The 144,179-nt window shown below is 35.6% G+C and overlaps 1 protein-coding gene across 1 annotated transcript; it reads right to left on the bottom strand.

Annotated features, from left to right (window-relative positions):
- Positions 1-47,685: 47,685 nt before the first annotated feature.
- On the bottom strand, positions 47,686-142,147 carry LOC149571462 (transcription initiation factor TFIID subunit 6-like). The gene is made up of 13 exons (XM_089812978.1): positions 141,693-142,147; positions 101,018-101,161; positions 95,249-95,335; positions 77,133-77,234; positions 76,927-77,035; positions 76,548-76,654; positions 76,231-76,368; positions 76,052-76,147; positions 75,438-75,562; positions 49,111-49,243; positions 48,737-48,862; positions 48,354-48,468; positions 47,686-48,259 (listed from the first exon to the last, which is right to left on the bottom strand). The coding sequence occupies exons 2-13, from the start codon at positions 101,141-101,143 to the stop codon at positions 47,838-47,840; spliced, it is 1,686 nt and encodes a 561-aa protein (XP_089669104.1). The 5' UTR covers positions 101,144-101,161; positions 141,693-142,147; the 3' UTR covers positions 47,686-47,837.
- Positions 142,148-144,179: the final 2,032 nt, after the last annotated feature.

The raw sequence follows: 144,179 nt of genomic DNA, 5'->3' as shown, positions 1-144,179 counted from the left end.
AGATATAGAAGAGAAACTAAAGGATTTAAATATAGAAGTAATTAAGAGAGGCATGAATAATGAATGGTATATGTTAGAAAAAGAATTACTTGCCAAATAGGAGGATATATTATCCAAAGAGGAAATATTCTAAAGATAGAATTCTAGGGAGAATTGGTTAGATGAAGGGGATCCGAATACATAATTCTTTCACAACTCTACCCTATACAACAGATCGAAGAGTAAAATAACTAGTATTAGAAATAAGATGGGATTCCTCACTAAGAATATATTTGAAATAGCAAGCACTTTTTTTACACATTATCAGGAGATTCTAAATAATTTTGAAGGATCTAACAGGGAGGCACAAGCTGAATTACTCAAATTTATTCCAAAAGTAATTACTCCCGAGGATAACAAACTCTTGAATAAAGCTATTACTTTGGAAGAAGTTAGAGAGGTTGTTTTTAATATGAACCTCGATAAATCCCTAGGCCCAGATGGCTTTTAGGCTTTCTTCTATCAAAAATATTGGGATATTATTGGAGAAGACCTATGGAAAGCCATTGAAGCTTCAAGGAATGGTGGAGCTCTATTATCAGATATTAATTACTCCTTCCTAACTTTGATCCCCAAAAAATCTGATCCTAAAACTACTGGGGACTATAGACCTATTTCTCTCTGCAACACTATTTCTAAGATCTTCTCCAAGATCTTAGCAAATAGACTCAAGGTCTTGCTCCCAAAGATAATCTCAGAGGAACAAATAGGTTTTGTTAAGGGTAGATCCATTCTTGATGGTATCCTCACTATTCAAGAAACCATTCATTCTACTTCTAAGAGTAAAGAGCCAAGTATGTTCATGAAACTTGATATTCAAAAAGCTTATGACATGGTTGATTGGAGATTCCTCTGTAAGGTTCTTGAAATGTTTGGTTTTTTGCATCAATGGATCAATCTCATTTTCAAATTCATCTCCACTCCCAAAATTTCAGTCTTGATTAATGGAACACTTGAGGGCTTTTTTGACATATTGAGGGGCATTAGACAAGGTGATCCTATATTCCCCTCCCTCTTCATTATTATGGCAGAAGCCTTTGGGAGAGCGGTGACAGATGCCTACAACAATCAAGTAATCACTGATATCACTATGGGAAGCAATATCCCCAACATCACACATCAACAATATGCTAATGATACTATCTTGCCTAGTAACAATATAGTCAAAGAAGCCTTGTATTTTAAATCTATAATTAATTCCTATATGGTAGCATTTGGTCAGAAAGAAAATAAGGACAAATCAGAGATCTATTTCTTAAACACTAACAAAGAAGTAGAAGACCATATCTACAAGGTGATAGTATTTAGAAAAGGTTAGTTTCCTTGTAAATATTTGGGCATCGCTTTGGAAAAGGGTTCTAAATCTAGCAAGATTTGGTAGAACACCATTGAAAAAGTTGATGCTAGGATTGGGAGTTGGAAAGATAAATGGCTCTCTAAGGCTGGAAAAAGGACAAAAATTAAATTGGTTCTATTAGCCATCCCTACCTTTCCTCTTTCCTATCTCCCCTTACTGAGAGCTCATTGAGAAAATTGGAGTTGAAGCTTAGAAACTTCCTTTGGAAGGATTGCAAAGAGGATAAGAAACTAGCTCTTGTTAAATGGGATAATATATGCAAACCTAAGGAGTTGGGAGGTCCTAGGATTAAGAACCTACAATGGAAAAATGAAGCCTTAGGTGCTAAACTTATCTGGTGTTTTTTTAAAGAAAGAAACCAGAAATGGGCCAAGATATTATACAATAAATACCTTAATGCAGATGATCCTTTGTCAATTTTTAGAATGAGAAACCTCCCCAAGGGATCTGAAAGATAGAATTTCATGACAAAGTGTCATCACATTATCAACAAATTTCTATCCTAGGATGTAGGATTGGGTGATGAGGCCTTATTTTGGGAGGATTCTTGGGATGGTTTCCCCCGATAGTCTCTAGACCCTTCCCCACGGACCTCAAAGATAAATTAGTTTTGATCTGGGGAGATAAAGTAAGGGATTATAAGATGAAAATCTCTTTTGAAGGACTAGTCAAATGGGTGTGGAAATCTTTGGATGGAGTTGGGATGCACTCTGAGGAAAGAGAGGCTTATGAAAAGATTTTATCTGACAGGAGAGTTAAGCAAACTGAGAGAAAAGATGAACTTATTTGGGCATCTTTGAAGGATGGAAAATACAGTGTCAGGAATGGATACAATACCTTGATTCATTCACAAAAATGGGATCATATAGAAATTCCTCTCAATCTATGTTGGGATGCTGCTTGCCTACCCAAGTCAAGCTTCTTTCTTTGGCTGGGTTCTCAAAATAGGATTTTGATAGAAGATGGGCTTCATAGATTTGGCTTTCAAGGCCCATCTAGGTGTGTTCTATGTAAACATAATATCGAGAATTTAGACCACTTATTATATAGATGTCCATTCTCCCATTTCTACTGGGAATGGCTTAGACTAAAGTTGGGATGGTCATCTCCTTTATCGAGAGCCTTTTCTGAGCTCATGAAAGGATAGCCCACTAATGTGGTTAAGGGGATCTATAAAAAACTTTGGAACATATGCTTAGATATTGTGTCCTGGGAAATCTGGAAGGAGAGAAACATACATATTTTTTGAGATGCAGAAATGGAGTTGGAAGGATTACTTCTTAAGATATAAGCTAGCATTGTGGAAGTCACTAATTCACATCTTATGAAGGTTAGGAAAGAGGAAGGTTCCTTTTCCTCTTAGGATGGACTCATAAAGAAGAACTAGAGTAAGTTGATCAACCCACCCTAATATATACCAAGAGTAGCAAGAAGGTTAGGGAAGATTGTAAATGCTCCCCCCCTTCACACGAATGGTATAAACTCAATTTTGATGGAGCAGCCAGAGGCAATCCAAGAATGGCAGGTATTGGTTGTATTATAAATGATGATTTAGGCAATTGGATTGCCAAAAAAGCATTGTCAATTCGACCTACAACCAACAATCTAGCCAAATTAGAAGCCTTGGAAGAAGGCCTCCTTCTATGTCTTGAGTTAGGATTGACAAAAGTCATTATAGAAGGTGATTCTTAGATCATCCTCAATGCAATTAGGAAATGGGCTACCCCAAATTGGGTATTAAACTCTAGACTTAGCGATGTTCGTACGCTTATTGATCAACTCGTCAGTTTTAGGATATGCCATATATTTCGAGAAGGGAAGTAGAAGGCAAATTCTTTAGCAAACAAAGGAGTGAATGATATAAATCTCCAAGTTATTAAAGGTCATAGCGAATACTCTTTTTGAGCTTTCATGGCCCTAGGTTTATTTTATAACTTCTCCTTAATTTTTTATCCCAAGTTATAATAGGTCATTTTTGCTAAGGTCATAGTATAGAGGACCTATTTCACTTTGGGGAGTGGTCCTTTATTTGACATAAGGAGTTGATAGTGTCTATAGATTTTTACATAGTGTTTTCTAATAGTCCACCACCTTTGCATATCATTGTGAAAGGTGGGAACTTTCCTTTTGGATATCTAGGTGGCTTGATCATCATTTTTGGAACTAGCTCACTTATCTCATCTTTTGCATTTAGCCTGTGCCTTGGGCTACTAGCATCACCTTAATATGAGGTCATGCTAGGAGGCTTCTAGATCCTATGGTTTGGGTTATTTATTTCCATATCATTGTCGATGCCCTCGGTTAGTTTTGTCTTCTATGCAATGGATTCCAAAGTTTACATTTTCCACACAATGAAGGCTCACACCATGGTATTTTGTGGTAATGTTAAGCTAGAGTGATGGAGTAGAATTCTAAACTCTTTGGATAATATGGCCAGGATAGTTGTGAGTAGAGCCATTGGAGAAAGCATCTTTGACTACAGCTTTACTTGGAGGACAAATAGCAATATAATTGGTTCCTTCATTGGATGCATGGCTAGAGCAAGGATTGAACCAGGAACAATCATCCAACTTTGTTACAACATCTTCAATCCTACATGGAGGAAGGGGCTTGAACAGGTGGTTAGAAGCATCGATGAAAAATTATGAATCACACTACCAGAGAGATACATGGAGCTTCCACTTGGCTCTCTAGAGCTGGAGGTCACTTTTCATAGTCCCTCGCTAGTTGTTCGCAAAAATTATGCATTTTATAGGGAATGGCCTAGGATGGAGGCCAACATCCATTTCCTACTCAGATGGATGGGAATTGTGGCAGATGAGAACGAATCTTGGCTCATGAATTATCTCAATGCCTTCAATGCATACATTGAACCTAGGGTTACCTTTGAGAATTTGGATGCCCTTAACTTTGTTACACCTAACATGGAGAAGACAAACAAGACAAAGTTTGACTTCGAATTCCCCCAAAATTTTCAAGCAGAAAACCCCAATGAAGTCTATGAGGTCATAATGGTATATCAAAAATAAGAGATCTTGGGTGCTAAGTTGGATAGTATGTAATGTGGATGGGAAGGGTTAGGTTGTATGTAATAGTGTTAGTCTCTGGTTTAGTGATTATAGAATCTACTTTAGTTTATTTAGGATTGAAAGCAATAAATTTTGTTATGTAAAGTAGCATATCATACTATGTTATATGTATACATTTATAGCAATCATAAGGAGATTTTTGCAACTCCTTTATTTTGCACCTGGCATCAGCAATTATAATGATAATATATCGATATATATTTTCTATATCTGCTCCTTCAATTTCTTATGGTTTTTGTTTTTCAATCTGGATGATGGTTTATGAATTTTGCATGAATTTTTCAGCTTATGTTTCACCCTTATGCTACATCATTTGGTATTAAAGGAATATTGGTTAAGGATTAGATCATTGGTACTCTGCTAGTCTCAAATTAATTGGATAATGAGATTGAGATCTAGTTATTTTCACAGTGCTCTGTTCTAGCATGATATTGATCTTATGAGATAGATTCTAGATTGGATAGTAATTTGGTTTGTCAGAGTGTCTTGTTTGTTAAAGGATGGGGTGTTTCTCTCCCATTCGAGTCATGAACTTTAATAAGTGAATATGGATCGTAGGGAATTCTAACGGCTCTGGTCCTTCTCTTTTTTGGTTATTTCCAGATAGTATATATTGGTGGCATGTTTTGCAATAATATTTGTCCTCTCTCATTAAGTATTATCATTAATGGATACAAATATTGTTAGGTATGTTAAATTGGTGCAGAGTCATCATTCCATGCGTAGGTTAGTATTAGGAGCTGGAATGATAATCTGATAAGTATATAAGTTCACTTTGGTTACCCTCCTAGTTTGGGAGGTCTAGCTTTTAATGTTGGTCTGATGCTGGCCTCTATGATAATAAGGTTTATGACTTAAATAAATTCTAGGAAATGCTTTTATTTTCTTACAAGAATATTCAGATGGATGCCTATCTCTCCTCCTATGGTCATGTCTGTGCTTTATGTATGGAGGTTAGGTTAACTCTATTTTTGGATTCTCCTTTAAACTTCTCATAGATGATTCTTCCTACTTTATTTAGAGATTAAAAGGTTTTGGCTTATTATGATGTTATTTTATTAATGGGATTGTTTGGAGTGATCAGATAGGGACAATATATTCAGATTCTCTATTTGTAAGAGAAGGTTTATTCCCTCGTCAAGAGGAGATTGGGAACATTAAGGAATGTAATTATTTCATATTGCTCATCATCATTTTATTTTTGAGTATTGTACTATGGATATTTGGACTGGGGTATGCCCCTTTTACTTTGTAATAATAAAGGACCGTGGTCTTGGGCTAGACTAGAGGTTTTCTTTCCTCGTTCTTTCCTACCAGTGCCTGTTTCAATAGTGGAACACTATTGTATCTTATTTATTCTAATCAACTATTATGGCCTCGATTGTTCACCGATTTTAAAAAAAAGTATTACCATAATAATTTTAAATTAATTAAACTTTGGAAAAACTTTCCCAAAAAGGAAACCTACTAAAAATAGAAACTTCCAAAAATAGAAGCCTACTAAAAATAAAAACTTTCCAAAATAGAAACCTACTAAAAAAATAAACTTTCCAAAAAAGAAACCTGCTAAAAAAAGAGACTTTCTAAAAATAAAAACTTGCTAAAAATAGAGACTTTCTAAAAATAGAAACCTACTAAAAATAGAGACTTTCTAAAAATAGAAACCTACTAAAAATAGAGACTTTCTAAAAATAGAAACTTGCTAAAATAGAAACTTTTTAAAAATAGAAACCTACTAAAAATAGAAACTTTCTAAAAATAGCCCTGATATAGAAATTCGAACCAACCAGTCAAATTCTATAAAACGAATTTTTTTTTCTTTTTAGAACCCAAAACCCGATTTAACAATTCCATATACAGGGTTTTCTAGTTTCCAATTTGTGTATAGATGTTTCTTGAGAATGATGAACAACCAAATCCACAAACAAGGTTTTCAATCATTAAATTGCTTACAAATGTTTTTGAAAATGAAGAACAATAAATATGCAAAACAAGGGTCTCAACCTAGAAGAATAACAAAAAAAAAACAGACACAGAGAAGACAAGGATTCAAAGGATAGGAAACCACTATACAAATAAACCACAAGATCCTACTTGGATCTGATGCTAAAACAACAATCACATGAAGGACACAAAAATAATCCCCTTTCTCTGAAAACTTCCTTCTTCAAAATTCCTCCTCCAAAACCTGTGTAATCACATAATGAGCTCTAGATCTCTAATAAAGAGTTCTCCCTTAATTTGGGGCTCTGATTGTGCAATCATGCAATCTTTGATAAAGAGTTCTCCCTTAATTTGAGGCTTTAATTGTGCAATCATGCGAGGGAACTCGCTGATCAATTACTATTTATTACTTGTTATGTTTTACCTTTTCATGCACAAACTTTTAGATATTTAATTAAACTATCTTTATTAAATTAATTAGCTTTCTCTCTTTAATTTAGTTTATTATATTTTAATTTCATGCATATTCTTTATGCAATTTAATTAAAATAAACTTTATTAAATAATTACTTACTCTCTCTTTAATTAATTTACTATATTTTAATTTCATGCATAAGCTTTATGCAATTTAATTAAAATAAACTTTATTAAATAATTGCTTGCTCTCTCTTTAACTAATTTATTATATTTTAATTTCATGCATATGCTTTATGTAATTTAATTAAAATAAACTTTATTAAATTTATGCTTTCTCTTTCTAGTTAATTATGAGATGTTTTAATAATATATTTATTAATTCAACTAATAATATTATTTAGAGTTTATTATTTAAAATAAAACTCTTAAATAATAATTATTAATTTAAATAAATATAAAACACCAAAATTAGAATTATAACTTTATCTTTTTCATGCACATTTATTGAATTATTAAATAACTTTATTTAATTTTCACTTGACTTCTCTTTTCAATTAATTTATTGAACTTTAATCTCATGAACGCATAATGCAATCGTAAATTTTTTAATAAATTAATATCTTTTCCACTTTTTAATTTATTTTTGAAATATTAATTGATAAAACATTTATTAACTTAAATAATAATAGTACTTAGCAGTTATTTAAAAATGAACTCTAAATATATTATTATTAATTAAATAAATGAACGCATTCTAAAATTTAAACTTATAACTTTTATCTTTATATTTATATTTATTTTTAATTAATTTTCCAATTAATTAAATATAATTAAATATTAAAATATCATAATAATTTTTCATTAAATTAAATTATTAATTTAATAATTTAATTTGACTTAATTAATAGAAAAATCATGAAAGACTTATAAAATAAAATACGAAAATCCATCATATAAAAACACATACAAGATCAAACTAAAGGGTTATAGTCATGAATTAACATCATTCGATGCATTCAGAAGGTAATCGGCTCAGATACTTGTCTTGATTTTCTAGGACAAATGGCTTAAAGGTTTAGGATTTGGACTTAAGAATTTATCTCCCCTCTCTTACCATTGAGATAATGCGATAGAGTACGCTCATCCTGGCAATTCAGGGAAGTCAATACCTGGTACCTACAATCTGCATAAAATCCATGCATGTACAAGCACAACATTCTAAACTAAACATGTAATGAAAGTAAGTGGTGCATCATGTAGATCCCGACTAGCAGGTGACTATGACTCCCTTCCTTAACCACATCAGAAATGCCATACATAAAGAAAACATACACGCACACCATACACATGTAGTATGGGGTAAGTATCTATAAGAAAATACATATGATAATCCATCTAACTAATCATCATCAATAATTGAAAACACTGTAATAATCATCATGCATACATGAGGTATAGAGTACCAAGTAATCTCATCATAAAATCAACTGAATCTAAAACAATAGCTGATAATCTCAAAATAATGCTACTAATCATCAAGCATAAAACTAGCCTAAAGGAGTTCGGCAAAAATAATAAAATGTAAACTATGGGTAGGCACTACAATCTATGGACTTAAACAAGCTCCAAGAGCTTGGTATGCCAAGATGGATTCTTTTTTTCTCTCAGTAGGGTTCACCAGATGTCATTTTGATCCGAATGTCTACATCTTTCATAGGAATGATTCTCACTTGCTACTTGTGCTTTATGTTGATGACTTAATCATTACAGGGAGCACAACATCCATCATTGATAGTCTCAAAGCTACTTTGTAGGACATATTTTCGATGATAGGCTTGGGTCTACTTCATTATTTCCTTGGTATTGAGATACATCAGTCTTCATTAGGGATCACATTATCACAACCCAAGTATGCTCTTGATCTACTTGCTCGATTTTGCATGAGTGACTGCAAGGCTACACCTACTCCCTTTCTTTCAGGTGTTAAGTTAGAAGTGAAGTGTTCCACTCCACTTGTTGATGCTACTTTGTATAGACAATTGTTTGGAAGCCTCATCTACTTGACACATACATGCCCTGACATATCCTTTGCAGTTGGCATGGTTTCTTGCTTCATGCAAGAGCCACATGAACTTCACTGGAAGGCAACCAAACACATGCTACACTATATTCAGGGTACATGTACATATGGGATATGTTATGCAGCTGGTACTGACCTATAGTTAGTGGGTTATACAGAATTAGACTATGCAGGAGATATTGATTCTCACAAGTGCACTTCAGGATATATGTTTCATCTTGGTTCTAACCCCATTTGTTGGCAAAGTAAAAAGAAAAACACTATTTATCTTTCATCAACTAAGGCTGAGTATCGAGGAGCTATAATTGTAGTGGTGGAAGCTATTTGGTTGCAGAATATTACGAAGGAGTTTGGTTTTGATCTATCTAGAGCCACAGTCATACATTGTGATAATCAAAGTGCCATTGAAATCTCAAAATATCCAATCCAACATTAGTGGACAAAACACATGAGGTTCATATGCACTACATCAGAGAGCTGATTCATGAGTAGGTCATTGCATTGCATTATTATCCTACAGAGCAGTAGATGTCAAGTATCTTCATTTGCGAGATCTCTTGGGGGTGTGATATTTTTCATCGGGGTGGGTCACATGACTCTTCTCTCCTTTATTGTACTTATCTCTCTTTTTGGGGGAGAGTTTTTCTCATGAGGTTTTCCCTCTTTCCCCATTTTTAGAGAGATTTCATTTCATTGCATTGCATCACATTGTAGAGCTTTGCATTTGTACATGGGTACCTAACATGACTTAGTAGCTAGGACCCATTATGCATTTTCAACATAGATTTTGCGAGCTTAAGTGCATTCCCCTAAGTTGCACTTAAGGGGGGGGGTGTTAGTGTAAATAATTAATTATTATTTACACTTTACTTAAATTTACTTGGGTTAATACATTATTTTATTATTTATTAGTTAGACACCTTGGAGTAAGCGTACTCAAATGAGTTGTCATGTTGACAACACAAGAGTTAGCAACTCTAACTTAGCACATGGTGTCTACAACATCTTTTTATATGATACACCTATGTTAGCTTATCCTCTCATCATCACACTAATTTTTGTGCTCAATGGAAGATAATCCACTCTTGGTGGACATGTGCTTAGTTGTGAGGCTTATCATTTTGCTAACTACTAGTCATTCTAGAGGCCTTTATATACATGCACTTCTAGTGTACTTGTACATTAATTCATTCTCATATTATTATTATGATCATACATCATTTAGTCCATATTGTGCTTTTTTATTGAGCTTCTTGATCTTGGTGTCATTTTTCCCTAAGAAAAATTCTTACATGGTATTAGAGCTATGCCAAATTCTTACACTCATGATACTTATTGTCATCCTTAGGGAGGTTATTATCTTCATCCTATTGGTTGGCTCTCTCCCCTATCTTTCTTTCCCCCTCCTCCCTTGCATGGTCCCTGCCTCTTGAATCCTTCCCATGGTCATGAATTTCCCTATGGTAGGTTTCTAGTTTCCTCTCCCTCCCCTCTTTCCTCCTATCCCTCTTTTTTGGTTTTCTTTCTCCCATTTTTTTAATCTTTGTGTTCTCTCTCCTTGGCTAGTGGCTTGTTCACAATCACTCTCACCCACCCACTCTCTTCCTCTTTCATTTACTCTCCCACACAAACATGCACACATTTATAGGTGTCCATACTCTTGTTTGTACACATTTTCTTTCTTAAGTTATTTTTGTGTCATTTTTTATATATGTCTTTCCCTTGGTCTTGGGTTCTCTCCCTTTTTTATTTATTTGATATGTGTGTGTAACTTCTATTTTCTTTCTTTTTCATTGTTTTTGTGTGATTTTCTTTGGTCTAGTATTTTTAGGTAGGTTTGTGTTGCATATTTATATTTTTGGATGCATAGTTCTTGCCTATACAATAGGTGTATGTATAGTATGTATACATATTTTAAGAATATTTCTACCTATACATATATGCTTATGTAGTATGTATATACATTAATATTTTCTATATACAAATCTATGCTTATGTAGTACGTATGTTCTATATATATAATATTTGATATTTTTATATATTTATCTTGTTTGGCCTTTTCTACTGGTTATTTGTTTCTTGGGTCTTGTGATGTTATTTTTGTTTATATGTGTGGGTTCTTAGGTTTTACTTTTCCTCTTTTAAGTTTATGATATGTGTATTTATATAGGTATTTTTGGTTCATATGTATACTACTAATTGTTTATTATTATATATTTATTTATTTCAATACATTCTTATTTTCTTGTTCATATATTTTTTAGTGTTTTGTGTTATTTGTGATTTTATTATTTTAGTTAATTTTTTAATGTGCTTTTATTTTTACTTTTATTTCTTCTTCTTTTTTCATCCTTATCTTCATTATTAATTTCTTGAGTTTTTATCCTCATTTTCATTTTGTTATTTTTTTTTTCTTTTCCCTTCCATCTTTTCTTTAAAAAAAAAAAAAAATTGTTTATATATATTTTTAGCTAGTTCTTTCTTGAATCATGTGCTCCTCCTCCTTTCCTTCTTATATATCTTGAGATTGAGCTTGTATGCAACTCTTATTATTTTTGTTATGCATTTCATGCTCATTGGCATCTTGATGATGGCTTAGAGAGTGTGATATGAAACATTGATGTTAAAACTATCATACACAATCTAAACCAAAAGCTACTAATTTAAATTTCTAATGGATTGTGAAAAAATGATAACACTAGTGTCATTATCTAGCTAAGTATCATGCAATAGTCAACTCATTGCTACAAGTTTCTTCTCCAAGGATGCTAACTTCACCACTAACCCTACATCTCCCCCACTAGATGAAGATTCTCCACCTCCATATCCCCTTGTTAGTGTTTTGTTTCAAGTGGTACCTACAAATTCTTACCAATTCCTTCTCCATCAACCACATCCATTTGGTCTCCTTCCTCCACCTCCTCTCCCTCCATCTCCCATCATTCCCTCCTCCTAGGTAGCACCCCAACTAGCATCATTCTAGTTTACTATCCTTCCCTCCCACCTCTCCTGACTACTACAACTACAACCCATAGTCACTCTACCATTGGATGTAGTCATGCTCTCCCCAGAGGTTGAGGCCTCCTAAACTAATCTTGATACTCCTAAGTGGATCCAACATCCACTTCACCATCATTCTAATCTTAGTAAATAGGTTGTATACCCTATCGTTATGCTAGTAACTTCCTCGTGATATATCTTTTCTGATTAATTTACTAAAACCAAATATCTAGGTCTAGTACCCCTTGCGCATATTCGATCTTCCTAGAAACCTAATCTAGTATACTCCCATCACCCTTTAATATATCTTGATGTTATCATATACAGTAACTAAAGTTGATCCTTTCACCATAGATCCACTCTTATGTTGGGTTTCTAGGTGATTCCATACCACATAAAATCCAAATTCTCCCTGTAGTAATCCAAATCATTTATGTCATGATAAGTCAAACGATTATCCCAGCTATATATGTTGGGCTCATCAAGATGCCTATCTCTCTGACCAATCAAATGAAGCATCATAATATTCTCCCACACCCACACTTTTAATAGTGATGCAAACCAATATTGTGCCACTACACTTGGTCTCCATGGTACACTATTTAATGGATATATAACTCTTCTAACATGAGTATTCCCCAAGCCACAAACACTTTTGCATCAATGATCCAAATAATCATCAAAATCAAAGCCAAGGTAACACTAGTCCCATCTATGTCCAAGGCAATTTATCCCATCACTAGTCCACATAGAAATAAGTAAACCCATCTCTTGTGTGTTGCATCTAGATGTTGATCTAATGCTAACTGGCCATGTTGAATAATGGGTCAAACTCTTAGCCCCACCAGTGCCCTCACTTCTTGAAGCTATGTCACATCCACTATAATAGTCAATGGCCCCTAGATGGGTAGCTAAAAAATATTCTACATGTCTTCTAGTGTCATGGTCATCTCACCTATTAGGAGATGAAATGTATCTATCTCAAAATTGTGTTACTTGCATAGTGTCATCACCATAACCATGTATGCTTGTCTATGGAGAATCCAAGTTAGGTACCCCATTCCAATTGTATTCACCCTATCTTAGTCTGCTAGTGTAAACTGCTTCACCACCCTAAGCATCGTGAAGTGACTCACATGAAAAATGAGCCTATTTATAAGCTATTATATCCAAGAAACCCAATTTTTCAACCTTAGCTTAGAAACTAACAATACCCCAACAATAGTTGTTGGTGGTGGTTCTGGTAACTGGTCTCTGATCTGGTGGTGGTTTCAATAATTGGTCTCTAGTCTAGATTTTTTATTTGGTTTTTGTTCCTTTTGTTAAAAATCTAGGTTACAGGTCCTTGTAAAACTTGGTTTTGTTATCTGGCCTTATTTCATGGTTTTAGGTCCCTATAAAACCTAATTTTGTAACTTTTATACTACAGGTTTCAGGTCCTTATAAAACTTGGTTGTGCTTACTTGAATATCTTTTTCTTTTTTGTTAAGGGTTTTAGGTCCCTTCAAAACCTTTTTTTACCTTAATCTAAAACAATACCCCAACCATCCCCTCAAGTCCTAGTCTCACTCATCTCATTTATCCCTTATTTTAACCCTCTTTCATGAAATCTCACCATCCAAGTAGAGTGATTCTACTAGGAAACTCAATCACTGTACTCTTTCCATCACAGGAACACAATCCTAAACGAACCCTAAATCAACCATGGGAATGCATTCCCATGATTGAGCTGACCTAACCCCCCTAAAAATTATGTGAATGCATTTAAAACCTACTTCAACCCAAAATTTTCTTTGAGAATACAATCCTACAAAAAATTCAAGACAGGAACTTATTCACATGATAATTCCAACCCTTTAGCCCATATATTGTGATCCTATAAAATATCCCTTGCTTATCCTTACAAGACCAACAATATTTTGCAAGACTATGATCCGATGTATCATGGACCTGGTTTTGTCAAACCTATATCTATGGGAATGGAAATTTTAAATAGATGTATAAAAATAAGATAAGAAACAAAGAGTATAAGGCTAGGTTTTTTATCATATTGATTTATCCTCCACATGATGCCTCTACATGGTCCTCACCACATTTTCCTAATGTGATGCAAGAGCATCATAGGGTAGTTGGTAATCCTACATGCTAGATTTTTTTTAACCTTGGAGTTAGAGGACTTGATCATAGGAGGGTTGATGCTTGCTTGCTATTATGTAGTTCTTGGTTGTAGTGTTAGCTAAGGGGATTAGTCTCTAAAGGAGATCAACATAAAATAGTGGTAAAAAATGCCTGGCATGCTTAGTCACTGAAGGATATAAGCTTATTCTACATTTCTTGGCATGTTTTGGGTGCTCAACATGTGTTATTGGTCAGTGATGCTTGGAGTTTTACTGACGCTCAACATTGTAGTTTGTTAGTTGGTATTCCAATAGATTTACTCTATCGACTTGGTGCATTTAATGTGTGAGGAGTTAGATCGTGACATGGAATGAGTGTAGGGATATGTGTGGATCTATTTAAGACTTGGATATTTATCGTATGTGAATTTAATTCATGTTGTAATTTGACTAAGTCATTTTGTATTTAATATATGTTGCGGGTTGATTTGTGGCTCAAATTTGTATTTAATATAAGGGTTTATTCAATTTGTAACTTGTTAGGCCAACTTGTGGCTTAGTTGGGTATAAGTGGAGGGTCTTGTGGAGTCTTGAATCATTATTCATTCAACATGGAATAATTGAGAGGAGAAAAGTTTATGAATAGAGCTAGTGGCTATGACTTGGGAAATAACAAGGTTGCTTGGTGGCTTGTGAGCATGAGTTTAGATTCTTCTTGAGGGTTTCTATTAGATTGTGGATTTGGGATATCTAGAGGTTGGATATTTTAGGGTCTTCTAGAATTACTATTGTAATTGCTTATGTATTTGGTACTAACCTAGAAGGCCTTATAGTCTGGCATGTTGGATGTAAATCTTATAATTCAATTATGAAAATCATGTTATTGTGGATCTAAATCTCTATGTTATTGTTTATATTCCATTGTGTGGTTATTTGATGGGGTTTAGAACATCTCCTTTGGGGATTCTCCTACCTTGCATTGCATCAAGTGGTATTAGAGCGAAGGTTGGATCTAGTTGATCTTGTGAATTTGTTGTAAAGGGTTTGTGAAGATCTTGCAAGATGCCTCCAAGATGGAGTTGATGAAGAATGAGATCATGATATTTATTATTGGTTTACTGAGAATGTGGGTACTAAGGATGGATATGAGGAAGTTCTTGAAGACTTTGAAGTTGCTAGTTCTAGTAGCAAAGATAGAACTTATCACATGGAGAGGTCTATAAAAAGATAGGGTTGGTCAATTGGATAGATCTGGATCTTAGTTGAAGTTGAAGCATAAGATAGATGTTTCTAATTTATTAGGTACTTTAAATCTTGAAGACTTGATTGATTGGATTGGTGAATTGGAAGAATACTTTGAGTTAGAGGAAATTGGTGATCCACTCAGAGTGAGGTTGGCACAAACTAAGTTGAGAAGGACATGATGTTGTTTGGTGGAAAGAATTGCAAAGAGATAGAGAAGAAGAAGGTGAAATAAATATCACTAGGTGGAGATTGATGGTGACAAAATTGAAGGCTAAGTTCATTCCTTTTGATTAAAAAATTAATTTTTTAAAACATTGTAGAGTCTGAAGCATGAGGATGTGATTATGAAGGATTATACCAAGGAGTTCTAAAAGTTGACTATTTGGCCTAGACATTGAGAATGTCTAAGGAGAATGTGGCTCAATACATTAATACCAAGGAGTTCTAAAAGTTGACTATTTGGCCTAGACATTGAGAATGTCTAAGGAGAATGTGGCTCAATACATTAATGGTTTGAGATTCAATATTTAGGATGAAGTTGGTATGTTGAACATTGATTTGGTTGAGGATGCTTATCAATATACTCTAAAGGTAGAAGAAAAGTTGAAGGGGAGAAATCAAGGTAGTTCCTATGGAAATTTGAAGCAAGATAAAGTAGCAAAGGATAAATCGAGTGCAAAAGATGAACCAAAACTTGTTGAGTTGAGGAAGAGGATGGGTAACGTTCCCTTTAAGGTAATTGTTTTAGTTTTAGTGAAGAAGGACACACAGCTTATTACTATTCCCAAGAGGCTAGTGGTAGAAGAGTTGTTGTTTTGAATGAGGTTGAAGACTTGGTAAATGAACCTATGAGGGAAGGAGAGAACTTACTAGATCGATGAGTACTTTTTGGTAAAAGGGTATTAGAACCTTGTCAAAGGAGTATTTTGTTTTAGGACTTGTGTAAGTCTGGTAGTAAAATCTACAATGCAATTGTGGATGGTTTTAGTACTAATAACCTTATTGTTGAGGAGATGGTTCAAAATATTTTTTTGAAGAGAGTGAGAAATCCTTGTCCTTGTAGGATTGGTTTGTTACTATATTTTCATGCTTTGGAAGTGAGGGAGCAATGTTTTATTGATTTTCAAATTGGGCAATATAATGATCAATTGTTGTGTGTTATTGTGGACATGAGTAGTTGTCAAATAATACTTGGTAGACTTTGGTAGTATGATTGTAGAGATATGCATGATTGTGTCAAGAATGTATTTACAATTGAGAAAGGTGGCAAGAAGTTTTCACTAATTCCTTTGTAGAATGAAGAACTCAGTAGGAGGAATGTGAGCTTTGGGAGATGAGTTGAGCTAAAAGATTTTGAGAGGGTTAGAGATCAACATGGAAAAAAAACTTGTGATACATCAAGAAGGGATTTGTAGAAGTAGCTCAATCATTTCTCTATTGTTGGAAAGGATTAGAAAAATTTTAATAGAGAGAAGAGTGTGCAAGTTGATAAATTGGAGGATATGCATGTGAAGAATCAATTCGAGATTTATGTCTTGAATCTCGCAAGATGTTTTCCCAACCTCTTTTCACACGTAGGGTATGAGATGCAAGAGAATCCTAGGATAGTTGGTAATCTTGCATATTGGAGTTGTCTGACCTTGGAGTTGGAGGACTTGGTTATAGGATGGTTGTTGTTCATTTGCTATTAAGTAGTTGTTGGTTGTAGTGTTGGTTGAGGGGCTTGATTTTTAAAGGAGTTCGATGAAAACTATTGCTTAGAAATTCCTTGCATGCTTGGTCACTAAAGGAGCTCAACTTATTCGGAATTTCTCAACTTATTCTATATTACTCAACATGTGTTGGGTTGTCAACATGTATTATTTCTTAGTGATGCTTTGAGATTTTTTGATGCTTGATAGTGTAGTTCGCTATTGGTATTCTTGTGGATTTTCTTGGCTGACTAGGTTCATTTTATGTGTGTGGAGTGTCATCATTATGTGGAGATATTGTAGGGATATGTGTGGATCTTTTTGGGAGTTGGATCTTTATCCTAGGTGCATTTAATAGGTGTTTTAAGCCAAATTATAAGGAATTTTGTATTTAATATATGTTGTAGGCTGACTTGTGGCTCAAATATGTATTTAATGTAAGCATTTATTTAATTTGTAACTTGTCAAATTGACTTGTGTCTTGGTTGGGTCTAAATAGAGGGTCTTGTGGAGTCTTGAATCATTATTCATTTAACATGAAATACCTGAGAGGAGTGAAGTTTGTGAGTAGAGCTAGTAGCTACAACTTGAGAAATAAGAAGGTTGTTTGGTGTATTGTGAGCATGAGTTTAGATTATTCTTGGGGGTTTCTATCAAATTGTGGATCTAGGCTAGATAGAGGTTGGATCTTGCAAGGTCTTGTAGAATTAGTATTGTAATTTCTTATGTATTTGGCCATAACCCAGAAGGCCTTATAGCCGAGAATATTGGATGTAAATAATTCTATTCTAAAATTGATGTTATTATAGATCTAAATCTTTTTTTTTTTTTAATATTCCACTATGTGGTTATTTGATGGAGGTTATGACATCTCGTTTGGGGATTCTCCTACCTTGTACTACATCGAGTGGTATCAAAGCGAAGGTTGGATCTAGTTGATCTTGTAGATTTTTTGTAGAGGGTTTAGGAAGATCTTGGAAGATGTATCCAAGAATATTAGACCCTAGGTGAATGATGATCTTTGTGATGTTATAGAGACCAAGATTTTAGAGAAGGTGAGATAAAATTTTAGATTTGAGATGGAGTTGATGAAGAATGAGATCATGCGAGCTATTGTTGGTGTACCGAGGAATGTGGATACTAAGGATGGATATGAGGAAGTGTTTGAAGACTTTGAAGTTGCTAGGTCTAGTGGTGAAGATAAAAATTATCACATGAAGAGATCTATAAAATATAGGGTTGATCGATTCAATAGATCTGGATCTCAATTGAAGCTAAAGCATAAGATGAATGTTTCTCATTTTTGAGGTACTTTGAATCTTGAAGACTTGATTGATTGGATTGGTGAATTGGGATACTACTTTGAGTTAGAGTATAATGATGATCTACTTAGAGTGAGGTTAACATAGACTAAGTTGAAAGGACATGCTTCTCTTTGGTGGAAAGAATTGCGAAGAGATAGAGAAGAAGAAGGTGAAAGTAAGATCACTAGGTGGAGATTGGTGGTGAAAAAATTGAAGGCTAAATTCTTTCCTTTTGATTATAAACTTGAGTTATTTAAAAGACTTTAGAATTTGAAGCATGAGGATATGACTATGAAGGATTATACTGAGGAGTTCTACAAGTTGATTATTCAATCTAGACATCAAGAACTATCTAAGGAGAAGGTGGATTGATACATTAATGGTTTGAGATTCAATATTTAGGATGAGGTTGGTATGTTGAAGATTGATTCAATTGAGGATGCTTATTAGTATTCCCTAAAGGTAGAAGATAAGTTGAAGAGGAGAAATCAAGGTAGTTCTTTTGGAAAGGAGAAGCAAGATAACTTGATAAAGGATAAACCAAGTGCAAAATATGAACAAAAACCTACTAAGCTGGGGAAGAGGATGGGTAAGATTTTCGTTAAAGGTAATTATTTCTTATTGTAGTGAAAAAGGACATAGTAGTTATGAATATTCCTAGAAGGCTGGTGATAGAAGAGTTGCTATTGTGAATGAGGCTAAAGACTCGATCAATGAATCTGAGAGGGAAGGTGATAACAAAGTGGCTTGGAAAGTATTGTTTGGTAAAAGGGTATTGGAACCTTATCAAAGGAGTAATTTGTTTAGGACTTGTTGTAAGTCTAGTGGTAAAATTTACAATGGGATTGTAGATAGTTATAGTATTGATAACCTTGTTACTGAGGAGATGGTTCAAAAGCTTGGTTTGAAGAGAGTGAGAAATCCTTTTCCTTATAGGATTGGTTGGTTAGAAGTTTCTCATGCTTTAGAAGTGAGGGATCACTTTCTTATTGATTTTCAGATTGGGCATTATAAGGATCCAGTGTTGTGTGTTATTGTGGACATAAGTAGTTGTCGCATATTACTTGGTAGACCTTGGCAATATGATTAAAAAGACATGTATGATTGTGTCAAGAATGTATTTATAGATGATAAAGGTGGAAGGAATCTTTCACTAATTCCTTTATAGAATAAAGGACTTAGTAGGAGGAAATTGAGCTTTGGATAATGAGTTGAGCTAAAGGATTTTGAGAGGGTTAAAGATCAACATAGAAAATAGACCTATGCTACATCAAGAAAGGATTTGCACAAACATATAAACCATGTGACTATTGTTGGAAAGGATTGGAAGAAGTGGAATAAAGGGAAGAGTGCAAGTTGATAAATTGGAGGATATGTATGTGAAGAACTAGTTTGAGATTTATGTGTTGAATCTCATAAGATGTTCTTCTAGACTCCAAGAATATCTTTTTGTACCTACAGTATCAGATGCAAGAGGATCCTAGGGTATAGTCAATGAATATAACTGGGGTGGGGGGGGGAGGGGGGGGGTTGGGGGGGTGAATCAGTTATATGGTTATCAACCTTATTAAACTTTAACCATATGAGCAATATAATGAGAAACCACAACAAGATACTCATACACAATATCACCATATATGATAACTAGGGAAACCCTTGATCAGAGGGAAAACCCCAATGGGGATGGTACCTACAAGATGATGTAATGATATAAATATTCCTTGTCAGAGCATGGACCTTGTTAGGAGTATATAACAATATTCAATACATATCAATCCCTGTTAAGAGACTTTGAATCCCTGTTAGGAGATTCCAACCTTGTTAGGAGTTGTGCCAACCCTATTAGGAGTTGTGGAAGACAGATGGACCCACTGTTCAAAAAGCTTTAGGGAAAGACCAATGAACCCATTGTCCAAATGATCTCTACATTATTCCTTGTAGAATAATAGAAATGAATAGTACTTCTACTTCCTCTTTCTCTATCCTGTCAACTAGAATTCTATTCCTTCTAATCTTTTAATTGGATCACAAATCTCGCATTCAATAATCCCTTGGATTACTTACTCTACTCCTTTTCATACCTCTCACTTAATAAAATGATCACAAAACACTTATAAACAAGGAAAACATCTTTCCTTTATGTTGTACCTTCATAATAATTCCTTGAGTTGGCCTTGAGGCTTTCCCAATTAATTATAGTAAGATAATTAATTAATTCATAATTTCAATAGCATTTTCAACTCATAGTCTATGGAACTTCTCACATGTGTCATGCAATAGATTGTGCATTCACTGACATCATCATCAAAATATCTTGTGTTACTAGCTAACCATGCATCTCCAGATTATATCTTTGTTAGAAGATATAATGCAAACATCAGAAACTGCTTCTCAAGTATCGTCTCTATACCACTCTCTACAAATTAGGCATATCTTTTGTACATATTTGACTTAGGTACTACACATTGAAAATTAACATTAGGACACAGTAGAAAACATGTTCATGAATGCACATCACCATAAAGTCAAAACATTGTTTGTACAACTAAGATCTTTGTCTACTACTTTGCTAGTCTTCATAGACTTACTATTATGTTGACATCAATGACAAACGCACTCATGAATGCAACATGTCAATACTCTCCAATGCTTAGGATACTCCCCTAATGTAGTATGATCAGCATTCATGCTAAAAATCTCCTTGTTTTTCATTGATGACAACATAGATGAAAAACATTTAAGTTCCAAGAATACCAAAATAGTACTCTATTGTTGTTGCTATATTTCTCATCTTTTCAAATCCTCTTCATCAATCAAATTTGAAAACCTCTAGAACACTGCTTTGTTCTACATCTTCTTAGGATCTGCAATAGTTTTTCACATCAAACAACTTACCATACATCAGAATTCCTCATGTTGCATATCTCCCCCATAGAGATATTCCTCCTTCTTCCTTAAATGAATCTTTCTAAATCTCCCTAGTAAAGTAGAGATTTTCATGTACTCTGCACTCTTCTCCCCCATACACACTTAGGAGATGTTATGTTTTTCATACACTCTTTTCCCCCATTAGTGTCAATGATAAAGGCCTCATTATGTCAATTTACTGCTCCAAGCCTTCAACTAGATCAAGTGTCCAAAGACATTGTTCAAGACCAAATACAAATAGTCCTCAATGACTTAGCTCATAACAGATACTCCCCCATACAGGAAGCGTCAGCATTTAGTCCAGCCTAATATAGTGTTCTGTACCACTGGACTAATGCAATATATGCATTATCTACCAAAAAGTAGGTAGGGGCATAACCCCAAGCATACCTTTCAAATAGTCAAATGTATCTTTAGGTAAGGGCTTCGTAAAGATTTCTACAATTTGATCTTTAGTACTCACATATTCTAATCTAATCTCTTATTATGTTTCCTTCTCTCTCAATACATGATAATTAATAGATATATGCTTAGTCTTAGAATGTAGCATAGGATTCTTAGACATACTTACTATACCTATGTTATCACAGTATATGATAATAGGTTTTGTAAACTCAATCCCAATATCCTTCAACATCTGTTTCTTCCACATAATTTGATTATAATTATTTATTGTTGCTACATACTCTACCTTAGCTATACTTTGTGAAATAAAATTTTGTTTCTTTTTCAGTGAAGAAACCAATCTTCCTCCAAGAAAAAATGCTCCAAACTGGTTCTTTTCCTATCATCCATATTCCCTGCCCAATCCGCATAAGTATATGCACATAGAGTGAAATCACTCAATCTATCACCATATTCCATAATAAGATGTTCCTATCAAATATCTAAATATCCTCTTTATTGTTGCATAATGATACTCCTTAGGATCAACTTGAAATATAGCTACAATCCCAACTACATTTTCTATATTTGATCTGATGTGAGCTAGATATTACAAACCTCCAATCATGGATCTATACTTCTTCTGCTCAATTGTAGGCATCTCATGATTTTTTAAATAACTTGTGACCAGTTATCATAGGTGTACCGACAGGCTTAATACTTTTTGATCCAAACCTTTTCAAAAAATCTTTAAAGTACTTAGGTCATGAAATAAAAATGCCATCACTATTCTGCACAATCTGTAACCCTAGGAAAAACTTCATTTCTCCTATTATACTCATCTCAAACTCATTATTCATTTCTTTAGGAAACTTATCACTTACTTCATTACCTCCAAATATTATGTCATCAACAAATATTACTATTATCAATAAACCATTCTCAATTTCTTTCAAATACAAGTTACTATATGTCATACCTTTAGCAAATCCAAGTTTTTCCAAATAGTTGTCCAACCTTGTAAACCAAGTTTGAGGTGCTTGCTTAAGTCCATATAGAGGTTTATTTAGTTTTTATGCCATATCTTTGTCTTCTTCTAGAGGGAAACCATTAGGCTTCTCAAAGTAAACCTCTTCTTCAAGCTTTCTATTCAGAAAGGTTGATTTAACATCCATCTAATATTCTTTAAACTTCTTATTCACTACATAAGCCAAGAACATTCTTATTGCTTCCATTATGGCTACAGGGGCATATGTCTCCTTATATTCTATTCCTTCTTGCCGTGAATACCCTTTGCACGCAAGTCTAGCCTTATTTCTTACAACTTCTCCTTGCACATTCATCTTCTTTGATATACTTCTGCTAGGAGTTGTCAACTCAACTCTTTCTTCAGCTCTAGGCTCATATCTTTGTTCTTCAATTTGATTCCCATTCTAAAAATCATTGTTAATATCAATGATAACTTCCACATGTTCATGGTTAGCCTTTGGATCAACAATAGTTACCAAAGCTATCTCTTCTATTACTTCATCTTTCTTAACTAATTCAAGCTCATCATCATAGTCATTCAAGAATCTTTCCATGCCTACTTTAATACCTTCATCTTTGTTAGAAAGAGAACTCTTTCTAGTTTTTCTTACTCTCTTAGGACATCTAGATGAAAAATGACCAAATTCTTTACATTCCCAACAAACAAAAATTTTCATACCTTTTGGCTCTCTTTTCATAAGTAGATCAATACTTTCTTTGATCTTCATGTCTTCTTCAAATTTTGTTTTGTCTTTACTTGTGCTTCTATTCTTTTGTATGCAACAAAAGGATTATGGATCTAAAAACTTAATGCTTAGTTCTATACAGAATTTTGATGTCTCACCAAGAACCTCCATCTTCTGGGTGTCAAAATTTCCTCCATCTGACTTAGGACTATCTTTTCTGAAATAACTTGCCACTAATTTCCCAAAGTTGTTAATCTTTTCCTTCAATCACCTGATACTATGATACCAATTGTTAGAAAATATAGTCCACCAATATAACTGGTGGGGGGGGGGGGCGTGCGGGTGAATCAACTATACAACTAATAGTATAGTTATCAACCTTATTAAACTTTAGCCATATGAGAAATATAATAAAAAACCACAACAAGATACTCAAACATAATAAAACTAGATATGTTAACTAGGGAAAACCCTGGTGGGGATGGTACCCACAAGATATTGTACTAATATAAATATCCCTTGTTAGAGGATGAACCTTGTTGGGACTCTATAACAACATTATGTACATATTAGTCCCTGTTAGGAGACTTTGAATCCCTGTTAGGAGATTCCAATCCATTAGGAGTTGTGCCAACCATGTTATAAGTTGTACCAACCCTATTAGGAGTTCTGGAAGATAGATGGACCCACTGTCCAAATAGATTCAGGGCAAGACCAACGAATCCACTGTCCAAGTGATCTCTGTATTATTCCTTGTAGAATAATAGAAATGAATAGAACTACTCCTTCCTCTATCTTTGTCCTATCAACTAGAATTTTGCTCCTTCTCATCTTGTAACTAGATCACAAATCTCGCATCCAATAATCCCTTGGATCACTTACTCTACTCCTTTTCACACTTTTCACTTAATAAAATGATCACAACAAACTTATAGACAAGGAAAACATCTTTTCTTTATGTCGTATTTGCAAAATAGTTCCTTGTGTTGGCCTTGAGGCTTTCCCAATTAATTATAATAAGATAACTAATTAATTCATAAATACAATAGCATTTTTGGCTCACGGTCTATGCAACTTCTCACATGTGTGGCACTAGGGCTTACACATTTGTTGACATCATCATCAAAATGTCTTATGTCATTGGCTAACCACGCATCTCCAGATTATATCTTTGTTAGAAGATATAACATAAACATTAGAAATCACTTCTCAGGTACTCTATCTTTGTACCACTCTCTAAAAATTAGGAATATCTTCTATACATATTTGACTCAGGTACTACGCATTAAACCTTAACATTGAGACACAATATAAAATATGTCCATGAATGTGCATCACTAGAAAATCAAAACATTGTCTGTACAACTAAGATCTATGTCTGCTACTTTTCCAGTCTTCACAGACTTATTGTTATGTTGACATCAATGACAAACATAGTCATGAATTCAACATGTCAATAATCTCCAATGCTTAGGATACTCCCCTAATGTAGTATCATCAAAATTCATGCTAACAGTGTATGTAAAGAACTAGTTTGAGATTTATCTATTGTATCTCACAAGATGTTCTTTCAACCTCCAAGAATATCTTTTCATACTTGGGATATCAGATGCAGGAGACTCCTAAGGTAGTTGGTAATCCTACATGTTGTAGTTGTTTGACCTTAGAGTCATAGGACTTGGCTATTGGAGGGTTGATGCTTGGTCGCTATTGAGCAATTCTTAGTTGTAGTGTTGGCCAAGGGGCTCGGTCTTTGAAGGAGCTTGACAAAAATTATTGCTTGGTAATGCCTGCTATGCTTAGTCATTAAAGGAGCTCAACTTATCTTGCATTTCTCAGCTTATTTTTCATTGCTCAGTGTGTGTTGGGTGCTTGACATGTATTGTTCATTGGTGATGCTTGGAGTTTTGTTAATGCTTGGCAGTGTAGTTTGCTAATTGGTATTCTTGTAGATTTTCTCAGCTGACTTGGTTCATTTAATGTGCGTGGAGTGTCATCATGATGTGAAGTGATTGTAGAGATATGTGGATCTATTTGGTACCTGGATCTTTATCCTAGGTGCATTTGATGGGTGTTTTAAGCTGACTAAGGTATTTTGTATTTAATATATGTTGCAAGTTGACTTGTGGCTCAAATATATATTTAATTTAAGTTTTTATTTAATTTGTAACTTGTTAGACCAACTTGTGGCTTAGTTGGGTATAAATAAAGGGTTTCCTGGATTCTCAAATCATTATTCATTTAGCATGGAATACCTAAAAGGAGTGAAGTTTGTGAGTAGAGCTAGTAGCTATGACTTGAGAAACAAGAAGGTTGTTTGGTAGCTTGCGAGCATGAATTTAGATTATTCTTGGGCATTTCTATCAAATTGTGGATTTGTGATAGCTAGAGGTTGGATCTTGTGAGGTCTTGTAGAATTAGTATTGTAATTGCTTATGTATTTGGCCATAGCCTAGAAGGCCTTACAGTTGGGCATGTTGAATGTAAATATTATAATATTATTCTAAAATTGGTGTTATTTTAGATCTAAATCTTTTTTTCATTGTGTGTATTCCAGTGTGTGGTTATTTTCTAGGGGCTAGGACATCTCCTTTGGGGATTGTCTTGTCTTGCACTGCATCATGATGCCTCAAATTTCCTCCTCTAGCCATCTTGCATGTCCACCTTAGAGCTCTAAAAAATAACACTCTCATATAAAATATAAATACAAATGAGCTCTTTTATAGCCTTTGTGCCTTTATGTAGGACCCCTTATGATCCCTTCTTCCTTATTCTCACTCTCAAGCGACCCCCTTTTTCCTTCCCTCATTATTTTTCCATCTTGATGTAATTTTAACTCCCCTTTTATCCTTTTTAGGTCTTCTTTCCCAATGGGGTGTTCTTTCCTTTCAAGATGTTATCACACCTAATTTTTCTTCATTTGTTTCCTTCTCAGGGGGCATCATCCAGTCTAGTCTCTCATCTCTCTCTCAGTACTTAGTTTTTTTTGCATCGCATATTATTTGAAAATGTCTTCAAAATAATGTTGTCCCAACACTTTGTTAGAGAGGGGAAAAATATAGACACCTAAATTTGATTCCATAATTAAATTAATATTATTTAGTTCTCTCCCTAGGAATTATTAATTAATAATCTAACATTTAATTAATTAATGTCATCCTTTGGCTAATTAATCTAGTTAATTGACTATATCCAATTAATAAATCAATGTGACAACCAATAGTTTTATTATTAATTAAATCCCCATGTTAGAATGAATGTTGATGGTATTCATTTGGGGGATAACCCTAAGCATTGGAGAGATGGTTAGCATGATTGACATGTTGCATTCATGACTATGTTTGTCATTGATGTAAACATAGTATTGTTTTTATAAAGATTGGCAGAGTAGCAGATAGAGAACAAGGTCATACAGGTTGTGTACTAATGATGAGGTCAAGAATTGTTGAGGATATTCTCTACATTATTTCCTAATGAAGTGGACAAGTATGCATACGTAGAGGCAAAGATATGCAAGATTTATTCATGAATTACAAAGGACAGTGTGTAGATAGAGTACCTGAGAAGTGATTTCTGATATTTGGATTATATCTCTTAACATGGATAGAATCATGATGAGAAAAGTTAGATAGTGATAGTAGAAAACTTGATGATGACATCAACAAGTGTGCGAGATTAGAGGCTGCACATGCGAGAAGTTATAAATGTTGGGAGCTGACAGTGTTGTGTAATTGTAATATGATTGTAATATCTTAATGACGTCCTATTATAATTAATTTGGAAATCCTCAAGGTTAAATCAAGGAATTATTTTGAGGATATGGTATAAAGGAAGGTCATCTTCCTTGTGGTGAAGTATGAAAGTGATGTGAATGAGTGTGCAAGTGCAAATTGTACAAGTGATATGCAAAGTTGGTAAATGCATGTAAGTGATCCAAGAGATCAATTGGATATCATGAAGTTCAAAGATATGGTATTGAAATCATAAGAGGATTGGTCTAGTCAAGAGGATAGAGGAATTATAGATTATTCATTTCTATTATTCTAGAAGGAACAATACAAAGATTAGTTGAACAGTGAGTTTGGTGGTCTTGCCTCTGAAGTTGTTTGGACAGTGGGTCCTTCTACCTTCTACAACTCCTACTAGGGTTGGAACAACTCCTAATAGGGTTGGAATCTCCTAACAAGGATTCAAAGTCTCCTAGTAGTAAATGATATGTACTAAATATATTTCATTATCTCTTAACAGAGTCCATCCTCTTATAGGGGACTTTTATAGTAGTACATCATTTTGTGGGTTCCATCCCCACTGGGGTTTTTCCTCTGATCAAGGATTTCCCTAGTTAATGTATCTAGTGTTATTATGTATGTGTATCTTCTTATGGTTTATGGTTACATTGTTAAGGATTAATAAGGTTCATAAAAAATTTAATGATTGGATAATTGATTCCCCCCACCCCCTCTCAATTATCTTGGTGGACTTTACTTTCTAACAACCCCTTCCTCTGTTAAATTAAATAATTTTACAAAACCTATTTATTTAATGCCCAAAATCCCTTTTTGATTAAATAATACCCTTTAATCAATCCTAACCCCTATGTTTAGACTCAGCCCAAGCTATTGACTCATACTAAAACCAATTTATTAACTAATTAAACCTAGTTAATTAAGTGACCCACTTATATTCTCCTAACACTCCCACTTGCATCCTAATCACCCTCTAACCCAAACCTAATCATTTGCATGAGGATTAATAAATCCTAACCCAAACCAAGTCAACTCTTGTCACACCATCCCAATCCCCAACCCAAATGCTTTAGAGTTGGCATTATATGATCTTACATCTCTCTTTGACACTTTTTCCATATCTTACACCATTTTCCCCTTCACATCCCCCTAAATGGTCACATTCCCCTACCCCCCTCCCCCACAAAAAAAAAAACCCTAATATTCTCACATGCATTCTCCTTGTGATAGTTTTCACAAGTATATGAATTTGAGAAAGCACAATCCATGTGCTCCATTTTTCTTGCATCATGGTCACTCTTAAGAATGCTCTAAGTCTTCATATTGACTGTGTATTCCATCCTCTCCTTATCTATGAATTGAACCCTCCCCCCTTTATGAATCATCCACAATCACATATGTAAAGTTTTCATGCTCATTTGAAGAAAAAAATCATCCCATATACCATCATTATGCCAAAATCACTCCACAATTTTTTTACTCATTTCCAATATTGAATCCTTTTTATCCATTCTTGAATCTTGAGCATACATACCTCATCTTGGACCAAATCTAAAAAAATAATGAGCTAAATTTCCTTGTTATGTTTGAATTTCCTATTTTGTATCTTATTTTATGGTATTTTCATAAGTGTCACAATCTCACATAGAGTTGTCCCCACCCCATATGGTATAGGCAAGGTGAGGGGAGACTATTCAACAAACTACTCTTCAAGAGATAGACCTTGGCTTTTGTGAGGGAGATCAAAGTATGATAAAATTGTGATATAAGAACTATAGATGCAAAATTTACAAATGTATGACAAATGATATATATTAGAAATGTGATATGTGACTAGCACCAAGAAATAGATATCCTTCATGACATGTTGTAAGAGACATGGTCATAGCTTTGAGGATTCTATTCACATGAAAGTTGCACTATGAGGGGATGTGAGATCTTTTGAGACACATGGATATCTTTATATCCATAGCAATGGAACTTTAACTACAAGTAGAGAGGGAGGAGTGGCTAGAGTGTGAGCTACACACACACACACACAGTAAAGTTGATAAAAAAGGATCTTATCTAGGATCCATACCTACACATCAACTACACACATGCCAACGCCATCCTCACACCAAATATCTGAGAGATTTGGATCTCACCATCCTATGGATGAGATGTGATGTACTATTTTTATATCAAACGAGTTTTCTATAGTTTCTACTATGTATACCAAAGTAGTTTAATGATATGTATGTGTGTGTGTTATGGACTTGCATGTTTACTATCTCTTGCATTATTTTTATGATTAATATGTTGCATGCTTAATAGCATAAAAACTAAAGGAATAAGAATGGGATGATGACAAAATATATGCACGTTTTTTTTTTAAGCGCAATATTTAATGAAAACATTATACGTCACATTTTGAGAAATCATAAAGCAATACTAAAAGAAAAATTCAAGCACATAATGAAAAAGATAAAAGGATGAATTAAGAAAAATAATAATGCAAATGCATAATATTAATAGGTTATTTAAGATGCACGTTGTTCATAACAATAGTTATATATGCACTTGAACCAGATACTTTCATGACAATGTAAGTACCTATCCAATTAGGACTAAGCTTCCCTTTTCACCAAGAAAGGCATTCATATTTCTCTTATTTTTATAGAGAACTAAATCACCAACCAAAAAGGAACACTCAATAACTTTTACATTGTATCTCTTATTGATAGTTTTGTGATAGGACATGATATATTCCAAAGCATTAATATGTTTCTCATCTAACATCTCAATCTCTTGTAATTGCTTTTCTCTAAAAGTATCCTTATCAATTATACCATTGAATAAAACTCTCAAAGTCAGAATATCTATTTCTAAAGCAATAATTGTGTCAACTCCTTAAAAAAATTTGTAAGATAATTTTCCTATTGCAATGAAAACACTTGTTCTATAATCTCACAAAGTATAGGTTAATTGTGTGTTCCTATCCCGAGTGTGTTTATCAACTATCTTCCTAAGGATTTTCTCGATAATCACATTAGAAGCTTCGAATCAACCATTAGATTGAGGAAAATAAGCAGTATAAAAACACTGATGTATACAATATTTCTCCAAAATACTTTTCACTTCTTCATCCTTAAATGGGGTTCTATTATCAGAAATTATTTCCATGGACATACCGAATTGAGTGATGATTTTTTGAAGAATAAAATCACAAATAACTTTAATACTAGTTAAACAAAGAGGGATAACTTCAACCACTTAGTAAAGTAGTTGATGGTTGTAAGGATATATATGTGTCCTTGAAAATAAGGGGAACATATCTTACCAATGAGATCTAAACCCAATACACAAAAGAACTAGGGAGAAATTCGTAAACATAATGCATAAAAAAGAGCACGAATCAAATTGTTATGATGTTGACACTATGGTCACTTTTTGACAAAAGAAAATGAATCTTGTTTCATAGTTTTCCAATAGTATCCCATGTGAAGAAACCTAATGACCAACAAATTTCCACACACACCCCCACATGATTGAAAATAATCTTCTTGTAAAGCTATAGGGATCTCATTTTATTAAGGCATATAAGAAAAAATCCATCATAAGAACATATGTAAAGAACATCTAAGAGAATGATGTAACAAGTTTTAAACTTCTAGATTCTATTTCTATAATTCTGATTTTTTTGACTCGTGAAATGAACCATCCTTCAAATCATTATAGATATTTGAATACCAATCATCAAGATACATGTTAAGATAAGAACTAGTCTGATATCTATATCTGTTAAAATATAATTCCCAAGTATTATCTATCTCAATAGGTAAAAAAAACTCATTAGGTAATTATATAGAATCTAATGCAAAGAATGATGAAGGAGCCTCAACTAGATGACCAGTTAGGGATTTCCCTTTAATATATTTCTAAGAAAAAATGAATTGCAAATCAAACTCCATTAGCAACATGTTCCATTTAGAAAGACATCACGATAAGTCATTCTTAAAAAAGAAATGTTTCAAAGGATTAAATCTCACATAAATGTTAACCTATGCATTAAGGAGATAATGTATGACTTTCTGCCAGGCAAAAACCAAGGCAAGAGATTATTTTTCATTCATGGTGTATCGTGTCTCATAGTCAATTAATATATGGATTATTTAATATATAGTACATTTCTTTCCATCCTTATCATATTGAACCAAGATGGTGCTCAATGCTTTTGGAGAAGAAGATTTGTAAGGAAAGAATGACTTTTTTGGTTGAGTGAGTTACAAGATAAGAGGATTAGCAAGATAAGTATTGAATTGTTATAAATCTTACCTACAAGAGAAAGTAATAACTTTATTAAGAAAGGAAGTTAAAGGAATAATATGATTGGCTAGATGTATAAAAAAAACTATGAATATTATGTATCTTCCCTTCCAAGCTAAAAAGTTGTGAGATATTTCTCGATGGAGACATGCTAACACTAGCATCAATATCTTCAGTATTGACCTTGATACCTATACTAGAGATAATGAACCAAGGATTTTCCCACTATTAACCCCAAAGGCACACTTCCATGGGTTCAAGTGAATTTTATATTTATACATCCTCTTAAATATTTTTCTAAGTGTAGGAGCATGTTCATTTCATTATAAAAATTTAGAAATGATGTCATTAACATAATCTTAAATAATCTTATGAATGTAGTCAAGAAAGCTCAATGGCATAGCTCATTGCTAAGTAGCACCTTTATTTTTTAACCTAGAAGGCATAACAACCTAAAAAAAGGTTCCCCAAGGGGTGATAAAGATGATAAAGTATTGATCACAAGGAGGAATGAAGATTTTAATATATCCTATGAATCCATCCATAAAAGATAATAATGTGTGTCCCACTATAGAATCTATTATCATATCAGTGTTAGGAACGGGTAAGTCATCCTTCAAGGAGAATATTTTTAAATCACAAAAATTTGTTCACATCATTATCTTGATCTCACCCTTTCAAAAAGACACAATGCTAAAAATCCAAGGGAATAATCTATTGGATTTATGAAACTAGCATCCAAGAGTTTCTCCATTTCATCCTTGACAAGAAGAGTGATTGTAGGATTTGTTTTATGAATATTTTTCTTAACTAGTTTAGCCTTAGGTGCAAGATCTATGTCATGAGTGGTGGTCTTAGGATCAATGTCACGCATGTTTGTGTTGGAAACTACAATTGGAACAATTTTTATGTTGTCAATGATGTTAAACCTTACTGACAAAACATCTTCTAATAGTGTAGAGTGCCATAGCAGTTGATTGATAAAGAGGATTTGAAAAGAAGAGATAACAAGGTGAGATAGTTAAGTTGTTGAGTAAAGGGGAGTTAACTATGTTGGAATTACAATGGACACTTGATCTATTAGTCTTTGACAAGATAATGTGGTGTTTAATCATTATACAAACCGGAGAAGTTAGATGAGTTGATGTATAGAAGAGAACACAAGAAGTTAAGTAAAACACTAAGCACAACTAAGTAATAGCTTCATTAGGTCAATGAAGTAGAAGATTAAGGAACTTAAGAGTTAGCTAAGAAAATAGTATTAGCCGAGTGACAGTTATGTCCAAGCAAGATTAAGAAGAAATGATAGTAGTGACCGAGCATAGTGAAGACCAAGAAAGCTAGTGTAAGCTGAGCGAGACAGAATAGTAGAGACTGACCTACCTAGTGTTGACTAAGCTAAAGAACACAATGATGATTGAGTGTCAGAAAAATATTAGTTTGTGAAAGAATTAGTTTTGAGGCTAACATAGTTGAATTTTTGGATTGGTCAAAATGCATGAATGATAATGATTGATGAGCTGATGTATTTAATGCCCGAATTGAGTTTGTTAACTGATCTATGGTGAGGATTCAAGGAGAAGTTTCAAGAAGTTTCAAGAAAGGAGTAGAAGAAAAAAATGATGGACAGATTTAATGAATCTGAGCATACCCTAAGATCTACAGTGATGTTTATGTGGAAAAAGATCAAAGCTACATATTTAAGGAGGAATGAGAGATGTTTTATAATTGTTGATTAGCAAATTTGTGAATAACCTGTGAAGAATAGAGTTGCAAGAGGAAAAGAGAAAAGTTGGTGAAGAGTGATTGCTTGAAGGGTTGTCAAGAAGGTCAGAGATAGAGAATATGATGAATTCCAATTAATGAACTAGGAATGAGCCAAAGGGAGATCTAAATTTACAAATTGAGTTGTATCTTAACAAATCAAACCTAGTTGTTACTTTCTAACCATTATGGTAGTAAAATTCTTTAATCAAAGTTGACCTAACAAACATTTGTAAATCCTTTAATCGAGGTGAAATTCTAATGGAATGATCCAAATTTCTCTAACAAGGCCACTCCTTATAGGTGATTAAATCCTTTAATAGAGTCATACCTAACAATGTCTTTTGTAATTTTTAATAGGGTTGACTCTTAACCGAGCTCACTTCAGAAGAGTGGAAAAGTGGTAGCATGTTACTTGGTGGTTTTTCCCAAATCGGATTTCTATGTTAAATCTCGGTGTCATACTTGTGTGAATGTTATTTTGTGATGTATGTTATTTACTATTGTTTATCTTTGTTAATCAACATGTACTAAATAGAGAGCAAGTGATGAATGAATATATTAAGGTACTAATGATTTTCTATATTGGATGAGTTATTTTATGTATTTGAACAAGTTGTTAAATGTTGAATTGGTATGTATGGACATGAGGATAACTAATTCAAACCCCCCGCCTAGTTTTAATAAATATTCTAACAATTGGTATTAGGGCATTGGTGCTTGTAAGGAAATTTTGAAGGTACTTAAGCTAAAGATCAAGATGTAAAAGAGAGAGGTGCCTAAGTTGAACAAAGAGAACTTCCTAGCATGGAAACTCCTAATAGGATTGAATCTATCTAGAGTTGGAGATTTTGCATTGTACTACTTGGACAATGAATATATTGATGTTCCTAGACCCATGATAGTTGAGAAAATAAAGGATAAGCATGAGCATAATCAAAATGATGATAGATTTGACATCTTCCCTGAGTTATGTTGAGTTTGATGATGTGAAGGAGTGCACTAGTGCCAAGAAAATGTGGAACAAGTTGGCATAAATACATGGAGGAGACAAAAATGTGTTAAGCACTAAAGAAGAAAGTTTCAGAGGAAAGTTTGATGACATGAGAATGTGATGTAGGAGCATCCTAGGGAAGTCTATAATCATGTATGCAAGGGCTTCAAGCTCATATTTGTGGAGTTATGGTTCACACAATTGGGGATGTGCTTGAGCCATATTGGGCATCTTAGTCTTAAGTACACATGATGATTGGAGTTATCACCTTGGAGTAAGAACCATTTTGGTGATTGTTTGTCATGTGTTGCTAATTTATTGGCATAATTTGGAGATTGTTTCCATGAGCTTTGATCAGAGGGATTTGGTGTGTATGCTCTTGGATTTGAATCACTGGATGAAACGTTGACCTATTTCTAAGTGTGTGTATTCGTATGTGGTATTTTGAGTTCTCTATGCATTGGGAACTTGGGGCTTGTTTGAAGTATTTAATTATTTAATGTATTTAATGTTTGTTGCTAAGCTGACTTGTGGCTTGAGGGTGTATTTAATGAGAGAGTTTATTTAATGTCTATTATGCTAGGTTGACTTGTGGCTTGGTTTAGTATAAGTAGAGGGTCTTGCGAAGTCTAGAGTCATTATTCATTCAACATGGAGAAGATGGAGTAGCTGAGGAGGAGCAAAGTTTAATAGAACTAGTAGCAAAGTGTGGCTTAGAGAACAAGAAGGTTTCTTGGTGGCTTCCAAGCACAAGTTTAGATTATTCTTGGTGTTTTCTACTTGATTGTGGATCTGGGCTAGCTAGTGGTTGGATCTTATGAGGTCTTGCATAATTACTATTGTAATTGCTTTGTATTTGGCTGTAACCTAGAAGGCCTTATAGTTAAGCATGTTGGATGTAAGTTTTATGAGAATTGGTGTTATTTTGGATCTAAATATTTGTGTTTTGTTTATATTTTGTTGTGTGGTTATTGTTGGGGGCTAGGACATCTCCATCGGGGATTCTCCTTCCTTTTACTACATAAAATGGTATTATAGTGAAGGTTCAAGCTGGTTGATCTTGTGGATTTGTTTCTTTAGGTTTACAAAGATCTTGGAAGATGTCTCCAAGAAGATTGGACCCTAAGGAAATTGATGATGTCTGTTATGCTATGGAGACCAAGATTTCAGAGAAGGTTAGATCTGATTTTAGATCTGAGATGGAGTTGATGAATATTGAGATCATGAGAGCTATTTCTGGTGTACCTAAGAATGTGGGTACTGAAGATGGTTATGAGGAAGCTATTGAAGACTTTGAAATTGCCAGATTTAGTGAAAAAGACAAAAATGATTGAATGGAAGGACCTATGAAAGATAGGGCTGGTTGATTGGATAGATTTGGATCTCAGTTGAAGTTAAAGCATAATATTGATGCTTCTAATTTCTCAGGTACTTTGAATCATGAAGACATGATTGATTGGATTGGTGAATTGGAAGACTATTTTGAGTTAGAGGATATTGGTGATCCACTCAGAGTGAGGTTGGTACAAACTAAGTTGAAGGGAAATGTTTTTTTATGGTTAAAATAATTGCAAAGAGATAGAGAAGAGGAAGGTGAAATGAAGGTCACTAGGTGGATATTGATTGTTACAAAATTGAAGGCTAAGTTCATTCCTATTGATTATGAACTTGAATTGTTTAAAAGATTGCAAAATGTAGAAAAGAAGGATTTCTCTATGAAAGATTATATTGAGGAGTTTTACAAGTTAACTATTCATATTAGACATAGAGAATTGTCTAAAGAAAAGGTGGATGGATATATTAATGGCTTTAGATTTAGTATTTAGGATGATATTGTTATATTGAATATTGCTTTTGTTGAGGATTCTTATCAGTATGCTCTGAGGGAAGAAGAGAAGTTGAAGAGAAGACATCAAGGTAATTCTAGAGGTAAGGAAAAGAAGAAACATTCTGAGAAGAATAAATAGATTATTGAAGATGAAACAAAGCCTATTGAATGGAGGAAGATAATAGAAAGAGGTGCATTTAAGGGTACTTTCTACAGATGTGATGAAGGACATAGTGATTTTGAATGTCCAAATACTAACAAGAAATCCATTGATAAAAGAGTTTTTGTGGTGAATGAGGTTGACCATTTGGTGAATGAACCCAGGTAGGATGGGAAGAACTTGTTGATTCAAAGAGTGTTGCTTGGTAAGAAGATGTTGGAACCTTGTCAAAGGAGGAATTTTTTCAGGACTCATTATAAGTCTAGAGGTAAATGTTGGAATGTAATTCTAGATGGTGGTAGTACTGATAACCTTGTTATTGAGGAGATGGTTCAAAAACTTGGTTTAAAGCTAATGAGACATCCTTATCCTTATAGGATTGGTTGGTTACAAGATGAGTAAGGCGACAATGTCTTGTTAATTTTCAAATTGGGAAGTATGTTGATCAAGTGTTATGTGATATTGTGGACATGAGTAGTTGTCACATATTACTTGGTAGACCTTGGTAGTATGATTGTAGGGATGTGCATGATTGTGTCAAGAATGTGTTTACCATTGAGAAGGGTTGTAGGAAGCATTCCCCAATTCCTTTACATAATGTAGAACTTGGAAGAAGGAACCTAAGTTTTGGTCATTGAGTTGAGTTAAAGGATTCTAAAAGGGTCAGAGATCAATGTGGAAAGCAAATATATTTCACATTGAAGATAGTTGTAAAGATGACAATTGCAAAAGTGGAACAAATGCAAAAGCGTACAATTTGGTGTGGTAGAGGATATGTATATGAAGAACTAGTTCAATGTTTATGTACTTGACCTTGAAAGATGTTCTTCCAACTGCTAAGAACATCTTTTCTTTGCACATGGGGTGTCTGATGTAGGAGCATCCTAAGGAAGTTTGCAATCCTGTATGTAGCGAATTTGAGCTTGGAATTATGGAGTTATGGTTCGCAGGGTTGGTGATGTGCTCGAGACATATTGGAAAACCTAGTCTTAAGTGCACATGATGATTAGAGTTACCATCTTGGAGTTAGAATCATTTTGGTGAGTGTTGGTCGCTTGTTCCTAATATATTGGCAAACTTTGGAGATTGTTTTTGTGATCTTCAATCGGAAGGAGTTGGCATGTGTATTCTTTGATTTGGAGCATTGGATGGCACATGGACCTATGTCTAAGTGTGCATATTCTTATGTGATTTTTTGAGTTGATTATGAATTGTAAACTTGGGACCTGTCCTAAGTATTTAATTATTTCACATATTTGATGTTTGTTATCAAGCCAACTTGTGGCTTGAGAGTGGATTTAATGAGATTGTTTATTGAATGTCTATTATGTTGGGCTGACTTGTGGCTTGGTTTAGTATAAGTAGAGGGTCTTGTAAAGTCTAGTCATTATTCATTCAACATGGAGAGGATTGAGTAGTTGAGAAGGAGAGAAGTTTAGCAGAGCTAGTGGCTAAGTGTGGCTTGGAAAACAAGAAGGTTTATTAGTGGCTTGCGAGCACAAGTTTAGATTCTTCTTTGTTTTTTCTACCAAATTATGGATTAGGGCTAGCTCATGGTTGGATCTAGTAAGGTCTTGCAAAATTACTATTATAATTACTTTGTATCTAGTCGTAACCTAGAAGGCCTTATTGTTAGAGTAATTATTTGTTTGCACTTATTAATTAAATCACTTTGATTTAATTAATTAAGTTGCCTATTACTCTATTTTGCTTAAGCTATCTTGTAGGTGCATTATTAATTAATTATTAATTAATAATGTGCAACTTAGCTTTTTAGTTTAGGGTTTCTATCTCACCTTTATAAGGTTGAGACTTGTACTTATTTCATTATCTCTTATGCATTTTTCATTTGAGAGCAACTTTTGTTCTATCTCCATTTTTTAGCAAACCCTTGCCTCTTCTCGTCTTTTTCTTCTGTGACAGGTTTTTGCATGTAGGGATTCGAAGGCTTTGTGGATTTGATTGGCTTATTTGCTCAAATCCTACATGGTATCAGAGCAAGCTTGCTGCTCGCTGTTCATGGTTTGTTGAAGCATTTCAAAAGCTGCGTTTCTCGGAGTAGTGGGAGGCCGTACGTAAAACTTTTTTAAATTTTTTTGGGGCACTTTGGGCTCAAACGGACGCTTCCATTGAATTCGGAAGACTGTTTGCAGTCAGAATCCATATAAAATTTGTCCATTTTGGACACTGTTGGTCTGGGAGGCAAATTTTTTTTGTCCGACAGGGCCGTACGACCCCCTGCACGCAATACAAGGCAAAAATTTAAAAAAATTTCAAAATTTTTTAATTTGCGGCTGTTTTAAGCCGCCGCAATTAAGAAACCGCAGCGGAGCCGCTAGCGGTCACCGCTGGCAGCAACCGCTGGCGGTCCGCCAGTGGCCCACAGCGGCTCCGCTGGCGGTTCCCGCCGCAGCCCCGCCCGTGGTGGCCTCCGCTCCGCCCTCCCACCACCCGGCCTCCGCTCCACTGGCGGTGCGGTGGTGGTGGAGTTTTTTGTTTTTTTATTATTTTTTTTATTAAAAAAAAAATAATTTTGCATTTTTAGAGGCCCTGGAGGTTTTTTCTCCGTAACTTGAGCATACGGACATATTTTTTCAATTCAAAAAATGCGCCAAAAAGCTGGTTCCGAGATGGAGATTCTGGTACAGGTGTTTTTGGGTTTTGATGTAATTTGGTTGCCTATTTTGGTAGTCAAAGCCGGATGTTCTATTTTGCACTCCGGGAGGCATATCTTGAGCTTCCGATCTCTAATTTTGGACTTCTTTATATCAATGGAAAGCTCTTTTTGTTCTCTTTCCATTGATGTTGGTTTTTGTTCTAGATTCTATTCCAGACACATCCTATTCAGTCTTTTGTGTTTTAGCATTCTAGTGAATATTCTGTTTGTTTCAGGTCCGGAGATCGATTTTGTTGCTTTAGTTGCTTCGTTTTGGGCTTTACCTTCTGTTGTTTCAACCTTATGTTTTTTCTGATCATTGTTGATATTCATTGTAAGCATTTTTATGCAACACACTGAGATAAATTGCCATACTACATCTATATTTTCGTTTCAGTTGTTTGCCTTTGTTTGCCTTCTGATTCGAGTAGTGTCATCTGAGGACACTCATACAGATTACTGTATTCTTGGGATTCATTATATCTTGTGCCTTATTGTACATGCACTACTTTGATAAAGTGCCATGGGGGGCTGATTTTTTTGCCTTTGTTTGCCATCTTCCTTTGTCTAGTGAGTGTCCCTTCCGTGACATTAGCCTCATGACGTGTCTGAGATTGATCACCTCAGTACACACACATGTACTATTTTGTGCATCTTGATCGTGGTTCCTTGACATGCAATTCTTTTGGCCCACTTTTTCAGGTGCCTGTCACCTCACCCTTGTCTGCATTAGGGGGGGTTCTTCTGTTGTCTCTCATGCTTCTTTGGTTCGATTGATCAGCTCTTCAGGCTTTGGTGTTTCATGCCATCTGTATCTTCGAGTTCAGTTGATTGCCTTTGTGTGCCTCCTAATTCGATGCAGATTATAGTCTTCTCTACCTGGTCAGGTTCTATTTCAGTGGAGGTCTTTCAGATCAGCAGTTACTTTTGACAGAGTTTTGCAACTTCTTCATGCTTCAATGATTCTCTTCTGATCTCTTTGTTCCTTCTTCTGGAACATTCTTTTCTATCTCTTTTTGGAGTAGGGTTTTTCCCATGTGGTTTTCTCTATTTCTCCTCTTTATAGAGATTTTGTTGTGATTGGGTACCTGATCTGGCCTTGTTGTCGGGACCCAATTCTCTTTCATAGCTGTGCTAGGTCAGCTTCCTCCCAAGCTTCGCTTAAGGGGGGGTGTTAGAGTAATTATTTGTTCCAACTTATTAATTAAATTACTTTGATTTAATTAATTAAGTTTCCAATTAATCTAGTTTTCTTAAGCTATCTTGTAGGTGCATATAATTAATATTTTATTAATTATATTGTGCAACCCTAGCTTTTTTAGGCTTTAGTTTCCCTTTTCGAGTTTCGTGATTCCTTTATAAGGATTCACCTCTTTGTATTTTAAACATTCACTTATTGGATTATATGAGATATTGCTCTTTGCATGTCCATAAGATGGATCTGGCTTTTTGGCCTCCTTGATTTTTCCTTGCCTCTGTTCTTTGCTTCATCCATGTGACAGGGTTATCCATGCAGGTGTTCTTGGGAGATTAGTTTTTCACCTAATCTAACACTTATAGCCGGGCATGTTGTATGTAAATCTTATGAGATTTGGTGTAATTTTGATCTAAATCTCTATGTTTTGTTTATATTTCACAATGTGGTTATTGTTGGGGGCTAGACATCTCCACTAGGGATTCCCCTTGTATTGCATCAAAATGAAAGAAAGATAAATTATTCCACAGTATTATGGCCAGATTAAGGAGGTTGTCAATGTTATTAGAGGAGTGGGAGGAGACATATCTAATGAGACTGTGATAAGCAAGGTATTGAGGAATTTACTTCCTAGCTATGCAATTACAATATCTGTAATTCAAGAATTGAGATGTACACCTGGTAATGAGCTAACCTTGGATAATCTAATTGACAGACTCGATGCATTTGAATTATCAAAATTTGATAACTATACACTTTCTCGTATTGAATGTGTTTTCAAGTCTCAACTAACCCTTGATGGATCAAAAAGGAGAAAAAGTTCAAAGAGTAAGCCTAGGGATAGTGAAAATGAATCAGATGACAATCTTGACGATTTAAAAGCATTATTGGCAAGAAGGTTACCAAGAGGGAAAGGAAAATAGGAAGGTAAACTTCTTATTATTCGTTTTACATTTAACAAAGTTGGTCATATTGTTGCAAGATGTCCTCATGGAGATGAGAAGGAAGAAAGGAAAGACAACAAATATTGAGGAAGGAGAGATAACTAAGACAGGCAAGGTAACAAAGACTTGATGAAGGGTGCTCCCCTTAGTACCACAAACACATAATAGAAACAAAGAAATAACTTTGTGAGAACAAAATATGGGCTTCTTTTAATTTTCGCAAATGTAGAGTTGAAGTGGTTTTTTGATACTCGATCATGTCTTGGTTTTGGCTTTGCCCGAGTTGTCTTTGTCTAGTTTCTATTATGAGCCGACCTTGGCATTTAATTTGGATATATTTAATTTTTGTTGTAAGCTGACTTGTGGCTTAAATGTATATTTAATGCAAGGGTTTAGTTAATTTGTAATCATACTAGGCTGACTTGTGGCTTACTTAGGTGTAAGTAGGGGGCCTTATGGAAGTCTTGAATGATTATTCAGTGTGGAATCCAACATGGAGAAGATGGAGTAGCTGAGTGAGTGAAGTTTTCCTAAGTGTGTGGACACAGTACTGAATGTGAGGCAGTTCACACCTGGATCTTAGGTAAAGCTTGAGAAGGGCTAGTAGCTAAGGCTTGGGAAATGAGGAGATTTCTTGGTGGGCTTGCAAGCATAAGTTTAGATCTTCCTTGGGGATTTCTACCAAAGTGTGGATCTAGACTAGCTAGGGTTTGGGTTGGATCTTGAGGGATGTTGCAGAACTATAATTTTACTTGCTTTGTATTTGGTCGTAACTAAGAAGGCCTTACAGCGTGACACATTATATGTAATTAGTTATTTTAAAAATAAAGAGTTGTCATTGGTATCAAATCTTGCATTGTTGTTGTGTTTCTACTGTGTGGTTATTTGTTGGGGGCTAGGACATCTCCTTTGGACATTCTCCTACCTTTCATCATGTCACATTGACACAAATGGGCTCTTGCTAGGCCTAATGTGACCCTTCTCTAATAACTCTTTGATCATCATCATTGTGTTTCTTAGGGTGTTTGTATGGAGTAGTGATCACAGGTTTATCTCCCTCTTCTAACTCTATCATGTGCTCAATACTTCTTTTAGGAAGAGCTCCATATGGGATTATGTCAAACACCTTGGTGTGCTAAGATAGAATATCTTGTATGTTTGGGTGGTAATTCTTCACTTGCAAGCCTAAAATTCCAAGCATGATTAGATACTTTGTTTCCCACTTTATCTCATCATGTCTAGATAGCTGCTCCATTCTCTTGAGTGATACTACCTTGAGTCTACGACCTAATAAAGATCTAACTACAACTTTCCTACCTCAGTACTCAAGATGTAACTCCATTTTATCTAAGTTAAAAGTGAATTCAAAAAATCAAATGGTTTTTTTTGGTAACCAAACAAAAACTTTGATTTTGATCTTGGCTCAGATCTCATATCTATTGAAGCGAGGGGGAGGGGGTGGTACCCAGGAACTTTCTATCCCCCCACCCCACACCAGTGAGCCCGTACAAAGGTTTGGCGAGGAGACGAGTCAGGAGATCAATACTCTCCTTAACTTTTTCAAGAGCCCCCCGAGCCCTTCACCCATCAATTTCCATAGAATTTCCCCCACCCTGCATAGCTACTCTTTTCCATTATTACCCTACTACAACTTGACTAGGGGTTGGCAGGAAAAGAATTCACTAGCTAATCAACTTCATAATATTCCATGTTGGATACATGGAATTTCTCCACCATGTTATATTTCCCCATCCATATTTAGATAGTAATCATGTAACTGTGTTGTAATTGAGGTCCACTATTCATTATACTCTAAATCCCTCATGTCTCACAATTTGAAGCCTTATCTTCTTGACTAGTCTCTTCAAGATAAAATTAAGGATAGCCCATATGTCTACCAATGTAATAACTTGTTCCCCTATATTGCACCTCTCGCCCTAAAGTTTATCACTTTCTCATCACCTAAAAGACATGCAATAGTTTATTCACCACCTTATTGTTGTTATATGGAGCCTAATCAAACTCAAAGGTTAATTTTTCCCCACTTTGTTCAGTGCAATTTCCCCCCAACTTTTCCTATGGGGGTTTGGGGGCAATGTTCCCATGCTAGGTGTTAAGGGGTAGTGCCCAAGGTGGGGTCCTAGGGTTGCACCTCGAGAACGCTCCTTGTCGCAATACAAGACAGGGTCAAGGAGTAGTGCCCCCAAGGCCAAAAATGAATGTATTATTATAAAGTCGTTGAGAGTTGTTTTTTCTATTGCACAACATTTTCAAGCCCTGATTTTGTAAGCGACATAAGTCTTTAATAAAATAGCTTAGGGTTAGGGATTTTATGAGGTGTGGTGATTTAGTAGCTTCTTGTAGTGGTATTGAGTTGCAAGGGATTATAGATTGTAATTAGGTTGAAATCACTGGATAATAATATTGGACTACTTGTTTGGTGGACTTGACCCAAGGATTGGGTGAACCATGTTAAATCTTTGTGTCTTGTGTTCTCTTATGTGTGTTGTATTCCTTTGTGATATTGGTTATATTTGCATATAATTGTTATTTATGTCTCTTTGATCCTAACGCTTACTCCTCTCCCTTAGTACTTTCCTATATTTCCCTTCGAATCATATTTTTGTTTTGCATTCTCTAAGGTTGATTCCTCAATTGAAAATTACACAATTTGTGCTTTCTTATCTTTGACTGAACATTTGTGTGATGGATCCCAAGGATCTTTATTTTCCTCCTCCTAAGGTCATTTAACTACTAGCCTTTTGTGTCAAGATTAAGGTCCTTAATTCAACCCTTTAGAGGTTCTACAAGCTCATCCATGAACAACACTAACAATCTTCTCTAGAAAATGTTTGTAACCAATATTGATAGTCTCCAAAAAATTGATATATAAGTCTCAACTGAACTCTAGTGATTAAGCTGAGATAACTCTTTAAAATACAATTTTGGATCCTTTTTAATCAAAATTTTGAGCCGAACTCTGTGAATTAACATGGCCCATATGACCATGGTGTTATGCCACCACTTGTGCTTAGCCATCCAAGTGTAGGACTACAAATTTGATGGTTTCCTCCTCTAGCATTGAGTTCAACTAGAAATATGTATCAACTTTCTACATCAATGCTCTTGCAGTAGTCTTTTGTAAAACATCATGGTATGGTAATGTGAGGTTACTCACTTTTTCTATTGATCACTATGATGTTCCCTGCCACTTGTATGAGGTAAATGCTTCATCCTAACAACCATATATTCTTTCAAAGAGTTGGTTGCCTAGAATTCTTCTTCTCTATCTTCACAATATCTCTAAAATTGTGCCTATAATTCCATAATTTAGGCTCATTCTGTAGTTGTACCGGAACTTTGAGAGGGAGTGGATATAAGTGGCCCCAAACCCATTGTCCTATTTGGTCTAGCTGCATGGTAAAAATTATCTTCCATCTATCCACCTCCATTTTCTCCATGATTCCCTTCATGATTTGTACCAATATTTCTCTATTATTTCCTTTGTTATTACCTCCATTATTATACATATTGTTCTCATCTCTCTAGCCCTCATTTGCATCATAAGATCCATGTGTTGGTCTTGTTCCTGAATTCTTTGTTATGTTTTTCACTACCCTTGTTGTATAGCCTCTAGCAAATTAAATAATCTTTCTTCTCCTAGATCTAGTCTCTCACACTTATTACCTATAACCTTTTGTTCTTATTCCCCTTATTCTCATTGATATGTATTACGCAAAGCCCTATTTCTCCTTGTGTTATAGTGATGAGTTAATGGATGCACCTTCAAATCAGTCATGTCACTACCTATGCATTATGTATTGTACCCACCAAGATGGCAGGATACACTACTCTGATACCACTATAAAGATCCCCCCTTATCCCAATAATTGTCAATTGTTTAGCTAACAAGAATTTAATCAAACAATTTGCATGTGACTTTTCAATTTTCTATATGAATCTTTTGCAAATTACAAAGTAGTGATATTTATTGATGTTACTAAACAAAGTTAACATTTCATATTGAACAATAAAATGCAAGTGTATGCAAAATCATTTGAGAAAAATGTTGGTTACAAATAAACAACCCAAATTTATTTCTCAAAACTTTATTTATTATTATAATCAAGAGTATATTGTTGTAGACTTGGTAGCTATTTGAATTCACTAGATCAATCTTGCTAGAACCTTCCTTGACAAGTACAACACACCCAACAAAGCTTATCAACAAGTACGACACCTCTTTTGATTAATATAGCTTGCAATGAAATTTATATTGTTTATCGTTTTCCAGATCCTTTGTATGTTCTATCAACAATTTGAACCTAATTGAAATCTTACAAATTCTCCTAACAATATATTGCAATCGTGAGAAGAATGTCAGCAAGAAGGGCTTTTGTCCTCCAAGTCCAAGAGAAGGATAAATGCAATATTGTCAAATTCATTAGTTATCCAAGCATTCCAAAGAGCGTTCTTCAATCTCTTTTGTAATACTTTCTAGCAACTCAATCACATGCCTCGATAATGTGGTTTAAACATAATTAATTTTTTGACCTTTCTTATAATTTTAGGATTTTTATTTTTTTGCCCCTATTTCCTCATGACTGCTTTTTTGGCCCCTATTTATCACAATTGTTTTTCCTTTGATATTTCTCGCGCCATGTACATGAGTTTCCTTTTAAAATATCATTTCTCACTAAGTGAAAAAAACAATTATTTAAAAATAAGATGACTTAACATTAATATGTGCTTTATGTAACTCACTTTATTAATAAATCATTTAATCTTCGAGTATTAAAATAAATAATCAATCAAACTGAGAAACTCATATGAGATAGCTTGTTGGAAAGGTCTTGGCAAGATGCTCCAAGTCCAATAATAAAATGTCTTAAATATTGAATACTATTAACTTACTATAAATAATATATAAAAATCATGTTGAATCACTACTACTTTGCCTGAAACTAAAATTGAGGCCAAAATAAAAATATTGATCCTTGTTAAGTCTCTGTTAGCCCACATGACCAAGACAAAATGAGCTAATGACATTAGAAATTAATGGGCTACAAAATAGAGGGCATTACTTTATGGTCCACTCTTTCCAAAGTAACTCATTTTGCCTAATCTAATAAACAATACGGTTTCCTAAGCTCTTAATTGTGCTTTCAGTTTTGATTATTAGTTTCTCATATGTAACACATCATTTTACGGTGTCTAAAGTCAAGGCAGTCAAGGCATGTCTGAAGTAAATTCTAAACATGGGCGTATACTACCATATAGAGACTAGTACATATTTTCCACAATATCCCAAGAAACAACTTGACATCCTCTTGTTAGTGTTTATGTGAACATGTCATTGCAAATAAATAGTCCATACCCCAAATTTCCAGATATTGGTTATGTTGTTTTCTAATTGTATGCACCTTGTGTGTGTAATCTGATCGTAAGTGAGGAAGATTTATCACTCCTTTATACTCATTAGTGATGCCACTTCACCAAAGGTCTCCACTCTTCCATTAACATGGTAGTACAATATTATTTATAATATAATTATTATCAATATGATAGTAAAATTTGCATAAAAATTTAAGTCGTTGATATTGACGTTAGCCTCAATGTTGCCATGCATGAAATTCACTCTGAGATTTCTTCCATGTCATCAAGTATGGAGAATGTGGATACTAATCAAAGGTCCAATTGGAAGTTTAAGTTTCTATTTCTTGGGAAGATATCTAAGAAAGAGAAAAAAAGAAGTTTCACATATTAAAACACATGAAAATGAGGTTGGCTTGCAAATTGCCCACCAACTACCACTTGTCAAACATTTATATTTTAATCTTTTTTATGAAAAATGTTTTTGGAGGGAAAAGTTCTTTTAAACTAGTTTTAATTATTGCACAAAGTAAAGATGACAAAGGCATTGTATTCATACCCAGCTTTAAATTTCAAAGCTCAAACTTTTAACTCAAATTTACCTATAAAATTCTCAAGAGACCAACAGCTTTTGTTATGCTTAAAAATTTGGAAACAACTCCAACTCTATTTTTAGGATGCCCCTTCCATGAAACCCCGCCCTGTAACAGATTGAAATGTACCCCATGTTGCATTTAAAAACTCTTGCTCTGAGCATATATCCTCATTTGATATCAGCTCCGCAAATGCTTGCATTAAAAGATTTACTTGTTCGTTTTTACCCACTGATTTAAGTTCACACCCCTTGTCCTCATTGTTAATGATTCCAGCATTTTTTTAAAGTTTCCTTAGTGCTGCTCAGGATACTTACCATTCTAGTAAAAGCGTTAATTTCAATGCTTTCAATCATCCCAGTCCAGAATGCTTGACAATCCAACATGTAATTTGTATAATTCTTCTGATAGCTTGCTGATTTCTTTTGGTGCTTCCTGTTATATGATTTTTAAGATAAAGGTGACACATGAAAATAAGCTCATATCTATCAAATCTAAGGGACTGGGAAATTTGAACACGGTCGGGATTTAACTAAATAATCTTTAAAATGGCCCTGAGAAAATTCTAGCTGTCAGTTACTAAATTGAACAGTCCCAAAGTCATGTCGCCTAGGCTTTCTTAGTACTGCACAAGACAACTCAACAAAGCATATGCGCCATGTCATTGTTTAAACTTAAACCCACTCTCAAATTTGGTACTGTCCACAATTGTAAATATTATATTAATAAATACAAATGAACTTTGGACGCTCTTGTTCCCATATAAGGTTGTAATCTTAAAGCATGCCACATTTCATACTTATATAACATGGAATGCACCATAAATTATTTATATATATATAAATAAATTTCAGAAAGTAGACTCTTCCATATTTGTAAAATATTTGTAGTGGGCACCTAAACCACAAAAAAAATCTACTTCTGGATGCATTTGGAAAAATTGAAGGAAATATGATCTCTTGGATCTTACAAGAAAAGTGACATCTCTCTTGAAGCAAAGAACATTAGCATGCCTTCCCCAAACAAATCAACAAGAGAAGCTATTAGTTGCCCTGCATCAGCATCTTCTTTCCATGCCTGAGCAAGAGCACTCCCAGCCCTTTCCCTCTTGTTCAGCAATGCCTTCTCCCTTCTACTGCTACCTGTTACATTTTCATCAGAATTTTGTCCAGTGGCCTTAGCAAGAGCCGACTCCCCTAGTTTGACAATGGCTTGACCTTCAGATGTTGTTTCAATAGAATCAGCCAAAGATTCGGATAAGAAACAAGCAACAGAGCCATCAGTGGCTATTTTCTTTGATGGCTGCTGTGAAGAAAAAACTTCACAAGCTTTGCGCTTTTTCAATGTGCTTGACAGATTTTCCGGGGAAACAATGTCTCTGGCTGTACCTGGGAGGAATTGCAATACATTAACAAATGTGAATAAGAGAGATACATAGAATCCAGCAGGAAAATTAGGAATCAACATCAATCTTATAATTACCAGGATCCAATGTTTTCGCCACTTTTAAAGAGCTCTCTAATGTAGACCGTACAGGTAAAGATAGAAGACCTGGAAATAATTTTAGTCTCTCAAATATGCATCGACCTGCAGCATGCTGAAAGAAAGCAAGCACATAGTACAGCCATGAAAGGGTAAAATTAGAAGGAAACCCTAGTTAAAATCTAAAATTAAAAATTTCCTTTCACCTTCCTATTTGTGTTACTGATTCATTTTCAAAAACTTAACACTGGGAAAATACACAGCACACACCAACTCTTAAGACATAATATCAATTCCTTTCCTGAAAAGTCACAATATTTCAAGATGTAAAGAACTCGTTTTTCAGTCATTTTAGGGTATTTTAAGGCATTAGAAAGTATTACCAACAAAGCCCCATATACACGCCAAGCTTCATTACGCTTGATTTCATTTTTCTGACTCTCAAGTATCATCTCTGATTCTAGTAGTTTTAAGTAAGGTTCCAAATTTGGCAATATCAGTAAGCGCACCTGACATTTTGAAATAGGATTAAGTAATACTTCTCAAAAAATATGAACAATTATATGCAGTCCAGATGTTACAGATTCAATTGGCATTTCAACTTGAGAAGTTGTGGAGAGCCCTATTATCACACCATAAGAAAAACATATTGCTTTAAACCACAAATATCAAAGTGGTGTTTCCAGGCACCTTATACAGATTCAGAAGAAAAGAAAAAGAGAAAATAGCTGTGCGCGACAGGGAAGTGATCAAATACCATGCTAGGTCCCATAGCTGCAAGGCCTTGAACAGCACCATAGTGTTGAGTCAATGCCTTCTTAGGATCAAGGAATGCATGAAGAAGAGTCCTTGTCACCCGTGATTGGAGATTGTGGTACACGTGTCCAAATCTGCCACCAAACTCACGAGTTACAATTTTTTGTAAATCATAGAAAAATGCAAATTAACAAGCTTTGAATGGAATTTGCAATAATACTACTTTTGAAGTAAGTTTGGTTGATGATTTTCTTACCCAATGTTTTGTCTTTCTACGATTTATTATTCTTTCTCTTCTCATGTTTTCTCTACCCTTTCAAAATCTTGCATATTTAACAATATATTACATATGAAAATAAATCTTTACTCTTTAAAATTTTATACTCTTTCCCTTTCCCTTCTGCTTCCTCATTTGTATTTAATAATCATTTATATTTGTTCATATTTAATCTTTCTAAGTTTTTATCAACTAACATTCCAAGAGCTTCTTGAGATATACCAACAAATTAAGTAATCACTTTTCTTATAATCAGGAAAAGACAATCCCATTACAGTATGGAGGAATACAGCTGTACAGTGGCATTAATTTGAATGGCCTGCTGGAAAATCATACATAGTCTAAGCAGGATTATGGAGTAAAAATTATTGCCAATGACCAAAACTTCTTTTTTGTAGAAAAGATTTATAATGCCCCATATCAGAATTCAAATATTTGATAAATATACTGTAGATGAACACCAAACTCTGAAAATGAACAAATACTGTCTCAACCGGTAGCTAATAAACTATAAAGACATCCATAATAGCTATGGGAAGAGGCATAATCTCAAAGAAAGCATGTTAAGCCTCAAACCGTTGCATTTCAACCATGAAATGTACTTGTTTAGACAAGCTTCTAGTGATCAGTACCAGTCAATTTTGCTTTTACTAAACAGAAGTTGCAGTTATTACTATTAGATTAGCATACCAGCATAGTGACTTAAGGCAATGATTTTGAAGGCTCAAAAGACAATGCAGTGGACCAAATTCTGACGTACAGAGGCAGGATTGGTGGAGTAAAATTGTGGTTTGAGGATGAAAGAGGGCATCAATAACCCCAAATGTCACCTTGCATGAATAACTGGCTGAGATAACAGTATAATTCAGTAGAGCCAGAGAATGCACAAGAGACGATTGTTGTCCTTACTTTGAACAAGAACATATTAGAAAAGAAGAGGGCAGCAGAGCAGTTGTGATAAATTCTCCTACTGACATGGACTGATCTAATGGACTCTTCTTGGTCCACAGATATGGAATTCATCCAATGGAGATAATTCTAGTCGGTTGCACACTCGAGTGTTCCTTGTTCCTCATAATACTCCTGGTGTCCAGCCTTCATCTGAGGTGCTGCCTGGAACTAAGTGTTAGGAACTGAGGCCTTTGTTGGCACTTAGATGTTGCTGAGATTTTGTATTGATGGGAAAGAACACTTTGATGCCTGGAAATTCAGAATCATGATGATTCTTGAAGAAATGATGTAAAACAATTTGTTGATTCAGCATCCAAACAACCTCTAGTTGAACCTCATAAATCTATCTAGAGTAAAGGAAATAGGAAAGCTATTCAAATCATATTAGATGGAGTGAAAAATGATATCGTACCTATGCTAACAAAACATCAAACAACATTTACTATGATGAATGCACTACTAAATGCATATGAGGTTAACAATGCAACTAGAGTTCTAGCACTAAAAAGGCAACTAAATCACATACAAATAAAGAAGGGAGAATCAATGAATTCTTACTTCTTAAGAGTTGTCAACCTAAGAGATGAACTTACAAGTATAGGAACTATAATTAGTGACACGAAACTAACACTAATGGCTATAGACAGATTACCAGATTTATGGGAAACTTCCGCTCAAGCAATAAGTGCGAGAGATAAACTTCCTGACTTCAATAGACATAAGGGAGATTGTCTTTAGGATGAATCCAAAAAACTAAAGAAAGGAGGGGAATTAAAAACGGAAGATGAAGAACTTCATGTTCTTAATACAAACTCCTATAAAGGCAAGAAGAAGCATTTCAAGAAGAAAAGAGGTAATCAAAAGAATGACAAATCTAAAAAAGATCTATCCAAAATAAAGTGCTTCAAATGTGAAAAGTTTGGACACTATAGATCTAATTGCCCTAAGAATTCTACACAACAAGTGAACTGTACAAATGTTACTAGGGAAGAAGATAACTATGATCCTGAGAATCATGTATTGTATTCATCACTATCAAATGAAGTCTCAAGTAAAGCATGGGTGATTGACAGTGGATCATCTAGACATATTATAGGATACAAAGAAGCGCTAGACTCCATATCAGAAAAAATTAATGGCCAAGTCACCATCAGTGATAATTCAACACATTCCGTCAAAGGAATTGGAAATTGCACCTTGAAACTAAAATCAGGAAATTCTCTTCTTCTCAAAGGAGTACTCTATGTACCAGGAATAAAAGGAAATCTAATCTCGGTTACAACACTTGAAGATGATGTACATAATGTTGCATTCATGGATGGTAAAGTAATAACCTAGGCTAAGAACTCCTCAATTAAGAAAGCGAAGTTGATTGGTCAGAGAAAAGGGTATTTGTATGAATTAAATTCAAAACCTCGTTGACCTATTCAAGTCTTAATTCATGAAGCTGCAGACATAAATGAAATATAGCACAGAAGGTTAGGACATCTAAATTTCAAAACCTTATCAACTATGGAGAAGATGGTTATTGGTTTACCTAAACTAAATAAAGACCACTCAAGCATATGCAAAGGGTGCGCTCTGCGTAAGAACACCAAAAGTCCATTTCATGATAGCACTAGAAAAACCAACAATGTTTTGGAATTAATCCATTCAGATTTATGTGGACCTATGTCTGTTCCTTCTCTTGGAGGATTTTGGTACTATATTTTGTTCATAAATGACTTCTCTAGGAAAACATGGATTTACTTCTTAAAGTGCAAAGAATTAGAAGAAATCCTAAAAAGATTTAAATAATTTAAAACATTAACTGAAAACTTATCAGGACATAAAATTAAAACTCTTAGAACTGATAATGGAGAGGAATACACATCAGATTTGTTTAAAAGGTTTTGTAAAGAAACAGGAATTAAGAGGGAGTATGTCGTTCCTTTAAACTTAGAACAAAATGGGGGAGTAGAAAAGAAGAATAGAACAATTATAGAAGCTACTAGACCTATAATATTTGATCAAAATCTAGAGTATTATCTTTGGGCAGAAGCCTCTTGTACTGTTGTCTATATTCAAAATAAAAGCCCTCACTCCTACCTTAGAGATAAAACTCCTAAAGAAGTCTTTACTAAGGTTAAACCTAATATAAGACATCTTAGGATTTTTGGGTGCCCTATATATATCCATGTTCCAAAAGAAAAGAGAACTAAGTTAGAACCCTCCAGGAGGAGAGGTATTTTTGTAGGGTATAGTGAAACATCTAAAGCATATAGGATTTTCATACCTGGACAGAATAATATTGAACTTAGTAGGGATGTAATTTTTGAAGAAGATCTAACATTCAAAATAGCCCTAAGTTCTAAAGAACCCTCTCCTTTACCTAATTTTGAAAGAAATACTGAGTCCGAATCTCAGAGGGAGAATGTGGAAGAAATTGAAGATGAAATTCAAAACCTTAATCTTGGTGAAACTCAAAATTCAAAGAAAAGACCACTTTGGGCCATTAAAATAGTCGAGGAAGCACAAAACTTTGTTGCACCTTCTAGAACAGTTAGAGAAAACAAAAGACCCAAAAGATTTTCTAGTCATACAACAAACATTAATGATTTGTAGAAATCAAAACCAACCAATACTTTAGATGCTATTAAACATACAGCTTGAACAGAAGCTGTGGCAAAAGAATACCAATCTATTATGAAGAATGATGTTTGGAAAATTGTTCCAAGACCTAAAGGAAAATCTATTGTTTCTTCCAAGTGGATATTTAAAATAAAGCATATTATTGAAGGTCGCATTGAAAAATATAAAGCCGGATTTGTAGCGAGAGGATTCTCTCAGAAAGAAGGGAATGATTATGAAGAAACTTTTGCTCTTGTTATTAGATACACCTTTGTAAGAGCAGTCATAGCCATTGCAGCATCGAAGGGATGGAAAGTACATCAGATGGATGTAAAACAACATTCCTAAATGGAAAAATTACAAAAGAAGTATATTTGGAGCAACCTAAAGAATTTGAAACTCATGATTCTAACATTTTTGTTTGCAGGCTCAAAAAAGCTCTTTGTGGGCTTAAGCAGGCTCCAAGGGCTTGGTATGAAAGAATTGATAAGTATCTTAGCAGCTTAGGATTTGCTAAAAATGAAGCTGATCCAAATTTATACTATAAAAGGGATAAAGATGATTATGGTAATTCTGATACTATATGTTGATGATTTACTAATAACAGGTGATGATCATCTCATAGATCAATGCAAGAAAGACCTAATTAGAGAATTCGAGATTAAAGACTTGGGACTTATGACTTGTCACTTCACTTGCATGTGTCGGCATCTTGAATTATGACGGATTCCTATGACGTGTAAGAGCTATCTTTGGAATATTTAATTGTGTATAAGGAGATCATGACTAAAAACAGTTATGATGGATTCCTATGATGTGTAAGAGCTATCTTTGGAAGATTTAATTGTAAGGGAATCATGACTGGAACGATTATGACGGATTTCTATGACGTATAAGAGCTATCTTTGGAAGATGCACTAAAAATGAAAAGTGCATTATATAAACACTTTGAGGGTTGTAGATAGTGAGAGGGTGTGTAGTGTATTGTTGGATGGTACTGGATAAGTCTTCCATGTCTTGAAATAGCTTGCACTGTAAGTGTGTTGTAACTTTTGTGTTGAAGATAATACATTGTGCAGGTTTTGGAGGGGTGGGGTTATTTTACCGAAAGGTTTTTTCCCACCAGCATATCTTTGTGTTTATGTGTTATTATTTCTCTATTTGTCTTATGTATTCATGGTTGATTGCAATATTGTTGTTCTACCGAAAGTGAATCTGAAATTGTAAGGATTTAATAGGGATTTGCACAATACTTTCCTTAAGAGATTAGTGTAGGAAGTTATTTCCACACTTGAGTTTCCTTACAAGTGGTATCAGAGCTTGATCAACTTTTGATCCTAGTTGTTGGGTAGGGGTTTTTGAGCTAATCTCAAGTTGAGTGGGAGTTTCGTGCAGAGCATTCTGAATCTTATTTGTAGATGGAGATGGCTAGTTCATCATACGGAAAAATGGAGGTGGAGAAATTTAATGATAGTAATTTCGAGTTGTGGAAACTCAAGATGGAAGACTTCCTTGAAGATCGTGATTTATGGGAGGTGACTGCACTTGATGTGAGACCCACAACAATATCTCAAGCAGATTGGGATCTCAAGGATCGGAAAACTAAGGATCTCATTAGACTCTACCTAGCTGATTCAATTCTCTTGAATGTTCTTGATGAGAAGACCACAAACAGTTTGTGGACATGACTTGGGTCCGTGTATCAAGCCAAATCTCTAGTGAACAAGTTGTTCCTGAGGAAGAAGTTGTATTCTCTAAGAATGGAGGAAGGAAGATATGTTATAGATCATCTAAATGCTTATAATTTACTGATTGCACATTTGACATCATCTAGTGTCAAGATAGAGGAGGAGGATCAATGTATGACCCTGTTATGTTCCTTGCCGAATTCATGGGACCATCTTGTGATGGCTCTTGGAAGTACTTTAGTCACTTTTAGAATGGATGATGTGGTGTCTTCATTGTTATTTGAGGAGACGAGGAGAAAGTCATCAAATTCGGCTAAGAAAGCTCTTGCTATTTGCGATAGATCCAACAACAGAGGCAAGCAAAATGACAAGAAGTCTGGAAAGGGTGGATCCAAATCCCATGGGAAATCAAAGACTCCTGGAAAGTCCAAGGCAAAATCCTAGAACTGTGATAAGGCTGGGCACTTCCGTAAAAACTGTAAAGAGCCTAAGAAAAAGGAGGCCTCAGATTCAGGTTCAGAAAAATCTCAAGAAGATAGCGATGCTTTCATTGTAGCCTTGGCAACGCATGCATCTGATGATGTGTGGTTGATAGATTCGGGTGCTTCTTTCCACATGACCTCTCATCGAAGTTGGTTCTCAAAGTATGAAGTTTTTGATGGTGGGAAGGTGTACTTGGGTGATGATTCTCACCTAAAGATAGTTGGATGAGGACAAGTCACTATTAGATTCCCTGATGGATGAGTAAAGGGGATCAACGGGGTAATGCACATCCCTGGTTTGGCAAAAAACCTATTATCTATAAGTATGTTGAATGATGTAGGTGTGCAAGTTGTTTTTTCTAAAGATGGATGTAAGATGATGATAGGAGCTATAGTGCTTGCTAAGGGTACTAGGAGAGGTACTCTGTTTCAGCTTGATGCATGCATTTCTCAGTGCAATAGTTCTTTTGTTTCAAAGAAGACAGTAGCTATCACTTCATCCCCACCATCTGAACGAGCAATAAAGAAGACTATGGATGTTAGTTCCGATGGCAGTGCAGCATGTGTACCTAAGGGTGCAAACACATTGGAAGGAAAGCTTCCTACAAAAAAGACAATGTTGTGGCATATGAGATTTGGCCACATTGGTGAGAAGGGTCTTAGAACCTTGAAGAACAAGAACCTCGTTGAGGGGTTAAATGACTATAATCTTGAGTTTGACTTCTGCGAACATTGTGTCTACGGTAAACAAAATCATGTTCAATTTTACTCTAGTTCTCACAAATCTTCTGATGTTTTGGATCTTATTCATTCTGATGTATTTGGTCTTGTAAAAGTTCCTTCAATCTCCAAGTTTGTATTTTTTGCATCTTTCATAAATGATTAGAGTAGGACATGGATTTATTTCCTGAAAAGTAAGACACAAGTCTTTAGTCGGTTTAAGGAATTTAAAGCCCTTGTAGAAAATCAGACTAGTAAGAAGATTAAGTGTGTGAGAAATGACAATGGTGGTGAGTTTTGCTTAGCAGAGTTCAAACAGTTCTAGAAAGAACGAGGTATCGAGAGGCATAAGACAACTCCTTATACCCCATAGCAAAATGGAGTTGCAAAAAGAATGAACAAGACACTGATGGAGAAGGCTAGGAGTAGAACAAAAGTTTTGGGCTGAAGTTGTGGCCACTACTTGCTATTTGGTTAACAGATCTCCTACATCAGCTCTTGTTGGTAAGACACCCATGGAGGTGTGGTTTGGTAAGGCCTTCAATTAGACATTTTCCTTTTTTTTGGTTGTAAAACTTATGCACATGTTTCAAAGGAGAAAAGATCTAAGTTGAAAAACAAAGTTGTCAAATGTATTTTCATCGGATCCGGTGTTGGTATGAAAGGATACAAGCTTTGGGACCCTGTGACTAGTAAGGTGTTATATAGTAGAAATGTTATTTTTAGAGAGCTAACATCTTCTCCTATTGTGCTACAACCAAATGAAAAAGAAAAGAAAGAAGATATTGTTCAGTTGCCTCCTACCCCTGAGAAGACTGAACAAAAAGACCATGTTGGGTCTAATGATGAGGAGAGCTCTAGTAGCTCTAACAGTTCAGAAGAAGAGGAAGAAGAACCACAACCTCAACCCTTGAGGAGGTTCACAAGAGTAAGAAAGCAGCCAGAAAGGTTTGGTTATTCTATGTTAGATTCCAGTTGTGTTTTTGCTTTGATTACTAACACTGATGAGCCTAGATCTGTGAAAGAGGCTTTGGATATGGAAGATGTAAGTTCCTAGATTGAGGCCATGGATGATGAGATGGCTTCATTGGATAAAAACAAAACTTGGGACCTTGTACCTTTGCCTAAAGGACAGAAACCTGTTGGTAGCAAATGGGTGTTCAAGAAGGAACTCTGTGCAGATGACACTGTTGAAAGGTACAAAGCTAGATTGGTTGCGAAGGGGTATTAATAGGTAGAGGGAATAGATTATGGTAAAATATTCTTTCCTATTGCAAAGTTGACATCCATTAGATTTCTGTTATCTCTTGCTGCATCATATGATTTAGAGATAAAATAGATGGATGTGTAGACAACTTTCCTTCATGGTGATTTGGAGGAAGAGATTTATATGTCATAGCCTGAGCACTACATTGTTAAAGGTAAAGAATCTTTGGTTTGCAGACTAAAGAAGTCTTTGTATGGTTTGAAATAATCTCCTAGGATGTGGTACCTTAAGTTTGATGCCTTTGTGTTGTCAATTGGATTTGTAAGATCGAAATTAGATCATGATCGCCTTCAGAGTTGAAAATGATCGCCTTCTTATTGTTGCATTATATGTTGATGATATATTGCTATTTGGGAAGGGCAAGGGTATGATTTCTGATTTTAAATCTCAGTTGTCAACATAGTTTGAGATGAAAGATCTTGGGGCAGCAAGGTACATCTTGGGTATGGAAATCAGTAGAGATAGGTCTAACAGAAAACATTGGTTGAGTCAAAGTAAGTATGTGAAGTTTGTGTTGGAAAGGTTTAGCATGGCAGATTGTAGACCGTTGTGTGTTCCTATTTCTATGGGAACAAAGTTATCTATAGATGATTGTCCAAAATCTCCTAGTGAGGTGGAAGACATGAGTAGAGTACCTTATGCTAGTGCAGTTGGCAGTCTTATGTATGCTATGGTCTGTACTAGACCAAACATTACTCAAGTAGTGGGAGTTCTGAACCAGTTTATGGCTAATCCTGGACGGGTACATTGGGATGCAGTTAAGCGAGTATTTAGATATTTGAGGGGTACATTAGATTACTCCATTTTTTATCATGGTAACTCTTCTGAAGCTCCACATTCAGTTTGTATTTGTGGGTTTGTGACGTAGGTAAAGGATGAATAACTAGGGCCAAAGGCTCAGCCAGCTATCCAAACCACCCTACAAAAGTTAACACAATGGAAACAAACACAAAGAACAGCAACCAAAGCAGGAAGAGGAGTGAAATACTTTTATTGATTCATCAAAATATCTTCATACATGCCCAGCTGTAAGGCCTTCTGAGTTATGACCAGATACAAAAACATTTACATTCAAAGATCCAACAACAAATTCGCACTTCCAATTCTGCTCCGCAATCCTCCTTTCCAAAACTTGCCTAATTGTAAGCCTAAACACTATATATACTTGCTAAAACGGCTTATAGATTATTCTAGAACATTACATAAGAGGAAGGCCGACCCAACAACGGTCTGGACACATCCCAAGAAAAGATCTTAACATAAATGTCATGATCGGAAATATATTCTGCAATTCAGCTCACAAAAATCACATCCAAATGCTGACACTTGACATAAGTAGGAAAACTCGGCATACATTGGGTAACTCGGCACATAAAGAGTCACTTGGCATACACTGGGTAACTCGGCACATGAAGGAATCGCTATAGTAACTCGACACATGAAGGAATTGCTACAGTAACTCAGCACATGAAGGAATCGCTATAGTAACTCGTCACATAAAGGAATTGCTACACTAACTTGGCACACGGAGGAATTGCTACAGTAACTCGGCGCATGAAGGAATTGCTACAGTAACTCGGCACACGAAGGAATTGCTACAATAACTCAACACATGAAGGAATGAACAAAAATGAGTAGGATAGCAAGGCAACCCAGGATGCTCCTACATTAGTTTGTGGATTCAAATTGGGCAGGTGATATTGATAGTAGGAGATCTACCAGTGCTTATGTGTTCGCCATATTTGGTGGTGCCATCAATTGGATATGTAAGCGACAACCTGTGGTTGCTTTGTCCACTACGGAAGCTAAGTACATGGTTGGTACTCATGCTTGTAAGGAAGCCATTTAGCTTAGGAGATTGTGTTCTGATATTGGTGTTGATGCAGGACAAATTACTATTTGTTGCGATAGTCAGAATGCTATTTGCCTTGCAAAGAATCCAACTTTCCATGCTAGAATGAAGCACATTGATGTGCAGTTTCACTTTGTGAGAGATATAGTGGAAGATGGAACGGTAAATTTGGAGGTGGATACTATAAATAATGTTGCAGATGCATTGATGAAACTAGTGGGCACAAAGAAGTTCAGATGGGGTTCGAATTCTATGGGCCATTCGGCCTATAGCAGTTAGTTCTTGTTATGTTCCTGTTGCTCTTACAAGGTGTTCGACAAGTGGGAGAATGTTAGGAATAAGGTGTCTCAACTTTGGATAATTCCTATTCTTATTATTTGTTTTGTAAATGTATTTTTTGCAAATAATGTAATTAAGTGTGAGTGTACATGTCTAGTTGGCATGTTGATGTGTCACTCCACTTGCATGTGTCGGCATCTTGAATTATGACGAATTCCTATGACGGATTCCTATGACATGTAAGAGCTATCTTTGGAATATTTAATTGTGTAAGGAGATCATGACTAAAAACAATTATGACGGATTCCTGTGATGCATAAGAGCTATCTTTGGAAGATTTAATTGTGTGTAAGAAAATCATGACTAAAATGGTTATGATAGATTCCTATAACGTGTGAGAGCTATCTTTAAAAGATGCCCTAAAAATGGAAAGCACTTTGAGGGTTGTAGATAATGAGAGGGTGTGTAGTGTGTTGTCGGTGAAGTTATAGAATAGCCGACGAGTAGATTAGCATGTAGTCAGTAATTATTATGTAGCTGACGAGTAGAATTAATTATATCCGAATGGGCGCAACGGTTGAGTCACCCCTTCGGAATGGTATATGTACATTGTTCGGAATGGACTTTGGATCATTGTTGAAATCATCATTGGAAGCACTATGTAATCTCTTCGACATATATGCGAATAATAAAAGGATTACTGTTGTGTTACATGTTCTTGTCTATTGTCTGTATGCATTAAACTTTTTACTCCATACGATAAACATTTGGCGCTGTTGCCCACTGGACCTAGAATGAAGGCAAAGGAATGAAGACTAATGTCGAATCAACTTAACAAGGATAAGAATAAGATAAAGGAAAAAAATGAAATACACACCGCACAAGAAATTTTAATTTTGGCACAACAGGCCGAGCGCAAATGAAGATTTCAACAAATTGCCGATGGACACCAAAGCACCAAGGAATTGTTGGAGGAGACTCGACAACGGTTGAACTTGGTGGAAGAAACAAGGGAGAAATTTCTAAACCTGTATACGCCGAGGGAAGAGAATCCAAATGGAAGAGAATTAACTCACACGGCTCGGAGTGTCGAGGGAGCATGAGCGTGGAGTGAACTCTTCGTCCATGATACACTTTCGGAAGGAACAACTTCACTTGAGGAAAACCCTTTTTCACCAAGTAACACGGCTATTGGAAATAAGATGACTGTCTGAAATAGTGCGGGTGTGTAGAACAGCGTGTGTGAAAAAGAGCACAAGTGTGCAAAACAGCGTGGGTACACAAGTACCTCCAACTCGAATCGTAATGGCTGGACCAAAGGAAAATTTGCCAAAATTTGATGGTGATGGAATAGTCGATCCAATTCGACACTGTAAGACATGGAAAACAATTTGGATAGCGAATGGCGTAACCGACACAGATGAATTGGTCCGACAATTTCTAGCAACCCTAAGGGGTGTAGTAGTTGATTGGTTTGCTGACCCCGATCCCCAAAAATTAACTACATGGGCGGAAGTTAAAAATGAGTTTATCACCAAATTTCAATTGCTCCGAGACGACAATGAGATCGTAACATAAATCTACACCACAAAGCAAGGAAAAAATGAAACAGTCTATGTATATGCCAGAACACTAAAAGAATTAATAAATAAAATGGAAAGTAAGCCAGCAGATGGGTTGAAAAAGCGATGGTTCATTGAAGGATTACGCCCAGAGTTAAGGAAGAAAATGAAGATTGTGCCACCATCATCATGCACTGAAGCATACAATCGGGCAATGGACTTAGAGAGTGAACAGAAAATGAAAAAGAAGAAGAAAAGTAGCTCATCCAACTCAGATGACTCGTCTTCGAAAGGAGATAGCAGTGGTGATGAAAAGAACGGTAAGAAGGTCCGAACCCTCCAGAAGGATATGATCAGAATGATGAAGGAATTTAAGAATATGCAAAAAGAGACAAAGGGAAACGAGCTATGGTGCATGGAATGTAAGACAGAAGGTCACACGAAGGGATACTGTCCAAAAAATCAGTTCTGCAATATCTGTCAAATTATGGGACATTCTACAAGAGAATGCCCCTTCAATATGAAAACAAGAGGGCATCAACAAGTGCTCCTAACACAGGAGGCTTTCGTGTCAGGAGGGAGCAGAAACACCGTCAATGATGTTGCCACTTCGGATGGGTACAGAAATAATAGAAGAGGGCAAAAAAACAATACCAACAATAATACCAACAACAATACTAACAATAATAATGGGGTCTGCAGCTGAATTCAGTACGATGCGAATGGCTGCCTGATGGTTCAATGTCGAGCATGCAATTTGTGGGGCTACTTTGCACAAAACTGTACATTAGCGAATACACCAAAGTTGTTATGCCAATGGTGCGGTCCTGGAGATCATGAAGATGCCAAGTGCTCAAAATCAAGAGTGAATCTGATCAGCATTGGTGTAGACAAAGAAGTCTTAGCAATCACCTGTAAACAAGAAAAACTATACCCCAACCTGACAGAAGAAAAGAAGAGATTGGAAGAAGCGCGGGCGGAAGTTGAGAAAGCAACGCAGGCAGAGAAATCACAATTGAAGGACAATACCAGTACCTCAACGAGGAACTGCGCAGAACAAAACATCATACGACAGATATTACAAATTGAAATACCAGTCAAGTTAAATGATCTGATCCTCACAATGCCTCAACTACAGATGGCACTCACAAACATAGCCTTGACTGCTAAACTACCAAGGGAACATGGAAGGGAAAAAGAAAGCGAAGCAAGTGCAGAGGACCCAATGCTACTAGCCCTCACATTCGGATGACATCCGACGATTGTAGAGAAGGATATATTAGGAATGGTCCTTTTAGACACAATTGTAGACGGAGGTTCAAGGGTAAACATCCTACCAGAAGATACTTGGAAGAAGTTGGGACAACTGACGTTGTGGCCACCTACGTTCCAATTAGTAACAGTGGACCAACACGGCATTAAATCTCTCGGGGTCCTGATGGCACAACCAGTGACTATTGGAACACAACCATTCTTAATTTATTTCGTCGTCATCTCGCTGAAGAGGAGAGGATATGACGCCATTCTAGGCCGAGGATGGCTTGTACAAGAAAAGGTTAAGCATGACTGGAAGAAGAATACACTATCAATGGAAAGCAAAAGACGAAAATTCATTATTGATTTACACACAAATGGTGGGCGAAGAAGCCGTATCATTTGATTCTAAAGAAGAGGATGAAAGAAAGCAGTGATTGGAACCCAATGAGGAAGGAGTCCTATGGTTGGAAGGTGGATTGACAGAGGATGATTTGGATTCGGTGAACGGCCTTTTCCACTGGCAAATGGAGGATTATGAGCTCTTTCTGAGCTGTAATATGTTAAGGGTCGACGAAAGTGAGAAAGAAGAGAAAAAATGAATGTTCGAAGGAATACAAAGAAGCGGAAGAAGGAAGGTAGTTACGACAAAAGCTAAAGGGAAGAACATACAGTACGAACCCAAAAAAAGGAAAGATTCCACCATATGGTACACAATAAAAGGACCGCGCAGAAAGAAAATGTTATGTCGAACCATGAAATTAGTAGAAAGGTGTTGGCAGCAAGGAAAACACATCGTACAGTTTGCACAGGAAACAAAGAGGAAGGGCTTGATAAAAACTTCAGCAGTACGGAGTGAAGGTTCTAAAATAAAGAATACAGTTATTGACGACGAGTGGCAGCCGACAAAAATCATGGTACTGAGTTTCGAGAACAAACTGGGTGATATGGAAAACCTAAGAGAAAGATCGTATAACTTAAATAAACTTGATGAGCAAAAATTGCAGGCACAATGGGCCACAAAGGTGACACAGAACAAGCGCAAAGCGTGGCATGATAAGTACCTAAAACTAAACAAGTTCCAACCAGGACAGCTGGTGTTGAAGTATGGCGGACAGAACGAAATTAAACCGGGGAAGTTTAAAGTCAAATGGGTCGGGCCATACCAAATCCAGGAAGTAGATGATAATGGAGCAATAAAGCTATGAACATTGGACAGGCAGGAAATTCTAGAAACGGTGAACGGTTCCAAGTTAAAAATATATCATGCCAGAACTGTTCCCCCGACAACAAACAATGAGGAGCAGTAGTTTCAAAAAAAAAATGGAAAAAAGAAAGAAAGAAAGCAAAAAAAAAAGGAGTTAAAAGAGCACCGTACGGTAACCGTACGACATCTTAGCGCATTCTAAAAAGAACCATATGGCATCTCATCACACACTAAGGCACCGTATGTTGATGCGAGTTTTGTATCACTTACATAACATATTAGTAATTGAATAACTGATACGGAGTATCAAACATACAATTCCTCTCTTGAAAAGTTATTGCTCACAGGATATGATAATAACTCCAATGTTCCTTAGACTTGTGGATACTCACTCAGTTTTATCGATGTGATTTGCTGGTAATCACGTAGGCGGCCTTACGCAAATTGTTGAGGATGACTTGGAAAGTGGTGGAATGATGGAGATGGTGGTTCGGTGTGAATGCTAGATGATGTTGATGGAAAGTGATGGTGGTGGAGGGTGAATGGTTCTTAAGACTGATGTTTTTCTAACTTTCTTCTTCTTAATTCTAAGTCCTAAATTACTTGCTATCCTACTCCTACTCCTATGGATGGAAGACTAGCAAATGGACTGGAATCGAACCTAATGAAAGCTAGCGAGTGGCCTCACTTGCACAGGTGCAATGATTCAAAGGAATAATATACTAGTTTGCCACACAAGGCTTCCCAACAAGCCGCTAGGATGCTAATGGTCTAGTCTTGATCCCTATCAAACACCTACTAATGCTACCATATAACTATCCATCTACCTTACTCTTACTAAGCAACTTGAAATGAAATTTGCTTCAATAACTTGAAAAGAAATCTACTCTAACTTTTGGAAGTAGAAACCATGCAATAATCTCCTTGGCATAAATTATATCTTGTACCAACTATAACAATTTGTTATGTTAGTTAAACATTTGATAATTTCCTTTAAGCGGCGATTTCTTCAAGTAGTGTTTGGGCCGACCTAGAGAGGGTCATGTCCCTTTAAGGGGCATGTCCTTTGGTCTTGATTTAAAGGGTAGGTTTTATTGTAGTTTGAGGACACACAATAAACACAAGTCTGCTCCCTCAAGCAATAATACCTATACGAATTCATTGCAGATATAAAACAAATTCAGATCAGAGTTAAAAGTGATAACTCCTCCTACCTTCAGAATTATAAGAAGATCATATTCAACACTTAAAGGATATTATAGAAGTCTGAGTTTTAGAATAAAATTTGCAGAAACTTTACAGTTAGAACATTCTAACAAGGGTTCAAAGGTCTCCTAATAGGGATTTGTCCTCTCACAAGGATTGTTATACTAAATGCATTGTATTTAACTCCTAACAAAGCCACATCCTTTCACAAAGAACTTATATATTAGTACATTATCTTGTGGGTGCTATCCCCACTGGGTTTTGCCTCTGATCAAGGGTTTACCTAGTCCATTATTCATTGTGTTACGGTGTATACTTTCTTCTTGCTGTGCATCATTGTTTTAATTATTGAAGATAGGATTTATAAGTTTGGATTTAATTATATTTTCTCACAATTGATTCACCCCCCAAGAGTGCAAGCATCAATAGCAAAAATCTTGGCGAATATGCATGTGAAAGGGCAAAAATTCAAGAAGAAAGAAAGATGGATGATTTTGAAGCTTTGATTGCAAAGAGAGCCTAAAAGGAAGCATTTAAAAACAAGTTACCTTTTGTTTGCTATAACTATAAGAAGATTGGTCATTTTTCTTATAGATGTCCTACAAGAGAACCTAAGGTGAAACCTAGACCTTGCAAATCAAAATTTCCTAAAGAATGTCTTTATGTTAGTGATGATGAGATTGAAGTCAAAGATATCAATTTTATGATTAGTGATGATGAAGATGAAATAGGATTTGTTGTTATTAAAGAGGAAAGTCCTATTAAAGAAGAAAAACCACTTGTTTCACATGTTGAGAAAAAGAAAACATATTGGATTATAGATAGTGGATGTTCATATCGCATGATAGGTGACAAAGATAGGTTTGTTGAATTAAAGAGCTATGATGGAGGTGTTGTTAGAGTTGGTAACAATGTGCCTTGCTTGATAAAGGGAAAAAGGTTTTATATCTCTTAATGGTAAGACAAACACTAATGATGAATTATTTGTTGACAGACTAAAACAAAACTTGCCAAATGTTGGACAGCTTGTTGATAAACGCCATTATTTGCAATTCACAAATAAGAAATGTTCAATTAAGGATAAGCAAGGGAATGTGATTGCCACAGGTACAAGGACCAAAGGTAATGTATTTCAGTGGAACCCCACTAAGATAAGTTGTTTTGTTGCAAAAGTTGATGACAGTTATGACCTAGGAGATTGTCATATAAATTTTGATAATATAGTGAAGGTGAGAAATTCTAATGCGATCAGAGATCTACCAAGATTGTAAAACCTTCTAACATGATGTGTAAGGAATGTCTAATGGAAAAAAAAGAAAAGGCACACATTTTAGAGCAAAACATTCACTATTTCAGAGAAGTTGGAGATTGTACACACAAATTTATGTGGACCTATCAAGACAAAAACATACTATGGTGAGAGATACTTTATTCTTTTCATTGATGATTTCACTAGGATGATGTGGGTTGCCTTCTTCAAAGAAAAATCTGAAGCATTTGATAAATTTAAGATCTTTAAGGAAAAAGTTGAGAATGAATCAGGATTAAAGGCAAAATATTTAAGGTCTAACAGAGGAGGAGAATTTACATCTAATCAATTTAGTGCATATTGTGAGGATAATGGAATTTGCAAACAAACTTCAGCACCTAAAACACCACAACAATGCTTAAGATTGTAGCTTCCATTGAGATCTTTATCTATGATTTTTAGAAATATGATCATTACAACTGTTATGGTCATCTTCAACTAAAGAAGACATTTGTGATAATAATTAAGATAATATTAAATATGGTGACATATGTCATATGTGATCATAGAAGCATGCATTTGGAAATATGAAGAGACTTGTTTTGGGAAATTGAAGAGACTTTCTGTTGTGATGTGAAGAGTCTCTCAAACTCTATCTATTTCTATGATTACCTTATGTATGTGCATCACATCAAGCGAAAAGCTTTGTACTTGAATTTCTTTCTTGATCAATAAAAGTGATATTTTTGTGTGATTAGGTTTTTCTCTTCGAGTGGAAGGGTTTTCCTAGGATAATCTTGTGTCTCTCATACCTATTTTGCTCTCCCTTAATATTGTTTATCTTGATTTTTTGAGTAAAACTTAACATGATATCAAAGCCAAGTTGGATAACAACAATTAAAGGAGCATTGAAGTCAATAGCTCGATAAAGATTCTCATACTTGCACTTATCTTCAACAAGCTTCTTAGATTTTTGTGTGTCTATGGATGGCGTTGTTTCTCTTGTTCTAGATTGGATGTCATGGAGGTTTATTTACGAGCTTGCAAGGGAAGCTCAAATGATTTTTGAAGTAGTTCAAAACATTGTTTCTTTGGATTATTCAAATCAGGAGGGAAATTGAATATTGAAGAGCAAGTTCTTTTCTAGTATGATATTAGCTCTATTGTCCTACATTTTGTCACTACAAAATGTTGGTAACAACACGAAACTTTTTCAAGCTAGTTTCACATTTCTCTAAGCTTGAATTTGATATTCAATTGCTTAATGTTGATCAATCGATCCATTTCAATTCGTATATCAAATCTTTTTACTGAAGGCTTTCGTCAAGTCTTTTTCGTTTTTTTTTTGTCAAGCCTTTGCTTGATTTTTGAAGCCTTCAACGTCCGTTGTTTGCTTTTGAGTTTGTTTTTATTGGTTTTTAGTCCTTTGGTTTTGCTCATGTCATGTCTTTCACTTTTCCCTTCGATTCGGTCTAACCTAGAGCTCAATCGGAGTTGTCAGTCAAGAGATATGCCCATTGTAGTGCCTCAAAAGTGTACCCTTTTGGTGCAATAGCACGAATTAAAAATGTGATGTTATATTTTTTATTTGACTTTCACTTTTTGATAAATATAACTTATATTCACTTTTTGTTATGTTTTTAAGTTACTTTAACTTAAAAATTTTAACTTAAAGTGACTACAGTGCACTTTATGTTATAATTTTAAGTTGAGTTACTTTTTAATTTTTCACTTAAAGTAACTATATAACTATATAGTTCTAGTTTAATTTTTGGTTTTTTTAATCAATTGCTTATTTAAATGTTACTTTATAAATATGTTATCCTTTTAAATATGATAGATAAATATTGTTTATGACCCATTTAGTAACATTTTTATAAAATTAAGTGAATTAAATGACTTAAAGTTATCAAAAGTGGATATTTTATATGTAATTACATATAAAATCCATCAAAAGTGGACATTTGACATGTCATTGCATATAAAATTCATTTTGGCGGACCTTTTTGATGTCATTACATCAAAAGGCTATCATAAGTGGACCTTTTTGATGCCACTGCATCAAAAGTGAAGTTTTTATGCCTTTACATCTAAAATGTGAGATGTATTTTGAAACATGCATCCTCCTCCAAAAGGTCCGATTTTGCTTGTATGCATATTTTAAAACATGCATCCTCCTCCAAAAAGTGTGATTTTGCTTGTATGCACATTTTTAAACATGTTCTTGACTCTAAAAGGTCCGATTTTATACTAAGACATGTTTTAATATATGCTTTGGCCTCCAAAAAGTCCAATTTTGAAGAACTATATGTTTTTGCCCTCCAAGAACCCGATTTTGATCATAAGTGGAGATTTTCTTGATGGATTTACATGAAATCTTTTCCATTTGAGGCATTTTTGATGGGCAATGAGTTTTCTTGCATTAAAAATGGATTCAACAAGTTAAAAAATGTTTTTGGAAGTGCCAAACTGGGCACATTTTTGGGGAAATCAGCAAATAACTTCATTTTTTATCCATGATTTGGCTCCAAAGCAAATTGATTTGGCTTCTTTTTGGAATTGCATTACATGTTGATGCATATTTTGGTGTTTAAACGCCAAAACGTTTTGATCTTGCATCATGGTGAAAAATGTTTTTTACCAAAAACGTCCAAAGCATGAGCATCTCAAAAACGTTGGGAGATTGTAACTACCCATGCTCGGGTATATGAGGAAGGTAGATCATATTTTGAAGGGTTGGAAGAATTACCATCAAGCACGTGCGACAGTACTATATGGACATTTCTGCAGGGTTTCCTTTTGTTTCATGCAGTAGTACGGCCTTTTACGAATTGGCATAGTAGATCCAATTCATGTTTTTGATAGATTAGGTTTTATTGATTCTTTTCCATATTCACATTGGTGCTTGAGCTCTAGGGTTTGCAAGTTACAAGTTTTTCTTGTTGACTGGTCTGTGAATCAATTCAATGGAAGAATAAGATCGTAAGCAGGGGTTAGGGTTCTAAGAAGAGGACTAGTGGGACTAGTGCCTTAAAAGGAAGCTTAAGTCCACATCAAATCAACTATACCTAGGAGGCAAGTTGGTGAAGGAGCCTTGGAGGCTTGTATTGGTGAGGAGGACAAAGAACAAGAATCTTTGGAAGATTCAAGATTAGACCATAACTAAAAGTTGTTTGGATAGGATCCTAGACCCTCTGCATCAGTCACCAAACCCTCTGCATCAGTCACCAAAGTCTAGCCAACAACACCTTGCTCGTTGTCCCATCAGGTCCCATGTGGCCCCCCACTAACCCTTCATGGGATTCTCTCAGAACCCCTGGAATTTCTTCCTCCATAACACATCTCCTTAATATCCCATCTAGTCCCATCTTGTACAATAATCCCTCGATCAACTGGAATGTTTGGCTTTTGAGTGCAATCTTTCTCCTCTCCTTTGTCGACATCTCTCTCGAAAAGGTAACAGTTGACAAATATTGTCCAACTCTTTTGTGTCATTGTGGTCATATGGAAATCTAAAATTAGTCAGCATCCGGGAAATCTCTGTTCACCCCACTGCCAGGGGCTTCTCTTGACTTAATCCTTGATAATTGATCTTCTTTTACATGACTTTTTCCTAGCCACACTATGATCTTAAAAGTAAATTCTTGAAAAAGGATTAGCCATCTACTCACCCGTCCTTGAATCTCAGGCTTGTTTACCAAGTACATCAATGCTTGATGGTCAACAAAAAATGTAAAGGGAGTGGCTAGTAAATAGTGTCTAAATTTTTGTACTGCATAGACCATACCTAATGCCTCTCCTTTAGTGGTGTTGTAGTTTCGCTCTGCTTTTGACAGTAGCCTGCTCACAAAGTACACTGAATGGTCCAGTCCTTCCTTCCCAATTTGCGCTAGAGTGGCCCCTATTGCATAGTTAGAAGCATCCACGTGGACATTGAATTCTTTACTCCAATCGGGTATATGAGAATCAGAGCACCCGACAGCCTCTTTTTTAGCTCCTAAAAAGGCTCTTGTTCTTGTCCCCAGCAAAACTGTTCTCCTTTCTTGGTTAGTTTTTCCAAAGGTAAAGATACTTTGGCAAATCTTTTTAAAAACCTCTTGTAGTACCCTACGTGTTCCAAGGACTTGACCCCAATAACATTTGATGGAATTTCCATATCCAAAATGACCTTGCTCTTGTTAGGATTTGTTTACAATCCTTCCTTGCATACTATATGACAAAGAAGTCTTCCTTGTAGGACCATGAATCTGCATTTCTTTCGGTTCAAGGCTAGCCTTGTTCTTCGGCATCAATTGATGCATTCACAAATGACTTTGAGGTGATTCTCCTTCCCACTGTAGACAAACCAATCGTCCAAAAAGGCTCTAAAATTCCCTATCGACATACCGTCAAAGATATGTAGTATGATTCTTTGGAACGTGGTCGGTGCATTGCACAACCCAAATGGCATTCTATTATAGGCATACACCCCATCTTTAATGATAAATGTAGTCTTTAGCTTATCCTCCTCGACAATACTAATTTGATTATATCCTGAAAATCAGTCCATGAAGGAGTACATTTCATGGCCAGCTACTTCTTCTAGGATGCTATCTATGAACGAAATTGGAAAAGGATCTTTTATAGTTACCACATTCAGGCATGTGAAATCAACACATATCCTAGTTTAATTACCATCATTCTTCAATGATATGACTATCGGAGATACCCACTTCTAGTTTGTACGTTGACTATTATCCCGGCTTCCAGCATTTTTGTAATTTCTTCCTGAACCTTGGCTGCGTAGTTTTTATTCATTTGGTATGTTTGCTTGCACATTGGTCTTGCTCCTAGTATCAATGGTATCTGATAGACACAGTTCCAGGAGTACTCCTTTCAAGTCCTTGTTGGTCCATGCAAACACATCCTTATATTCAAGGAAAATTCTGAATGTTATCTTCTTCAAAACCGGGTCCCAGTCATCTCCTATAAAGATCTCCTTGGATTGGTTCTTCTCACCCAAGTTTAGTGTTTACAACTTAGCCTCTTTGTAATCTACCTCCTCAAATACGTGTGCCAGTTTATTGTTTAGAAGTGTTATACCCTCTCTGTATTCCTTGTAGCCCTCTGGGTATCTTTCTTCTGATTCAACTTCTTGGATTTGTAACATATTACATTCTGGCTGGAAAACTTCGTAGTCTCCCATTTGCCAGTGAAATAATCCATTAAGGGAGCTCGTTTCATCTTTTGAGCACTTCCCAAGTCTGAGCACCCTTTCCTCATCTAGTTCCACCCCTTCATGGTCCTCTCCCTTTGCTTCTGAAATCGATGCCAGGTCTTGACTTATAGACTAGTTCCTTAGATCTATGGTGTACTTCTTGTTGTCTGCCTCAATGAACAAAGTGTTTCCCTTCCAATTGTGGGTAGCCATTGTCATAACTAGCCATCCTCTCCCTAGTAGGGCGTCATACCCTTTTTCTCTATAGTAATAACCACAAAATCTAGGAATAATTGTTGCATGCCAATTACTACTTCTTATCCCATCAAGGTTCCTATTGGCTTGATTCCATGTTGCTTTGCATCCACCAATTGGAATGTGGGTGGTCAGAGTGTGGGTTTCCCTATTGCCTTCCATGTTTCCACAGATAAAACATTCATGCCAGAGCCTCCATCAACAATAGTATTTGAAAGTTTAAACCCCATTATTTCCATTTCCACCACTGTTGGTGTCCTCCCCATTCCTATAGTGAATAGGGTGGTGTTCTCTTTCTCGACTTGTGCTTCCTCTTTCTTCTTGTCTTTGGAGGGTGTTCCTTTGATGCCTACCCCTTGTGTTAATGCTACTTGTAGCTGAGGTAGTATTTCTAGTAGATCGGCAATCTTCACCAGAATAGTGGTCTCTAGTACTTGTTTCATGATATTCGGTACCCACTCATTGGTAGAAGTTTTATTCATAATTGCCTTCTCTTCTGTTGTCATGTTATCTTGAATGTCATTTTTGGCTTCATGAAATATTTTCTTTTCCATAGTAGCATCCGGGTAAACAAGTTTCTTGGCCTGCATCCTTTTCATAACAAGGATTTCCTTTTTTGGTTCTTCAATATCCAGCATGTTCACCCCTTATTGCCTGGGGCAATTCGGATCCTCATGATTGCCTAGTCCACACCATTTATACAGCATTCCTCCATTCTCACAGTCTCGTGCAAAATGCCCCCATCCGTTGCACCACCTACATTGAATCATAGGTCTTTTCTTGGAATCATACTAGATTGCTCTCTAAAGTGTGTTGTTGTTGCTTTTATTATTACTCCCTCGTCTACTATGTATGTAACCTCCAAGTGAGGCTTCTGCATTTGTGTTTCGTAGAGTGGAAGGTGGTGTGGATTATTCCCCCAGGATGAAGAATACTTGTGCATTCCATGCTTTTAGATTGTAAGGGCAGTCTTTGATTGCATGTCCCAATAGTTGACAGATCTCACAGAATGCTTTTCTCAGGCATGTCCCTTTTGTATGGCCCTCCTTTTCACAGTCTATACACCATAGTTCCCTTCATTCCCTTTTTTCTTCCTTCCTTCCTGTTACCTCCTTCATTAATTGCATCATATCTATCCTCAAATCTTGCATGTCGCAAATTCCTCCCCACTTTCTTCTGAGCTTTCACTCCCGCTTGTGTGTCGTTTGGCCTTGGCGGTTTTGTTCTCACTTTCTATATCCATTGCGCGAGTACATGCATCCACAAAGGTTAATGGTGGAACTATTTTCATCTTTTTCCTTAGCGATGGTGTCAAACCTTCAATTAACCACCTTTTCTTCAGTCCATCCACAGGCTTGTTGTCAAGCTTTCCTATCAATTCCTTCAACCTCCTACTATACGCTTTGACGGATTCATTCTTCCCTTGCCTTGTATTATAAATCTCTGTCACTATTTCATTTTCATCCTGAAGGAGTCTGAATTCTTCTTCAAAGGTTGTACGAAGATTATTCCATGTGCTCTTCTTGCTTGCCTCCAACTCTGTATACCAGTCAATGGCTATACCTCTTAGTATGGTTGGAAATGCTTTCAGCCATTCATTCACATCATTCTCTCTATTTTCTTGCCATATGGTTATGCATGTTTTACAGTGACGTGCAAGGTCCTCCGACCCATCCCCCATGAATCTTGGGAATTTTTGTTTGTCCATTGCCATTTTTTTGCTCTTTTTCCCTCCTGATGGGATGCTCCCTCCTAAAAGGAAACTCCCTCCTGACTGAAAACTCCCTCCCGACGGGCTAGATTCTTGGTTGCTAATCCCAACGATATCTCCTTCTCCTGAGCTTGGGTTTTGTTCTTGTCGAAGCTCTCTGCGTGCAAGGGTTTCTAGATTTCTACACCCTACCTTCCTTCTTGATGTCTCAGAGATAGTCAAAATGGCTATTCCTTCAATTGTATGTTCAATCAATCTTTCATGGTTTCAGAAGTGGTCTCCCTGTCCCCTTAGATTATGACATCTTTCCTCTTGTTGTTGGAGATATAATGTCCTCAAGGCGACTTACTCCTCAGTTTCTTCCTCTAGTACCTGCTTCGGATATTTACTTGAATCAAGGGCATGAATTGGTTTAGTGTCTATTTCCCTTCCTTGAATTATCACGCTCCTCCAAGTCTTGTTCCTGTGTCCTTTTAGCGCACTGCTGGAGCACTTGTTGCCTCTTTTGTTCTCTTTCTGTTTTAGCTCCTTCCTTGACACATACCAAGTTTCTTGCCAACGGGCAAGGGATCTATCCAAGTAGATCGTACGCTGCTGGTGGCACCATAAGTTTGTCCTGTACCATGCTCTCCGAAACTGTTCTCTCACGGTCTTCCCTTTGCATGTACTAGTTTACCGAAACTTCTTAGGCCGCCACTAGAGCGTGTGTCAACTGATCTTCTCTGGTTATTTCCTCCTCTTAACTGTCATTGTTTGTCACTTGTATACATGGTAGGAAGGGTCTTCCCATTACTCCATCCTGTCTACCCGACGAACTCCAAGTTCGGACTTAGGCAACGACACCAAAATGTAGAATGGATGTTAATACAGGACACACAGAGTAATATAGCATAGGTTTCATAATACCAACAAAACATTCATTATTCGTGCCAAAATACCAAAAGCCAAGGAAATGTTATTTCTTTCTATTGATTACCAAAAAAACATGAGTACATCATCAATATTCCAAAGTCCATATAAAAGGGTTGGTTGGTTGGGAAAACCAACTGACACATTCCTTCACTTCCTAACTACTCAACCCACTCAAGCTTAACAAGTGTTAAATACAATATTACTTTATTATGTACTACACCTACAGTCACCTTATACAAAAAGGTGGAAGCAATTGTTCTTCACCATTGGAACAAAATGACTACTCCTTTGCATCTCCTAGCTTATGCTCTCTCCCCTAGGTATTATAACACAAAGGTACTTGTTATTTCAGCTAGAGTAGCATCTTATGGAGATGTTGAGATTGCTAGTAGATATAAGAGGGCATTCAGTAGGATCTTTAGCGATCCAGAGTGGGGGCAAATGTAAGGAGAGACTTTGGGTTATTCATCTCAGGAAAAAATGCAGATCCTATTGCTCTGAATAACCAAAGTAGAATGGATAGTATTACATGGTGGGATATCCATTAACAAGATTATTTTTACCTTCAACCTTATGCAATAAAGATCCTGTACCACAAGTCAAATTTTAATTTTAATTTTTTAAAGTATTTTTTATTTGTTTTGGCCACTTGCAATGTATATATTAACACTTAATTTGTTTGTTTTCTCTCTAGGTTGCTAGCTCTTCTGCCACTAAGTGTAATTGGAGTACATATTCCTTTATCCACTAAATTAAGTGTAAGCAATTGGGCTCCAAAAAAGCAGAAGACTTGGTGTTTGTGCACAACTTGCACCTTCTATCACGTAAGGACCCAAAATACAAGGGGGCAGAGAAGCTTTGAGATGTGACACCCCAGTTTGCTGACTTGGATATGATGATTGAGGATCTTCCTAGAGCCACACTGCTTGATATAAATGATGAGGATGACACAGCACCCTCGACTACTAGTGGAACCGGTTATGGTTCCAATGAGGAGGATGAGTTACTTGCAGTCAGTGAAAACCCCAATGATCCACATTTTTTAGACAATCCATTTGATGTTTTATGAATCATTAGTTAGTCTGTCTATAGATTCATAGTATGAAATGATTTAGTTTTAGGATTTTGTATATTTCTCTTGTTATTTTGACTATACACACACACACACACATATTCATGAATCCTTAGGAATCATAATGGGGAAAATAATCACAAATCCACAAATTTGATTTGCGAACCCGAATCGGCAACTAAGCTCAAGAAAGTTACGTCTTTTTTTTTTTTCCTTCTTTGGTGCCATGAAAGCCCTTCCCCATCGATCTGGAAAACTGGTTCAAGGTCTTCAGAGAGATACCTATTCAACCAATTATGTAGATTTTGGAATCTTAATTTAACTATTTGAAATTGTTGTCAAAACAGAATAATAGAATGGTGTCCAAAAACTATAATTGTTACAAAGTGAATAAATCAAATGCAACAAAGCAAGATGTAACAAATAACAAATATGTCAGAGTATTTATTATTTGGCCAAACTTTCCTGACGAGCTACCATAATTAACAAATAAAGATGCACATTTCTTTCACTAGTTTATATTCCTGCAAGTTAATATAAAAGCTTTTCAGGTTAAAACAATAAGTTACATAAATACCTTCGGCATATAAATGCAATTAGATCTGCTGTGAAGTCTCTAAGCTCCCAATGGTTCTGAGTGAATCGTGTTCCTAATCTTTTGGCAACAAGGCATGTAATCACAGAGGGCATTAGCTGATGCAACTGCAAATAAACTGCTATGTCAGGAATACCCTTAACATAAAACACTGAGGCAAAATGCCACTAATGTACACAATCCAAATGAATAAATATTAAATATATACCTGCCTATTTCTAAGGATTTTCCTTTCATTATTCAAGACGATAGGAAACTTAACTAGCCCATTAAAATTACTCATGGAAACATACTACAAGAAAATAGATTCAACTGCCAAAGCCACAATAATCAGTGTGAGACAAGTATACAATTGGAAGATAAGATGAAGTGGGTGATATCTATGAAATTGTTCTGTATATCGTGTTTCTGTTTAGTTTATAAAAGCATGTGAGATAAAAGCTACAGAAGATCGTGCAGAAAGAAATAAATGGGTGCAGAAGTTAGTAAATATTCTTGACTACTTTTGCACCTCTGTTGACATGGGTAGATCCATAAAATAAAGCTTTGCTTAAGGGAACTGTATATGTTAAGAAATGAGAAATTTAAAAGCTTACATAAGGCTCAATGTGTATGTGTGAATTGTGCAAAAGGCTCCGCACCACACGCATCAATGCAAAAAGAAGAGCATAATCACCTAAACTCCTGGTTACCTGACATGAAACATGTAAGTATTGGTGCCATGCCTCACCAATTATGTCTGTCTATTGAAATTATTGTTAAAAAGAAAAATCACCTCATCTGCAATGAACTGAGTGAAATATGGGACCAATGGATGAAGTCCAGAATCTGTAGACAGACTAACTAATGATTCCTTGAATAAGGCAGAGCTAGCTTGGGTAACAATGAGTTCAGTGATTTTCTCAAAGTATAGCTGCATCAGAAAATAACTTTCCATTAACACTTTCTTAGCACATCAAAAGGACTTTTGGATCAATACACTACTAATGGATAGTATAAGATTGTCAGACTCTCTGCTGGCTTGACCATCAAGTTGACAAATTGAATTCATCTTTCAAACTAAATAGCTTACAGAGAAAACTTCAATTATACCTGAAGTTCTCTAGATAGCACATGTTTAACAGGAAGTTTCACATCAATAGCAAGGCCATGATCATTGTCGTGTTCAGTCTTCTTGTTTTCTGAGGGAACAACAAGTGCTGAAAAGAAAGAAGTATTAAATGGGGCCAATGCAATTCCAGAAAGTTAGCAAATATTTAAAATCTGATGTGGCAATATTGTCAAATATGAAGATCCAATGTCAAATGTGAAGATCCAAGGGTGAAGAGTATAATGTTTGATCAGTCTGCACTCGGTCATGGCTATCGAAAAACCAATAAGGTTCCAAAATCCACCTCAGGAAAAATAGCTTTTAATCAAATGACACATCTGACCCAAAAATAAATATTGAGAAAGGAATGAATGCAGAAACCTCCAGATGTAGGATTTTCAGGAATGGCTGGCTGCACTCCTTCAATGGCCAGCCAGTGGACTACAACTGCAGTTTCCAGTGGTGTTTTTGGTAGAGGTACTTCAATAACCTGTGAACCCATTTTGATATGTTAGATAGACAATAGCATTTGACACGCAACGTACAATACAGTTGATAAGATTTCATGTGAATAGAAAGAGACTTACATCCTTAAATTCCATGTCTTTATCCTCAATGTAGAATAAATCTGCATGCCCAACAGCCTTTTTAAATTTCAAAGGATCTTCTGAAGCAAAACCATAAATGGGCTACACCACACCAAAGCATAGTTAGCATACAAAATTAACCATATAATGTGTAAAAAGCTGAAATTCAGGCAGACAGACATGAAAGAAAACTGTTCTAGCCCATCTGTCGTTTCCCCTTTCCAAAAGTAGCACTTATTAAATATAGTAAGTGCTTCCTGTTGTCCAGAAATATAAATCAGTCGCACTAGACAATGTGGGAAAAAAATATATTAATTCAATACTTTGTTTGTTGCAGTGCAATTCCCATATTTTGAACAAATAAATATTTTATTCTCTCTTTGGCAAAGGGTTCTTTTTGGAGCCTATAAGCAGTAGCTGGAAGAGAAATTCAGTGATCTGTGATTAATTGTCTGTTGCAACTGATGGAGCTGACTGGTGATAACAGTGGTCAAGCATTATTTTAATATTTTGGGCCAGCATTTGATGATGCCTCTTCATACAAGGCATGGGAATGTTAGACACCCATCTTTGGCCATTCACATATTTAACACAATGAAATTGTCATCCAGACTTATTGCCATTTTATCTCGAGTCTCATAGAGTTTTGTCTATGTTTCTTCAAAGGCTGGTACACCATTAGAGTTGAAGGCTTGTTGACAAGATACCCATAGGTTTCGGGAAATCTGAGGATAAGCGTCCTTCGATTGCAGCAAGTAATCTCATTCAGCAGTTCCATTTCTGCAAGAAGAGTTTTTAGCTTCAGCAGTTTCCAGTGTTGTAGTTTGCAAGATTTGTTGTAGTTTCCAATGTTCCAAATTTGGGGGTTGATTGGTTTATTGAGTTTTCTGTAGAAGTATTGATGTTCCTATTAATTTTCTATAGATACCCCTTTACAATACCCCTTTACATGTGTAGGTTTACTCATCAAGAAGTATGGAATCTACTAACATGTGAAGGTTTATTCATCAACACGGCATTACAGCTTGTAGCTTTTTCAAATTGCATATAAATCATTTCTTTTTTATAAACTTTGATTGCATTTTGTTGACTAGTATTTTTTTTTGTGCAACCAATTTCCCTTTGCCAAATGTCATGGCCATAATGCAAACAACAAGCCTATTAGAGAAGGGCTAAGCACACCAACGACGAAGCCCTTACCCACCCTCGTCCACCCCGCCGCCACCACCTACTGTGATGCATTTTTAAAATGACCATGCTGATTACAGTCACATTGTGGACCAAATTTATGCCCTTAGAGTTTGTTTTTGAACCCTTAGTGCCTAAAGGGGAATTTTCTCAAACTTGCATAACTTTTCATCAGGGAATCAAATTTTTTTTTAAAAAGAGAAGATTTTTGGAAAGTTGGTTCTATGAATTTTCTAAGTTAATTTCCATTATTTTGTTGTTTGATGATAGTAATTGTTGTTCCGAGCTAGATCCTTTTTTTGCTCTCAAGCTCATCTTTTTGCCACTATCTCTAATTTTCACGATTCTTGCAGCATTGGAAAGGTATTGAGGAGCTCCATCCAACCACCAATGTGTTTTTTCCTACTTTTGACACTTGTTTCAATTCTTCTCTGGTAGGTATCATGTAGTACTACTTGAATATTTTGGCAGTTAGGGAGGTGTTGTTTCGATCTAATCACTTCATTCAGCCACATTTAATGAATTGATCTCTTATTTTATCATCTAAGAAGTGTACCATTGCTGAGTTAAGAAACTTATCCTTTGGTAATCAATCTAAGGAAATTTATGAGTCTCGGCAAAAAGGAATCCTAACAAATGGCAGGTGGCTCAATCTTTTTCCTCAGCTTTATGGACTCATCACCAAGCAAAAGAAAACATGTAAGAAATCACTTTGGGGTAGTAAGAATAGTCATATCATAGGATTGATTGGTTCTAGTTTCAATGCAAGCATCTTTAGAGAGACCTACAAATAGATTTCAAGAATTAGGTGTTCACACACAAATTGGGCTAAGATTTGGGAGATTCTTGAAGATCTATAAAACCTCTATTCCAAAATGATCCTACACCAAATTCTCTCATTCCAATTGATGATGTTGACAAATTTTTTTTTTGATAATGATATTGTTTAATATGTAAAACAATTGGAGGGGTGAATTAGTTGTCCACAAAAATTTAAACCTTTATACAACTATAATCAATTCCACCCAACATACTTAAACCTTAATGGCAGAAAGATGATAACATGAAAGCATAGCTATCACCAAACACATGAAACACCAGATTACATGGGAATTCTTGTTAAGGGAAAAACCGCAGAGAAGATTTTTATCAAATATATAAACTCCTGTTAAGGTTACACATTTTAAGATGATTTTTACAAAGAAAGGCTCATTGTCCAAAGGCTCACTACCCAGAAGAACAAGGATAAAAGAGAATGGATCCACCATTGATGCACAAGAGCAACTCAACCCATTGATTTGTAGATACCTCAAGCTCATTGCCAACCCACCTCTCGTGAGAATGAATGGAACACTTAGAGCATCTAGATGGTGCTCACATGGATGAAGCACCAGGACTTCCCAGGAGGTTGCCCATCCCAATACTACTCCAACTCGAGTAGAGTTCCTCCATGGTTAAACCCAGTCTACTTGCAACCCCATTTGCAAAACCTTCTAAAAGTGTTGTGCCCTATAAACCATCATTAGAAAGCCCCTTAAGCTCATCAATTATAAGTGGGGTATATTTCCCACAACAAGTCAAATTGCGATATTGCTTTCAAGATTCAACCATGTAGTTTTTTTAGTCAAACACATTGACCCATGTTTCATGAGAAGTGGTTCACAAAAACCCATCTCTCATAAGAATGAATGGAACACTTAGCACTCTTTGCATCTAGGTGATGCTCACAGAGGTAAAGTAGCAAGACTTCTCGAGAGATTACCCATCTTAGTACTACTCCAGCTTGAACGTGCTTAACTATGGAACTTCCTCCATGATTGAACTCAATCTACTTGCAAGCCCATTTGCAAAAGCTTCAGCATGTGTTATTCTAGAAATCTTAGTCATCTAGTTAAGATTGCATCATATCTTATCTTTATAACTTTTACTTAATTCTAGTTACCTTGATCATTGAATATTTGTTTGATTTAGTTGTCTCATAGCATAGGATTAAGACACATGTCATAATCTTTTCTAATTCTATCCCTTAATGTTTTCTATATAAGCAATACCATCTCATGTATATTTCATATTCAGTCAATCATGAAGCAAGCTATTCTTCCCATTTTCTCTTTTGTGGGAGATATTTTTGTCTAGTGGCTAATCCTGGGGTTTTTAAGGAGTTATCATTAACTCCTACATTAAGCACTAGAGACTCAATAAATTTGGCTACATAGAGAGATTCAAGGAAGAGAATCATGTTTCATATGTAATGGCCCTCCTCAAATCTGCTCTCAAAGATGCTGATTGAAGGCTCAAAGAATTTTGTCAAACAATTCACATGCAAGAGACATATGACTGATATAGTATTTCAGCTTGTTTTAAATGACTTTTTTCCAATTTGCATCAATGAGAATCTAGTGATAGAAGATTACAATGAACTACACAATGACCTAACATGAGTGTGCTCCTAATTTTGACAATATTCAGTGCATATATTATGATCTAAGCATGAGAAAAGAACACCTACAGCCAACTGGCATTTTTGCAAACAGTTGGTAACAGTTGGTATGCAAACTATCTAGCTGATAAATAATGAGATTGAATTGCTTAAATGACACCAGCAACTATTATCTTTTTGATTGCAATCAAATTTCTAATACAATGCTCATGAAATATGGCCAAGACTTTGGCATTTACATGGATTACCAAAATGACAATGCTGGTATAATGCACACTTACAGCTGAAACTTATAATACCCTAAAAAAAACAATACTAACAAGGAAACCTGGTTGTAGATGGCTGTAATAATTTTCCTTCAATGCTGCCCCTTCGGCTTTACTTTTCCGAATTGCTTTTTCGGTCTGCTTTTTCGATTCCGCTTTTTCCGCTTGCTTTTTTGATTCCGCTTTTTCAGTTCCGCTTTTTCCTCTTGCTTTTTCGATTCCGCTTTTTCCGCCTACTTTTTCAGTTTCTCTTTTTCGGACTACTTTTTCGTTTCTGCTTTTTCGGATTGCTACCCTGTTGAATCTCAAGACCATATCTTTCAATGGCGTCAAGATTTTCAGCTTAAAGGGATTTCGTCCTTCAAACTATTGAGACATAACCTCTAAAAAATTCTCCAATTTCTTTGATATTTCCAACCATGCTTAAAAGAAGCTCTTCCATTTCTTTTATAGTGTTCTCACAAGAGCTCAATCCTTCGTTTTCTCAATGTGGGATAAAACATAACTCCCTTTATGTAACTTATGTCTCCAATGTGTTATAAAATAAAGGGGACTCCTTTTAATTTAAATATTTCCCACAAACTATAGTCTATGCATTAATAAAGTTAAATATTTAAATTTAACTTTATAAAATAGCTTTATCAATGCATAACAAATCTTATCAGTGATAAACAAGTCTTCTTATCGATTTTAAACAATTACCATCGACATACCGCTGCCCCTGGATGTCCGACCATGTCCAAGATGACTTACTATAAATAGTAAGTATGCCCAAAGTTGCCTCAAAACCCCTCAGAAAGACCTGTAGCTGAAACTATCTAGGCCAAATGGCCTCTAAGTCCCTTTAATGTCCTGTTTAGCCTACGGGACCGTGGAGAAATAGGCTAACGACAACATCATGCTATGAATGCTAAAAAGGGGACATTACAGTCTGCCCTTTCCAAAATTGCTTGTCCCCAATCAATCCACCTGGATCCCAAATGTAGTCATGAACTATACTGCTGTCAGTCAACATAGGCTCCTGCAACAACCTCTGAAAATTAACCAAGAGGAATCCATAATCAAATTGGCGATTGCAACTCACCCAAACTCCAAAGTCAGGAACCCATGAGAAACAAGCTCTCGAAGTATTAGAACCCAAGTAGAGTAGATAACCCAAACTGCCAACATAGTAAATACCATCAACGCATCCCACTAGCCTATACGGAATGTATAATCCAACTCTGCAATAATGGTGAACGCTCTCGAATGAAACTATACCAAGTATGGAGAATCCACACACTGTACAACTCCTGTAGTCAACACAACTCTGCAGATCACCGGCCACTGTCTCATTACCATAACTCCCTTGCACCGCTAATGGTGAAAAGACATCACAAGATAAACAGCAAGAAATGGAACCCAAACCAAATTTGCCTGCCATCAACTCCTCAACACAAGGATCAAATGCTAACTGATGTACATACCTTGCAATATAATACTGATAAAAAGAACCAACCTCAGTCAACAACTCACCATGAACAAGTGATACAACCCACTGTGATTGATCACCAAGTCAGGAGATGTCATAGCCAAAGGAGTAGAATCAATAACAACAACCGCTGAAGCATCACTCCCAAACTCCTGCTCTATGTCATGTATTATCAAGCTATCAACCACAAAACCTATTGCCATGTCATGCCCATCACAACTCTCATCCTGTGGCATCAAACTGTCCCATAACTGATGACAAGCACTAGGAATCAAAGTTTATCTCCGTATCATCATCTCATCAACATGGTCATCAAAGGTAAATTGATGAGCATACCTCACAGTGTAATGCCGATAGAATGCGCCAATCTCAGTCAGTGGCTCAGACTGCAACCTAGATGAAACTAACTACAATCGATCACTAACCAAGCTGGAATTGACTACTACCTCCGAAGACATCGCCAAGGGAGTAGTATCACTAGCAGGAACCATGCCAACTGCCAGATCACCAACATCACACATGATCTTTGATACAACATCTCTAGTCTCCGTGCCATCAGTACTAGAGGCCACCACCATGTCAGGCATACCACAACAATCTGCTGCAGCACCCAACTCAACTGATCCTGACTCTAGTGGGAACGAACCCGATATGCCAATGTTAGTATCAAGGATGGATGCATTACCATCTCCACTGTCTTTGACAATCTTGACCATGGACATCCTCGGATCACCAGACACCACATCTTGTGACTGTACAGAATTTGGTAAAGATTGCAGTCGCTCTAACTCCACGGTCACCTTAGCCAAATGAAATTGTGACTCCTCGAAAGCCAACTGTGTACTCTCAAAAATCTCAGAAGTCACCTCGAGCTGCTGAGTAAGCTCACTCACCTCATCTTCCTTGGCCAATAATGCTTCGTATGCTGTACTCCCCCACTCCATTAGATAATCTCTGTCGGCTACCAACTGAATATAATTCTGTCTCAAAATCCGAATAGCCTCCCATAAAGAGTGGATCTCTGTCAAGGAAAGATAACTGCCTCCCTGCTCATCACTAGTAGGAGAACCCCATCCATAAACTGCTAACAACTGGCGAGCAACATCAAAATGTTCGCACGCAATAGCAATGTCTCGCTTGCCAACTCTCATCTGACTAGACACATGATTGTGCCGATTGGTCGAACTCCTATACTCTATCCCTAGTACACTGTCCAAAGGAGTAACCTCTGAATAGCTATCATCTGTAATACTCAGATCCTGGGACTCTCCTATAAACTCTGTCATCTCTAAGAAATCATCAACATGTGACCTGACTGTAAAAGAAAACTGAGTCCCTGCTATATGCGCTAACTCCCGAACTGAGCTCACCTCAAGACAAAGCTCGTCCACATGTCTCTCAAAATCCTGGAGAGCCAACTGAATACACACCAAGCTCATGAGAAAGCCGGTCAACCTCCTCCTCCTTCTTCAATGCATCTAAATAGATCCTTGCAAGATTAAGGAGATGATCGTGATCTGAAAGTAGGTGTATGTAACTTACCTTCATTACCTCCATGCCTTCCTTGATCTGCTGTAAGTCGTCACAAGAAGAACTTGTTGTGACTCCTTTCTGTCTCTCCTGCAGTTGAATCATCCAAATGTGATTCTCAATCAATCCATGCATCCTATCATGATGAGATAAAGCCGCGACAATATCCTTGTCCCCTGTCTTTAGCTGGCTTGCCAAACCAAGTGAAGAGCTACTAGCCTCTATCTCATGTGAAGAAGCATCCAACTGTGCTTGATACTCATTTTCTGCAAAGTCCTGAATGCTCACTTTCTTATCAACTGTACTATCCTCAAACATGACAATATCCTCAACTGCTATAACTTCATCCAGCCCAACTGTATTGTAATCACTATTTGTGTCAATCACGCAATCCGGTGTGCCTATGATATCACCTTCTGATGCAACTGGCTCAACCTGCACAACATCTAAAACCCCTTTTGCCTGTGAAGATGATGCAAATAAACCATTACCTAAAGATGTGCTAATGTCTCCCTGTATTGAATCAGCATGTCTGTTAAACTCCTCATACAAGTTTCTGCCTGTCATAAGGAAGGTACGATCCTTAGGCCTATCAAAACGTTCAATCAGTCTCTCCGTAAACTCCACATATGAGGTAATGTGTGCGTGACCCATAGTGACCATACCATGATGCCACCACTTGTGTGCTAACCCATCCAAGTGAATTGCTGCATACGTAATAGCTTCTTCCTCAGGCATAGGGTTAATTTGAAAGTATGTGTCAAGCCTTTGAACCCAAGCTCTTGCTGTAGACTTCCCCGAGCCATCATAATATGGTAATTGAAGTTTCCCTACTTTCTTTCGTAGCTCATAGCTCTGGTTCTTGTCATGTCCACGAGGCATATGCTTCATCTGCACATCTATATACTCCCTAAAGGTAATTGCAGCAGTAAAATCTGGACCTCCGGCTTCCCAATCTCTCCTCAGCTAGTCCTGTATATCAGCGATCTGGGGCTCTGGTACGAGCTGCTCTGGAGTTCTAAGAGGAAATGTTGGAGCCATGGGCCTCGAACTCACTGTCCTAGTTTGCTGGGGTGCATGACCGAAATTGTTCTCAACTTGTTCGCCTCCATTATGCGCCCCATCCTGATTATTACCATTTTGATTATTTCCTCCAACCACATTAGCATTCAACCCCATTTGACAAGCCATCATCTGCATCATAAGCTCAAATCTCTGACTCTGTTCCTGTGCTCTTTGCTCTGCTGATCGCTGTCCCTATGCTAAGGTGTCTAATAATTGTAAGAATCTTTCCTTTCCCTGATCTGGACCGGCATTCATTTTGTCAAACATTTTTCTCTCTATCTGGCTAATCCAAATTCCCAATAAGACCTCCACAGGATGGCAAGAAACCGCTCTGATACCACTGTAATAACCCCAATAGGTTATAACTTCTTCAAACACCAAAAATCTTTATACTTCAGTTGTTTGACATTTCGTCAAACACTTTGCAAGCAAGCTCTGATAACACTGTAATGGCCCTCCTCAAATCTGCTCTCAAAGATGCTGATTGAAGGCTCAAAGAATTTTGTCAAACAATTCACATGCAAGAGACATATGACTGATATAGTATTTCAGCTTGTTTTAAATGACTTTTTTCCAATTTGCATCAATGAGAATCTAGTGATAGAAGATTACAATGAACTACACAATGACCTAACATGAGTGTGCTCCTAATTTTGACAATATTCAGTGCATATATTATGATCTAAGCATGAGAAAAGAACACCTACAGCCAACTGGCATTTTTGCAAATAGTTGGTATGCAAACTATCTAGCTGATAAATAATGAGATTGAATTGCTTAAATGACACCAGCAACTATTATCTTTTTAATTGCAATCAAATTTCTAATACAATGCTCAGGAAATATGGCCAAGACTTTGGCATTTACATGGATTACCAAAATGACAATGCTGGTATAATGTACACTTACAGCTGAAACTTATAATACCCTAAAAAAAACAAAACTAACAAGGGAACCTGGTTGTAGATGGCTGTAATAATTTTCCTTCAATGCTGCCCCTTCTGCTTTACTTTTTCTGATCATGTGTGATGTTCGTGATCCGACAGTTGGCATGGTTCCTGCTAGTGATACTACTCCCTTGGCGATGTCTTCGGAGGTAGTAGTCAGTTCCAGCTTGGTTAGTGATCGATTGCAGTTAGTTTCATCTGGGTTGCAGTCTGAGCCACTGACTGAGATTGGCGCATTTTATTGGCATTACATTGTGAGCTATGCTCATCAATTTACCTTTGATGACCATGTTGATGAGATGATCATACGGAGATATACTTTGATTCCTAGTGCTTGTCATCAGTTATGGGACGGTTTGACGCCATAGGATGAGAGTTGTGATGGGCATGACATGGCAATAGGTTCTGTGGTTGATAGCTTGATAATACATGACTTAGAGCAAGAGTTTGGGAGTGATGCTTCAGCGGTTGTTGTTATTGATTCTACTCCTTTGGCTTTGACATCTCCTGACTTAGCTGGTGATCAGTCACAGGGGGTTGTATCACTTGTTCATGGTGAGTTGTTGACTGAGGTTGGTTCTTTTTATCAGTATTATACTGCAGGGTATGTACATCAGTTAGCATTTGATCCTTGTGTTGAGGAGTTGATGGCAAGCAAATTTGGTTTGGGTTCCATTTCTTGCTGTTTATCTTGTGATGTCTTTTCACCATCAGCGGTGCAGGGGAGTTATGGTTATGAGACAGTGGCCGGTGATCTGCAGAGTTGTGTTAACTGCACGAGTTGTACAGTGTGTGGATTCTCCATACTTGGTACAGTTTCATTCGAGAGTGTTCACCATTATTGCAGAGTTGGATTATACATTCTGTATAGGCTAGTGGGATGCGTTGATGGTATTTACTATGTTGGCAGTTTGGGTTATCTACTCTACTTGGGTTCTGATACTTCGAGAGCTTGTTTCTCATGGGTTCCTGACTTTGGAGTTTGGGTGAGTTGTAATCGCCAATTTGATTATGGATTCCTCTTGGTTAATTTTCAGAGGTTGTTGCAGGAGCCTATGTTGACTGACAGCAGTATAGTTCATGACTACATTTGGGATCCAGGTGGATTGATTGGGTTGTTGTTCGACCATTGCTTGGGGACAAGCAATTTTGGGAAGGGCAGACTGTAATGTCCCTTTTTTAGCATTCATAGCATGATGTTGTCGTTAGCCTATTTCCCCACAGTCCCATAGGCTAAACAAGACATTAAAGGGACTTAGAGGCCATTTGGCCTAGATAGTTTCAGTTGCAGGTCTTTCTGAGGGGTTTTGAGGCAACTTTGGGCATACTTACTATTTATAGTAAGTCATCTTGGACATGGTCGGACATCCAGGGGCAGCGGTATGTCGATGGTAATTGTTTAAAATCGACAAGAAGACTTGTTTATCACTGATAAGATTTGTTATGCATTGATAAAGCTATTTTATAAAGTTAAATTTAAATATTTAACTTTATTAATGCATAGACTATAGTTTGTGGGAAATATTTAAATTAAAAGGAGTCCCCTTTATTTTATAACACATTGGAGACATAAGTTACATAAAGGGAGTTATGTTTTATCCTACATTGAGAAAACGAAGGATGGAGCTCTTGTGAGAACACTATAAAAAAAATAGAAGAGCTTCTTTTAAGCATGGTTGGAAATATCAAAGAAATTGGAGAATTTTCTAGAGGTTATGTCTCAATAGTTTGAAGGACGAAATCCCTTCAAGCTGAAAATCTTGACGCCATTGAAAGATATGGTCTTGAGATTCAATAGGGTAGCAATCCGAAAAAGCAGTCTGAAAAAACGAAACCGAAAAAGTAGGCGGAAAAAGTGGAATCGAAAAAGCAAGCGGAAAAAGCAGAACTAAAAAAGCAGGCGGAAAAAGCGGAATCGAAAAAGCAAGCAGAAAAAGCAGAATCGAAAAAGCAGACTGAAAAAACAATTCGAAAAAGTAAAGCAGAAGGGGCAGCATTGAAAAAAAATTATTACAGCCATCTACAACCAGGTTCCCTCGTTAGTATTGTTTTTTTTAGGGTATTATAAGTTTCAGCTATAAGTGTGCATTATACCAGCGTTGTCATTTTGGTAATCCATGTAAATGCCAAAGTCTTGGCCATATTTCATGAGCATTGTATTAGAAATTTGATTGCAATCAAAAAGATAATAGTTGCTGGTGTCATTTAAGCAATTCAATCTCATTATTTATCAGCTAGATAGTTTGCATACCAACTGTTTGCAAAAATGCCAGTTGGCTGTAGGTGTTCTTTTCTCATGCTTAGATCATAATATATGCACTGAATATTGTCAAAATTAGGAGCACACTCATGTTAGGTCATTGTGTAGTTCATTGTAATCTTCTATCACTAGATTCTCATTGATGCAAATTGGAAAAAAGTCATTTAAAGCAAGCTGAAATACTATATCAGTCATATGTCTCTTGCATGTGAATTGTTTGACAAAATTCTTTGAACCTTCAATCAGCATCTTTGAGAGCAGATTTGAGGAGGGCCATTACAGTGGTATCAGAGCTTGCTTGCAAAGTGTTTGACGAAATGTCAAACAACTGAAGTATAAAGATTTTTGGTGTTTGAAGAAGTTATAACCTATTGGGGTTATTACATCATATGAGTTTTTGTCCCCTTAACCCGAAGCATTCTTCCTAGAACAATATTATGATTCAGATCCTACATGTCTCATGGTGATGGATGTTGATATTGTTTATTGTAACCAGGGGCTTTATACAAATGCATGCAGTAATAACACCCAGTCTTGTCTCCAACTATTTAGCTTTGTGGACTCGTCAATACATTTTATGGTGCTCCCCTAGCCCAGAATTTTGAACATGCACTTAGTATTTTATGGTTTGAGATTAGGTATTTATATCATGGTAATGAAAATCGCCTCAAAATCGTCAGAATTGCCGGCTTGGCATTTCGGTTCATGCTTGCCAATTTTTTTGGAGCCGCTGAATCATATCACCAATTTTTCGGCATGAATCGATCATGTGGGTAGCCAAAAAGTGAAGTCTTTTTTTAATAAAAACACATTTTTTTTAATAATTTTTTTGCCTTTCCTCTTTGTTTTAACCCTAAAGGGCCTTCTAATTGTTTAGCATGAATAGAAGAGAGAAAAAGTGAGAGAGAAAAAGAGAAAAGAAAAACCACAAATTTGCAACCAGCAAGAAAGAAGAGCACCAAAGAGATCAAAAGCCTATTTGGGGAGGCCATAAGATTGCATTGGGAGCATTAAAGAGTCAATAGCAACACTCCTAAACTCATTTGCAAGAGGTAAGTGTTGATTTTTTGCATGTTAGTGTATTATTCATTTTTTGTTAAATTTGTTTAGTTTTCATTTGCAAATCTTGAATGATTTTTAGTTTTACTAAATTGCAAAGTAAGCTTTGTTGTTTTGTTTATTAGTTTGAAACTTTGAGGTTTTACATGAATTTTCTTATTGTGGCAGCCTTAACTTTCATTTTCCACAATGGGTAAAAAAGATGAATGTTGGAAATATACCAAAGACTTTCTTAGAAGAACAAAATTTGAAACAAAATCTATGTTTTGTAAAGATATAAATTCTGGAGGTATTTATAGATTCAAATACCACATTGCTGCTATACCTGGACATGATATTACAATTTGCACTCAACAAACTACTGAGGCAAAACGCACTTGTTTAGTAGCATTAGAAAAATATGAACAAGAGAAATTAAATAAGAAAAGGCAACTTAAAGGGTTAAGGGCTATTGGCTCCCATGCTCCCATAGCCACATCTGCATTCGCATCCATAGGTTGTGTTCGAGAGGGTTCTTTCGGCCCTCCTTTTCATCCTAGTTCTAGTGCTCGTGCTAGTGTTGATGCTAGTGCTAGTCGTTCTTATACTGAGATTGAGTCCAACCTATTGCAGCCTATAATGCGGAAGAACATATTGGATAGTTACTTTGTGCCCCGCACTACTCTTAACTCACAACCCACGCTTGAAGGCATGGATTTGAACAAGGAGATTCATGATGCTGCTAGAAAAGAAATTTGCAAAGTTTGGTACTTTTGCAACATTTCATTTATTGCAGCCAGGTAATTGATTATGTTTGATTTCTTTTCTTTAAGGTTGAAGTAAAATTTTAATTATATCTACTTGCTTTATGATTCATTGATTAATCATAGATTCACTTTACAAGCTTATTTAATGATTTGTCATCTAAATTTTTAATCATAATCTATTTGTAACAGGGCTCCTTATTGGAAAAACATGATAGATGTGGTTGCTATTTGTGATCCGGGGTTTAAAGCCCCAACTGAGGCTGAGTTGAGTGGATGCCTCTTAAATGAAATGGTAGAGGATATGAAGGTTGAGCTTGAAGACCACCAAAAGGAGTGGATCGAAAAGGGTTGCACCATCATGACTGATGGTTGGACGGATAGGAGGAATAGAACACTCCTCAACTTTCTTGTTGCCTATGGAGGTGATTGATCATTCTACTTTCCTACATACATTGTGAATTGTGAATTGTGAATCATGATTGAATAATTCAAATTCTGATTAGTTGATTGCTAATTTGTTGATGATCTATGATAATTCATTGTTTTGTAGGATATATGATGTTCCTCAAATCCATTGATGCTTTTGCTCATTAAAAAAAAGTCATATACTTATGTGAGGTTATTGAGGAAGTCATAGCACAGGTGGGAGAACAAAATGTGGTGCAGGTGGTGATGGATAATGCAGCTTGGTGACGGATAATGCAACAAGTTATGTTGCTGCAGGGAAACTTTTAACTTTTCAAGTTTTGAAAATAAATTTATTTGAATTTTCTAATTCTAAGTTTCCTAACATGTTTGAATTTCTAATTAATTTAAAATTTTTGTAGGTAAACTTTTGATGGAGAGGCACCCCACCATATTTTGGTCTCCTTGTGTGGCACATTGTTTTAACCTCATGTTGGAGGAATTTGGCAAGCTTAAGTGGGTCAAATCATGTGTAGAAAGGGAAAACGATATATGCAAGTTTATCTACAATCATTCGTTCATCCTTAGCACAATGAGACAAAGAGTTAGCTCATCCAAGCATCATGAGGTTTGCCTCGAATTTCATCACACTCCAGTCCTTGTTGACATCAAAGGCAGAATTGAGGAGCATGTTTGTTGGGCGAGAGTGGATTACATCTTCCTATGCTACGACCACTGTAGATGTGGTTAATTGCATCTTTGATGAGGATGGTCTTTGGAAACCTGCTATAGAAATCCTTCAAGTAAATTTCTTACAGTTTAACATTTAGTATTTAGTATATAATATTTATTATTTGATTGTTTAATGATTTAGTTTTATATTTAAGTTTTGACTCAAATGTTTTTTTTACATTATATGTAGGTCACTGATCCCCTCGTATCTCTCCTACGAACTGTTGATGGGGAGAAGCCCTGTATGGGCTACATATATGAGGGCATGGATAGGGCCAAGGAGGCCATTAGAGCCCAGTATGCAAGAGTGCAGGAGAAGTATACCCCTATTTGGGAGATTATTGATAGGAGATGGCAAAATTAGCTCCACCGACCCATCCATTCTGCAGCTTATTATTTCAATCTGGCATTCCATTTCCATCCTGACTTCAAGGCAGATGAGGAGTTTCTCACCGGCCTATATACAGTGATCCAGAGGTTGAGTAGTGATGAGCATAGCGCAGTTGCAACCATTGAGCTAGACAAATTCAATAATAAAGAAAGGCCAATTCTCTCTAGCAGGATGGCCACAGATGCTCGGATAACAATACAGCTAGGTAAAAATAATATATTCTTGAATCTTAAGTTTATGGCTTATAAGTTGTGCATTTTAATTTTTAATTTTGTAATTTTAAAGTTGTAAATGAGACTAATTGTTTTTGTTTTCCTTTATTTCAGATAGATGGTGACAAATGTTTGGGCCGAAAACCCCAAAACTTCAGAAAATTACCATTCGTATTCTGAGTCAGCCAAGCAATGCTTCTGGATGTAAGCATAATTGGTTCATGTTCGAGCATATCCACTTGAAGAGGAGAAATAGGTTGTATGTGCAGAGGTTGAATGATCTTGTCTTTTTTCATTACAACCTTCGTCTTAGGATCAGACAAGTTTTGGGCACTAACTCCTCTCTGATCATTCTGGAGGAGATTGATCCAGAATCAGAGTAGCTCAATGAGATTGTGGATCTAGTCTTCACTGAGGAAGACCATGAGTGGGTTGACCAGGTAGATAGAGAGGCTGAGGCTGTGGCCATGGCAAAGGAGGCAGCTAGAGCATGTTTAGGCACTGGTAGACGCACACGCGCACGCACAAACACAAGCTCTAGTGATGTTGTTCGTGAGCCCATCTTACATGCAGGGGCTATGGCTCAGCAGTCCTCTAGGACCTACCTTAGATGCATTTCTAGAAGGAAAACGTGATACTTAGAGGTTGAGGCTGAGGTTGCAGCCGGGCTTGAAAATAATGATGAGGATGACGATGAGGCTTGAGCTAGAGCCTTGTTTTTTTATATTTGTTTAAAGATACTGATAGACATACGTTTCATAGATCTTCATCTTAGATTCTTACATACATTTATGATTTGATGTCTTATGGATCTTCATCTTACATACATTCAATGATTTGAATCATTATGATACTATGACTTTTATTTACTTCAGCTACAATCTACAATTTACATTTTACGTTTAATGTAATTACGTATGTGATGGATTTATCATTTATGTTTCATGTTTATGTATGTTAACTTCTATTTGATGATGTTATAGTGTGTTTAAGTTATATTCAATAAAGGGTGCATGAAATAAGTTTTACATTGTTAAAATCTCTAAACTTCAAGGTTTTTAAATTTGTCAATTCGTGGCCGATTTGTGATTCGATTCAGCCTTCCCGATTCCGATTCTTGTTACTTTGATTTATATACATCCTCTCTAGTTATGCATTTCATTTTAGTCTGATAAGATAAGATCAGATAAGATAATAATATTAAGGTCCAACAAAAAACCACAAGGGTTTATGGGACTAAGCATACAAACAAGAGAGCCAACAAAAGCAGAAGCACCAAATAGTGTCCAAGAAGAAACAAAACAAAAAACCAAAATAGAAAAGCCAACGCAAGAACTAGGGATCCTTCTTTGGTACAAAGAAATTGGTCATAGAAGGGTATAATTGTGGAAGATCTAGAGTCTTAGATCGTTGCCAAGAACCACCAGAAGAGTGTCGTTGCCTGGAAAGACTAGTGCAATGTCTCACCGATCTGGAATGAGTGATATTAGATGATCTTTTCGCACCCCATGGTAGAGACAAGGGGGAGAAAAAGGCAGTGATGAGCCGATCTGAGATATGGCACTAAGGTATGAGTGACTGCAAGGTATGCTCGCAGAGCTGGGTGGCCTCCCGAAGGTAAAGTGCAAGGCATCGCTGGTCAATATAGCTGAAGAATGCTAAAAGAGAGAAGCAGACTCTGAATAGGCAGTGAAATCTCCCTCTGATCTCATAGTAGATAGGACAACGAAAAATAAAGTGAGTCTCTATCTCAGCTTCCACCAAAGTACATAGCCGACAAATCAGATCATCTCTATCCATATGGTGGTCGGTCTAGACTTGAAGACAGTAGGAGCCAACTCTGAAGGACCCCAGAGAGAAACGTAGGGCATGATTCCAAAGCCGATAAAGATAAGCAAGGAAAACAATAACCCCACCCTGAATCTCAAGAAAATGCTCAACATAGAAGGCCATCTTCAGACGTAATCCACCTGGAGGATTATGCTAGGTAGTGGTAATGTACTATCTATAGATATCTAGTCTAACATGTTCATTCAACTTCTGACGTGAGGGAAGGAGGTGAGCCAGAGCATCTAGCGAGAACTAGTAAGGAGGAAGACGATCAATCTCAATCCCAATCGAACTCAATAGAGATGTGGCCTAGGCATACCAACAATAAGATCTAATGCTAGTATCGAATCTCATAACTGTAATAGAAGAACAGTAGGCCAAGTAAGAATATCTGTGTCAACCGATAACCCAATCTGCAAAACCACAAAGCCAATGGAGAAACCAAATCAAATAAAAAATGGCCGCAAATTTGAAAGGATGAGCTCCAAACTCGGCCAAGATAATGTTGTGGGGGGTGAGCCTGTGACATTTAATGATACGTCGTAAAAGCAAGGTCTAAACATGCTCTATAGAGGCGCAATCTGAGACAAGAAGAGAAGGTCCCCAAACCAAGTCATAGAGAACGATCGGCCGAACCAAGGAGTCCTGGAGGGATAGCTTGGATGAAATATCCTAAAAATGATGTCTGAAGCATTGTCTTTCAAGCATGGCCGGGGAACCCATGCCCTTACTAACTCTAGACTGAATAGTTGGTCTCAAACTGAAGCGGGGTCCCGAGAACTTCACCCTAAGATACATGTAGGAAGAAGTAATCTCAACCCCTTTCCCTGAAAGAAGAAATGAAGATGAGAGATCTTTAAGCAGTTAAAGATCATAACCTAAGTCTTACTTAGATCAACCACGAGTTGACGTTGATCACAAAAAGAAGCCAAACCATCAAGGAGTCTTTGTAAACTATCGAGGGAAGAGGCCAGAAGTATCACATTATCTACAAAAAGGAGAATGGAAATCAAAACCTAATGCAAATAGCACCCATCACCGGGGTGTGAGGAGTTCATGAGGAAGTTCTTGAGCTCGTCGATATACAATCCAAACAAAGTGGGAGAGAGAGGGCAGCCCTGCTTCACCCCAATGGTGCTTTGAAATGGAACAGAAAAGCCCTCAGGAATCGTAAATCTACCAATCACATTCTCATATAGTCTCATAATAGCAGTCAACAACATATCTGAAATCCCAATCTCACTAAGTCTCTGAAATAGAGCCATCCTAGGAACGGAATCAAAAGCCTTGCGGAAAAGATGAGATTTGTTTTAGCCTACTTAATTTTGTAATGTAACTAACTATGATTTTGAGTACCACTGACTAACTTTCCTCAGCCATACCTCTCAAGGAAACATTTATCGCCCAAGGAGAAGGCATCAATAAAAACCTATGATACCATGCATTTGTTCCATTGATACTAAACAAACTCATAATTTAAGAAAGAAAATCAAATGAACTGATCAGCAGACAGGAACTTTAATCATCACAGAAGCATTAAAAAATCGTCAAATACTAATAACATAAAGTCTTGCCTCCACATTTCTGAGGCTGAGTGCACTATCCACATTCTCGGTAGTCAGAATAGTTCGCCTTGAATGCCTCTGACATTTGACAGCTTCCTGCCAGGATAGAGCAGTTAGACGATTGCGTTAAAAGTAAGATTTATCTCCCTAGAAATGGAACAGAAAGATTCATCTTTCCTTTCATCCTATTTTTAGTGAACTAGATGAATGTAACTCAGAAGTAGACAGTGTAATTCTGAAAAATAACATCATTGGAATTAAGAAAAATGAAAATACAAGAAACTCCAACTTTGAATTCAGAAAAGATTCCTTGAAAATATCAAATTTAGTAGAAAAGCTATGTTGTGACACAAGTGATGCTATGATCATCAACTGGGACGCACTCAAAGAGTATATCATCAGGACTTTCATTGTAGAGTTTTGTGTTTAAATCACCAAGGGACATGTTACATGTTCAAATATGCCAAAATTATAATGTTGAAGTCGATAAATTAGTACAACCAAATCTCAGATGGTGTACCCCAGCATATGGAAGCAGGTAAAAGTCTAGGGTAAATTTAATATGAGATACCCATATGTTGTGGTATATAAGTAAAAATGAGATACATTACTATCCAAATAGTCCTCCAACAAGATGACTTTTAAAAGGAGGTGACTAATGACTGTTTTGAAGCACTTCTTTTATTGGGCTTCATTTCCTAAGTTTATATACATAACTACATTGTTCCAACAGAAGACTGATTTGCCATTGCCGTAGAAGGAACAAACATGGAAATGATACATGTTTCATAAAAGATGTTTTGCATATAGAATTCATTTAATATTATCATTTAAAATTAAGCACTCCCGCCAAGTCATGATTGACAACCACATTCTATAATAGTGCGTAGATACAAGCTAAAAATCTCAACAGAGAATTCTTTAGTCAAGGATTCCAAATTCAAGTAGATTATCTGAGATTTGATACAAATTACCACAGAACAGTTTGCCGTAAGAAAGTGGGGTAAAAAACTGTTTTAAAGGTGAAATGTTTTATACTACAGTTGTCACCAGAGCAACTGTAATTAAAACAACTGGGTGTAAAAGACTAGCAAATCAAAAATATCAGAAATATTACTAAAAGGATTACAATGCATAGCTAGTAATTAATTAAAGAAAAACATCAGACTAGCTATAGCATTGAGATATGCTGCAAAAACGAACAGAAACTAATCAATATAGAAGTCTACAGGTTGTTTGTCGTTACTGATCCATGCCTTACCCTGGCATTTTTATCCCAGTCCATTCATGTCTAATCGCCAACCATGTCCTCGCCTGTCACTGGGCCTGCCAGGAAAGAAATGTCTGCACACACTGGCTTACATTCTGCATGTAAGGTACTAGCAAGTGCTTCTGTAGTGATAGGCATGTCATTGAAACATGACTAAAGGCCAAATTTAATGTTGTCCATTGCAGAAGCAGCAGCTCAGATTGTTAAGTCTCCCAAGACAAAGAATTGAGTTCTTTAGTTGATGAAATGTGAAAGACGGAAAGGTTGCAGTGCACAGTTAAAGAGTGAGTTGGTAGTCATTAAAGCATACAAGTAGTTGTTTAAGGACATTGTGCAATGCTGCATTTCTATAGGGCTTATGCATTGGACTGTATCAGGGTAAAGACATAGAAAGGCAGAAAAAAGAAGCCAGTTTACTATTGACATGGTAGAAAATCCAGTTGATTGGTAAACAGTGACAATAATTAGCATATAATCTAAAATAAATTTTATATAAAACACTAAGAGATATCCTTGAAACGCAGCCATTGCACTTAAATATAAAATACCAAATAATATGCTTGAATTTTTATTATATATCATGTTATTATTTTATATTATATTTTTATCTTTTATATTTAATAATATGAAATATTAAATAATTATTAGATTAATGTTACTATAATATTTATTTTTACTTTTATATATTAATGTGTTTTGATGACATGCTTATAACACTACAAAAGCACCTGCTAGCTGCCCCAAGAGGCATTTTCCAGTTGCATATGGGTGTGAAAAATCCATGTTCATTAAAACAAGTTCAATAAAGTTCTTTGTTCTATATTGTTAATTGATTTTTAGACGAAAAAAGGAACGCACAATGCCATCGCTGTCAATTCTTCCCAAGTATTGGGTTTTACCTATGCAACTGCAAGCACACAGTGTTGTAGCTTCTGAGAAAACTCCGTTGCTTCCCACAGCATGGTTTCTTCCTATCCTTCAACCATTTTTGCAGATGAAGTCGCTGCTGATCTGTCCACCAATTTGAATGGGGCAAAATGCAGGTCAGTTTCAGCATGCCATACATCTGCTTCCTCAGCAACTAGGCTTTGTCCAGGTGTGGCTGTGATATGATATCCCCAGGGAGGGTTCACAAGCAGCCTAAAGCTCTGGGTGGCTGTAGTTCTGCTGTGGAAAATTTTGATCCTCTTTTGAGGAAAGTTTTCAGCTCTGGTAGGGCATTCTTCGTGGATGTTGCCAAATTTGGTTGTCATTCCACTTGGCATCACCAGAGTACTTGGAACATGCTGCTAATGTCAATAGAAGGATTGTTCACAGCTACAATAATTCTTTAAAGCTAAACTTTGATGACACTTTATTGAAAGAATTGTGTGAAAATAAAGAAGTTTTTTCTGTGAATGGATTAATTTGAAGGTTTAGCCACTTCCCGCCCAATCTTCCTGAGCTCCATGAATGGATTTCAAGATCAGGGGTTCCTTTAATGGAAGAAAAACTTTAAATCTATCCATGTGCAAGAGGGTTTTATTACTGTCATTTTCTAACAGTAAAAAGGATAGAAATATCATTCCAAGATATGTCTGGTTATGGGGGAAAAGTATGCTGTTGAAATCATGGCATCCCCACTTCAATCTGTCCACTGAAACCTTTTCAGCTTTGCCAATCTGAGTTATCCTCTTAAGTGTCCCCCGTCACAATTGGTTTGAATCCTGCCTTGCAGCAATTGGAAACTCTAACGAGAATTTCAGGACTACAGATGAAAATTCAACAGACTTCATCCACACAACCTTTGCTAGGATTCTAGTAGAAGTGGATACCTCCAAAAATCTCTTAGCAGAAATTATTAAGAATTCTAATGGTCACAGTTGGGTACGCCTTTGGTCTACAAAGACTTAACTTTCAGATGCAGAAGATATTACAAAATTGGACATATTGCAGCTGAGTGTCCATATGTAAAAAACTCGGCCAAAGGAGTAGGCCTCTTGGTGGAAGGATGCCTTCTGTAAACATTCCACTGTTGCAAATTCTCTCCTTAAAAATGATTTCTCTTCAAAAAATGAGTCAAGGAAGTAAAAGGATGCTCAAGGACACAATCTTTGCTATCAATTCATATCCAGCTGTTAACAGTTGATCCCTTAGCTCAGTGATTTTCATGAAATATACATTGATGGATTCTCCTTTGATCATGCTTATGTGATTAATTTGCCTCTTTAGAGAAAGGGTTATGCTGGAGTATTTATTTCAAATGTGCTTTCAAGGGATTTAAAAATAAGGTATGCAGTTTCATATTTTGCCAATATAGGTATTATATGATCCCTAACTGCATCTACTATAAGTTTCATGGCTTTTTCATTGTTCTCAATCCATTGAGTTTTCTCCAGGTCATTCTCAGGTTCTGTCTTCTTTTCTTCACAAATGAGTCCAATTTATTCTCTTTTAGTATGATCAATAATTCTGAGCTTCCATGATGTGAAGTTGTTTGCACCTTCAAGACGATCCTCAAATCTGATCACACTTGACATTATGAAGAATGAGATGTGACTGCAATATCAAGGGAGAGTAATCTGATATCTCAAATTTAATTCTGATCTTCCTTAGCAAGGGTCTGATACCATGTAAATGTAACTTAAATTTATATCGGATAAGAGTAATGGATGTCTTTTATATAAAAATTGATTGATTACTAATTTCTGATTTGTTGTTTGCAGATTCTGATCTGAATGTGTTAGACCTGATCTATTCCAAAAGTATGTGAAGCAGATTCAATATTAACAAATACTAAATATGAAAGTATAATTTCAGAACTCCAAAAAGACAGCATTTATGAATTTTGATGCTCTTCTGCTTGATCAGGTATAAGCATATATATGGATTGCAAGGCTATGTCTTGGGTGGACATGTCTCCACAAAGTGGAGATGTGTCCACTCAAGACATGCCTTTTCATTACCAGTGATTTATTATGCAAATGAAATCGATTACCAATCGATATTTATTATTAGTTTGAGTTTAATCAATCCTCTACACACTCATCGATCTCCAAAGGAAAATAATCAGACTTCAATCTGATTTATATATATGCATAAAATCCGATCATATGATCATGGCTCGATCAATATATGAACATGAAATGTCAAGGAAAGATCTGTATGAACAGATTGATGATATACTTGGATATAAATAACAGATATTTAGTGGATTATAATGTAATGATCTATATTCTGATGTATATGTGTATTTATTAATATAAGCAAGGTATATTGGTATGTATGCACGTATGTTATATGCAGATCAAGATAGTTATATTATCATCCAATTCATCTTAACAAAACTATTTTATCAACAACATCAATTTGTTTTGTTCTAATTTGACCATTTACTTAATATTTTTATTAATATTATATGTTTTTAATATTACAAATGTTAAGTAGTATTTATTTAATTAAGTTTCTGTAAAAACTTTAGAAGCATTTAATATTTCATTTAATAAATTAATTTATTATATTTTGAAATATTCAATTTAGATTTTAAACTATTTATTAAAAAATTACAAATCTAACGTATTTAAATTTATTCAACAAATATATATTTAATATAATATGGTTTTGTCTTAAAATTAGTACATTTAAATATTTAAATTTAAAAAATTAACTTATCAATATTAGTTTTTAAATTAGATTCGGTATTGTTTTATTTTATAGTTTTAGTTATTTATATTAAATATAATAAATTAAACTCTTGTATCTATAAATAAATAAAATTTGTGTAAGGTGAATATAGTGCCAAGTTCTTTTCCATTAGCAAACTGCATTCAAATTTTGTTGTTGTCAAACTTGAATTCGAATTTGAATCTTGTAAATTACCAGTTTTGTCCACAATTCTGATCATATCTAAGTACAGCCCAAATACATTTCTTGCTACCAAATATCCCAATAATTTTTTATATAAAAGAAAAACTGTAGGATTTAAAGATGATTTACTGAAAAAATATCTTCATGCATTTTCATAATAAACTAAACAGTTATCTAACTTGCTGCAAACAATAATCTAGAACTGTTTTCAACTCCTCGCAAGACATTCCAACACAGTAGCCAGAGCATTACATTGTCCAAACGCCAATAAACATATGATTATCAATATAAGAAAACATGCCGTCTCTAAGACAGAAGTTTGTTTTCATCTAGAATTCTTCTCCAATAATGATTGGATTGTAAGCTGACAACCCATTCTTGATTATAAAATGAGTAATAATATCATGAAGACCATAACAGAAACTTTGATTATCTTGAGAATCTTGAACAGGAAATAGGGAAGTAAGGCAAAACAAAGCATAGGTCATTTTGTACAGTTCCCAAAGAATTAGTTATCACATCAAGATAGCGGCTTCTACTTCGCAATTAAAATTCTATTATATACAGATATATATAAACTACTTGCCTACAAGTATGTATAGTTTAGAAATATCCAGACGAGTTTGAAGAACTAACACATGTATTAAGACAAAATTTAAAACCTGCATAATTTCGCGCAATCTGTATTCAACATCTGGAGCAAGAGCTTTGGCAACATCTGGAGACAAATTATTTATACCAATGCTTTGAGCTATCACTTCTATTGTATCATTTGGAAGAAGACCCATCCTCACCTAGGCTGAACCCTGAAGTCACCAAAAGATTAAAATCATGAATTAATAGAAGGCGAGAAATAATCTAAAGCATTTTAATTACAATCTTTCACAACATCATTTATTGTTTCAATTTAGGTGCCTAGTACTTAATTCTAGTTAGTTCTTAATGATCTACCGGGTACATTCACTAGGTTAAAAAAAACTTTTATCCAAATAACGTCAGTTGGGTGAAGACGTATGCTTTCAACCTGAATAACTTCAGTTAAGTAAACAAATATACACCTATCAAAAATAGCTTAAACTTGGTAAAGAAATACACCTTATAAAATATATGACAAACATTTCTAAATTATCTTGCAGCACTTATCTTTAAATAACATTTAGTCTTCCATGATGCATATCATTATTGTGGCTTTAGTCTATAAATATGGGTTAGTACAAATTTTTTACTGAAATTAAAAAGATGAATGGGAGTTATTGTAGTGAGTCGTGATTACAAAACCAAAGAAGCAATGCAAGGAAACTGTCAAATCAAACCCACTGAATCTCAAAAAAAAAAGATGATTAAATAATAGCATTCATCATGATTCTCTTCCAAGTTCCTGCGCTTTCCATTTATCTGGTAATAAACTAGAAGTTTGAACCTTCAATAGTGCTGAAAATTCTTTTCATATTACCTGATTATTCCATTTCTAGCTGTGGTACCCAGCATGAAACAGAGGCATGCACAAGTGTTTTATTTCCAGGAAAATTAGGGTGAGTTTTAATTTGTAGTCAGTCTTAACAGTCCTTATGACTTTATGGGGGAACTTAAGCTTTGGACTCTGCCCTTCATTAATAAGTTGTACAATATTGATGAGAGAACTCTAAATATCTTTACAAAATGTTAAGATATGTTTCACAACCTTCTAACTGCATATTAGACTTGCCTTTTGATCTCACCAACCTGGCTAGTATTTTTGAAAAAATACACATTCTACTTTCCTAACTTTTTACAATTGGCATCACAAACCTATTGAATTTTGTATTTTACAATAATCTGATAATTTAATTGCACATCACATTGATGATAATGGAGAGCATACATCATGGACCTCATGCGCTGTGTACATTCATTTCAGTTATCTCATGGTTAAGTGTTCAGGACGCTCTAATATGTTAAGCATGTTTCAAATTCTACAAATGAGGGTGCCCCTTGTTGTACTTTCTTTGTTGTCATATATGATCAACACCAAATGGTATTTTTATGGACATAAAAGAAACTTGTAGTGACTGCCCTTTGAATTATAAGTCCACAAGTTAGATCCAGTAGCTAACATAGTACCACTACCAGTTAAAAGGCTTTTTATAAATGAATACTAGAAATGTTGCTTGTGTCTATGATAAAATACAGCCTGCTAAAAGTGTGAATTAAATTCAGAGTATCAACCAGTGATTGGATAAACCCTGTAGTTATCATACCAACAAACTACTTAGAGTTCCTTGCGATTGCTAGATGTTGAAGATTGTAGCTGCGATAGAGATCTTTAGGAATATGGTCATTATAACTGTTATAGTCATCTTCAGTTGTAAAGGACATTTGTGATAATAATTATAACAATAATTGAGATAATATTAAATTTAGAGACATGTCTTATGATATGCGATGAGGCATGCATATGGAAATACAAAGAGTCATGTTTTGAGAATTTGAAGAGACCTTCAATTGTAATGTGAAGAGTCTCTCTATTTGTTATATATATCGCATCAAGCGAAATGCATTGTACACTTAAACATTTATTATCAATAAAGTGATATTTTATTGTGTGGCTGGATTTTTCCCTTCATTCTAGAAGGGTTTTGATAACTTCTGGTTTATGTTGTTTCTATTATGTTTTTATTTATTGTTGTTTTTTTTTGGGCAAATATTCAACATGGTATGAGAGCTAGAGCTAGGTTCTTATAACAACAGTAAAGAAGAATGTATTAGGTTATTTGTGTGAGATTATCTAAGCATATTGATTTTGGTCTGAGTCAAGTCAGTGTTGTCTAAGAGTTGCTTCTATTTTGTTGAAGTCTAGTGCTGGAGTGTCTCGGCTTCATATCTATCTCCTCTTGCACCAGCTAGGCATTATGTTTGTGTTTCTTTCTTGTTCTATTTCACAGCATGTTAATATGTGGTGGATCTTTGTATCGGGAACATCGGGAAATACACTTTGTCAGAAGTAAAATTTCATTTTGACAGAGACTATACCGACAGTTTGATGTTATTGGTGCCTGCTGGAGGCTTCATGTCATGAGCCAAGATTAATATATTTCTCCCTTATCAAACATGTAATGTATTTGTTTAATTATTTGAATTTGATATCATCAATATATTTCTAATAGCACTAATGTTCAATTTATAATCACCGAGCCAAATGTGATCATTCATAACTATATTACTACAAACATATTACTCACTTCAAAATACATCATAACTATACATTAACCTTGCCATTGTAAATATCTTCAATTTAATAAAATAAATAAACCTAAACCTAATTGTATTATAAAATATTCTTTCAATCCAAGAAAACCCTAATCTATTAACTATAAATATTTCCAATTAATTTATTGGCACTTTATATATATGTGGTTACAAATATCTCTACCATAAGTTGTAAATACTTTCCAAATCAATATCATATATTAAAAACAATGATTAAAAATATATTTAGGGCGCAACTTTACATTCATGTCCACTCCATAAGGTATTTATTAGGGTTAGGTCAGATTTGAAAGGATATAAAAAAAAGAAAAGTATGAACCAATAAGAAAGCAGAAGGAAAATAATCAAAGAATATATATCTATATATATATATATATATATATATATGAGCACGAAAAGGAAGAACAATTAAAAGTGCAGAAATCGTTTAAAAATTCCGCATGGTGATCCGAGTATAACCTCTGTGTCACACATTATCATAACCAGCGTAGATAGTACCTCGACCGAATACAGTCAAGTACTAACGTTGCCTAGTACGAACGTCACCGCGCCAGGTACATTCGAACATTAGTACACCATTCACATCAAATGTAGATATAATAAATTAAATGGGATAAAATGCAATCGTTCTTAATTTTTTATTTAAGATATCAGCCTTAAAGTATATGCAGCAATGCATTATGAGAGATCATTACTTATGAGTTATGTAATTGTTAATTTGATCCCATTCTACTTCATAGATCTGAATGGATTATTAAGTTCATAAAGCAATTCGCAAGAGGATTAGAATATACATTAAATTAAATAAAGATTGATATATGCTATAAGGCATTGGAAACATATATATATATATATATATATATGATGCTATATGTTTCAAAATAGATATAAATGTATGATATATAAATAAACATTGCATTAAAGGAATACTGGTATATTATAACAAAATATAAACAACCTCAGGATTGCGTTTCAATTATATTACAGAGAGTCTATCTCTCAATGGGCCAATAAGAAAATTGCAATGATTTCTACAAACAATGAGAAAAATAGGACACTTGGCATGTTGTAATTTAATGATGCTTAGATATGGAATTGTTTAATTGGATAAGACAGCTCAATGCCACCTCATCGCCTTTATCTTGTTGATCTATTTTACCATGTGTTTGAAGTCGACTTGTAGAAGGTGTATGTTAAAATTGCAAATATATCTTGATTGATTATTAGAAAATAACTCTCAACATGTTGAACTTTGATAACTCTTCCAAGACTTGTCTCTTGGAGGATGATTGTGATGGCCCATCTTCTCAAATTGCTTGATCTTTCGTAGCTTCTCCATCTTTGAGATTTTTGGCTTGACTTGAATTTGCTAGCTTAAACCTCAAATTTGAGTGCACTTGTGATCTTGGCGACATCTTCATGTAGTTGAATTCTCTTTCCAATAGCTTGCCTTGAATCTTGCATCTCCCCTCCTATAATGAGTTGGAGGTGTAGTTTTAGGTGTAGTTTCAGGACTAAATGATAGTATTGTGTTTCAATGTCGAAGGTTGGTAATTGTTCTTCTTTTTATTGAAAACGAGTTCCAAATTATGTTCTTGGGTGTATTTCAATTTTTAATGTTATTATTTTGACATTACATGCATATTGACAATAATTCCAAATTATGAATGCATATTGAGCATTGAGTTTGACTATTGAAATGTTGTATGTTAAGGTTCTATGATGTTTAAATGGCATGCTTTATCCATGTTTTGATTTTTCATATGAATGTTATGTATATATGCAAATTTTTCCTATATTAATATAGCCATCCCCTTTATCATCCCATTGTTGTCCCCAAACTTAGCAAAAAAATATGTCATCCTAAAAACTTGTTCCCCTATCATCTCCGTCTTGAAACCTTAGAGTAACATTGGGTCCTAATAATCTATAGGCAAGAAGGGGAGGTCCAAATCTTTGGATGTTGGGAAATAATGCCCAAAAAAGGTCAAATTCCAACATGTTTTGGGCAATCTCAGTTCTAAATCAAAAAACTAAGTCCATACACCACCAATACATTATTCCTTCAAGCCATCCCTTCACCAAATTTTCCAAGTTTTCACAATTTCAAGCATGACATTCAAGGTTGGAGCTAAAATTGAGCATAGGAAATCAGGGAATATTGGCCAAAATGCCCAAAAAAGGTTGGTTTCCAACCTATTTTGTGCAATCTAAACCATCAGCAAAAAGTTTCCAAATCCTCAAACACACTAAGTTTTCACTCTTTCAAGTGACTTTCACACCAAATTTGCCAAGTTCCAAACAGATTTTAAGCACGCCGAAATTTTGAGCTAAAATAGGTGTTAATGAATTGTAGCTTCGATTGGAATATTCCTATCGATGAAATCAAATGCATAAGTGGCTTATCAGCCTCAAGCATTTGAATAATATCCCTCTTTTGATTCACTTGCTACAACTTTGTGGGAGTTTTCCCTACTTTCCATTCCCCACTGTACCTCTCCCCTCTCTCAGAGCCCCTAGCGCAAGAGCTCTTGCCCCATGAATCAATGGTTTGATGAGGACTAGAAGTCCTTCCACCACTCGGTTCACTTTACCTTCTCCACCCTTTCCCCCTCGTTCACCCAATTGAGGCTTGACTATCACTGCTTTCTTCGCCACAAAAAGTGGGTGTTTGTCTTGTTGCAATGTAGATCCCTTTGTGCCTCTTTTGTGCAGTCCCCGAAGTTGTTTTGGTGTACCATGTTCCCCTGCCCTCCACCTTGGACCATAGCTCCCTTGTTTCTCACATCTCCACTCTCTCTTAGATCCTCCGATAGCCCCCCTTCCATCTCACCCCCCTCCCCCTTTGTCGCCTTTCACATTCTCCAACATTTGTGAGGCAGTTGGATACATGAATAGCAGCAGGGTCGCAGATGAGAAAGGATTCCAAGTGGAGTTCTTCAAACTTGATACTATGGTCTTGGGTTCCTTTCTCACAATGCTCTTCAACAGAGTGGTCTACACCAGCTTCCCTGACTCTTGGTCATGACACATTACCTATCTGATACATAAGACCAAGTCAATCTAGACCCCGGCAACTATAGGACCATCATGGTTGGGCACATGTTTGCCAAACTCTATGTCACAGTGTTGAACACCATCTCATTGTTGGCAATGTCAGGTTAGGTGGCAAGCAGGCTTCCAGACTGATTTCTAGACCATGTATCATATTCTAACACTACAGACTATCATTGAGGAGGCTCGACACCACTCGGCAAAAGTGCACTACTACTTTGTTGACTTTTGCAAGGCATTCGACTCTGTTTCCCGAACAGCCCTCTTCCAAAGGCTTAGGGATATTGGGATCTCTGAGACTCTTTCAACAACGATCATGAGGTTATATGAGTGTTGGAGGCAGATTCGGGACTCCTCAAGGCTTTTCGGACAGTATTCAAAGCACCATCGGGGTGAAGCAAGGTTGCCCTCTCTCCCTACCCTCTTTGGTATCTACATTGATGAGCTTGGGACTTTTCTCTGGCATTTCTTGTGTCCTGGTGATGACTACTACATACACCAAGTTTTGATCTTTGTTTCATTCTTTGCAGATGATGTGGTTCTTTTGGCTTCCTCTCCTCAAGGGCTCCAACGACTTCTTAATGGGTTGGCCTCTTTTTGGGACTCTCAGCAGTTGGTGATGAACCTAGGCAAAACCCAGGTGATGGTCTTCAACTACTTAAAGACCTCGCATCTCCACTTCTACTTTCAAGGTGAGGAGATTGAGATCATTTCCTCCTATATCTATGTAATGTCCCCATTTTTTAGATGTATTTTTAATAATAATAGAGTTAAATATAAGATCAAAAAATAATTATTATGTTGATTAAAACAGTATCAATATTATATATATAATCTAATATAATATTCCCTCAAGGAAAAAAGATTTAATGAATAAATATCAATATCAATATCAAAATCAAAATCAAAATAATTATTATTATTATAAAATTAAATATGAAATAAGATAGATAATAACTAAATATAAATCAACTTAATAAAGACATATCTTTTAAATCCTAAGGGGTGGGACATTTGAGAATATCATGGAAGGGATATAAATAAAGGAAGATATATCAAATACTAGGTATGAATCAGGAATAAGAAAGAAAGACTTAAAGAAATTTTATAAAGGACATTTAAATCTAATTCTTGATTAGAAGATTTAAATGAATTGAGAAGGATTCTGATTTGGAGTCATTACAGTGGTATCAGAGCATGATCTTGTCATTCTGCGGAAAATAGTGAATGCAAACATAAGATAGAGGAGAATAGAGAAAAAAACATATGAAAGTGGAAAACCATTGAAGTACAAATAAGGGAGTCAAAACAAATAGTAGTACACTGGATGAACACAAGGGATAGAGGATGCAAATACTTCAGAGTAGTTAATTTCAGATATTGGATAGACAAATCAGTTAAAGCATTCAAATAGGGATTCATTGCTCCTTCTAAAATAAGGTCCGTCTAATATAAATACAAATCAACATTAGAAACAGATAGAAAATAAACAAAGAGACTTCATAATCGAGATTCAGGAGTATAGAGTCCAGATTTGGGAAAGTATCTCAGATGAGAATCACTAATAATTAACGCATAGAATGAGGATGAGAAATCAGATTCAAATAAAAGAACAATATGGGGAAAGGCCTTTTCCATGTTGGCACCCAACTATGGTCGTGATGAGCTTGCGTCTTATATACTCGAGAGTTGTGACCCACTCACTGTTATATTTAAGATGGAGATTGGAAGCAGATATTGGAACCATCATAGAAGATCGATAGAGATGGGTAGAAGGGGCATAAGACATATACATATCAGAACGAAACAGTATCATCATACATTAAACAAGATTACTGGCTATGAAGAGTGACATAACAAGGAAACCTTCTGAGCATACATGAGAGAGCCAGGAGTTAGATTACAGAGGACTAGTAATATTATTCAGGAATGGATTCAAGCAGCAAACAAGGAAGGGTATGGGAATTAACTGGCGATAGAATGCAGGATACAGAGAAAAAATCCCCACTCATTATACTGTGGAGAAGACCACTGACATTTACTTCAAATTCCAATCCAGATTCCATTCAGTGGAAGGAAATACAGTCAGCAATAATGTCATACACAGGCAACAGGGAATGAACAATGAAGAACATTCGATATTCATGGTAAAGTTACTGTAGAGATGGACATCATACAATGACAACCCTTAGAGAAGACCAGTCTCAATGATAAACCCAGGCATCAACCATTAGAGGATTGGGGTTATGAGAGATCTAGATAATACAGAATGTATATTGAAGATAATAGAGAGAATCATCAAATGATATTCTGATATTTGAAATGCCTAATTCAGTCAGCCATATTAGCATGGCAAATAAGTTCATGAACCAAGTGGAAGAATAGGCTTAGTCAATTACTCAAGAAGAGGAATTCACGAATATACAGGGATCACAAAAGTCACATAGCATCATTTAATATAAATTCAATTCAATACAAGCATATAAAATATTTTACTTCAAACATTTAGAAGGCAGCAGAAAAGGAATTCCGTGGAAAAATATAATACACATAATTACTAGTGATCCATTCACAACATTAGAAAAGATGAAACAAAATAGTCTTGTAATAGAGATGCATCAAATATGAACTATACAATTTGGCAAGCTAACTACTACTGGATTCCCATCATGGGGTTTCCTCAGACACATAGACCACAAGAATATGAGGGAACCAACAAATATTTAGAATAGATATATTAATAAACAATCATATAAATTTATTTTTGTACACATTAGATACATCATCACCGGAGGAATAGAAGCAACAAATATCAGTTATAAAGTTGTAGTCATCTGCCAAAGTATATATAAAAAATAAAATACATTTCATATAGGTGGGGAGATGCTGTTTATGCCATAGTTGATCAACTAATAAAGAAGAGTCAAAGCCAATATTGGCGTTAACATTCACAGTAGGACCAAACTAGTCGGAAGGGGGCATTAAATCTTGTGAGATTAAAGTCAACACAGTTACTTTAGCTAGCACAGTAGATCTCTATCATCAACGGCCATGGTGAATACATTCAGCAAGAAGTGAACAAAGATATAAACATCAATAAGTAAGACCTACATATTGCTGAAGTGAAGAAGATTTTTTAGATGCATAAGTACACATATTATAATTGAGAAACAACATCCAATTTGATTTCTATAATCCTCATATATATTACAAGATATTATCCAAGTTAGTATGTCTCAAAGGGTATCATTCATGTATTTTTGGGGATAATTATACCAGTCTTAAATAAGAGGAATCTTTTGTAGTTAAAGATAGTCTAGAATCTTAAGAGATTAAAGGTCGGGACATTACAGTGGTATCAAGATAGAAGTTGATATATATCAAGGGGACATTATGATGAAGGAGAAGATAATCTAAATGATAAACCAAATAGTTCTAAGAACAAAACATGATGGAATTTGATAGTCATGATGAAAAGATAAGCATATTATGTCACATAAATAATAAGCACAAGGTATTTGTTATATTTGTGAATGTAAGGGGGTATAGTATTAGTTTCAAAAAATAAGCATGTAAAGAACAAGAACAACCATACACGGATAACATTTTGAAAGTCATTGATGAGGCATATATGAAAATATCAATGTCTAGAAAATGGTAACAATAGTCTATGACATGAAAGATGCAAATAAGGCTTCAAGAGAATTGTATGACACTAAGTAACAATGAGACTTGGGAAGAGATAAATTCTCTTCCACAAAAAGAATTATAGAGATGGACAATCCTAAAGGGATATCCATAGAGGCCTTAGGATGAGATAAAGTCTCTCCTAAGAATTAAATAGGCATGGATAGTCTTAAAGGGACATCCATAGAGGCATTAGGGTGAGATAAAGTCTCTCCCAAGGATTATAGAAATGGGTAATCGTAAAGGGATATCCATGAAGACCTTAGAATGAGATAAAGTCTCTCCTAAAGATTAAGTAGATAGGGGTAATCCTAAAGGGATATCCCTAGTGACCTGAGATGAGATAAAGTCTCTTCTAAGGGATCAAACAAATGAGTAGGGCTTAAAGGGATACTCATAGAGAACTTAGGGTGAGATAAAGTCTCTCCTAAGGATTGTAGAGATGGATAATCCTAAAGGATATCCATAAGAGGCCTTAGGAAGAGATAAAGTCTTTACTAAGGATTAAATACAAATGGATAATCTTAAAGAGATATCTCTAGAGACCTAGGAAGAGATGAAGTCTCTCCAAGGGTTAATATGGATTATTCGCCAAGATTCATCATGGAGCAAGCAATAGGAAGTGCTAGACAATGAATCAAGATAAGTTTTATCTTTTGAATTATTTTTTTTAAGATTTTTTAAATTGAAATAGTATGATGCAATAGTTTCATGTTGATAAATTTATTTTACTATTAATATACTACAATTCTAACTTCAAGTCAGTCAAATTGTTGTTTCAGGATCATTGGATTGGATATTGACATATCAAGTCACTACTAACACTAGAAGTTTGAATTGCTTGAGGACAAGCAATTTTCGGAAGGGTGTATTGTAATGTCCCCATTTTTTAGATGTATTTTAATAATAATAGAGTTAAATATAAGATCAAAAAATAATAATTATGTTGATTAAAATAGTAGCAATATTATATATATAATCTAATATAATATTCCCTCAAGGAAAAAAGATTTAATGAATAATTATCAATATCAAAATCAAAATCAAAATAACTATTATTATTTTAAAATTAAATATGAAATAAGATAGATAATAACTAAATATAAATCAATTTAATAAAGACATGTCTTTTAAATCCTAAGGGATGTGACCATTTGAGAATATCATGGAAGGGATATAAATAAAGGAAGATATATCAAATACTAGGTATGAATCAGGAATAAGGAAAAAAGACTTAAAAGAGATTTTATAAAGGACATTTAAATCTAATTCTTGATTAGAAAATTTAAATGCATTGAGAAGGATTCTGATTTGAAGTCATTAAAATCTCTTTGGAGTTTAAGTTATTTGGGTCCCACTTTAGTTTGAGACCTGTTATGCAGCCCCGAGTGTACAAGGGACTCGACTCCCTAGCTATGCTTAAGAGACAGTGCTTCAGACATCACTTTAAGGACACCACAACCAAAATGTCCCTTCTGGACTTCTTAGTCAAACTAACTGTCCTCTACAGGTCCATTGTGTAGGGACCTTCTCTTCTCGAGTCTAATTGGGCTTCCATTGAGCAAGTCTAGACCCTCCTTTAGCGCATTATCAAATGTCACTAGTCCAACCCCGTTAGTGTCATCTTGACCAAGTTTAGTGCTCATCCTTTCAAGCTCGAGACCATCTTTGATCTGGTTTGGTTTCTCCATCTACTGCAAGGCTTTGTAGACACCTTCAAGGGTCAACACAAATACTCCTACCTGGCCTACTGCTCCTATGAGGCAATTGCAGGGTCTGATCCTGTTGGAAGGGCTCAGTGTTGGTTTGTCCAACGTTCTTCTCTTCTTGGTTCAATTGGCATCTCGATTGACCATCTTCCTCCCTTCCAATTCTCCTCGGACGCCCCTGCTGACTTCCTTCCATCTCAACAAGAGTTGAACAGGCATGTCAAGACTGACATTTACAAAAAATACATCATCACAACTTGGAGTAGTCCTCTTGGGGGTCTACAACCAAAGATGACTTTTTACATTGAGCATTACATGGATATTCAAGATAGGGTTATTGTGTGCCCTTGGTACCTCTCTCGTCGTTGGACATGTGCCCTTTGCATCTCTTTGGGATCTTTCAGAGTGAGGTCTCACCAGTTACGTATCCAGACTAATCATCAGATTGCTAGAGAGAATAGGATATTTCATCTTCGCCAGCTTAGGTAGGCGAAAACTAAAACTCATTTTATTTTTTGTTGCCCCATCTTCTATGAGATCAGAGGGAGGTTTTGCTGCTTGTTTAGAGAGTACAAATTCCTCTCATCTTTCTTCAAGTACATTGATCAGCGGTGTCTTGCACTTTATCTTTAGGAAGCTTTGTAACTCCGCGATCACATCTTACAACTTCAACTACTTCGGTACAGTCATCTAACCACCTTATCACCTCCTCCTTCGACCCTAGATCCCAACCCAGGGGACAAGGCGGTTCCTTTGCCACTCTTTGAGATACTTCAAGTGTGTGAGACCTTGTAGAGGGCCCCTCAAGGCAGTCTGGGGTCCACCCTCACCCAGGGCAGTACCCTTCGGTTTTGGACTACTTCTTGCCTGTGAGAAGTAGTTAGCTTTCTTTTCATTTTGATTCTCTAGCTTTCTTGTTTTGTCTTCTTTTTTCCATGGACACCATTTGGTGTTCCTGTTGCTAGCAGTTGTCTTGTTGTATGCTTTCAGTCCCTTAGACCCTTGTGGTCTCTTGTTGGACATTAGTAAATTTATCTTTATCTTTATCTTTATTTGTATACTACTATGATTATGATTATCAATCATATGTAGATAGATAGATAGATAGATAGATTTAATATTGTATATGTATATTATTAAATATACATATATACTTGATTGAGTGTGATAAAACAATTATTAATCACGCTGTTGATATCAATTAATATATTGATTAGTTAGTAATCAGTCATGAGACATGACTCCTCACTATCATATATATAGATAGATAGATAGATAGATAGATAGATAGATAGAGATCAAAGTACCTTGTAAGTACAGAACACAATAAGTGCAAAAGCAAGATATAGCAACAAAATATCATATAGAATCTGCATAGCATCTGAATAACAGTGACCTATGTTAACATCAATAACAAAACCCATCATCGATACAACATGAATGATACTTGAACAATTTCCCACAATCTAAAAAATCTTCCTCTTTGGCAACATATGGTGAAAAATCATCAATCCAACAAAGAGATTTTTGTATATTGTGGAGAAGTAGTGTGAAGGGGGATCTGCATGAATGGATTTGTTGAAATACTCTTAGGAGGAATTTTTTATCGATTTTATAGATGAACCTGCGTTCATTGATATGTATGCAAAATGTGGTGTCATTAGGAAAGTGCGTCAACTGTTTAATTTCTAGAAGAAATATGGTCTCAAATACCCAAAGACAAGACAAGGTTCAATGGAGGCTTTGGAAGGATTTCAATTTTCATGAATGCCAAACGTGCATGATGTCTACAAATAAATCTATTGAGATGGGATATACAAAATGTGGATCAAGTACCTTAAAGAAATCCCATTTCAACAAATGAAATGAAATGGCTGTTGAATGTGGACTAATCGGGCTTCTTCAGAGAAGGATGTCCATGATACATTATAGAGATTAAACAACAAAAGAGGTGGTTGATTTTAAGGTGGCAATATAAATAGAGGCAGTGATATATAAAGTTATTGACTTGTAAGCAGCGATAATGTTAAAGCTTTGCTGGAAAATGAATCAAATATATCTGCACTTCGAACAGACACATAAAGGCATGTTGCTAGAGGAGAGTTGTGCCTCCAAGAATATTGGGAAACGAGTGCCAAAAGGTTGTATTTTTTCAGTCCAAGCATCATTTCTCTATTGAATACATGAGTGATCAACCTTGACCTGTGGAAGAAACTATCAAGTTGCATCAACAACAGAATATGGAATTGTTATTTTCAGATTATTCGGAGGTAGTCATACAGTGATGACAAACTATATGATATTGATATGCAAAGAATCACAATGACAAAATGATAAAGATTATTGATAAATATTGGGACTAAAATTTGAAAAATGATGTTTATGCCAACAATTTCCTTGTGATTGCAATCAACTGATAAATCTCTTAAGTTTGCAATTGATGTATAATGATAGCCTTCGACAGTCGACTATGTGTGCCAGTTCTGAATTGGTAACTCTGATCACTTGAAGCGAGTGTAGCACAGAGATATGACAGTAGATGAAGATTTTTGTGTGTTACAGTTGCCAATGGAATATATACTAAGATGTATTGGAATGATATCTTCATATGAAGTCGCAGAAGATGACACTGAGATTGCATGTATAGAATCTAGATATTATGATGACTATCAGAATCATATTTGTCACTTATTCAGATTTGATCACACTATGAATATCGAACTTAATCATGATATTGCTTGCCAAAGTCATTGTGAGCAATTTTGGAATTGTGCTACCATTTCAAAACATTATGTTTGACAGCAATGGTTTAATAAGAAGTTTTCAAAGGAAAGAACGATATAAAATCAAGCCACAGCGGTTGAATTATATTCTGAATCTTGCTTACATAACACACCCCAGACTTCCAAAATATAACTATTGGTCATACATGCCGACAGCAATATAAAGGGTCAAGCATGCATAAAGTTGATCTATTGTAAATTTTTTGCAAATTCTGTGTAATCAAACTTAGATAATACCTTCTATTGTGCTTGCTACAAATGATCTTCCTTAGTTCTGACTTGTATAAAGAGATGTCAATAATATATTTATTATTCTGAAATGTTTTACTACTGCAAGTATTCATATAGGGCAGACTTGCTTAAAGGAGCAGGCTGTACGTTCTTTTTGTGTGTCCTTTAACTACAACCACACTCTATTAAATATAGTAACCAAGGGGCACGTCCTTACAAAGGACATGTCCCTTCCAAAGTTGGCCTTGAATGCTCTCTCAAAATTGGCGACTTTCCAAGGAGAATTTTAGTTTAATACCTAAACTAACCAAGGAGATTAGTTAGTCATAAACCATGTTGTCCAAGAGAGATGTTGATACCTATCAAGTAGAGCAGACAAATATATAATGACTTAAGAAGGGATCTTATGCAAGAACAAATCAGTACGATCTATAATCAAACCAGTATGATTTAAAATTACAAAATTAACACTCCCTCTTAACTTGATAATCATACTGAGAGATATCATATCTAGCAACATCAATTAAGATGAACAAGCAAAGATTGATACTCTATATCTATCTGAATCTTCTTAGCATGTAGTACCATTAAACACATGATACAATGTCATATTACTATACTTGTGATATGACTTTTCACTTATACAAGTGATAACAATATTGCATCGAATGCAACATACAGGATAAAATCCGGAGAATGATTAAATTCTTCCTTTATCCAAGTTGTGACTCATAGGTACTGGCATGCCTACATCACAACATGATCCTGAGTTAAGATCTACCAGTTCACAGGATAAACTCTGGAGAAAGATTAAATTCTTCATTTATCCAAGTTGTGACTTACAAACATAGTAATGTCTATATCACAATGTGATCTTAAACTCATCTAGATTTGACAGTAGTTCACTATTGTTCAGCACATTATCTAAGAAATCGTCATTTCTCGTAATGTCTATTATAATAGTGTTCATTATCTCAAAGATCGTCATCTCTTAAATAATGAATACAAATGGTGGAGCCCATAACAGTCAATAGCCTGACAATAAAATTATTTTAATAATAATTTATAGAGTACAAATGTATTACAATTCAACCATACCAAGTCTTTTCCTGAAGTGATCTATCTTCACTTGAGAGAGAGAGGTTTGGTGAGAATATCTGCTGTCTAATCTGCAGTAATTTTACAGTATTCCTATCTACCATATCTTTTACGTAATGGTACAGTATTTCAATATGCTTGGAACTATTATGAAAAACTGGATTCACAGAAAGCTTGATGGAACTTCGATTTCACAATGAATAATCGTAGGACTCATGGCTTGACCAAATAATCCCACAAGTAACTTTCTAAGCCAAACTGCTTCCCGAGAGGCCATTGCTGCTACAATGTATTCGACTTTTGTGGAACTTTGTACTACTGATGACTACTTTCTACATATCCATGATATCATCGCTGATCCTAAACTGAAACAGCATCCTGAAATACTTTTTCTATCCTTAACACTTCCACCCCAATCTAAGTTTGTGAATCCATGTAAATCCAAGTCAACTTTCTCATATTTGGGCCCAAGGTTAAGAGTGCCTTGTAAGTGTCTCATAATGTGTTTGACTGCAACTTGGTGAATCTCCTTTGGCTCACACATAAACTGACTTAAGCCATTAACAACATAGCAAATATCAGGTCTTGTATTTACCAAGTACATAAGGGACCCAATCATCTATCTATAGAGAGTAGAATCTATGAAAGGTGATTATGTTTCTACTTCTTTAACTTTATGTAGATTAGTCCCCATTGGAGAAGACATAGACCTACAGTTCCATATTCCAAATCTCTTCAAGATATCTAATGTATACTTTCCTTGATTAAGTATGATGTTGTCAGAATTCTGCCATACTTCCAATGCTAGGAAGTAATGAAGGAGTCCCAAATCTTTCATCTCAAATTCTCTGATTAGATCTTTCTTGCATTGATCTATGAGATGATCATCACCTGTTATTAGTAAATCATCAACATATAGTATCAAAATTACTATATCATCTTTATCCCCTTTTATAATATAGATTTGGATCAACTTCATTCTTGGAGAATCCTAAGCCGGTGCGATACTTATCACTTCTTTCATACCATGCCCTTGGAGCCTATTTAAGTCCATAAAGAGCTTTCTTGAGCCTGCAAACAAAAACTTTAGGGTTACGAGTTTCAAATCCTTCAGATTGCTCCAAATATACCTCTTATGTAATCTTTCCATTCAGAAATGTTAGTTTTACATCCATTTGATGTACTTTCCATCCCTTCGATCTTGCAATAGCTAGGACTACTCTTATAGAGGTGTATCTAGCAACGGGAGCAAAGGTTTCTTAATAATCAATCCCCTCTTTCTAAGAGAATCCCCTAGCTACGAATCTGGCTTTATATTTTTCAATGCTACTGTCTACAACATGCTTGATTTTAAATATCCACTTAGAAGAAACAACAAGTTTTCCTTCAGGTCTTGGAACAATTTCTCAAACATCATTCTTCATAATGGTTTCGTATTCTTCCATCATGGCATCCTTCCAAGCTATATGTTTAATAGCATTTGAAACATTGGTTGATTCTGATTTAGATAAATCACTCATGTTTGTTGTATAACTATAAAATCTTTTGAGTCTTTTGCTTTCTCGGAAGGTTCCAGATGGTGCAGCAAACTCTTGTGCTTCCTCTATTGTCTTAATGGCCCAATGTGGTCTTTTCTTTGGATTTTGAGTTTCCTCAAGATTACGATCTTGAATTTAATTTTCAATTTCTTCATTGTTCTCCCTCTGAAACTGAGAATCAGTATTTTCTTCAGAATTAGGTAAGGGAGAGAGATCTCCAAAACTTAGGGTTCTTTTGAATGCTAAATCTTCTTCAAATATTACATCCCTACTAAGTTCAATATTTTTTTGACCAGGTATGAAAATCCTATATGCTTTAGATGTTTCACTATACCCAACAAAAATACCTTTCCTCCCGAAGGATTCTAACTTAGTTCTTTTTTCTTTTGGAACATGTATATATACTGGGCACCCAAAAATCCTAAGATGACTTATATTAGGTTTAACATTAGTGAAGAGTTATTCAGGAGTTTATCTCTAAGGTAGGAGTGAGGACTTCTATTTTGAATATAGACAATAGTACAAGAGGCTTCTGCCCAAAGATAATATTCTAGATTTTGATCAAATATCATATCTCTTGTAGCTTCTATAATTGGTCTATCCTTCCTTTCTGCTACCCTGTTTTGTTGTTATTATAAGGAACAATATACTCCTTAATTCCTATTTCTTTACAAAACTCTTTAAACAAATCTGAGATATATTCCCCTCCATTATCAATCCTAAGAGTTTTAATTTTGTGTCCTGATAACTTTTCAGTTAAAGTTTTGAATTTTTTAAATCTCTTAAGGATTTCTTTTGATTCTTTACACTTTAAGAAGTAAATCCATGTTTTCCTAGAGAAGTCATCTATAAAAAGTATATAGTACCAGAATCCTACAAGAGAAGGAACAGACATAGGTCCTCATAAATCTGAGTGGATTAATTCCAAAACATTGTTAGTTTTTCTAGTGCTATCATGAAATGGAGTTTTGTTATTCTTACCCAGAGCACATCCTTTGCATATGCTTGAGTGATCTTTATTCAATTTAGGGAAACCAGTTATCATTTTTCCATAGTTGATAAGGTTTTGAAATTTAGATGACTTAAACGTCTGTGCCATATTTCATTTATATCAACAACTTCATGAATTAAGGCTTGAATAGGTCGACTAGGTTCTGTATTTAATTCATACAAGTATCCCTTTCTTTGACCAATCAACTTTGATTTCTTAAATGAAGAGTTCTTCGATTAGGTTAATACTTTACCATCCATGAATGCAACATTATGTCCATCATCTTCAAGTGTTGTAACAGAGATTAGATTTCTTTTTTTCCTAATAGATAGAGTACTCCTTTGAGATATAGAACACTACCCGACTTTAGTTTCAGGGTGCAATTTCCAATTCCTTTGATGGAATGTGCTAAATTATCATCTGGTGACTTCGCCATCAACCTTTTCTGATATAGAGTCTAGTCTTCTTTGTATCCTGTAATATGTCAAGATGATCTACTATTAATCACCCATGCCTTACTTGAGACTTCATTTGATAGTGTTGAATACAATACACGATTCTCGAGATCATAGTTATCTTCTTTCCTAGTAATGTTTGTATAGTTTACTTGCTGCTTAGAATTCTCAGGGCAATTAGATCTATAGTGTCCAATTTTTTTGCATTTGAAGCATTTTATTTTGGATAGATTTTTCTTAAGTTTGTCATTCTTTTGATTACCCTTTCTCTTCTTGAAGTGCTTCTTCTTACCTTTATAGGAATTTGTGTTGAGAACATGAAGTTTTTCATCTTTAGTTTTCAACTTTCCCCCTTTCTTAAGTTTTCTAGATTCTTCCTGAAGACAATCTCCCTTAAGTTTATTGAAGTCGGGAAGATTGTCTCTAGCACTTACTCCTTGTGCGAACATTTCCCATGAATCTGGTAACCCATCTATAGCCATCAGCATTAGTTCCTTGTCATCAAATATGGTTCCTATACTTGCAAGTTCATCTCTTAGATTGGCAACCCTTAGGAAGTAAGAATTCATCGAATCTCCCTTCTTTATCTGTATATGATTTAGTTGCCTTTTTAATGCGAGGACTCTAGGTGCATTATTGACCTCATATGCATTTAATAATGCATTCATCATATTAAATGTTGTTTGATGTTTCATTAGCATGGGTACTATTTCATTTTTCACTCCATCTAATATGATTTGCACAGCTTTCTTGTTTCCTTTACTCTAGATAGTTTTATTAGGTTCAGTAGCAGGTTGTTTGGATGCTGAATCAACAAACTATTTTACATCATTTTCTTCAAGAATCATCATGATTTTGAATTTCCAAGCATCAAAGTGTTCTTTCCCATCAAACCTGCCCTCGGGTCTAATTGTGTATGCCATTGAAGATAGAAGAATGATGCTAGATATATTAAGTCTGATTTTTTAATTTGCAGAGCTTAGGTTCGACTACCAGAGCTCTGATACCATGTAATTTTTTTGCGAATTCTATGTAATCAAACTTAGATAATACCTTCTATTGTGTTTGTTGAAGATGATCTTCCTTAGTTCTGACTTGTATAAAGAGATGTCAATATATTATTCTGAAATGTTTTACTTCTGCAAGTATTTGTATAGGGCAGACTTGCTTAAAGGAGAAGATTGTATGTTCTTTTTGTGTGTCCTTTAACTACAACCACACCCTATTAAATATAGTAACCAAGGGGCATGTCCTTACAAAGGACATGTCCCTTCCAAAGTCGGCCTTGAATGCTCTCTCAAAATCAGCGACTTTCCAAGGAGAATTTTAATTTAATACCTAAACTAACCAAGGAGATTAGTTAGTCATAAACCATGTTGTCCAAGAGAGATGTCGATACCTATCAAGTAGAGCAGACAAATATATAATGACTTAGGAAGGAATCTTATGCAAGAACAGATCAGTACGACCTATAATCAAACCAGTATGATTTAATGTTATAGAATTAACATCTATAACATGTTCATCAGGCTTAGTTTTGTCTGACTTGGTGATAGTTGTCTATTCTTAAACTTTCCATATTATATTCACAACATTATGGAGAGGAACGCTTCTTGGAGTTGAATAACATCATAAGGAAAACAAAGATACATATTATTGTCTCCTTCTTCCTCTATATTGTGTGATTAGGAGAAGAAAACAAATATAATGGAATACAACCAACAACTCATCATGGTCACACATAGAGAGAAAAGATTTGAAATTAAATATGAGAAATATAGAATGGAAGGATTGCAATTATATTCAGGGGATGGCATTGCCCTGTTAACTACTCCATGATTTTTGAGGAGTATAGAATAGAGTCGTGTAGACCAAGAGGCCAGCATGTCAGCGAATGATCCGGTACACTATTATCCTTATGATATATCATTTGGCCCTTACTAGCATCGAAAAGATCCCCGTCTATATAGAAAGGATCAGTATAAACTCGAAGCACTTCACAAAATGGTGGAAAGATTGACCACCATAATTGCAAAAATTTGAAGAGAATCAATCAATCTACTGGCATAATGAATATTATCGGAAATTCTTAGTTATGTTCGATCTGCATCCATTGTCAAAATAAGATGACATTATATATTTCACATACTTGAGAGGACTTGATTTGAATCCTTATTTTATGAGCCCTATTGGTCCTTCGGTGGATAGCAGTTGAGCAATGTACTTCATATTTGCACCTTGGTCATGTTTTGGTGTTGAGAAATTAGTGCAGTTGTTGCTAAGACCCGTGCAAAGAAGAAGATTTCACTATTTGTGTTATGATTATAGAGATTCTACGGATCAGTATAAACTCGAAGCACTTCACAAAATGGTGGAAAGATTGAAGATAGTTGTGACCACCATAATTGCAAAAATTTGAAGAGAATCAATCAATCTACTGGCATAATGAATATTATCGGAAATTCTTAGTTATGTTCGATCTGCATCCATTGTCAAAATAAGATGACATTATATATTTCACATACTTGAGAGGACTTGATTTGAATCCTTATTTTATGAGCCCTATTGGTCCTTCGGTGGATAGCAGTTGAGCAATGTACTTCATATTTGCACCTTGGTCATGTTTTGGTGTTGAGAAATTAGTGCAGTTGTTGCTAAGACCCGTGCAAAGAAGAAGATTTCACTATTTGTGTTATGATTATAGAGATTCTACGGATCAGTATAAACTCGAAGCACTTCACAAAATGGTGGAAAGATTGAAGATAGTTGTGACCACCATAATTGCAAAAATTTGAAGAGAATCAATCAATCTACTGGCATAATGAATATTATCGAAAATTCTTAGTTATGTTCGATCTGCATCCATTGTCAGAATAAGATGACATTATATATTTCACATACTTGAGAGGACTTGATTTGAATCCTTATTTTATGAGCCCTATTGGTCCTTCGGTGGATAGCAGTTGAGCAATGTACTTCATATTTGCACCTTGGTCATGTTTTGGTGTTGAGAAATTAGTGCAGTTGTTGCTAAGACCCGTGCAAAGAAGAAGATTTCACTATTTGTGTTATGATTATAGAGATTCTACGGATCAGTATAAACTCGAAGCACTTCACAAAATGGTGGAAAGATTGAAGATAGTTGTGACCACCATAATTGCAAAAATTTGAAGAGAATCAATCAATCTACTGGCATAATGAATATTATCGAAAATTCTTAGTTATGTTCGATCTGCATCCATTGTCAGAATAAGATGACATTATATATTTCACATACTTGAGAGGACTTGATTTGAATCCTTATTTTATGAGCCCTATTGGTCCTTCGGTGGATAGCAGTGGAGCAATGTACTTCATATTTGCACCTTGGTCATGTTTTGGCGTTGAGAAATTAGTGCAGTTGTTGCCAAGACCCGTGCAAAGAAGAAGATTTCACTATTTATGTGTTATGATTATAGAGATTCTACCTTTTGAGAGATTGGAATATCCTTCCTACAGGATCGTCTTTCTGGTTTGATATCCTTAGCACAAACAGCTTTTGTCATTTCCACTTGATCTACCCATGTGTGAAGTAATAAGTTTTTAGCTTTCGACAAATCCTATCTCAACTCCTTGTTAGTTCACAAACTAGAGATCACTGATTTGTGGCTCACTCTATCTTTCGAAGAATCTAAAGTAATCAAAGAGAATCTATGATTATTTAAATGATATAGTTGGCAAACTATATACTCTAGTGAATAGACAGCAATCAAAATTAAAGACTATTCAATTTGCTATGAAGAAGACCACTTGGAAGGATTACTCTCATCACTTATGAAGAGTTACATTCAAAGGGGAGATGTCTCTCAAACAATTTGAGAGTGTGTTTACTTCATAAATAAAGGGTTTTAGAAACCTTTGTAATGACAGATGGGAGCATAGACAATGTACTCAAATTTTTTGACAAATGCTTATATGGAGGCATTTTCTGGTTTGACGCATATAGAAGGTGTATTACTTCGTGAATACAGTCTGGAACAACATTTTTGCTTTGAATGTCAATTTTCAATGATAGGACCTTCGAGCAACTTGCAACAAGGATGTTAATGTGCATTTGCTCCAAAATAATTAGATAAGCATTTTATTATTATTAGAGTGATCCATTCTTATTTGCTCGTTGTAGCCTCTCTCTTATACATATTCATGTATGTAGAATAAGAGCCATGTTGATGTCAGTTTTGTACCACTACATAACATATAACAATTGAATACTTGATATGGAATATCAAACACTCAACCCTCTCTTGAAAAGTAAATACTTACGAAGAACATGAGAAAACTCCAAGGTTCCTTACACTTGTGGATACTAACTCAATTATATCAATGTGATTTGTTGGTTAATCATGTAGGCGGGCTTACATTATTCATTCGAAGATAACTTGGTGGTACTTCACTTTGCTTGACTTGTTCTTTTCTCCTCGATCACTTTCACTTTCAACCACTCCTACCAGGAATTGCTGACTGCTCTACTACTACTCCTATGAATGAAGAAATTAGCAAATGGACGAGGATCCAACCAAATGAAAGCTTGCCAGTGGCACTACCTCCATTGGTGTAATGATTCTAAGGGATACTCTTAGGATTTTCACACTAACACCTATCTTCCAACCCAACTTGAAGTACAAGCAAAAAGATGAAATGCAAGTAGAACTTGGGAGCGATCGAACTAGATTACCACACAAGGTTTCCTAACAAGCCGCTAGGATGCTAGTGGCCTAGTATATAGATCCCTATCAAATATTCACTACCATCATTACGCAACTAGCCATCTACTTCTACTCTAACAACATGAAATGAAATCTTACTTTGATTTGAGAGATGAGAAGAAACATGCAAATACACTAAAATGATCATGTATATCCACCATGCAAGCCACAACAATGAATAAAGAACAATCTTGATAGTATTTTGGCAACAATTCTCCAACATAACTCTCTTTTACAAATGAGAACAAAATGGCCTTATATAGAGTCTCAAAATTACAACCAACGGTAGAGATTAAGAGGCAAAATCAATGATCCAAATCAAATCCCAAAAACCCTAACTAGGGTTGCCACCCCATCGGCCAATGAGAAGATGCCACCTCATTAATGGACCAATGAAAAAAAAAGGGAGAGTGGCAAAAAATGAGAAGACACCAAAATGGTAGCCAATCAGAATCAAACACCTATCCTACCCAAGAAGAAAGCAGAATTTGCTACTTGGGCTTACAACAAATGATCCTGTAATATAATTCTACCCTTTTCTTTCATCTTCTTAGCCAAGGCAATGAGCTTGACTAGCCTGTCATTGATTTCCTTCATAGGAGGGCAAGGCATGTGCTTCATCTTGATCTCAACTGAATTCATCATGTTGCTCGCTGCGTGCAGTGTCTTCTCATGATCCTTCTCATACTCTTTCGCATATCCGATAAAAGCATTGAGGGAGGCAAGGGTGCCCAAATGCTTCTTCCTGATGGCAACCTTCCCCAACTCATCCAATCTTGATCCAAACTCTGTCTCATTGACGCTCTCCTCATTGATACCCTCGAAATCAAGTGCAACCCCAACATCACTCATCATGGTTGAAATGGAAGTGTCAACGCCTGGGTTGTGCTGTGCAATCTCATTTCATATCTCTTCAAGTATCCTCAATCTAATGGTCAAGAAAACATACCAAGACTCCACCATACTCTTTCCTCCTTCATCCACCAACTTGGTTCTCTCCAAATATCTCTTTGGTAGCCCAATAACTGCCCGTTGTTGCTGGCTACTGCCCCCACCTTTTTGTCCGACTAACTCTGCTAGACCCTCTTTCTCTGGTTTCATCCTCTCGTAAGTAAGGCGTACCCTCTGACTTTGTAATTTCCTTAACTTCTCATTAGACCATGCCTCAGTGTGTAGATCAAATGTCCTTGTAACTGCCTCTGAGGAAGGATCCTGATGATCGTCCCAATCCACTGGACCCAATTTTGTTCCATCCACTGTATCGTAATCTTCTCTTAGCACATTTTCATCATCTTCCAATTGATCGAGAATATCAAGGCCTCTCCATCTGATTGCCCTCATCATGCCCACTGAAATCTTGAGAAAGCTAGCTTCCTCACATTAAAGTCATCATGTGCATTGGCCCAAAAATCTTCTATAGTAGGAATATGTTTGAATGCGTTTTCGTGAGATGCCTTGATAAGACCATTAAAATTGAATCCCTATCTTGTTCTATACCATCCTAGATGATACCACTTTAACTCCTCCGCAACTGCAAAGATGACAAGATTGGGGCAAGTATCATTGCCTATTCCCAATGAGAAGGTAATCCTTGTCTCACCTTTAAGTTTCATCATCTTGTCATAATGCTCAAGTTAACTGGCCAACTCCATCAAAACTATTATGTCGAGTGGGTACCTTGGAAGTCTCTTGGGACAAATTGTACTTCCTACCACTCTAATATAATGTGAATTGCAAAAATTGGATGAACCAACTCCCATACTTCTTAACTTTTGGTTCCACTTCCGATGAGAGCCTCCTAGCAAGTATCCCTTGTAATATCCTTACCGTCTTCATGGAAAATGCGTCATAAAGCATCTTATAATCTTTGGTGTTGTGCAAATGAAGCTGTGGCTATCACTCATGCACCAAACATTGCCCCGGCCCATTGCCAATCACTCCTAAGGCCTTAAGTCCACGATTTTCATATAGTCTCGCAACCAAATAGAAAAGATAGGACCCCATGTAGAATTGCTTTTGAATTTGCATTGTCCTTAGTTGCAACTCTAAATTTTCACTTATAATTCTAGCCGAATCAAATTTTCTCTTTCCATTTTCAATTTCATCAATAAAATAGTACATCCAGTTCTTGAATTGCATACCTTGAGCCACGCCCATGATTCAGCTGAGAAGCACAATAAGGTCGCCATACCCTAATTTGAAATCTGACTTGGTGAGCTTTGACAATTTGGTAACTCCCTTCTTGCCTTCGTGTAACCAATTCTATTTTAGATGAATGAAGTAGGCATCCTGATTATCCTGAAAGAACTTGGTTGTTTAATCCATTATTACCACTTTCATGCCATTAAGCTGGGGAATATTGAATACTTCTTCGACCACTTGTATATTGATGTTAGCCAACACTCTCTTCCCTTCATCAAAAATGATGGACTTGGTCACAATATCAAATCAAGATGCACACTCCATTACCAATTTCGGACATAGCAAGGCAGGAGGGAAAGTCGCCGCTTGTACAATTCCGCTCTTGTAGATCTTCTTCACCATGGGGGATTGTCCTTCCTTCAATCTATCCTTCAACTGTACCATGTTCACTGTGCCAATATTGGTATCACTTATTCGCCTCACATTCGAGAAGAAGGTGGTCTTAGGTATCATGTCTTCCTTGTCTTTTTTGGTATTCGTTCCCTTTGGGTTCTTGCTTGTACTAACATCCACCATCCTAAACATTTATTCCTGCCCCTTCGTTCTAAATGATATGGACTACACTTATAAATCTCTCAACTTCTCTCTATCGATGGAATCTAGCTTATTTCTGCCTCTCCAAATCCTATCTCTACACTTATAATCAAGGTCACCAGGAAATGAGGAGACTTGGAGGTCTCTGGTACTAGTACTGGTACCAGTACGACAATTTTCAAAAATAGGAGACGGGGGTACTTGGAGACGGCAAATTTTTTTAATAGTTTAAAGAGTCTGATACAAAATACACAATAGTAATATAGTAAAACTAAAAGACTGGAGTAAATAATAATAGTAATGTTACACTAATATAAAGTCAAATATTTCAAAATTCACATAATCATATTATTGTATCTCATGATCATACTTGAGAATGTTAAGACTACAAATAGGCAAATGTTGGTGGCCTAATTTAGTAGGAGTCACTCAAGTTAGGCGAAGCCTATAGCAATATAAGGCAGGTCACTTCTCATTTTGATTATGTTACAAGGATTTGGCAAAATGTTACCTTTTGATGTTCTTAGTCTCTTTTTAATTGATAGTGTAGATAGTTCTCAATACCAATAATAAATTTTGGCATGTTCTTGATATGGATTGGAAAGCCTAATATGCTAATTTCTTCATATATCTATACAATATCTTGAGGGATGTGTTAACACAACTGGCATTGCTGCCAAAATAGATTAGAATATCAGATATGGTGCAAAAAGTCTGCAGAAATCTTAATCTGAAAGTGCAGATTGGATTGGCGATGGAGAAGAAACACTATCATTTGATACTTAACTGTTTTGCTTATAGTGACAGATTTTCTTTGATTGATAAAGTTTCAGGGTGACAGGCATAAATCGATTTGTAGCTGATTTTTTGCTTTCAAGTAGTAGTCTTCTGTTTTGTAAAATCTGAAAAATACTTTATCATGATTGAAATCTTATTCATAAACCTGCTCTTAATTAGTTTGATATGTATTTGTTGTGGCAATAGACCTATTTGTAAAGTTTTGTCTTCAGAATGGCAAGGAATGAATGCATCAGTTTGGTTACCAAAATGGCACCAAATGAATCCATCAGTCTGCATATATTGGTTGTATTAGATCAGTTTAAATTCTGGCTATACAGTTAGAACTGTTACAACTGTCTTTACAATAAGTTGCAATTATTGTTTGATTCTACCATCTCATTCTTCAGGAATGAAAGGTTTGTTTTTGTTTATAATAATATGGTTGAAACTGTCAACCTATTCCTATATGGTTAAAGCTGAGAACTGTCCAAATAGTTATTAACCAATTTGGAAGCCATACATATAATGGATAAAAAACATTGGTCTTAATTTTTGCATTAAAAAACATTAAAATGAGGGTTAAAACACATTAAATAATTTGATATTATATTTTACATTTAGTTTTTATAAGGAGACTTCACTTTTGGATTAGGAGACTCGGAGACTTTAGGAGACTTAGTTATTAAGTCTCCAACCTTTTTTGAGGTCTCCGGAGACGCAAAAAGTCTCAGAGACGTGTCTTTTAGGGGGGAGATGGGTCTTCCCATAACCATGCTTATAATTGCCTCTCCAGCCTAGGGGTGGGACTAACACTTATTTTTGCCTCTTCGTTATCTTAGGATGGACTACACTTATATCTCCCAACTTCAACTTAGGGTGGTCTAGCTTATTTCTGCCTCTCCAAATGTCCTATCATAAAATCTATACTTATATCTTCCAACTTCAGCCTATCAATGAAAATGATGAAGTGGTGGATGAAAAGTGCAAGAAGCAAATAAGGGGAACGAACTAAGGAAGAACAAGGAATAAAATCTGCCTTTAAAACCAATCTTCACCTTTAAAAATGAATGAGAATCTTATCTTAAATCTACCTTCTACCAACAATCGAGCCTCTTCAAGTTCAGATCTGATCTCAGAAAATTCAGTCCTCCTTGCAAATAATGAATCTCTAGCGAAAATCAGAATTCACCAACCTTGTCTCTCTTGAAAATTCTCCAATATGCAAAATCAGATCTCATGCAGATTCTGCCCCCTTGTGGAATTCGCCCAGCTCTACAAAAATCAGACTTTCCATGACAACCTTGCTACCCTTTAACCAATTTCAAAACTTCAAAATTGCCCAACTAGGGCAGAAAATCATTGTCCTAGGAAGAAATCGCAATCCCCCCAAGCAAAAATCGCTAGCCTCCAAAATTCTACCCTCAAAATTGCAACTCTACTGCAAATTCAGGTCTGCACTTTAAAACTCTGTCATACTGCAAATGTCGGCCAATTAGGGCAGAAAATTCCTCCCTAAAAAATCAGAATTGCTGCCTCCAAAATTCACCTAGCTAGGGCAGAAAATAAATCTGCTCCTCACAAAAAAATGCCCCTCAAATGAAGAAAGTCACTACCCACAAGGAGGAAAAATGCTGGCAAAAACCTCACAATCAACCATGATACCCTTCCAAACAAATTCATTGCTCCAAAATGGAAGAAGTTGGAATGAGAAATGAAGAGGAGGAGCCTCTTCTTATACCAAACTTTTGCCTCCTTGAATAGGGCCTACCCGCATTGGAGGCAAATAAAATTATATAAAGGGGTTTAAATTAGCCAAATCCAAAATTACCATAGGCCCTGATATTGAATTTTTTTTTTAAAAATCATGTAGGCCTCTAATATAGATTTAAACCTTCCCCATTGTGGACCCAATAATTTATCTTGAATTTGACACCTCTTAGTCCTTAAAATACATTGAATTTAACAAACAAAGGGGGCCAAATTAAATTTCCAAATAACAAATGCTCAACCCAAAAATATGATTTTAATTTCAATTTCACTTCCTTGTAAAATTTCGAAATCCCCCTCTAGGCAATTTAATATCAACTTAATCAAATTTTGCACTTCAATCCAATTTCAATTTTTTGCTATACAATTTCAATTTACAATTAAAATAAATCCTTATTTGGCAATTCAATTTCATTCAAAATTCAATTTCACCATCAAAAAAAAATCTTTTCACCATCAAAGTTTTTTTTAGATTTCCAAAACAACTAAGTCCACAAATTCATTTTGAAAATGTTCAAGCTTATACAATTATATCAAATTTTCAAAAATCTAAGTCCAAAATTTGCAAATTTGTCCTACCAAATATTATTTTAACCATTGTGTTGGTGTTGAATTCTGTTTGGCCTAAAGACAAAATTACATGTTCCAAAAAATCAGGTTTAGCACTAGGTGAAAATAAATCGAATCCATCCTAGAGACCAAGACGTCCAAGGTGTAAAATTACCAATTTAAAACTTTTGGACAACTCCAAAAATTCACTAAGGAAAAGAAAGACTTACAACACCCGCAAAAATTACCAAGGCCTACCCAAAAAAGTGGGGGTCCCCAAAGTTTTGGGGTGATGGTGTGAAAAACCTCACAACAAGCTATTTGCCTTATTTTTTCCATTGTCAACGAGGATGTTCTTGCAAGAAAAGACAAATGATACATTAGGCATGCTACCAAAATATTGTGAAGGACTCAATCTTATTACAATATGTCCAAAGTGATTTTGGATCTAGGATTCCTTAGTCATATGTTAATCATGCTAGATAAGGTGAGGCTATTGGATAAAAATATCTTTTATGATTGAGATTATGAGCATCTTTCTATAACAAGAGGGAGTCTGACATTTCATTAGAAGCAACCTTGGACAAAGAGGTCAGGAGGTTGATGCATGTACTTGAAGCTTCAGAAGGGAACCACATTATCTTGAATGCCTCGTGTTGCCAAGCCTGAGGACAAATCCACAATTTAGTACATTCACTCATTTTACTATAAATTAAAGTATGCTTCCATGATAGGGGGAGTAAATAGAGGATATGCTTCAATTGACTTCTGAGAATCTTGGTCAAATTGATTTAGAGGGAGTAGACCATGTTGAGATGGATTCTCTAGTGATCAGGAAACTGTAGCATCCAGCAAACTATGATTCATGAGATGAAGTTCTATGTGTGTAGACTGAAAGGCCTTTATGCGAAGGCCTAAAACGTAGATGGATACTTGTAATGTTATTCATTTAAAGTATATTATCACTGAAGATCTGACAACCGATATTTTCTCCAAGCCTTCTACCAAAGTAAAGTTTGTACATTATTGAAAACAAGCTTGGAGTTATGGATCAGAGCTTGTACTGAAAGGAAGCCTCACCATCAGTAATTACCTAAGATGTACTTTAATGCATCCTTCTTTGTAAAAGAGAAGTTTGAGGTGAAAACTCTTGTTCCACCCTCAGGGATGAGCCATGGTGGATCCATCCTCTAATATGCTTCACGGTGGATGACATGTGTATGAGTCCATGACTTCATTGGTTAATGGGCCCCTGTAAACATCATTAAGAGGTGATGATCTCTCAATGATGAATACTTGTACATCTTAACATCATTGTAAGCTGACGTCCGCACAACAATGGTGGATATCACACTGAGGTTATATATATGAGAATCTATTATGATGGATATCATGAGACTTAATATCCATGGACTATTGATCAGTAGAGGAAATTGAAGTTTGTTAAAGGTATAACCGGTTAAGGGTTATTACACATTAGAAGCATGATTCAACAAGGAATATGAACCATATGATATTCATCATACTTATATTTTCTTGGTATGTGCACTAGCATTAAGTCTCATGATGCCTACCAAGAAAATATTTGCACATGGTGTCTCCAATACTGTCTCATAGTGTACACCATGTCATATCTCATTACAACTTTAAAAGTTATCTATGAGATCTATACTATCAGATTCAATTACATTTCCATAGATATCTTGATTTGGAGATAACCACCATAATGATATCAGGAGTAATAGCCTACAAATATCAAGTCTCGTGATATTTGTGTACTCAGAGTAATGGCCTATGAATATCAAGTCTCATGATATTCACCAAGTACTCAATATGTCCATAAGGTATATGCACTCGTATCACCATGCGATACTTACCACAGAGACATCAAAATCATGGCTTGTCCACAGATATTAAATCCACCATCATATATTTATACAATACAACTCATAGATATCTATGTAACAACATCTATCTCTTAGTTGATATTGATTTACAAGATATAATCTATCATGATCTACTTAGATATCAACCATATGGCATCCATCATGATCAAAAGGTTAGACTATTGTAAGATTGTCACCTTCCTAGAGTAACCATAAACAAACATCAATGAAAGATTGTCACCTTCCATGATGTTTCCACAAAGTCATGTAGTAACTCACATGACATCCACCATGAACATTTCCAAAGGGTGGAACAAAGGCTTTCGGCTCAAACTTCTCTCTTACAAAGAAGGATGCATTATAGTACATCTCAAGTAATCACAGATGTTGAGGCTCCCTCTCACTAAAGGCTTTAATCCATTACTTCAAGCTTGTCTTCAATAATGTACAAACTTCACTTTGGCAAAAGACTTGGAGAAAATATCGATTGCCAGATCTTCAGTGATAATGTACTTGAAATGAATAGTATTTCAGGTATTCATCTATGGTTTAGGCATTTGCATAAAGGTCTTTCAATTTTCACATGTGAAACTTCATCTCATGAATCATAGTCCTTTGACTGCTATAGTTTCTTGATCACTAGAGAATCCATCTCGACATGGTCTACTCCCTCTGAATAAATATGATCAAGATCCCTAAAAGTTGATTAAAACATATCCTCTATCAGCTCCTTCTATTACAAAAGTGTACCTTGATTCATAATAACATGAGTGAATGCACTAAACTGTGAATTTATCCTTTGGCTTGGCAACATCAGATATTAAGATAATGTGGTTCTCCTAAGTAAATGTATTAACCTCCTGACTTCTTTGTCCAAGGTTGTCTCTAATGAAATGACAGGCTCCCTCTTGATATAGAAGGATACCATAATCTCAAACATCATAGGTATTCACTTCAAGAGCCTCAGTTTATCTAGCATGATCATCAAATGTCTAATGAATCCTAGATCAAAACTTTTTTTACTACTATCATAAGATTGAGTTTTGCACAATATTTGGTATCATGCCTAATGTACCAATCTTCTTTTTCTAGAAGAACATCCCTACACATCCTTGATGGTGTCTCTTCTCTGACATCTCCCCTCTAAGGATAGTTCCAATGGGAATTGAAATTCATTTGAAAAAATTTCAGATTTTTCTCTTTCACACAATGTCTAGCATTTCCCCCACCTTTCAAATCTGATTCATTGAAGGAAATCTGCCTTCCTCCCCCAGAATTATAGCCTCTCAAAAGATTCTATCCCACTCCTAATTATTGATCCACTAATCTGTATATCACTCCAGCACCTTGAAACAGTTTCCAGTCCAATTAAGTGTAAAGTTTCTGCAAATTCTGTTCTAAAACTCAGACTTCTATAATATCCTTTAAGTGCTGAATATGATCTTCTTATAATTCTGAAGGTAGGAGGAGTTATCACCTTTAACTCTTATCTGAATTTGTTTTATATCTGCAATAAATTCATATAGGTATTATTGCTTGAGGGAGCAGACTTGTGTTTATTGTGTGTCCTCAAACTACAATGAAACCTACCCTTTATATCAAGACCAAAGGGCATGTCCCTTAAAGGGACATGACGCTCTCTAGGTCAGCCCAAACACTACTTGAAGAAATAAGTGCCTAAAGGAAATTATCAAATGTTCAACTAATATAACAAATTGTTATAGTTAGTACAAGATATAATTTATGCCAAGGATCGCCACCCATTTTATTGCCAAGTCTAGTGTATTTATAAGCTATCATATGATATAATGGGAGAAGACTAAGGTGTGGTCTGCACTTCTCAGACCAGTATGATTATTAGGTTAATATTTAACACTGCCCCTTAACTTGATAATCATACTGAGAGATAATATATCTAGCATCATCAATTGCGATGAATAAGCATAGATTGAGATTCTATATCTATCTGAATCTTCTAAGAAAAATGGTGTCATGTAACATATGATACTGAGTCATATAACCATCTTGTGATATGACTTATCATTTTATACTAGTGATGTCAGTATTGCATGTAATGGAATACAAAGAATAAAATCTGAAGAATGATTAAGTTATTCATCTATCCAGGTTGTGATTCATAAGAACTGGCAATCCTATATCACAACTTGATCTTGAGTTAAGATCTACCAGAACACAGGATAAAGTCTAAAGAATAAATTTTTCCTTTATCCAAGTTGTGATTCATAGACATGAAAATGCTTATGTCACAAGTGATCTTGAACTCACTTAGATCTAACAGTAGTTTTATACTGTTCAATATATTATTTGAGGGATCGTCATCTCTCATAATGTCTTTAATACAAGTATTCATTACCTTAGAGATCGTCACCTCTTAAATAATGAATACAAATGGTGGAGCCCATAACAGTCAATAGCCGGACAAATAAAATTATTTTATTAATAATTTAAAGAATACAAATGAATTAGAATTCAACCATACCAAGTCTTTTCCTGAAGCGATCTATCTTCACTCTAGATAGAGGTTTGGTGAGAATGTCTGTTATCTGATCTGCAGTGCAAATGTATTCTAATTTTACAATATTCTTGTCTACCATAACTCTTACATAATATGCTTAGACCTGTCATGAAAAACTGGATTCATCGAAAACTTGATGGAACTCTGATTATCGCAATGAATAATTGTGGGATTCATGGCTTGTCCAAATAATCCCACAAGTATCTTCCTTAGCCAAACTGCTTATCGAGAGGCCATAGCTACTGCAATGTATTCGGCTTCTCTAGAGCTTTGTGCTACTGAAAATTGTTTTCTGCATATCCAAGATATCATTGTTGATCCTAAACTGAAACAACATCCTGAAGTACTTTTTTTTGTCACTTCCACTCTAGTCTGAGTAAGTGAATCCGTGTAGATCTAAGTCAACTTTCTCATATTTGAGCCCAAGAGTAAGAGTGCCTTGTAAGTATCTCATAATGTGTTTTACTGCAACTAGGCGAATCTCCTTTGGCTCACACATAAACTGACTTAAGGCATTAACAACGTAGCAAATATTAGGTCTTGTATTTACCAAGTACATAAGGGACCCAATCATCTGTCTGTAGAGAGTAGAATCTATTGAAGGTGATTCTGCTACTGCTTCTTTAAGTTTATGTAGATTAGTCTCCATTGGAGAAGACATAGACTTGAAATTCCACATTCCAAATTTCTTCAAAATATCTGATGTATACTTTCCTTGATTAAGTATAATGCTGACAAAATTCTGCCATACTTCCAGTCCTAGGAAGTAATGAAAGAGTCCCAAGGCTTTCATCTTGAATTCTCTAATTAGATCTTTCTTGCATTGATCTATGAGATGATCATCACCTATTATTAGTAAATCATCAACATATAGTATCAGAATTACCATATCATCTTTATCCCTTTTATAATATAAATTTGGATCAGCTTCATTTCTAGAGAATCCTAAGCCGGTGAGATACTTATCAATTCTTTCATACCAAGCCCTTGGAGCCTGCTTAAGCCCATAAAAGGCTTTCTTGAGCCTGCAAACAAAAACGTTAGGATCATGAATTTCAAATCCTTCAAGTTGCTCCAAATGTACTTCTTTTGTAATTTTTCCATTTAGAAATGTTGTTTTTACATCCTTTTTTCTCTTTTGTAATGTTTCCATTTAGAAATGTTGTTTTTACATCCATCTGATGTACTTTCCATCCCTCCGATGCTGCAATGGCTAGGACAGCTCTTACAGAGGTGTATCTGGCAACAGAAGCAAAAGTTTTTTCATAATCAATCCCTTCTTTCTGAGAGAATCCTCTGGCTACAAATCTGGCTTTATATTTCTCAATGCTACCGTCAGCAGCATGCTTTATTTTAAATATCCACTTGGAAGAAACAATAGATTTTCCTTTAAGTCTTAGAACAATTTCCCAAACATCATTCTTCATAATAGATTGGTATTCTTCTGCCATAGCTTCTTTCCAAACTATATGTTTAATAGCATCTGAAGTATTGGTTGGTTCTCATTTGGACAAATCATTCATGTTTGTTGAATGACTAAAAAATCTTATAGGTCTTTTGCTTTCTCTGACTGTTCCAGAAGGTGCAACAAAGTCTTGTGCTTCCTCGACTGTTTTAATGGCCCAAAGTGGTCTTTTTTTTGAACTTTGAGTTTCTCCAAGATTAAGGTTTTGAATTTCATCTTCAATTTCTTCCATGTTCTCCTTCTAAGATTCAAACTCAATATTTCTTTCAAAACTAGGTAAAGGAGAGAGTTCTTTAGAACTTAGGGCTCTTTTGAATGCTAGATCTTCTTCAAAAATTACATCCCTACTAAGATCAATATTTTTCTGTCCAAGTATGAAAATTCTATATGCTTTAGATGTTTCACTATACCCTACAAAAGTACCTTTCCTCCCGAAGGGTTCTAACTTAGTTCTCTTTTCTTTTGGAACATGGATACGTACAGGGCACCCAAAAATTCTAAGATGACTTATATTGGGTTTAACCTTAGTAAAGACTTCTTCAAAACTTTTATCTCTAAGGTAGGAGTGAGAGCTTTTTTTGAATATAGACATCTGTACAAGAGGTTTCTGCCCAAAGATAATATTCTAGATTTTGATTAAATATTAGCTCTAGCAGCTTCTATAATTGTTCTATTCTTCCTTTCTGCTACCCCGTTTTGTTCTGGGTTATAAGGAACGATATACTCCCTCTTAATTCCTGTTTTTTTTACAAAACCTTTTAAACAAATCTGAGGTGTATTCCCCTCCATTATCAGTTCTAAAAGTTTTAATTTTATGTCCTAATAAGTTTTCAGTTATGTTTTAAATTCTTTAAATCTCTTTAGGATTTCTTCTGATTCTTTGCACTTTAAGAAGTAAATCCATGTTTTCCTAGAGAAGTCATCTATGAACAAAATATAGTACCAAAATCCTCCAAGAGAAGGAACAGACATAGGTCCACATAAATCTGAATGGATTATTCCAAAACATTGCTGGTTTTTCTAGCACTATCATGAAATGGACTTTTAGTGTTCTTACCTAGAGCACACCCTTTGCATATGCTTGAGTGGTCTTTATTTAGTTTAAGTAAACCAGTAACCATCTCCTCCATAGTTGATAAGGTTTTGAAATTTAGATGTCCTAACCTTATGTGTCATATTTCATTTATGTTTGCAACTTCATGAATTAAGGCTTGAATAAGTCGACTAGGTTCTGAATTTAATTCATATAAATACCCTTTTCTCTAACCAATCAACTTCGCTTTCTTAATTGAGGAGTTCTTAGCCCAGGTTATTACTTTACCATCCATGAATGCAACATTATGTCCATCATCTTCAAGTGTTTTAACTGAGATTAGATTTCTTTTTATTCCTAGTACATAGAGTACTCCTTTGAGAAGAAGAGAATTTTCTGATTTTAGTTTCAAGGTGCAATTTCCAATTGCTTCGACGAAATGTGTTGAATTATCACCTATAGTGACTTGGCCATTAATTTTTTCTGATATAGAGTTTAGTGCTTCTTTGTATCCTATAATATGTCTAGATGATCCACTATCAATCACCCATGCTTTACTTGAGACTTCATTTGATAGTGACAAATACAATACACGATTTTTACGATCATAGTTATCTTCTTCCCTAGTAACATTTGTACAGTTCACTTGCTTAGAATTCTCAGGGCAATTAGATCTATAGCATCCAAACTTTTCACATATGAAGCACTTTATTTTGAATAGATCTTTCTTAGATTTGTCATTCTTTTGATTACCTCTTTTCTTCTTGAAATGCTTCTTCTTGCCTTTATAGGAGTTTGTATTAAGAACATGAAGTTCTTCATCTTCCGTTTTCAATTTCCCTCCTTTCTTTACTTTTATGGATTCTTCTTGAAGACAATCTCCCTTAAGTCTATTTACGTCAGGAAGTTTATCTCTGGCACTTACTTTTTGAGCGAAAGTTTCCCATGAATCCGGTAATCCGTCTATAGCCATTAGTTCTATGTCACTAATGATGGTTCCTATACTTGCAAGTTCATCTCTTAGGTTGGCAACCCTTAGGAAGTAAGAATTCATTGATTCTCCCTTCTTTATTTGTATGTAATTTAGTTGCCTTTTTAGTGCTAGAACTTTGGTTGCATTGTTAACCTCATATGCATTTAGTAGTGCATTCATCATAGCAAATGCTATTTGATGTTTTGTTAACATAAGTGCGAGATCATTTTTCACTCCATCTAATATGATCTGAATGGCTTTCCTATTTCCTTTACTCCAGATAGATTTATGAGGTTCGACTGGAGGTTGTTTAGATGTTGAATCAACAAATTGTTTTACATCATTTTCTTCAAGAATCAATATGATTTTGAATTTCTAAGCATCAAAGTGTTCTTTCCCATCAAACCTATCCTCGGGTCTAATTGTGTATGCTATTGAAGGTAGGAGAATGATGCTAGATATATATATAAGGTCTGATTACTTAATTTGCAGAGCCTAGGTTCAACTACCAAAGCTCAGATACTATGTAAAGTTTCTGCAAATTCTGTTCTAAAACTCAAACTTCTATAATATCCTTTAAGTGTTGAATATGATCTTCTTATAATTCTGAAGGTAGGAGGATTTATCACCTTTAACTCTGATCTGAATTTGTTTTATATATGCAATGAATTCGTATAGGTATCATTGCTTTAAGGAGCAGACTCGTGTTTGTTGTGTGTTCTCAAACTACAATAAAACCTACCCTTTCTATCAAGACCAAAGGGCATGTCCCTTAAAGGGACATGACCCTCTCTAGGTTGGCCCAAACACTGCTTGAAGAAATTGACACCTAAAGGAATTTATCAAATGTTTAACTAACATAACAAATTGTTATAGTTTGTACAAGATATAATTTATGCCAAGGATCGCCGCCCATTTTGTTGCCAAGTCTAGTGTATATATAGGCTATCATATGATGTAATGGGAGAAGACTAAGGTGCGGTCTGCACTTCTTTGACCAGTATGATTATCAGGTTAATATTTAACATTAAGGAGATAAATTTTCTGCCTTCCTCTGACAAAAATAAAATATTGCTGATGGGGATGTAGTTCGCTGCTACAGGCAGAGATAAGATTGCTTTGCTTGTATGTGAAAATGACTTGAATTGGCCTCTTTTATATATATATATGCACTGTGCTAAAGTGCCTTAGACTTATCTGCACTGATGGTCTGGTTATATAATTTATTCTGTTGCTATCCTCTGTATAAGAATCTTGCAATTGATTGGGAGCTGCTGCTTCTTTCTATCACTGCCATTGCAGCGTGTGATATGTTTATTGAGTGGCAGTCATGAAATCAATGTTCCTCGGTCTTATTCGTTTTATCATGTGTCATTTTGGATGCATATTGATATCTATTTTCTTGGCATCGAACTTTTATTGAATCCTAGTCATTCTACTGTCCTATGTGGCAGCTATTGCTGATGATGATTTCAGTTATTTATCTTCGCCCTAATTTCTTTGGACCTGCCATCGCTTTCTCCTCTAATGTCATCAATAGGCATTTTATCAATTGTGGTTGCATGTTATTATTTTGGATTTTTATTGTGTTGGCGGTGTCGAGCCTTTGTAACGCCCTTCATGCCACTTCATTAACTCTTTGCAACAAGGATTAATGATTTCTCTCTTCATCGGCGATTTAATATCATGCAAAATAAAATAAGAGAGCTGCTGTGATTGTGTCATCTGCTGTTGTTTTGGTCTTCCTCCAGGAAAGCTTGATCATTGATCTTGGTAAATATTGACTTTATTCAAGGCTGCCCAAAAAGAAACAGGTCCAGCTAACAACTATAATATAAGTTTTGGCCAAATAATATTATCAAACATTAGCCAAAATTGTTGCTTCCACTCCCTTGTCATAAATGATATGTAGTGCAAATAATTCAATGCAGCAGATTCAAATGTAAAGAGTAATAACTGACAGCAATGCCAAGTCATATGCATACCAAATTAATTTGGCGTGCCTAATTTCAGACGCTTGTAGTCTTCTTAGGCCCACTTTTTATATTCTTTCCTCATCACAGGCAGAGGAAACGATCCTGCTCTGATACCACGTTAAGATATTATCGTGCAAATGTAATAGCACTGCCAGTGATTTCTGTGTCTTCCAAAGGCAGCCATATCTCTTGTATTTATATTGTGGATGAGACAAGGAAAGACATGTCCCTTTATGAGACATGTCTATTCATTAACACATACTGTTTCATTGTTTATGATTAGTAATTATTATATATATATATTGTCTCATGATTACTAATCGGAATGATTAACTAGTAATCATAACAATGTATCACATGGTTAAATCAATCCGACTGAAGCTACAGCATTAACCTATATGACCACATAATGACCCTTTATCTTTTATAGGATAGATACATATCCAATTCAGATATGCTACAACCTTGCTGTTATACAGGGCAGCATAAGAGACTCAATCTCTTTCATATTTCTTCTTAAAGAATATTCATAATGATTCTCCGTTGATGGTCTGAAGATATCTGATTCTCTTCTTTTTAAATTTCTTTCTTATTCTTTTTATTTCCCTAATCTTCCTTGAGGAGTACATTAATATATTTATGATTTCTCAATCTTTCATCGTGTGAACGCATGATATAATTTATAATCTAATTTTATCATCCTTTTTTTTTTTTTCCCCCTGAGAGTGAAAGTCATCCTCACTATATAGTGGGCAATCAAGTATAAGTGCCTTTCAATTGAAGAGACATGGCTCTTATTAACTCTCTCTGTAATTCGGTTGTCAGCACGCATAAGAGGCTCCCCCAATGTTTACAGCAAACACTTCGAGCAATTACTAATCTGAACTTTATTATTATTATCTCAATATTAAATCTAAATTTTCAACGTGCAGCAATAGAAATAACGTTGCCTCTTAACTAAGACAACAATTATCATAAAGTCTCATAGTCAAGTTGAATAGCGAAGATCCTAGTGCAGGTAAATACAACGAAAATATCTTCATATGCCTTATGCGATACTTTCATAGATGAAAAGATAAATATGAAATTGCCTTATTATAACTTATGATTGATATCCCTCTTTTATTCACTGCTTGGGCTATTAATTCCTATACTCAGGAATATATCTTAATCCTGTTGGATTGTCAATATCCCTCTTTTGTTCAAATTGAAAGTCATGTTTGAAATTGCTATTAACATCTATCACTCGATTAATTGTTTGACTAAACTTGATTCTCTGGTCACTACCAAATGTCTTCAAGCTACGTTCTCTCCTTGATAAAGGATGTACCCGCATACACTCACAATATCATGATTGATTATCTGTTAAGATATATTATATTGTAATCCATTAATTTAATTATTTTTATATTTATTATTTGAATTTAAAATTGTATCTCACAAAAAGGGTCATCACAGTTAGACTCGTGTACTGTTAACTTAGGTCTGTAGAGCACTTACGACACTCGCATGACTACTAAGAACATCCTTATAACTCTCCTTTAATTCTTGTCATCTATCATTTGTGCTGGCAATCAGCAACCTCCGTTATTTATCCTTGTTCACTGTTCTTCCCTTTGGCAAGATTTTTGTCAATCTTGCTCTCCATATAACTCACAAACCACTCCATTGTTCATTATTTGCCTCTGACTATCATTTCTCTTCTCTCTTTATGCTTGTTCTCTTCATGAAGGGCTTTAATTTTCATTTCTTCCCCTTTCAACATTCATATGACTGTATCCTCTTTTTTACTTGTCATTGACTGTCCTATGTTTTGCTTAGAACCTTCTTGGACTGCAATTCACCTTTTTACTGTGTCTTCCTGACAACATCGTCTAGGGTTTGTGAGGCTTTGAACAAAAACATGAATGACTCAAAACTTTCAAATAATGAAGCAAAATTATCATAATCAGTAAGAATCCTTGCTAGATGGACCCCCTTTCCTCACTTGTCTGAGGAAGATTTTGGTTTCAGTTTTGCATTGATTAATGAAAGTGTTTAATTGCATCAGAATATTACGAGAGCACACATATTGATTGAATTGTAATACAAGAACTGACCTTGACAAAAGAGTTTCTGAAATGATTCTATTGATACGCGGAGATTACATTTGATAGTCTGAAGATGAAATAGCGGCACTCAAAAAACACCCACTCTGAAGCATATAAATTCTATGTCATGCAAAAACCGGCCCAAAACCATCTCAGAGGTGCAATATGCGTCCACTTCACAAGCTCGGGCGTCCTTCAAAGACCACGTCCATCTTTCATAGGACTCCCCAAAACAAATACGACCAGGAAGGAGAGTAAAATGCAGCAAGACACCCCGAGGCCTGCAAGCTACCAACCAGCAAAGGCCACCACTTGAAGATTTAGATTTAGGAATCTGATACGGGTCTGCATGAAACTTCCACCACTTGAAGATTTAGTAACCCGATACGGGCTTGCCTGAAACCTCTTCGGCTTTAGAGCCAAGGACTAAGAGGCATCCACGCCAAATCACCCGGGGCACGATCCTAGCCTCATCAGCGAGACTTTCCCTAGTGGGCTCTTTGTAAGTCATTCATCTTCACCAATAGACCAAGGGCCCATTGACGTTTAGCGTATTTTGGCTACCAATGACTCCTCAACTTTTTTAGGAATGAAATATATATTTTGCTATAGGAAATTTGAAATGGGAATTAATTAATTGAATGATAGTTTTAGAGAACAAAAAATTAAGTAAATTGTTTTTAAAGGAAGGAAAAGAGTTCATGGAGTCACATGACATTTTCGGCAATAAGCAACGTATTTTCGATATTTCCTCTTTTCTTCTAGCTTATTTTAAATCATAAGAACTCAAGGTTAGGAAGGAGTCTTGTGGAAGTGGCTATAGCTTTATTTTTTAGGTAGAAGAAGTCTTCATAAGAATATTTTTGAAGGGTTGAAGGATCATTTATAAATTTTTCCTCCAAAAAAAAGCCCCACATTATTAAGCTTCTAAAATTGAGTGGGTGAAAATGGGGTGTGGTTAGGTTTAGCCCCACCAACTTAGGAGAAATGTTTGTCATATGTCAAAAATTTGTAAAATTTATCCTACCAAAACTAAAAATTTAGAAAGAAAATAAAGCTCTTTCTTTTTAAAAAAAATAAATCATCAATTACATAGTCCTTGAATATAGGAGGTGAAACTTTTATGAGGAAATACCATATAAAATTCATGGGACCACTAATGTTTAAACATTCCTAAAATATCTCAGTGGACATAGCTCTACTTTTATGGAAACCCTCCTTCATTGGACCCCAGCCTTACCGTGTCAAATTGATGTAGGAGCATCTGAGGTCTTTTCTATTTATTTTGGTAGTCTGATGCAAGGGTATCCTTGGTCTCTTAACTTTCCTACTCTTTCTAAGCAATGGTTGTCGAGTAGTTGTACTTACCGAGTTACAGTACTTACCGAGTGGCTATGTTGGTCAAGTGGAAGCCTTGACGGAGTTCAGGTATCAACAAAGTCACATTATTCCAATGTTCATCAAGTTCAAGTGTTTGTCAAGTTGCTAGTTTTGACCGAGTTGCAGATAATGTTGAGTTCCTTTGTTGACAAAGTTAGAATTCTTGTATGACCCAAGTTTCCTTGATGACTGAGTTCTTTCATGTGCCGAGTAGTCTAGTGATCATTTCGATGCTCGATCATGTCTTGGTCCTTCATTGACCAAGTTGTTTGTGTTCGGTTCTAGCTGGAGCCAACCTTTGCATTTAAGTTTGTGATAGATATTTAATATTTGTTGTGAGTTGACTTGTGGCTTGGTATGCATTTAATGTAAGGGTTTATTTAGTTTGCAATTTGTAACAGGTCGACTTATGGCCGAGCAAGTATTTAAATGGGTCTTGGGTAGAGTCTTAGGCATCACTTTGGGAGTCATGAAGAAGTCATTTTAGCTTAGGAGTCTTAGCATGGAGTAGCGTGGAGATAGAAGTTCGTATTTGAGTTTGGAGATATGTTCTTCTTTGAAAGATGTATTCTTCTTTGTAATGGCCATTACCCGGAAGGTCGTATAGTTAGGCATGTTGGATATAAACTTCTTGATTGGAATATATGAAATATTGTCTCTTTGGATCTGAATCTCGTTCCTCTTGTTCATTTTTGACCATGTATTTGTTTACTGGAAGTTGGATTACCTCGTTTAGGGGTATAAGTGGATTTGTCTTTTATCAAATGGTATTAGAGCTCAATGTTCCACAGTGTGCAAATAGATCGCCGAAGTGTGAGGCAGTTTGTATCAGGACCTTGGATTGGATGAATTTTGTTAGAGAAGAGTTTGATTTCGAAAGTCCTAGCTAGTTGGTGAATTTGGTGTAGGGTGGCAAATTTGGAGATTTTACCTACACTTGCTGAGGACTTGTCATTTGATTCTTGTTGTATGTGTAAAGATGATGCAGAAGTATCCTAGTTTTTCTTGTAATCCTGCACTTTTGTTCATTCTGTCAATTTTTGTTGAGTTCTTAAGTTGATGCCAAGTCTTTGGATGCCGAGTGATCCTTTGGGTGCCAAGCGATTCCTCTGGTTG

The sequence above is a fragment of the Cupressus sempervirens genome, chromosome 2 (genome assembly GCF_028749045.1).
Source record: "Cupressus sempervirens isolate cs-2001-9-10 chromosome 2, ASM2874904v1, whole genome shotgun sequence".
In the NCBI taxonomy this organism is placed as follows: domain Eukaryota; kingdom Viridiplantae; phylum Streptophyta; class Pinopsida; order Cupressales; family Cupressaceae; genus Cupressus; species Cupressus sempervirens.
The sequence above is the reverse complement of the archived record's forward strand: the minus strand, read 5'-3'. Positions and strand labels throughout refer to the sequence as shown.

What these genes read in the sequence shown, in the direction of transcription:
- LOC149571462 (XM_089812978.1), bottom strand. Translation starts at nt 101,143, where the DNA reads ATGGGTCTTCTTCCAAATGATACAATAGAAGTGATAGCTCAAAGCATT. An exon ending in GATTGCGCGAAATTATGCAG is followed by an intron (nt 95,336 to 101,017) that starts GTTTTAAATTTT and finishes CTATCCTGGCAG; the next exon opens with GAAGCTGTCAAATGTCAGAG. An exon ending in TCAGCCTCAGAAATGTGGAG is followed by an intron (nt 77,235 to 95,248) that starts GCAAGACTTTAT and finishes GGTGTGGTGTAG; the next exon opens with CCCATTTATGGTTTTGCTTC.